The sequence below is a fragment of the Colias croceus genome, chromosome 16 (assembly GCF_905220415.1).
Source record: "Colias croceus chromosome 16, ilColCroc2.1".
Taxonomy (NCBI): domain Eukaryota; kingdom Metazoa; phylum Arthropoda; class Insecta; order Lepidoptera; family Pieridae; genus Colias; species Colias croceus.
The window spans coordinates 1,193,792-1,306,771 of NC_059552.1; the positions used below are offsets into that span (position 1 = coordinate 1,193,792).

At 34.6% G+C, this 112,980-nt stretch overlaps 6 protein-coding genes and 1 long non-coding RNA gene across 14 annotated transcripts; 3 read left to right on the forward strand and 4 right to left on the reverse strand.

The window, feature by feature from the left end:
* Window positions 1-719: 719 nt before the first annotated feature.
* Window positions 720-6,823, reverse strand: LOC123698621. Of its 2 annotated transcripts, XM_045645349.1 has the most exons (8): window positions 6,554-6,823; window positions 5,481-6,440; window positions 4,373-5,378; window positions 3,171-4,297; window positions 2,976-3,084; window positions 2,688-2,821; window positions 1,711-2,604; window positions 1,417-1,489 (listed from the first exon to the last, which is right to left on the reverse strand). In XM_045645349.1, the coding sequence occupies exons 1-8, from the start codon at window positions 6,693-6,695 to the stop codon at window positions 1,476-1,478; spliced, it is 4,386 nt and encodes a 1,461-aa protein (XP_045501305.1). In that variant the 5' UTR covers window positions 6,696-6,823; the 3' UTR covers window positions 1,417-1,475. The 2 variants fall into 2 exon arrangements, with proteins under 2 accessions (XP_045501304.1, XP_045501305.1); XM_045645348.1 differs by having other exon boundaries at window positions 720-2,604.
* A 2,820-nt stretch (window positions 6,824-9,643) lies between these two features.
* LOC123698421 (ral GTPase-activating protein subunit beta) lies at window positions 9,644-42,146 on the reverse strand. 3 transcript variants are annotated; one of them, XM_045645033.1, is made up of 30 exons: window positions 41,875-42,146; window positions 41,364-41,522; window positions 40,769-41,006; window positions 40,088-40,322; window positions 39,599-39,759; window positions 39,278-39,420; window positions 38,224-38,332; window positions 36,995-37,162; window positions 35,759-35,845; window positions 35,214-35,336; window positions 34,910-34,987; window positions 34,658-34,823; window positions 33,904-34,113; window positions 33,197-33,393; window positions 32,421-32,519; window positions 31,721-31,855; window positions 31,557-31,568; window positions 30,543-30,764; window positions 26,359-26,465; window positions 25,922-26,084; window positions 24,872-25,043; window positions 23,621-23,750; window positions 23,244-23,345; window positions 16,659-16,864; window positions 15,793-15,937; window positions 15,041-15,165; window positions 14,288-14,538; window positions 14,028-14,114; window positions 13,697-13,916; window positions 9,644-10,002 (listed from the first exon to the last, which is right to left on the reverse strand). In XM_045645033.1, the coding sequence occupies exons 1-30, from the start codon at window positions 41,908-41,910 to the stop codon at window positions 9,891-9,893; spliced, it is 4,398 nt and encodes a 1,465-aa protein (XP_045500989.1). In that variant the 5' UTR covers window positions 41,911-42,146; the 3' UTR covers window positions 9,644-9,890. The 3 variants fall into 3 exon arrangements, with proteins under 3 accessions (XP_045500989.1, XP_045500990.1, XP_045500991.1); XM_045645034.1 differs by having other exon boundaries at window positions 41,834-42,146; XM_045645035.1 differs by lacking the exon at window positions 36,995-37,162.
* Window positions 42,147-43,015: 869 nt separating this feature from the next.
* LOC123698640 (B-cell receptor-associated protein 31-like) lies at window positions 43,016-44,260 on the reverse strand. Its single transcript, XM_045645376.1, has one exon. The coding sequence runs from the start codon at window positions 44,112-44,114 to the stop codon at window positions 43,500-43,502; it is 615 nt and encodes a 204-aa protein (XP_045501332.1). The 5' UTR covers window positions 44,115-44,260; the 3' UTR covers window positions 43,016-43,499.
* Window positions 44,261-46,429: 2,169 nt separating this feature from the next.
* LOC123698567 (metaxin-1) lies at window positions 46,430-53,629 on the forward strand. 2 transcript variants are annotated; one of them, XM_045645245.1, is made up of 6 exons: window positions 46,430-46,608; window positions 46,680-46,826; window positions 46,962-47,231; window positions 47,993-48,227; window positions 48,548-48,702; window positions 53,043-53,629. In XM_045645245.1, the coding sequence occupies exons 1-6, from the start codon at window positions 46,531-46,533 to the stop codon at window positions 53,166-53,168; spliced, it is 1,011 nt and encodes a 336-aa protein (XP_045501201.1). In that variant the 5' UTR covers window positions 46,430-46,530; the 3' UTR covers window positions 53,169-53,629. The 2 variants fall into 2 exon arrangements, with proteins under 2 accessions (XP_045501201.1, XP_045501202.1); XM_045645246.1 differs by lacking the exon at window positions 53,043-53,629 and adding an exon at window positions 50,391-51,695.
* Window positions 53,630-55,868: 2,239 nt separating this feature from the next.
* LOC123698604 (myotubularin-related protein 10-B) lies at window positions 55,869-71,786 on the reverse strand. Of its 2 annotated transcripts, none has more exons than XM_045645319.1 (12): window positions 71,357-71,786; window positions 70,403-70,457; window positions 66,201-66,337; window positions 65,638-65,796; window positions 64,008-64,463; window positions 63,453-63,620; window positions 61,433-61,562; window positions 60,152-60,287; window positions 59,586-59,823; window positions 58,597-58,717; window positions 56,933-57,111; window positions 55,869-56,241 (listed from the first exon to the last, which is right to left on the reverse strand). In XM_045645319.1, the coding sequence occupies exons 1-12, from the start codon at window positions 71,411-71,413 to the stop codon at window positions 56,017-56,019; spliced, it is 2,061 nt and encodes a 686-aa protein (XP_045501275.1). In that variant the 5' UTR covers window positions 71,414-71,786; the 3' UTR covers window positions 55,869-56,016. The 2 variants fall into 2 exon arrangements, with proteins under 2 accessions (XP_045501275.1, XP_045501274.1); XM_045645318.1 differs by having other exon boundaries at window positions 58,597-58,723.
* A 288-nt stretch (window positions 71,787-72,074) lies between these two features.
* Window positions 72,075-78,836, forward strand: LOC123698584 (E3 ubiquitin-protein ligase RNF126-like). 3 transcript variants are annotated; one of them, XM_045645263.1, is made up of 8 exons: window positions 72,075-72,303; window positions 73,483-73,662; window positions 73,836-73,891; window positions 74,531-74,613; window positions 74,879-75,040; window positions 75,365-75,556; window positions 76,223-76,302; window positions 77,764-77,890. In XM_045645263.1, the coding sequence occupies exons 1-7, from the start codon at window positions 72,220-72,222 to the stop codon at window positions 76,276-76,278; spliced, it is 813 nt and encodes a 270-aa protein (XP_045501219.1). In that variant the 5' UTR covers window positions 72,075-72,219; the 3' UTR covers window positions 76,279-76,302; window positions 77,764-77,890. The 3 variants fall into 3 exon arrangements, with proteins under 3 accessions (XP_045501219.1, XP_045501216.1, XP_045501217.1); XM_045645260.1 differs by lacking the exon at window positions 76,223-76,302 and having other exon boundaries at window positions 77,764-78,836; XM_045645261.1 differs by lacking the exon at window positions 76,223-76,302 and having other exon boundaries at window positions 73,483-73,611; window positions 77,764-78,836.
* A 27,460-nt stretch (window positions 78,837-106,296) lies between these two features.
* On the forward strand, window positions 106,297-107,152 carry LOC123698660. The gene is made up of 2 exons (XR_006752441.1): window positions 106,297-106,752; window positions 106,840-107,152. It is a non-coding gene; the product is annotated as an uncharacterized LOC123698660 (long non-coding RNA).
* The last annotated feature ends 5,828 nt before the right edge of the window (window positions 107,153-112,980 follow it).

Sequence of the window (112,980 nt, forward strand, 5' to 3'; positions counted from 1 at the left end):
CAATCGTATTCTAACTAATAATATAACATTATAAGCAAAATAGCCAAAATACTTACAGTTATTATCAATTTTATCAGAAGAGTCAAGAGATCCGTTTTTTGCAATTTTCAAATGGTCACCATTCGCGACTGTACATGGCTTTGGTAAAAAAACCTGCATGTACGCAAAGGACATAGCTAGTCCCTTCCCAATATACCGATTAGCGAAGCTTAGGTCTGCCATAACAGCGCCAGCATGTGTGTAAATACTATGTCCTTTAAAACGGACGAAATCAATTTAAGGGTTAAGTAATTAATAACTATTATATTTTTATATGTGTATGTTTATCATTTAGTAGGTATATATTATTATGTAATTATTAAGTAATATGTATGTTTATAAAATATTGTTTAGTTTTAAAATAAGATTTTGATGCCTCCCTTTATACAGCAAACACTTGTCCTTTGCCTAAGGGGTCGCCTGGTAGAGATCACTCTGAAGTGATAAGGCCACCCCGTTACACATATTAAAGCTGTAACTTTGTGATTCATTATATACTTTTATATTTTATAAAAACAATGTGTGTAATGAATAATGTCAAAGTGTCAAATAAATAAATAAACAAATATTATAAGCATTTAGTTACAACTAGTTCTAACTTGGGAAAAAGCATTGGAAAGGAAAACGCATAGATGTGCGTTTTCGTGTGTGATTCAAACAATAAAAACAACGTCTTAAATAAATCTCTATTCCTTTATTTTCTTCAGAAACCTAAAACTGAAAACACAACCAACATCGCACTTCAAATTTTTCAAGACCCACACAATAAATAACACAAGTATCATACAAAACAGGACACAATTATTATTTAGTAGCTATATAAAATTTCAGGGAAAGACAATGCAGCAAATACTGTCATTACAAGAATAGAATACACAGTTACTAAAACATCTCTTTTCATTTTTAACATGGGATCAAAATCTAACAGATCATTTTTTACTTCCTTTCTCCGTCTCTTTACATCTGATGAATCGCAGTGAACTACAGAATTGTCACGCATTACAAGTTGATTTGTATTTTCTTTAGTTTTATTAGTTACTTTTGATTCTGACTGTATCAATTCATGCAGTGATGGTTTCGATGGAATATCAGGTAGTTCTATAATTCTTTTAGTTGAAGAATTGCAATAAAGTGTTTGATAATCTGAAAATAAAGAGTGTTCGGAGGGTTCGCTGATAACACCGATGAGAGAGCTCGTCACATTAGTGCTATGGTGGACTGTAATAGGAAAAAATCGAGAAGGTACTTCAGTGAATGTGTGCACATATTCAATGCCAGAAAAGTTTACGTTTACTTCCTTATCCGATCGCACGGGCGTACTATTTATCAATGGTCCATATTTAGCTGAATTTGAACTTGTTAATAAAGCACATAAATTGCAATTTTCTCCAACATCTTTTAAATTGGCGAAAGATAGTGCATCTTGGGGACTATGTTCAACTGAATATTCCTGTAATTTTGCATTTTTCAAAATGAATTCTAATTCTTTATATTCATCATCATTAACACGATGTTCATTTTTAGTTATGTACGTTTGACAAGAAGTGATATTTTTAATTTCATTGAGTAAACCTACTAATATATCGAGAGATGTAGTATCTATGTTACTCGAAATAAGACTTAGACTGGATTCGTTTAAATTTTCCTGATGTACTTTGGAAGGTTCCCTACCATTTAGTGAACTTAGATCTGGTTTTTCGTCACACTTGTCTTGAAGAGAATTTTTTTCAGCAACAACAACAGTTGCTCCGCTTACTTGTGCACGTTTCTCTTCTTCCAAAAGTGCAGGGGACTCGTAAAAACATTGATCATTTTTATTTGATTTAATGTCAGATTTAATACTTCGATTTTCCTCGGAATGTTGACTGTCCGATGTAGCTTCTACGGACTCAGCTGTTTTTTGAGAATTATCTATTTTATACATACTAGGTACAGCATAGCCAACTGTTGCGTACTGTTTCGGGAAGTTTGCAAATGTCCAATCAATAAGTGATTTGGAATGAGTAGGTGTATACAGTTCTGTTTTAGTTTTTGACTTTGATTTAGTAAATTTTTGTGATAATGTAGATTTAACAACAATGGAACCAGCATCACCAGAATGTAATACAAAAACTTGCTGCAAAGAATGTTTAGGCGTTAATGTTAAATTCTTAATCCGCAGACGTTTTTGAAATGTAGCCGCTGATAATCGGCGGTATAATGCATTTTCTAGCCGCTGTAACTCTGTTGTGGAATTGAAAGGTTGAATATCGTATGTCATAAAATCGATATTACTATTACGAATAGATTCATTATGATTATTATCCCTTGGTAGACTTGCTACAGCTGTAGTGATACTTTTATCTCCAAAGATATCAATTGGGAATTCGGTATTAGATATAAGTTCGTCATATTGGTCCATATTTTCTACAAATGCTTCGTTTAAATCATCTTTGCTTCTTTCTTTTTGTTCATTAAGTGAAGTTAATGCAGGAAGAGCTGTGTTTACCATTGTATCAATCATATAATGTAATTTTTTTCCAAGCGTAGTAGATTCCTCTGCGGTCCGAGATGATGTTACAGATCCTGTATAAACATATTATAGTTTAATTGAGGAATCAATAATCTTTAAAGCAAAAATCTTTACGATAGTTTAAAAAATAATCTACCTATATCAAGATCAGTTGGTATCAGCGGTACTCGGGACTTTTGAGCCCCAATGAAATCTTTTAAATCTCGTATCGGCGAACTGCGTCCATAATGGTTAGTTACATACGATTCCACCGCGACCATCTTTTTAATCCTAAAAATTAACATATTTTAAGCTACTTATTTGAACTCTTTAAACTTAAATTATTAACATAAATTCTTGGAAATAATAATTTTTAGTTGTCTAATCGCTACGAACATGTAAGTTGATTCACATTAGTTAAATGCATAATACAAAAATATCTTACAATGTTTTAGGCGCTTCTGGTATGGTATGTTTATGGGACGGTGCAGTCGCTGGCAATGGGGAACGTTTATGATTTCCATCGGGGCTGCTACTTGACGACCGTCTAGAACCTTTTAAACGGAATGAATATTTATAACTTTTTATCAATTTTAAATTTATTTTGTATAAAGCGGTATAAAAATTCACCTTTACACACCTAGGGGTGGTACGGCGGAATGTGGTTTTTGAGACAGTTCTAATCTTCGCTTTTGTCTTAAGTTAAATGCTTCTCTTCTATCAGCCACTGTATTATTTGTAACTCTTTGTTGTTTATTTAAAATATTTCTCACATTTCGGTTCTGATATTGTTCACTATTAGACTGAATATAAGATTTCTTAGGTTGTGCTAAACTATCAAGTCTTGAATGTGTCTTTGGTGGTCCACGTACCGCCTCACCTCTAGCTTCTTTGACTTCGTCTAATATATCCGTAACTTTTTTTCTATTCAATTTCTCATCCATAGATGTCTTGGTGTTTGACAATTTTGAAGTTTGAAGTAATGTATTATTATGTCGTGACTTTCTTTCTTTTGGAGTTGAAACTCGAGAAACATGTTCACTGTCTTTAGGGTGTTGGTCTTGGTGAAGCGGTCGTTTGAAAGTAACTTGTCGACCGCTATTCTTTTGTTCTGAATTAAGCTTTTTGTTCGTCTTGGATTCATTTTTAAGGCGGCTCTTTTGAACATTTTCAAATTCATGTAGCAGTTGAGAAATAGCTTTTAATGGATTTTCAGCAATTTTGTGCATAGGACTACTTATCTTTCTTCGATCTCTTTTTGTTTTGTCGTCGTTTGATCGTGTAACTTGATTTTTGCTATCAATTGTTACTTTTGGGTGTACTGAAATGGGTATTTCACTTTTTTTGATAACATTCTTTTTAATTTGTTGATCTTTATTGGCTCTCTCGAAACTAAAACAGCTTGGAATTGATGAAGCTAAATGATGTTTTACACTAGTTCCACTATCACTAGCTTGAGTGCAATGGTACCCTTCTTCATATTTATCCTCACCATCGCTACTTCCCACATTTAGTTCTAGTTTTTCTGCTGAATCTAATTGAGATGTGTCAGTTTTTGCAGGTTTTTGGATTAGATTATAAATTTTATCGATACTTTTTCGACATTCTACTGTAGGGGCACAAGTCGGCTGGTGTTTTGGCGATTCTTTATTAACGCTTAAGTTAATTTCCTTTGGGGTATTAGTAGGAACTATGTTTGTAATGCTTTGTCTGGATTCAATTGGCGCTGTTTCCGTTTTAAAGGTCGCAATTTCCTCATTTATAAGCCTGGAATATAAATATTATTTACGAATATTATTAATGAAAAATAAATCTTTGATTAAATATTTATGGATATCTTACTTGAAATTCGGCGAGGATTTGTTTTTTTCATCAGGACTATTAATGGTTAATGTTGGACTAATAAGGTCTTTGAGTAAGCTCAAATTAGAGCTAAAATCATCTGAGGCTACTGATGTAGGGGCAGTGCCTCCCGCAGTATTGTCAGTTTCGGACATTTGTTTCATTTGTAAGCGCATCACTTGAGTATCAGCATGATCAAGATAATAACTATGATTGACGTATATTATCTTATCTTTACTTTTATCTAATTTTGGAGATTTTATTTGTGGTTTTTCATTAGAACTATCTAAATCAACAACAATTTTTAAGTCTTCATTATTGAACTTTCGACCTTTTTTGCTTTTAACTTCGTTATTCATTGCTTGGCCGTATATAGAGTTGTAAAAAGATTTATTAGTAATTGATAGTTTCGTAACTGAACTTGATGCTCGAGCCATAACAGCTCCTTTGTTATATTTGTGTTTCGATATTTTACAATGTTCACTCAAAGCTTTTTTCTTATTTTCCCGTCTCTCGCGTATTTCAAGAAGTCTCTTTCTTTTCTTCTCTTCCATTGCATGGGATGCATTTTCATATGGAGATTTGATTCGAATTTTCGAAGCTGACTTTTTCTTCTTAATTGGGATTTCACTTTCTTCTGGTACCGGAGAGTTCATAGATAAACGTTGTAGAGTGCAATATAATTCGTTTGGTGTTGTAATACACAAATTTGCTTCAGTCTGTTCATCGCTATACGTCTTAGTATCAATAATAGTTTTGTGTGAAATAAACGTGTCAGCAAAATCTTGATTCCTACATTGTGGCGAAATGCTACTCATATCAGTGTCGGTACCAATCAGTGAATCTTCAAAGGTTTCTTGCGATTTATTGGTAAACATGTTTGATTCATACATAGTTTCTTTGCTTTCTTCATCATCTTCATTTAATTCCATTATTTTAGGTGAATCCTCTTTCATATGATCAGGAGGATTGTACATTATTGCTAAAGGTTCAGTTGCTATACAATCTGTGCATATATCATTAATTTTATTATTTTATATGATTTCTATTAATATTCAAATAAAACACAAAAAGAAAAGTCATCGTTAAATAATAATAAAAAACGTACCTTCGATAGACGTCTGAGGTAAAGTTTGTAAAATCATGATAGAGTCCAGTTTACTTATAACATGCCCTGAATCAGATTTTTTTATTTTTAATACAATATCAACACGTGACTGCGTGTCGTTATTGACAGATTGAGTTTCCTTTTTGCAATGGATTATCAAATTGTCATTATATTGTTGACTAAATAACTTATAAGTTCCACAAATTAATTTTGGAATTTCAAGTACAATTCTTTTCTCCAATAACTTGGAGAGGGATCTCACATCTACTTCAGAGTGTACTGTATCCTCCCACATTCTATTAAGACCATTCAACTTTGGCGTAACATTTAAAGGGATGCTAATTGAATTTGCTAAAATGTTTTTATCGTCATCTTGTCCCTTACAAACAGGATCTACAACCTCTCTCCATTTCTTCTTTGCTTTATCCGTTAAGTAATCCCCATTGCTGATTCTCCTAAGATGTTCTATTGTATGTTTCACATATGTGATAACGCTATCCATGTAAAAATTGTAATTGTCTTCTAGCCTTTTACAGCAAATGTAGTCGAGCAATGACGTTGGTAGGATATTAGTATTATAATTTTCAGGAATGAAACTATTTAACTGATCTTTAATAAATGGGTCCTTAAAAAGGAGATTTTCATTATAAGACGATGTTAAATTACTCGAATTCATAGCAACATTACCAAATTTTTGACAAAGATTAGTTTCATAAGACGATGTGTTGTTTATCAAATCTATTCTTTCTTTATTTATCATCATAATATTCCGTATATCTTCAGTGCTATAAATTTCACCAATGTCAGAATCATCGGTATCTTGATCATCATTGTATATGACGGTCTCCACATATTGGTTAGATGGTTTTGTTTGGGAATACTTTGCCTCAGTCATAAGTTTTGTGCCGATATCTAGGTTTTTATACAATATTACTAAGTCACTTGCTGTTAGAGTTTCATCTGCAATATGATAAAACTATCAATTTATCGTAAATTGGTAATACGTTCATTTTATTTCTACAAATATATATGTCTATACAATTTGTATATTTTATATGAACAAATAAACTTACTGCTGGCATGGTAGCGATGATTTTCAGCCATTATATCGTATAATTCATTAGCAGTTTCGTATTCATGGCAAGGGTTGTGTCTATCGCCTTCTTCTCCAATCCCTTTTGTCTCTTTGCCCTCAGACACTCGTCCTATCAACATTTCTACTAGCACATAAATTTATCAAAATAATCCAAACGGATATAAATTTTTAATAAGCAATAAATTCTGAAAAAACACTAGTACAAAATCGTCGATAAAATTGTAAATTTTAAAGTCAGCCAAACTGTTAATTTGTGTAGTATTGACAATCTTTTGAAATTCGAAAAGATCTCGGTTGCCAAATAGGATTATTATATAAAATCTAAAAAGTTTTACACTTTGATATCAAATAATGTTTTGAATGTGGTTTTGAAATTATGTTGAAATATATTGAAATTAAGTACAGTCCTACACTACTAATAGTCATCATCAAAAGTCGATTCACATAATATCTTAAATGGAAATGAATTAGATCTTTACTCTAGGACTTTGCGATTGTTAGGGCGGCAGCAGTTGAAATTATATTTCGGCAGTCGAATGATTCTTCTCATGCCGATATAAATGTTGTGCTTTTATTGAACAATTTTCTTCCGTGTAGTTACACCATAAGTAATTCGATTTTTTTTGTTCCGCTTTTGTTTAATCTAAAGGATTAATCTTTTCCTCGAAATAACATTTTGGATAGAATTGTATTACGCCTCAGTGGTAAAGTCCCTTAGAAATCTTAATTATACAAATCGACCCGTTTCACTGTTATCTGTATTTGCAAAAAGTTTTTTAAATCGCCGATACTATATCCTTGCTATATCCACATTTAGCATACCATCTAATGGCCGACTTAATACCTGAACAGCATGGTTTTTGTGGCGATATAAAACCCTAACTAATCGGGTCCCTTACACTGATGATTTTTGTGATAATGTTGATAGAGGTCAAGAAATTGATGCAATATAATATGTAGATTTTAGTAAGGCATTCGATAAGGTGGATCATTTACTGCTGCTTAGAAAGTTGTCACGTGTTGGTATTGTTTCTGAGGTTGGTATTCATGGTCTAATTTTAAAGTTGTTTGCAACTTACTTAGGCAATAGAAAGTTCACACTTGGGGCCTATTTTGTTTTTAATTTTTATTAACGATTTATCACATGAAATCACAAATTAATTACTCAAAATTGATACTATTCGCAGATGGCCTTAAAATTTTCAAAAATATAAATAATCCAGAGGATGCTAAATTTCTTTAAGAATATCTAAATCAAATATCAGTGTACTGTGGACAGTTTCTAACAAATTACCGTTAAAGGTGGACTTCCGACCAGCGCGGCTCTATCGCAACGGCCGCAGCGTCTAAGCCGCTGCGTCACTGTCGCAGCGGCTTAGACGCAGATTGGCTTCCGAGCAGCGCGACTCCGGCGTCAGTCACAGTTATTAGTCCATACCTGACGGTTGTGCGGTACAGTAGGAATGAACCGAAAAATTAAAAAAATATTATTAGAATCATATAGATAGAATAAATAATATAGATATATAGAAATAAATAATATAGAATCCTTTTTAGGCTGGTTTTTGTAGCCCGTTTCACTTAAATCGTACAAAATTGCATGTAATGTGCGTAATGTACGTAAATATGTTACTAACGTCCATTTTTTAGATATTCTTTCGAAAATAACACGATAATAACCTAAAAACAACGTGCTTTTGCAGCCTGCCACGCGACAGTGCTTGCGCGAACATAGCACGGCCGCTACGGCCGCGCGACACTGACGCAGCGTTACTGTCGCTGCGACAGTGACGCTGCGCTCGAACGTTCCATCATACATTTCCGTACTGTATAATACTATCGCACTATCGCCGCGTCACTGTCGCTGCGTTAATGACGCCGGAGCCGCGGTGGTCGGAAGTCCACCTTAAATATAAATAAATAGGTACTTGTAAAGGGCATTGAAACTTTCTGGCATATCAACCCGGCCGCCATTTTTATTTTTTTTCAAAATCGCGGCGCACGATTAAAGTTGTATGCATGGATAGAGGATACATAGACAAACAAAAAATGTCTAATAACATAGTACCCTAAAGCGTCACATTACCGAGATATTTGGAGGTAAATAACAGTTTATTGGAAGAAAGTAGGTAGATTCATTACATAAAAACATACATACATTACATAAAAATGTAAGTAATGTAATGAATACCTAGTTTCTTCCTGAAATAATAATAATCTACCTGGGAGTGATTATTTGGAGATAATATTATGCATATAGACACGTAATACAAAAAGTTTCAAACCCCTTTTCCAAAATAATAAAAATGTAATTGTAAATTTTCCAAAATAATAAATAATGTCATCCTTGATTTACAGTCGATAAAAGTAATTCTTTTTTTTTTTTTTTTTATAGTAACCCTAGCAATAGGGCCTTGATGGTAGGTGATAGACGCCGCCCATGACGACCACAACGTTGGGGACACTGCGATCGTATTGCCGGTTTTAAGGTGGAAGTTGGTGTTTTAGGAAGGTGTAGGCTCTTTGCTTGAAGGTTCCCATGTCGTATTGGTTGGGGAACACGGAAGGTGGTAAGGTGTTCCACAAGAGTGTAGCTCGGGGCAGGAAATGACGTGCGAAATGCACGGTTGTCGAGCGCCATGCATCCAGGTGGTGTGGATGATATTTTTGCTTGTGTCTGGCAGTACGGTGGTGGAATTGTGCAGGTGGTATTAAGGCAAATAATTCCTCAGAACACTCCCCGTTGTATATGCGATAAAATACGCACAGAGACGCAACATCACGCCTCAAAGCCAGAGGATCCAGCCGATCGGTGAGCTCAGGTAGATCGACAATGCGGCAGGCACGACGCTGAAGGCATCATAATATTAATAATATAGTAACGAAATATCTAAAACTTCTTGGAATTATATGGTTTTTGCATCGGCAAACCTTATTTTATACAGTGTCATTCAATAGCCGAAAGAATCTCGCATTCCTTACTTTGAAATTTTGATTACAAAGTGATAAATTCATTCGTTTGATTGTTAAGAGCTCAGGGTTAAAGTATTAAATAAAACACTTCAAATAAGAATCTATATTTTATTAAAACAAATTCATTACATAATATTTTATAATATATTTAAATAACAATAAGTACGTTGACATAAATGTGGAATGTTAGTCATTCTTAAAAAATAACATAATATTAAAAAATCAGTCTTAAAATTAAGTTTATCTTACAATTCGAGTGATAAATAGATAATTATATTATCATAAAATACTGAAAGCTGTTACAAATTTTATTAACTCTTAATATATTAATCTTCAATATATTAGGGTGCTCTAAAAAGCGATTCCAATAGCTGTGGCTCGTCTAAATCTTTCTTGTATTGTTGTGCAATTTCTTGTATCAAGTGACGTCGTCGAACATGGGGAGGTTGATATCTGAAAAAGAAAATATTTTATACAACTACATATTGCTAAAGGGCATTGAAACTTTCTGGCATATCAAACCCGCCGCCATTTTGATTTTTTTTCGAAATCGCGGCGCACGATTAAAGTGGTATGTATGGATAGAGGATACATAGACAAACAAAAAATGTCTAATAACATAGTAATTAGTACCCTAAAGCGTCACATTACCGAGATATTTGGAGGTAAATAACAGTTTATTGGAAGAAAGTAGGTAGATTCATTACATAAAAACATACATACATTACATAAAAATGTAAGTAATGTAATGAATACCTACTTTCTTCCTGAAATAATAATAATCTACCTGGGAGTGATTATTTGGAGATAATATTATGCATATAGACACGTAATAAGTCTAATTTTAGTGTTTGTCGTACTCATAAGTGAATATTTACCTCCAAATATCTCGGTAATGTGACGCTTTAGGGTACTATGTTATGAGAAATTTTTTGTTCGTCTATGTGTCCTCTATCCATACATACCACTTTAATCGTGCGCCGCGGTTTTGAAAAAAAATAAAAATGGCGGCGGGTCGATATGCCAGCGTCCATACAAAAAGTTTCAAAACCCTTAATTTTTTATTTAAAATTTGGACTTAATCGTATAGAAATAAAGAGTTTAAAGCCCGGCATTCACTACACGCACCGCGAGCCGAGCCCCGAGCCGTACCAATCCGTGGACAAATCCGTCATCGCCCACACACTACACGAGCGCCGAGTTGCAGTCCAGTCGACTGTGAACTTTGATGAGCCTTGCACGTATCTATCCTACCACGAAAAAAAGCTCTCTGGCTCTAGTAGTCGGTGCAATGCTTTTAACGCAGAAAAAAAAGCGCGTGTGGGCAAAGGAATAGCTGAAACAACGAAGAAAAAAAGAACGAAGGAACTAGAACTGCACATTTGATTAACTTTTTTCAATTAAAATAATATAATATATAATAATAATGACCGATACGAGTAATTTTTATATTTTACTTTACTAATAAACCATTCTTAACATAATAAACATTTTCTGATTTAAAGAACTGAACCTTTTTTCTTTTTAAATACTTACTAGAGACGTTACTCTAAAAATCGAAATCTGTTATCTAGAATCCACCATAAATAAATAAATGCGTTGTGATTTATGAATTCTTTTAATCCATACTTAATATTATAAATGCGAAAGTAACCTTGTAACGCCTTAACTACTGAAGCAATTTGCATGAAATTTGGTAAAGAGATATTTTGATACCCGAGAAAGGACATAGGCTACTTTTTATCCCGGGAAATAGGATAGGTTTTATCCCGGCAATCCCACGGGAACGGGAACTGTGCGGGTTTTTCTTTGACTGCGCGGGCGAAGCTGCGGGTGGAAAGCTAGTTATTTATAAAATTAATTATTTATATATGGCGAATGACTGACAAGTTCACCGACAAATCCGCGCGCGCACACACACGTACGGATTTGTCCGGCGCGGCTCGGGCGCGGCGCGGCGCTCGCGTCTCCAGACGGCGAGCCCGCGCCGAGCCGCGAGCCGCGCACAACTACACATACACACGCAGATTGGTCCGCGGACTTGTAGCCAGCTACAAATCCAGCGGATGGGTGCGCCTGTGAATGGTACCCATAATTGTCTTGTATACTTAAAATACTTTTAAATCTCTGCACGGTAAATTAGAGTTGCAGTATACATAAAATGATCAGTAAGGTAAATATTCGTATTTTGATAAAAAATAATCTACGTACTACGAACTAATCGGGTTGTCGCTTTTTTGTAATTTATGTTTTTCATTAAATGTTTAATTCTGTAGTAATTAATCAATCAAATTGAAAAATATTTTTATTATGATAAATTATTAACATTAAGTATAAGTATGTTAATCCTGCGGCCACAAACTCAGCAAAAAATTCGAAACCTTTTTTATATATTCGAAATTTTCTACATGTAACACGAAAATGTTCTTCAAACATTCGTAGGTTATCCAATTAAATCGTGTTTTTTAAGATTTATACAGCTCCCACGAGCAGAGGCGGCTTGCCCTAAGGAGCGCTGGTGCAGTGAACTCCCATAAATAATTATAATAAAATCATACTCCTTAATTTCATTATTAATATTAATTATTACTATTTAAAATCAATCGTAATCGTAAAAAACTATTGGCAATACCAATGAATATATCCATCATTCCATCATCCCATACACCTGTAGGTATAATACTGTATTATAAAACGCGCGTAGCGGAGCGCTCACGATTGCGCTCCAATGAAAAAATATTTAGTACATTTTCTAATACGAAATCCAATAGGAGTGAAAGAGATAGTTTTGTCAGAGTCCTGCGCGTGAAACAGAAGATTTTCTATGAAAAAATAGCAAAATTCGGAGCGCCGCTCCCGCAAACGTTGCCGGTTCGTTTTTACCGCGCGCCCTGGCGCCCGTACAAGACAGCGATTTCGCGCGACGTTGCCTATATAAACAAACACTCACACTAGTCAACTTGACTGCACGCGCGCGAATGTATATTCGGGAATTTTCTAATTAAAATCATAAAATACGTGTTGACTGTTGAAATAGCCGGTATTACTTGTGAGTGTTAAAATGGACAATTATAATGTGGCGTTCATTAAAAAGTGTGTTAAAACGTTACAAATTCGGCTTGAAAGCTAAGGGACCGCCACGGCCTGAACTTGACCTTACGCAAAAATGTACGACAAAAACGAAAGCATATACGCGTGTGTTTAAATCCGAACAATATGTGAAAACACCGTGGTTGTGTGGTTGTGATGAACATGAAAGCAACAAACTATTTTGTTTTCCGTTTTTATTTGAGGCGGGCGCGGCCGGCGGAGGTGAGAGTGCTTGGACTGAAACGGGCGTTGACGACTTAGCTCATCTTTCAATCAAGATGAAAAAACATTCACAATCTCGGTAGGTACCATTTGTCGAATGAACTGCAATTGGCGTCTATCGGACGACAAGACATTCGTAAAGCACTAGATTCCGCGTACCGAAAGTCAATACGCGAGTTCAATGACCGTGTCGATGAAAACATACATATTTTAAAACACTGAAAATACATGGTGTAAAGCAGTACAATTTAATTAAAAAAATACTTATAAAGGAAATGCATACGTCTTTCTTTTTGCCGTATAAAGACGTATGCATTTCCTTTATATGACACTCCATATGACACCATGTATTTTCAGTGTTTTATTTCAAGTGAACACCCATAAAATTTTGTCACGAGCCGCCTCTGCCCACGAGAGACTTATCTGATCTTATATTATCTGATTATCTGATCTTTTCATGTTTGTGAGCTATTTCGGACGTTTTGTAGGAAGTTTCGCTACTGTTTGTATCGTTGTACTGTGGCGCAGTACGTACACACACACACACACACACACACACACTCACAGGTCGGTGTTGAGGCGGGTGCGGCGCGCCAGGTGCGTGGCGGCGCGGCGCAGGCAGTGGGGCAGCAGGCGCGGCGCCAGCAGGGCCCCGTCCGCCAGCACGCTACTGCACACACACACACACACACACACACACTCACAGGTCGGTGTTGAGGCGGGTGCGGCGCGCCAGGTGCGTGGCGGCGCGGCGCAGGCAGTGCGGCAGCAGGCGCGGCGCCAGCAGGGCCCCGTCCGCCAGCACGCTACTGCACACACACACACACACACTCACAGGTCGGTGTTGAGGCGGGTGCGGCGCGCCAGGTGCGTGGCGGCGCGGCGCAGGCAGTGCGGCAGCAGGCGCGGCGCCAGCAGGGCCCCGTCCGCCAGCACGCCGGCCGCGGGCGGGGCCAGCACGCGCACCAGCCCGCCCAGCACGCCGCTGATGCAGATGGACCACACCTCGTGCCGCCGCCACGGCACGCCCGTCTCGCAGTACCGCAACAAATCATCTGGAAAACAATTTTCGACATGTGGAAATTGTTTCCGCAAAAAAAAAATATTTTACTAAAATTTGGTCCTTCCAGCCGGATTGCGATTCGCTGTAATGAAGTACAACTTACCGATTGGCAAATTGAGATGATCCTCAAAATCTTCCAACCAGATGATAAGAATTTTTGGTGCAAAATCTCGATTCCTCCTTCCGCTACCTTTAAAGAAAAAAAAGACGATTAAAATATAAAATTATTTTGCAAAAAACTTCGTCACAAGTTTATATAAAGTTTTACGACACAGCCAAAATCGATGTAAAGCTTTATCCTTGAAAAAAAAACGTGATAGAAAGCAAGACCAACAAAAAACCGCACATCCCTTTCACACATACCTGACAGCGCACTAGCAGAAGCTGCAGATCCAGCAGGAGCAGCAGATGCCGCAGCACCAGAACTTCCAGCAGGCGCTGCAGGTGCAGGCCCAGCTGGTGCAGGCGCAACTCTATCCAGCTCTAGTGATAGTGCCCTCGTCTTATCCACGCGGGGTATACGTCGCTCACATTCACTGGTACTGCGCTCGTAGCTCGCATGTGATGTGTTACTGGACACGTCCCAGCACGAGCCGCTCGTTTTGTCACCGCGACTACATATTTGAATATACCAATAATATGTATTGTAAATCGTACAATAAACGACATGACGATCAATCGCACTGATAAATTGCGAAACTCTGCCTACATATTTTATAAGGCTGAGTTTTCTTATGAGCGATACGATATATTTTGAAAGTTACCGCCACGAAATAAGGTAATTATTTCAATGACTATTTTCAACGTCCCTCGGACATTTTTTGACGACAATTTAATGTGTGATTATAAATCCAGTTGTTTATAGTATGCTAATGTAGTTGACAGAAATAAAAAGCTTTGCACGAATATAGTTTTTTATTAAAAAAAAATGCAGAAGACCACATTAAAGACCATTTGTTCTATTTGAAGTTAGATTACTTAGTTCTATTTTGGTTAAAGTTCAATTGCTCATTATATTTGCAAAAGTTGCAACACACTTTTTTATAAAATTCATCAGTATGATCAGTAAAAAAAAACAGAACAAAACTAATAACCACATTCATAATATACACTCACTTGACAGACAAGCAAGAGCCATCCACATCACACTTGCTGTCTCCAAACTCATCAGCCTCGCTCAGCTCCCGACCGGACGGCACTACGAACGCGATTTCATCTGTCGCATCCGACCAGTACAATACCTGTGACAATTAAAACCATACTAAACTGTAGTCTGCTCCTTTTTTCCAATCAGTATAATACATGTTGTAATTTCAATTTTCTTATTAAAGAACAGGATTCTTCTTTTTCCTCAACTCCATATATTTCCACAGTTTTAATATTTAAAAAACAGTATTAGTATACACACAGGATTACAATTCTTTTCCAGCACATACATAATATCTGAACAGAAAATTTTAAAATTTAAATCACAGTTAACATAAGTGCTGATTTACACAGGGTCAGTAACTGACTACAAATTCGAGGCAAATCAGTGCTGACCCGAAAAAAAAACCCTGTGTAAACAGATTTTAAGTCAGTGCAGAGGCTTGAAGTCTATACATAAACAGTTAAAGTCAGTTGACTCAGTGACTTGTCTACTGACCCTGTGTAAATCAGCACTAACAGAATCAAACTCAAACATTTATTCAATTCGATTTCTTCTAGAAGCACTTTTGAATCGTTTTAACATATTTTAAACATTTACCACCGAATCACCTGATTTGTCAAGAATACAATAAAAATACCAACATTTCTTCTTCTTCTAACTCTTTCTCTTCTTCAATTTAGATCTTAATTGTGATAAAACCTTAGTTTCTACAACACACCTGTTCTCTACCATCATAGATCGCGGGTGCAATGTTTTCTGGCGGAGAATGCTCAGATTGCGTGAAGTGCGGCTGTGCGTCGTAGCTCGTGCGCACGTGGCCCGTCCAGCCCGCGTGTCCGGACACTCGGACAGGTGTACCTAGCCTAGACGTTTTTTGAACACATTATTTAATAGAGAAACACATGATCATAAGTTTTAAGCATAAAAATTTGTAATACAGCGAAATGTAAATTGTATACTGCTATAATATATACTATGGTGACGATTAAATTCATCTTCTTTGTGTGAAGTGGTGAAGGAGGAATTAGCATCGGAGCCAGAGGCAGAATCAGAATTAGATTCTGATTACGATCAAGAGTACTGAGTGTTACTAGATTAGAGAAGAACATAAAAACATTTTACACAAATAATTTATATCTACTTGTACAGGGTGTCCCATTATTGGTATACTAAGCGCGAAGGGACTTGTAGTTTTGCATACACTGATCACGTAAAAAATACTTAAACAACAAAATTACGTCAAAAATTTTTTGTTAAATTTTTCCTGAAAATCCATGTTTTCTTCTCTAGCTTCGCGCAGCCGGCATATACCACTTCTCTAATGTGCGCATTTTGTCTACAAGAACATAATCTTGAACGATAGCTCACGTGCTGGTGGCAAGGTTGGGCGGGTTGCTTTATACGGGTGTACACATAGAGTTTTAAGAATTCATCTATTTGAAAAAAAATGCGTCCGGATTTTTTTACGTACTCAGCAAAACTATAACCTCTTTTGAGCTTAGTACACCAACAGTGGTACACCCTGTATAAAAATATGCGAAAATGTGTTGATTTGTAACAAAAGAGAGCACGATGCGCACATACCCGCGCAGCATGCGTACAAAGCCGGCGGGCACGGTGTGTGCGCTGAGCGCGTTGGCCACAATGTCCCGCGCGCACGTCTGGCCGGCGCGCACGCACAGCGCGTGCACGGTGAGCGCGGCGCGGGCGCCGGTCGCGTCTAGCCGACGTAGTGCCGCGTGGAAACCGGGAGCTGAGCTGTCTAGTGCTGTGAGGCGGGCGGGACTGCCCTGCGACACATACACAGTACACACATTAGTGAATGTGAAGGGAAAATACAGCTACTAGATACTAAATAGCTGAAAACACAGTTAACAGAATAGCAACCAGGGCCTCTAGACAAATAGCAGAAACGCTAAGGAATAGAATCCCCTATCGATAATAAGTGACATCCATACTAATATTATACATGCGTAAGTAACTCTGTCTGTCTGTCTGTTTACTTAATCACGCCTTAACTACTGAACCAATTTGCATGAATTTTGGTATAGAGATTGTACGATTACCTAATCGTACAGACAATACATGTTCCCGGAATGCAATGCGTCGATGTTGCATATTTTATTATAATGTATTAATTATTATTTTACCACACAATGTTAGTTCGCATTCGGATTCCGCACCGGGCGGAGCTCCATCCTAGATCATCTCATCTCATCCCATTATAGTGAATTAATAATAAATATCTCTTTATCTCAATCTCATATCTTATAAATTTAACCCCATCCCCCGCCAACATTGGTCCTTCGAGCAAACGGTGAATTGCGGGACCGGGACAAAAAGTGTGCATAAAGTTTGTGCTGTGTTTGTGTGCGTGGTTCTGGTTTCCGTGATCACATCGCGACCTCGGTGCTTTGGAAAGGCACCACACATATCTTCACATCTCTACCCTGGTGTCTTGGGGGGACACCACACCTCAACCTCGGTGCTTTAGGTAGGCACCACACATCTTCATATCTCAACCTTGGTGCCCTGGAAAGGCATCGCATCTCTACACATCGACGGAATAATTCACATCTCGGTGCGGCGTAAGCGTAACTTGAAGCTAACCAAGTAAGGTTTCTTATTTTATCTCTTATTTTCAAACATGTCGATGGAGGATATTTTAGCTACCCAAGAGCAATTAATAGATGCATTGGATAAGCTACACATAAACTTTAAAAAGGATGGAGCGGAGCGAAAGACTCCCGATTATATACGACGAAGACTAGAAACGCTAGAACAATATTTTGTAGACTTCCACAACAACCATATGATACTTCTATCTTTTAACGATCACTCTCATGAGTATTTTGCATTCAATAGATATGATCAAATTAAGAAAAAATATAATCAAATAAAGGCAGCCTTACAGAATTATAAATCTTTAGAAACCCCTGAATTACAACCTCCAACCTTTCAAACCCCGTCAACCTCTCATGAATATCAAGAAAAACCTCCTAACAATATCTCCAATATAAATAAAACGGAAGAGCTTATGAAAAAACAAACAACTAATTTTAAGGCTTTTCTGCGAACTGTTTCAAACATAAATCTTGATCTTATATCGGAAAAGTGGGAATTTGAGGATATCCTAAAGTCCTTGCAAATCCGCTGGTCGGTAATTGATACCTTGCATTGGGAATTAGAAAATGAATTGAGCGGAACGAACGCAGAATATGAAGAACAATTTACTAATTATGAAAAACATTACTATAAGTTAAAAACAGATATTAATAAAAAGATGTATTCTCTATCTCATATAGAAAAATCAACCCCAAAAGTGGAGCTGCCTACATTCGAAGGAAATTACATGCAATGGGTTTCGTTTAAAGATCTATTTACGGAAACTATCCACAATAATCCGTCACTTTCTAATGCACAAAAGTTACAGTTTCTCAAGAGTAAAGTTAAGGGCGAGCCTGAAAAAATGATCCAACATCTCCAAATCAGTTCTGATAATTATCTCATATCTTGGAATATCCTCAGTCATCGTTACGATAACAAGCGATTAATTTTTACATCTCATCTTAATAACCTCTTAAATATCCCTAATATTCAACATCAGTCATATCAACATATTAAACGGATTCACGATGTTACATATGAGAGCATTAATGCAATTGAAAACCTTGGAATTAACGTGACATCGTGGGACCCTTTTCTTGTTTGTATATTATCCCAGAAGTTAGACCCAGAGACATACAATGATTATATGCAATCCTTAAAGTCGCCCAGAGAGATACCTGTATTGCAAGACTTTTTACGGTATTTAGAAACTAAGTTTATGACGCTAGAGACCTCACGAAAAAAGCATGAAAGCTACACTACAAAAGCATTTGATCAACCATCCAATCAGCATACACATTTAAGAAACTATAATAATCAATCATCCTTTTCTAAAAGTTATAATAATAAATTTAAACAGAGTTTTAATAATCCATATTCTACAAATCATGCTATTTCGCAACGAACGTATTCCAGTAATATAACAAATGTAAAACGCAAGCGGTGTCCGATGTGCAATTCTAGCGAACATCGCCTTTATACATGTCCGACGTTATTACAAATGCATCCTTATGAGCGAAGAAAAACGGTTGAAAACATGAAACTTTGCCTCAACTGCCTACATTACCACGAAGGAATGAAATGCTTTTCACGGATATTGTGTAAGCAATGTAATAAAAATCATAATACCCTTTTACACGAATGTTTCACGTCACAAAATATGACACCGGAAGCGTCACGTTCGAGGTTCCACGTGCCTCGTTCGAAACCTTTACGCCCACAACAAGAAAATATGAACACATTAGTATCCACTCCAGGTGACCCCAGGGAAATACCTATTACTAGCTACTGCAATTATCAAGGTTCAAGCAGCAGATGGATCTCACCTTAACACGAGAGCGCTTCTAGATCAGGGCTCACAAATCTCAACTTTAAAAAATACCCCGTAAAAATGAATATATCAATGTAATCTTAATTTAAATAGCAACATCCAGTAGTTATGGGAAATGAAGGAAACCTTACTCTAAATCTTACTTTAAATCTATCTCAGGAAGACCTTTAAAGAAAATTTCGAAGAAAAATTAGGTGCGTCAAAATCTTAAATGTATCGCCTAATTTATGCAATTAGAAAACAAATTTATAAAACAACATCAATTAGCACGCGAATATAAGCTATTCATATCGAAATACAAAGAACTCAGACACATGATACCCTGTGTGTCGGACGCCGACTTAAGGCCCAGTGGCCACCTACCGCGCACCTTACGCGCAGAGTCATCAACTACAGCCTTGCGAGTTGTGTTCAACGCTTCCTCGAAAACTTTAAATGGATTAACCCTTAATGATCTCATGTATAGAGCGCCTAATTTGCAACATGACCTTCAAATCCTAATTTTTAGATGGCGCCAATTTAAGTGCGGGTTCACGGCGGAATTGATCTCCAATCCTACAAAGCGACAATTTTTGTCCGAAATATCGAAAATCTTTGATCCCTTTACAAAAGATTACATAATAAAATAATGTGATGATTATGATTATCTTACTATGAAGCGATCTATTGTTAAGCTATCACTGTTACCTACAAATATAAATACTATTAATGAATCTACAATAAGGAAGAAATTAAAACATCGAAAACAAAGAATATTCATATCTCAAAACAATAATTATGTCCCATGATAAGAGAACAACTAACACAATGCGACGCTATAATATTACAGCTTGAGCACGAGTTCGGCGAATTTGAATTTTATAATAACATTTAATTTATGAGTGATTCATTTGATATGTGGTTTAATAGACAGAGTAGACTACGTTGCTAATAGTTTATTTGGACCAGAGGTTTGATGAAAAGAAATATGTATGAAATATTTAATCTCATTTCTATCCCACGTATATCAAACGGCAGCATGGTGAACGTGATACCAACCTCTAATTTAGCGGCTATCAACATACAAAAGGACTCTTGTATAACGATCTCGGAAAGCGATTTTAAATCATGTTTGAGCCAGAATCCTACTACGATGTTTTGTCACATCAGAAATCCTATTCAACATTTAATAGATGATCATGATTTATGTAAGAGAATTCCTAATACGAGAATTTGTCAAACAACATTATTACCTTGTACGAATCGTTGGCAAGAATTATCGACCTCTAATGTATATTATTATTTTTGTTGTAATGAATGCAACATAAAATTTATCTGTGCTGATAAAATAACCTCTACAAAGGTAACAAAAGCGGGTTTGTTAAGCGTTATGGAGGGTTGTACTATTAAAACTAAAGATTTTCAAGTATTTTCTCATAAAAAGCTGTCGAGCAATATAAATACCACTTCCGAGTTTGTGGCAATAGAAATTGCTCCAATAAATCATCTTATAAATATATCGATCTCCAAATTAACAGATCAGGATCTCAATACAAACAGTTCGGAAGACATTAAGCAATTTGACGAAATAAAAAGAAAAATTGACCTCCTAAAACTGAGTGAACCATTGGGCACGAAGTTGTCGTATCACGACATTCATCATTACTTCATAATATATGTGTTAATTGAAATTCTGGTTGTTGTGGCAATAATAACGTATTGGAGACAGCTGCGTCGTCGACGAGCTTCAGCAGAGCCGGCGGTGGAGGCTGCGACCAGCGTCGCGGTCCCCGCCCGGCCACCTCCAACCCCGATGACAAGTGATTGTGTGATAAGTGTTAGTGAATGTGATGTGCGCGTAAATAAACATGACCAGGCCTCGTCGCCAATCTTTCGAGTGTTCTCGCTTCCCAACTTAAGTGAATCTCTGTAACGCTATTATTAAAAACAATTGTAACTTAATCTTGTAACCCTATCGTAAAGAACAAATGTATCTTAATCTTATACTTATTGTATCTTCATCTTTTAATCAATGTATGTATCATCTTGTACTCATAACTAACACAATCATTTAGTAAATAGACACTAAATTGTAATATCACCTTGTTAGTTTTAAGTTCATCTTTCATCAAGTTACTAACCTTCACCTTTTTCTCCCCCGGGAACATGTACGATTACCTAATCGTACAGACAATACATGTTCCCGGAATGCAATGCGTCGATGTTGCATATTTTATTATAATGTATTAATTATTATTTTACCACACAATGTTAGTTCGCATTCGGATTCCGCACCGGGCGGAGCTCCATCCTATATCATCTCATCTCATCCCATTAAAGTGAATTAATAATAAATATCTCTTTATCTCAATCTCATATCTTATAATTAACCCCAACCCCCGCCTACAGAGATATTTTGATAACCGAGAAAGGACATAGGATACTTTTTACCCCGGGAAATAGGAAAGGTTTTGTCCCGGAAATCCCACGGAAACGGGAACTATACGGGTTTTTCTTTAACTGCGCGGGCGAAGCTGCGAGTGGAAAGCTAGTAAGCTTATAACGTTTTGCTAAGGATTCGGTCAATCTACCAACGACGTCGACCACATCGACCAAAATTTTTATCAAGTCGAAATTTGGTAAAATTGCAAAAAAAAACACAATTAAAAAAAATAAAATATTAATTTTCTGTCGCTCCGGTAATTTGAAAAAAAAAATTCAAAAAACGGCTGAGGAGTTTCATCGGTACGATGTTGGTGTGAATGAGTTCAAACGTTTTGTAAGAACTTTTGCTACTGTTTGGATTATGTATACTGTGAGATTTTGCGCTTTACGTCGACTGCATGAAATTATCTATTTTTTTTCATTGTTTCGAGGGTGTTAAAGCAAGTTTATTTTGATTATTTATTAAATATATACTTAAATAAATAAATAAAAAATAATAATAACAAATTTTGTGCTATCAAAATGCATCAATCAAGATGGCGGCTAAATAAAATTATATTATTTTTTCAGATGTCAGAAGACGTAAAAGCGGATAGTGCTATTAGCTAGTTCAATAAAGAAACGAATCTTCAATGGCGGCGCTTATCATTCCCTCTCGCTCACACACGACCGTACGGTATGCAAAAAAAAAGGGAAAAATTAAATCACTAAAATGTATTTGATTTTCCCTATAATAGTTTTTATCATAAATTTACAATGACAATTATGCATTTGCGAAAGTAAATAATGTTTTATTGGAATTTGACAAAATATGTTCTTTGGGAAAAGTTGTTCAGTTTTATGGGCTTATTACAAGTATTATGGGGATTTTATTACATTCTGTATACGTAGATATGATAATTCATATAAATACACAAATACAATAACAAAAAAGTTTGTCAACAAACAATTTGAAATAATTAATAAAATAATTATCAATTTACGTTATTTTTATTTTCTTTTTTGCTGATCGTACCATCTGTCAAAGTCAGCTTTGGCCGCCATTGAAGATTCGTTTCTTTATTGAACCAACTAATAATAAAATTCATATTCAAGATGGTGGCTCCTGAAATTTGGAACTTTTTGCTGAGTTTTTTTACAGAATACTGTCGGAAGTAGTTCCGCAACACAGTATAACATTACTACATGTTATACTGGTTTTTTTGTATGACAATATAATGACATCTGAACTAAGAAAATTAAAAAAAAAAGAATATTGTGATGCGTTTAATATTCATTCAGATATAAGATTAGAAAAAAAAACTTACTTTTTTATCTGCTGCAATGTTCAAGTACCCAAAGTGCGATAGGAACATTCTTGCCGTTTGGAATTCAGTCACTGGTTCTGGAGGTACATACTCCTCTGGTACCTGGGTAAATATTATAATTATGATAATATCTACACTAATATTATAAAGAGGAAAACTTTGTTTGTTTGATTGTAATGAATAGGCTCATAAACTACTGGACTGATTTTAAAAATTATTTCACCATTCGAAAGCTACATTATCCACGAGTAATATAAGCTATATATTATCACGCTAAGACGAACAGGAGCGGAGCCACGCGGGTGAAACCGCGCAGCACAGCTAGTTTGAAAATAAAAGGTATGCTGAAAAATATTTCTCTTTCAAAATATTCTTACCACATTGTCTTCGCTATCTCTAACTTTCTTCTCAATGGCCGCTTGCTGTTCCAACAGTTTGAATAGTACATTAGCATCGGGGTCGTTTAGTTGCCGTAGTACTGCGTCCAAGCTTGGGAAAGCGGAGTCACTGAACGATAATATATAAAGGATTAATATAAAATACATAGACAATTTTAGGAATAGGATAAATTATCTTAATTAAGAATCTATGAATATGTTGCTTGTGAATCTATGACTGTCTAGTGTCTATGGTAAGTTACTTTGTGTTTTGATTGAAAATATTTTCAGGGCAATTTTTCACACACGTCACGATCTGATCCCATACTAAGCTTTCGCTTGTGTTATGGAAACCAGATGGCTGATAAACATACATATATAAAATTTTTAAATAAATACCTACTTATATAGATATTCAACACCCAGACACAGAGCAAACATCTATGTTCAACACACAAATATTTGCCCCGGGTGGGAATCGAACCCACGACATCTGGCTTGGAAGGCAGGGCTACTACCAACCAAGCCAACCGGTCAGTCGAAAAGTAATAGTATATTGTATTTTTTCATCGGAAAAGGGATAATAAAGTAAATTGGGCTAATTTGGCACGTTTTATTTACAGCATTATGTGTGTACTAGATTTCCGCCCGCGGCTTCGCCCGCGTAGCAAAGGAAAACCCGCATAGTTCCCTTTCCCTTGGGATTTCCGGGATAAAACCTATCCTATGTGTTAATCCAAGTTACCCTCTATATGTGTGCTAAATTTCATTGTAATCGGTTCAGTAGTTTTTACGTGAAAGACTAACAAACATCCATACATCCATACAAACTTTCGCCTTTATAATATATATATTAGACTAGCTGCTCTGCGCGGTTTCACCCCCGTGGCTCCACTCCTGTTGCCCGTAGCGTGATGAAATATAGCCTTATAACCTTCCTCGATAAATGGGCTATCTAACACCGAAAGAATTTTTCAAATCGGACCAGTAGTTCCCGAGATTAGTGCGTTCAAACAAACAAACAAACAAACTCTTCAGCTTTATAATATACTAGAGGTCCGCCCCGGCTTCGCCCGTGGTACATATTTCGCAATAAAAGGTAGCCTATGTCCTTTCTCGGGTATCAAAATATCTTCATACCAAATTTCATGCAAATCGGTTCAGTAGTTTAGGCGTGATTGAGTAACAGACAGACAGACAGAGTTACTTTCGCATTTATAATATTAGTATGGATATTAGATGTACACTCACACCGCGCAGGGCGGGGCGGGCGGCAGCGGCAGGCAGGCGGCGGGGGGGCGGGGCGGCGGCTCCAGCATGGGCACGGGGCGCGCGCACGCCCCGCCGCCGCGCCCCGCGCAGCGCGCCGCCCCGCGCCGCCGCAGCGCCCACGCGGAGCGGCCCCACCCGCTGCGCACCACCACTGGGATATCCAATATACACAATTTACTCAGGCCCCGAAATCACAGACACAATAGAAAATCTATTGTGTCGTGGCCCGATCGGGCCGCTCGGGGCTCAATGGGTTAAAACATAAATGGGTTCATTTACTGTTATACAATTATATATAATAAATTTGTATCAAATTTTATTATTTATTATTGGTCCAATTAATTTAATTTATTATATTTTATCGATTTTAATGTTTTGTAGTTACCTATGTAGAAAGTTTGCAATTTAATTTTTATTTGATTTTTATTTATTACTTTATTTTATTTTGATTTATTGATTTTTATTTGAAGTTGAATGTATGGGAAATACTCCTGAAATAAATCAATTTTATTTTATTTTTTATTTTTATTTATTTACTTAAGATATTGATAGCCGTTCGAAAACTCCATTGAACATACACACTTTATTGGTGAAGTGGGTTATACGATTTTTTTAAGTAATTGCCACTTAAAAAAAATTCGTAAGACATTTCCGTAGAAACATATCTTTTCATCATAATTTAAACAATTACATGAAATTTTATACGGAAAAGTTGACCACCTCGCCCCAATTTTTAACCGAAGTTAATAAGGATTTACGAATAATAAATAAAAACAGTAAATAAAAGATTTCAAGGATTAATTTATTAACTACAAAACAATCGACACAAGAAGATAGAATAAATAGAGATATAGAAAAACAAAATATATATAAGAAAAAATCTCTGTGACGAAAAAGAAAAACGTTTAAAAAATCACGATACCATGTCTCTCATCTAACGAAATGCAATACCATATTTTCGAAAGAACGAAAAAAAGATTAAACCAAAAAAAATTCATTTGTTTTTTGTATTCTGAAACTTTTACTTACCAATAATAGTAGGCTGCGGCTCTTGGCTATTAGCTAGTGGTTCTTCAAGCAGAGACAGTATTGTACTACCATCTGCGACGAAATGCCGCAGCTTGCCGTGACCTAACGCAGCGAGCCAACGCTCGTCTAGCCTACACCAAGTACCCATACCGGATGTGCCGGTCTATGGGAGAAAAAAACAAATTTAAAATGTGTAACTTCACTATACTACACTTAGTTTGTCTTCTTTTTTGTTTAACTGGCTTTTCAAACCTATTAAAAGGTAGAATATTTCTGAATCACATTAGATGCTCTCAAGTTTTGTTTATGTCTTGGGTAATTAAGTACATTGATGAGTTTGATCTATTTCTCAGAAAATATTAATTTATTATATTAATTACAAGGAAAAACATTTTTTTTTCTCATTGATTATAAAAAAAATTTAACGAGATAGGTACCTGTTCGAGAATCAACATTAGTAGAGCTTCGGCAGCGTCTCGCACTCTCATGGACACAGGCTTCAATTCTTTTTCGTCTTTCATTTTTGTGGGCTCTCCTGGTTTGCCTAAACATAACGAAAAATATCAAGAATATAAATTAGTTATGACAGAACACGTGAATTGGATCGTTTGTTTTTTTGAAGTGAAACTTCTTTATCGGGGTTGGAAAAAAAATTAGTTTAACATTTTTTCGTTACGCGTGACATTTTTCCGTTACGCGCCATCTTTTTCTTGTCCCTACCACGCGTGATTCTACGTATTTCTGTAAAGTTGCATATAGTAAATTATTTTTTGAAAAATAAGGTCATAAAGAAGTTTCACTTCTTACATGTGTACACTAGTACACGCACACATTTTTTTTAGTATGCGCTTAAATCTCAAGTTTGCTAATTTATTTATTTATTTATTTATTTATTTATTTAAACAATTAGATTACAGCGATCCATTAATGTTAGTACGTGACTTAAAAAGCTAATGTTAGTAGGTAGATATTAAAGTACTATCATCAGTTCACAGGGCACCCTATGCGTAAACCTGTCGCTTTGAATGGACAAGTCTACGCACAAAGTGTCCCATGAAAGATGACATATATCTCTCCGAGATTACCATCAAGAGACTGTTGCGACTGCGCCGCACTCTATCGAATGTAGACGCTGTTTTTTTGCGTATTATCGCCCAGAAATCGTCAGTATGCGCATTAGCGAACATTCCAGACGCACTGCAGTAGCGAGGCAGTCCCAACAGCATTCTAAACGCATTATTGTACATGACACGTAAGGCATTAAGCGATCTATCAGTATAGTCAAACCATAGACTACCCGTGTAGAAATTCTGGCAGTAGGCTTTAAAAAGCGTGATTTTCACTGGATTACTACAACGGGCAAATCTACGGGCCAACATATTACTTCGGATCGCCAATGCCCTACGCTCACGTTCGATATCTACATTATCTTTGAGGTCATCAGTAAGCATGTGTCCGAGGTACTTAAACTCTTTAACTCTTTCAACTGTAATCGCGTTAAGAGATATCTCAGACGTACATTTCCTATGCTTACCAACGTCCCCAAAAACAATGCATTTACATTTAGCCACATTATAACGCAAACCGTGAGCAGCGACATATGTCTCACAGACTTTGAGCATCTCAGTAATGGCGCTTGCAGTCGGAGCCAGCAATACCATATCATCGGCATAGCTTATGTTGTTACAACTTATACCTCCGATCCGGCAACCAACTCGCATATTGCTGAGTTCGACAACAAGGCCATTTACGTAAAGATTGAACAATTTAGGCGACGACAGCCCCCCTTGTCTTACACCACATTCTAACACATACGATTCGGAAAAAGCGTTAGACCATTTTACAATATTACGTTGGTTGGCATACCAATACTTAAAGATATTAAGAATGCTAACTGGTAAACCCCTACCCTCCAGCTTATTCCATAAAACATCGTACGACACGAGGTCAAACGCCCTGGAAAGGTCTAGAAAACAAGCGTACACTGGTGTTTTACGCTTGGTATAGTATTGTACAGTATGCTTCAAGCTTAAGATTGCACTTTCAGTGGAAAGTCCAGGTCGAAAACCAAACTGTGCATCGTGTAAGTCCAAAAAATTGTTTAATCTCGCATCAAACACACTGTCCAATACCTTAGCCAAAATCGTAGCGAGAGATATGGGGCGATAATTTCCTATGTCGGAGATGTCACCTGTTTTATTTTTTAAAATAGGTACAACGATTGTTTTCATGAGATCTGCTGGCAGATAGGAGTGCCTTATACATAATGTGTAAAACATCGAGAGTAGCTTAGGCAGATGACAACCCGCGTATTTTAAATGCTCGATACTGAGCCCGTCATGACCTGGAGACTTACCTCTGCTCATATTCTTAATAATTGACTTAATTTCATTTGAGGATATAATATAAAACAGAGGTTCATCTCCACGCCCTCCAGACCCCGCATCCACTACTGTATTAGGTGGTCCGAGAGGTGATTTCACTGTAAAATGATCCTTGAACATCATAGCGATTTCTCTTGGATCATTCTTCCCACCCACACTCACAGGTAGACCCGGCTTAGCATCAAGTTTTCGAGTAGATTTCCAAAATTGTATAAAATTTTTAGAAGCTTGGTGTTCGGCTAATATATCCATCCTAATTTGGTCTTGATTATCTTGGCACCACTTCAAACGACTTTTAAATTTTTTTCGAGTAGTGCACATTTGATCATAGATAATCCCCGACTGTGGACGCCGGTGTGATAACCACAACCTATAGCTAAGCCTGGCCTCCCGGTGAGCATTCCTCACATGTTTATTCCACCCACATAATTTTTTTGGCCTATGGGTACGCGTTGGCTGAGGTTCTGGATGAGATAAAATTGCAGATTCAGATAAACTTTGAACAATGTTACTGTATAATCTATCCAGAACTTGCATATGTTCAGACAAAGAACATGACCCGTGACTGCAACTGATTAATTCATGGGGAAAATCAATTTCTTTTAATTTGCTATCACATAACTCCCGGTAAGCATCAATTTCTGAGTTACTTCTTTCACCCCAGTTAACTTTACTACGAGGCATGTCACGCATCACACTCTTACCTCTTACAACACCCAAATCACACGTAATGAATAACGGCAAATGATCCGACACATACACATCTTCTTTAATACTCACGTTAGCAATAGTGTGCCATGCTGTTAATGAAACTATGCAATGGTCCAACCAACGTCTACACCCATGAGCCTCGCTAACAAAGGTATAGTTATTTACAGATTCGCCTAATTTTAAAACATCAGCACAAATCCAAGATTGTTCAGAACAAAAGCTAATTAGTTCTCTATAAAATAGCTCGTGCGGATGAGCGTTAAAATCACCGAGAATAAATATACACTCAACATCAATGCTCACAACAATAGCATTGATTTCACTAAGAATCTCAGTAAATTCAATTAAATTATGACTAGAGTCAGTTGGCATATATACTGAGAAAACTATAATAGAACGGTCCTTAATATTCGCTTTAATTGCAACCAACCGTGAGCTATTACACTTTATTACAAAAACTGAATCAAAAACACCAACCTTCCAGAGAATAGCCACTCCCCCATATGGCCTACCTGTGAGTAAACCCTTGGATGTATCTACTGCTGATTTACCGGTATATTCAAAGTTGCAAGAAATCGACCCAAGCAATGGTATATCATGGGGCAGTAGCCATGTCTCCTGTAATGCAACCAAATCTGACTCGTTACATATACTTCTAATATTATCAATAGAACGCTTAAAAGATTTGCAGTTAAAACTAGTAAATTTACAATGTAATTGGCTTTTACTATCCATACTAAAGATATTTAATTGACTGTAACAATGCTAGACTTCGTTTTGTATAAAAATTGCACAAAACGCCTGAATGTAATGCCGCTTGGCCAGAATGTGTCATTCAAAAATAAATCTAATTTATTTTTCGGTACAAATAACTTATATGCATTATATTGTTTTTTACTTCGCATATTAATCTTTTTTAAAGACACAATTTCACCCGTTTTATCTTTAATGTAATTCATAATATCACTCTCATTCGTATCCATGCTGACATTAGAGATAAACAGCGGCACTTTAAGGTTCGCAGCCCTAAACTTATCATCCTTAAAAGGTGATGCACATCCCTTTTGCCCTAATAATTTATATTTGGTTGATTTTTTCTTACGAACTACCTGCCAATCATCGATCTTATTAGATTTGTCCCGATCCAGACAATCATAAACTGTCGCAGGCGTATTCGTAATCACATTGTTCTCGTTATGCGAAGACACATTGTTCTCGTTAATGATTTGTCAGGAACGGGATGCTATGAAAGATAAATTATGAAAAAAATATCAGAAAACTTAACGGCTAAGTTTTTCTCATGATAGTTCGCGCGAAAACATCATGTTTTTTGTTGTCGGATACTAACAAAAAAATTGTCAATGACACACTAACCCTGACTCTTCGACCCGGAGATGCCCAGTTCTACCACTTCCATTAACGCAGCTAGGCAGTCTGGATCAGCCAGTAAAGGCTCACACAGCCAGGCAGCAAGGCAAGCATATGCAGCTACTACACATGAGTGTAAGACCACGATATATACTTACCCTGACTCTTCGACCCGGAGATACCCAACTCCACGACCTCCATAAGCGCAGCTAGGCAGTCTGGATCAGCCAATAATGGTTCGCATAACCACGCAGCAAGGCAAGCATACGCGGCCACTACACACGAGTGCAGGTCACGCGAGTGCGCTTGCGGCGGGCGCCCGCACTGCACTGAGATGTAGTCGCAGATCCAGCGCACTGCACGCTTGCGTTCTAACGCATCTGCGAGACAATTACTTGTTCTAAAATCTAACGCCTTTAGTACACCTACGCATTCGTATGCGGCAGCGAATATCTGCGAAACTACTGCTTAGCGAAATATCTGCGGAACGTTAGTACACAGCAATGTTTTCGCAACTTTTTCGCAATGCGTCTGTGTAATGGCCATTTCGCAGTTCCTTGCGAAACAATACTGACAAGGACGCAACTATTTCATCTATCTATGTGCTAGAGTGAGACATAACATATGCGAAAACCTGCCATACTACTGACAGATTTTTCGTTGTTTCGCTGCTGCACGCGAATGCGTCGGTGTACTAACGGCGTAAATAAACTGACTATTATAAACCGCCAGGTTTTACTGAGATGTAGTCAGATCCAATGCAGTTTTATCGTGACTAGAGGATTATTAGTTTTGGGTAGGAATTTAGGGATATAGGTAACAGAGATGGTCTGATCTGTTTGTAGATTAACAAAGTTCAAATGTATGGTAAAATTTTTCCTTTTTAACCGACTTCAAAAAAAAGGAGGAGGTTATCAATTCGGCCGGTATATTTTTTTTTTTTGTATGCTGTTATTCGAAACTGTACTGTTAATACTGCGAATACTGTGGAACACCAGATCATATTATCACCAGATATACCAGATCCACAGTTGATTTTCAAGTGAATTCTTGCCTCAATACATTTTATAATAACAATGAAAAATTTATTATTTATTTTCATATCACAAAGTTTATCAAAAGTAAAACTATGACTCAAATTGTCTAAAGCTTAATATTTATTTTAAGCTTACCTATTATTATTTCTGTTCAGCATGCAAGAAAAACAATAGATATTTAAACTTTCTTTGAATATTTTTTAAACAAATAAATCAATAACAATGCAGTTAATAAAGCAAATGTAAATTATAAACAGTTTACATAAACAGTTTTACTGATAACAATAATTAGTACTCACCAGGTTTACAAGAGTGTAATTTCGCAAGGCCAGAGAGAAGTTCCAACGCAGCGAGAGATACTTGCAAATCTCCTTTCCAAGATGATATAAGTCGGTGACAAACCAGGTAAGTTGCACGTACTACTAATGCTGCACCTAAAGTATGCGGTCGATAGAAATATTGAACTTTATTGATCTTACAACATGGGGTTACGCAAGGGTACGTATAAGGCCCTCTGCTATTTCTAACTTGTTGAAATGGAAAACACCGAATTTCATAACATTATCTTAACTAAGCGAATAATTCAATTGTTTGCAGTTAAAATAAATGTATAAATACAGACATGCGTTACGTAAATTATTTACACAACAATGCAACGTTCATACGTACAAGGACATGCTAAATAATTCGTTAAAACTTTAAATATAGACATCATTTAACATAAAAAATACGTGTAACTTGCAAAAGGAATTGATACATGACATGCTTAAATGAAACAAAATAGCAAGCTACAAAAAATATAAACAATAATAAGCGAATCATACGACTGATGTAGTTAACAACATTACATTTGACAAAATAACGTGCTATTTAGACAACGACGTTCAGAGGATCTTGTCATTTTTATGGTAATGCAAGGCAAAGCTTAAGGAGTTATTCGAATTCTACGTTTTATTTTGTCAAATGTCAGTATGGGAAGCAACAGAAAGGTAAAATTACCGAAAACAGGCGATGATGGATCTAGCTCCCTAACATCAGCCGCGAAGTCGTCCTGAACGCTCTCGGCGCTCGCCGGCCCGCTGCTGCTGTCTGACCGGGCTATAACACCCCCCCATTTTAATACCCCTCTTCTTTAGTAATTACCCTCCTTCTTTTTAAATGTCCCCACTTATTTAAAACTGGATATAATTCCAATAACTAGCCAATACTAGTAACTTGGTAGGAGTGATTTCTGGTCCATTATGATCGGTCGGTAGTCGAAATGCTTATTTTTCTTTTGATGAAGTGACTATAAATTATTTTTGTTTCAAAAGCAGAGCAACTCAAAAAATTCGGCGTGTATTGTGTTTTTTGTAAAAAAATGTGTAGAGTTTGATGCAGTGATATGAAGCCATTTTTATATTGCCAATTGAGAAAAAAATATATAATTTTGTACAATGCCAAAATCAAAATACGTTGTATTGTTTATTTCATATACCACAAGGTTTGCAGTGGTATATTTTCACTTACCAAACCTAAAAACCTTAATAGGAGAATTACATAAGAGCATGTGGTATAAAATCGGACATTCTTCATTCAACTTCTTAATCATCCTTAATTCAACTTCTACGAGATATTAGCTGAGCTCGATTAAATAACGACTTCTGCTTGACTTTTTTTCAAGTGGATTCTAAATTTCTAACTATTCTAGCAAAAAATATGTGAATAATTTTTGACCTGATTTTTGAAAAATCCCTTAATAGTTCCATTTATATTGAAACCCTCCCCCCACTCACCCTTATACTCATTACTATGAGCTCTCGAAGCCGGCCCACTGATGGCAGCACTGGACGCATGCGCATTGTGTCTCACACACAGATACAACGCACTCAGTAGAGGTACAGCAAGTGCGTCCACGGTTTCGACTTGTACAGCAGATACGCATATGAGAGATAGCTTGCCGCGTGCGTACTCGCCGAGTGTCATACCCGCACTAGAAATATATTTACGTATTAAGTTTGAGTATAAAATTTGGGAGGTTTTTTAAGCTATTGCATAGTTTCTATCGCGGGCCTTGAGCGCGGGGACCGAATCGAGAAATTCCGTAACGAAAAAACCTCACGCTTCCCACTCCGACGGGCGCAGGTGTGGCTTGAAGGCATAGCATGCAATAGCGCAACCGCCCCAGTCCCCGAGTGACACACGTCGTTTTTTTTTTAAGGAAGGCGCCAAGTATTGCTATTTGCCAATTATGGCACAGTATATATTCTCATAAATATAATTGAATAATAGATACACATCAAGGCGATTGCCGCTGCTATGCTTGTTTTAGCTGGATTACATTAAATTTTGAAATTATTTGGTTTAAATTTTCATTCGTTAATAATAATAATTAATTTTGATTTGTTGCATACTTCAATGAATTGCAAAAGACACTTTAAACCAAATGAATTAAAAGAAACGTGTCATACTTGGCAATTAGAAAAATTCAACAAATACTTACTACTCGTTACATCCAGGAAACTCCGGTACGGGTAAGCCTCTATAATGATAAGGGAAAGCGACCAAAGACAACAGAAGACTAATGGCGGCTTTGCGAAGTTCCCGCTTGTCTATGGACCCGCATTCTAACTTCGGTTCCCGTTCTGATAGGATGCGGTCTAGTGCTGTTATGAAATCAGGCACTAACACTAGCACGCCGTCGAGATCTAATCTGTAAAGAATTAAAACAATATAATTGTTAACATTATTATAAATGTGAAAGTGTGTTTGTTGAAATGTCCTCCGTCTATTTCGATTGTTAATGAAACGGAGAAAATGAGACTATCATCATATCCTTTGAGAGTGAATTCACGGACACAATCTCTACCTTTTGAAATATTCCTACTGGTACCTTATAAAATCATTGATTGGTTCAATATTTATATTATTTAAAACGCATTCATAAAATAATTAAAAAATAGCATATATTATGGTATCACGTTTCACCATTTTCGCCCACGTAGTAAAAGGAAAACTCGCAGTTCCCGCACACGGGGGATTTTCGCTATAAAACTATCCTATGTGTTAATTCAATATGTGTGTGGCAAATTACATGAAAATCAGTTCAGCATTGCGTGAAGGAGTAACAAAAAAACAAACGTAGACTTTCGCGTTTATAATATTAGTAGGATAATATTATCATATTATCTATCGATAGCGCCGCGTACTGGGGCGACAAATAAAGGAGGATTATCTCTAATTTTTCCCATAATCACCTAAATATATCAGCCGCGTCCAGCACAACCGCGGCCGCCGTGGCCGGGTCTCTCAGACCCCGCTGCAGCGCGGCGTACGTGCGCGCCAAGTATGGAGCGAGCACTTCTTCGCGACATTGCTTCGAGCATATCACGCGGCATAATGTACCCAGGGCTACTGCACGACCTGAAAAAAAAGTATTATAAAAACCATAAATTTTCTATTTTTAGTGGAAATTTTAACAAAACAAAAATGTTATTTCAAATTCATACCTGGCTGATAACTTAGCATATTAAGCTTTTGCGTGGCGTCCGAAAGCGATGGAGGAGGCGGTGTTCCTTCCACTCTTTCTGTAAAAGATTCATTTAATAACAAGAATATTTTCATAATTTAAGCAGAAAAAATATTTATTAAACAAACTAGAACTCTTCTTATTAAGACATAACAAAAATTCACACATCTACAAACGAACTAATAAAATGTTAACAGAAAACATATTTTTATTTCAGTATTTTTAATATCCTCTTAAAAAAACTGCTACAATAATTACAAATACCAATAAAACAAATTACTAACGTTGCGTGTTAGTGGGCGTGGTCCCAATCAAGGCGGCTTCGAACAGCCATTCACCGAACAGATGCAGTATCGAGTTCACTTTCGGACGTAGCGGTGTGAGTGGCGGCTTTTCTGTTTCACCGACTGCAATAAAATAGAAATTAAATATACTTATTTAATTATAATTATTCTAGATAAACAATACATTTTTTTAATAAAAGTTGTATCAAAAATTCTACTATACTATCTGCAATAAAAAAAATCGTAGGTAATAAACTCAAACTCAACTCAACTCAAACATTCATTTATTCAATTAGGCTACTATTTAGTAGCACTTTCGAATCGTCATTACATAAGTATTTTTAACATTTACCAACAATCATCATTGACTTTTTAATTATGTAAGTGAAACTTCTATAGGCGCGTTGAGAGTAAAATTTTTTGCCCAAGAAGTTTCACTTCTGACACGTGTGCTTATCACACACGCTCATTTATAAATTTGTAGGAGCATAATGTTGATTGACTTTTTTTAAGTACATGTACTTATATTTTTAATTCCAACTTACCTTGGGAAGAAATAGAATTAGGCGGTGTGGTAGGAACCACACTAGATGGTCGACTGCTCAATCCTATAAGTGACGTGCGAGGAGTACCTGGGCATAAGTTGTGTATGTAGATTCATTTTTATAAGGAAAAGAAAGAAAGAAAGAAACCATTTATTCCAACACACACAACACACATATCAAATAGCATTGTAAATTATAAATAATAGGATAGGAAAACATAAATTTATATGTGGTTGCGCGCGCTAAAAAAGGAAGCCACTCAGTATATCTGAGGCAAAATACCTCAGCACTGATTTTCAGTGACCCTCTTACGACATCCAGATTGTCAGCTGCTTACTTTTTAAATTGGTAATAATATATCAAAGGTCTTTAAGCTCTGTATAGAAATAAAGATATTCTAACATTCACTAATTAATATTAGTTTTGTCTTGAAGTATTTTAACCAAAAATTCGTGGTTTAGTTATGTCATTGTTTTTGTGGTATACTTTATTATCCGTAAAATTGCCTTTATTTAATAGTCAATACTATTTTAGTTATTAATGCATGTACATAGTATCTAAATCAATTTCTACATTTGTAAAATATAATTATATATCATATATATTGGTGATTAAGGTATAGCAAAAGTGCTGGTAGGCATAAAATACTGTGCATGTGCTATTCTACTAAAGCATGTGCGAATCAATCACTCAAAATATAGTTAACTATTCTATATTCCCAGAAACAGTTACTGGATTAATTCTACAAAAACTTTTATCAAAAACTCTTAGAAAAAAACATGAACATAAAATTCATGACTACAAAATAAAACAACATTCCTACTATCTGAATACAACACAAACAAATTAATTACAACAACAATAATTCTAATTTCGCTGAGACGGTTAAAAAATTATTACTATCCCCACCACAAATTTCACTATAACTATGCACCGTTTAATAACAAAAGATTTTACTCTAGGTATGCCTTTATTTTAAAATAAAGTTTATTTTTTTATTATATTGTCTGTACAGATAGTTTGTTTTACTATCCAGACTTATGAATACAGATCTATTACAGAATATTGATAACCTCCTTCTTTTTTGAAGTCGGTTAACAATTATCAAAAGCAATATGTTTTAATATTGCAAATACTATCTGGTAAATTGACAAGACATTATTTATCCAGAATGTATCGAACCGGATCAACCGTCTCAGCGCCCCCCCCCCCCTACCCCCTCCCCATATAGCATACTTTTCTCCGGCATCTTGTCCCGTGGGCGGCTGGTGCTGAAGGACTTGGCGAGTCGTCTGTGCGCGGGGGGCGTGGTCTCGCCCTCGTCCCGCTCGGGCTCCGCCCCCGCGCCCCCCGCCCCCGCGCCCGCAGCCCCCGCGCCCTCCCACCAGCGCTCCGGCCCGCGCCCTGTGCAACCCGTACCCACGTGCTAAGACTTTGAAACATCTCCCCCTCCCTCTTGCGAAAGTTCACATCTGTGTTTGTGCTGAGAGTTTGTTGAACATATGATTTCAAACCGTAAACAACTATTGTAACTACTTCTGTGCAAATTTAATATTTACAATATACAAAGTATGTATTCAAAATAAGTAAATTCATTTACGTACAAAAAACATAGTTTCTTCTAGTAAAAATTTATTATATTAAACCTTCAACCATTACAGGAAAAACCGGAAGAGTCAGGTTAGAATGTGTTATTTTAGCGCTTTACAAAGCCAAAACCCTTTCCACACTAAACTGTCAATAAATATTTGTTATTTCACCAAAATAAGAAAATATTTGCCCCACTCCATACCCAATATTGCCACTTAAATAAAATAAGACCAAGATTAACGAAGAAAGACAAAAAAACGTACAGAATAATTAATTAGATAAAACTTCGATAATCAAAAGAAACTGCAAGTTTGACAAGTTAGGGTACGTTCACACGGTGTTGATTGTTTCTCTACCATATATTACCGCATGTATTGAATGCGCTATGCCAATGTACCGGATCTAACATTTTGCAGTACGACCGGCTCGGTTTGTTTGCAAATTCAGATCGACATCAGCAAGATTAGTTTTTGCATGAATGCATATTGTGTGAATTCATTCATTGAAAAACTGATTCATTCATTGAAAGAATGTATCAGTATTTCAATGAATATAAATTAAATGAAAAAACAGATACGATAGGGAAACACTCGACACCGTGTGAACATACCATTACAATGAAGAAAAAAATTCAGAATGAAAGAAATCATTTTAGTTAACAATTATGTTACTGTCACACACGACATTAGCATGAGCATGTGCATGAGCAGTTGATGCTCACAATACAGGCCACGAGTCTAGTGTGGGCATCTTGGTTCAAATATTGTATAGAGTATACTACATATACCGTTTTAATAGCATTATCGTAATAAGTTCAACGAGATTGTATGCTTGATTTTTGAATAAATATATTTTACTTTAGCATGCATAGTTACCGAGGAAGGCATCAACGTGTGCGGCCAGCCCCAGCATGGCGCGGTGGAAAATCGCCGGTAATGCGTTCAGACATGCTTGCTGGCTGCCGTCTTCCCAGCGCATTGCGTGCTGTGTTAGAAAATAATATTTAATTTTAAAGATAGTTAAGATTTGTTTTTTTAGGAATAAAGCGTTGAATATTTTTAAGCGATATTAGTATTTCTATGCGAAGTTTTATTATGTTAAATTGAATAATTATCTCTTATCGTTGAATGACTTGCTGGAGTAGATTCTAATGACACCTTTGAAAGAAAAAAAAATATGTTAAAGATGATAAAATTGCAAATATTAACTTTTAGTGTAATAAGTTTGTTAGCAATTAATCTTGCGGAATCGTTGTCTCATATCAATTGGAACAATATTAAATATTTTTCTAGTGGCAACGCTCACGTTGCAGCACGCTCACGGTGCAGCACGCTCACGTTGCAGCACGCTCACGGTGCAGCACGCTCACGTTGCAGCACGCTCACGGTGCAGCACGCTCACGTTGCAGCACGCTCACGTTGCAGCACGCTCACGTTGCAGCACGCTCACGGTGCAGCACGCTCACGTTGCAGCACGCTCACGTTGCAGCACGCTCACGTTGCAGCACGCTCACGGTGCAGCACGCTCACGTTGCAGCACGCTCACGGTGCAGCACGCTCACGTTGCAGCACGCTCACGGTGCAGCACGCTCACGTTGCAGCACGCTCACGTTGCAGCACGCTCACGTTGCAGCACGCTCACGGTGCAGCACGCTCACGTTGCAGCACGCTCACGTTGCAGCACGCTCACGTTGCAGCACGCTCACGTTGCAGCACGCTCACGTTGCAGCAAGCTCACGTTGCAGCACGCTCACGTTGCAGCACGCTCACGTTGCAGCACGCTCACGGTGCAGCACGCTCACGTTGCAGCACGCTCACGGTGCAGCACGCTCACGTTGCAGCACGCTCACGTTGCAGCACGCTCACGGTGCAGCACGCTCACGTTGCAGCACGCTCACGGTGCAGCACGCTCACGTTGCAGCACGCTCACCTGCAGGAAGTGCGGCGTGTGGCTGATGAGGTGCGGGCGGCACAGGTCCACGGGGTTGCCGATGGTGTGCAGCACGCGGTACCAGGCTTGCATCACGCTCTCTGCGCTCATGTCCGCTGGTACCAGTGAAGCATCCTCCTCGCCTGATGAAGTAAAAGTAGTTTTAAATTAAAAACAATCCAGGGCTCCGTCCGTGAATAAAAAACTCTGAAATATGAATGAAACCTAAAATATTATACATTACATTGTACCTACTTACCAGCATTATGAATATAAAAATCAAAATCCAACACCAAAATATCAACAAAAAGCTATACTCACTGATAGGCATAACAGGGAACAGCGGGCCGTACATATGCTTCAGCAGTCTTGCAGTTAAACACAACGATACTCGCGTCCATTGCTCTGTGAGCGGCGCACGGTGCCGCCAACTGATGCAGTGCTCGCGCAATGTACGCCATAGCGGCGGGGAGGGGAAACATCTGCGTGTGGGAATATAGTCTTTAAGTGGAGGGCGTAGAACATAATTTTGAATACAGGCACATAGTGTACACTAAAATCTCTATGGATATAGTGTTTATTACTAAATTGTCACAGTCACAATACAATACACAATAGAAACGCAATTTAAAAGGCTGCTTTTTATCTTGCTGATTTTATTGCATAATTTATTATCTTACAACTTCCAAAACATTTAAAAAATTCTGTATCACACACTTAAACATTATGTAAAAACGCGTCACATTCGAGTTATAAACTCGATAAATAAATAAATACTTTCTTATTTATATTTTCAATCCCATCGCTCACCTATGACAAGCCAATATCCAGACTTCGAACAGCACACACAGAACCCTCTCACACAGTTGCTCCGCCGCCCCATGCACTGGAGCTGGTGGCGCTAGCAGCGCGGCCGCAGCGGCCAATAGCAGCAGCAATAGAGCACGCCATTCACGAGGACCCAATGCCGCGCTATCAGCCAGAGAACGGGCCAATCGGAGCACGCGATGGCATAGCACCGCTTGCTTGCTTATTAGATCCGCACCTAAGAGAATAAAATCATTTTTTTGAGCTGTTATGTTAGGATCTAAGCTAACATCTTGTATGGAAGCGCGCAAGCTATACTTTTCGTATGCCAATATGATAGCTTTAGCATTCGATTTAAATAATTTTGTAAAACACTGTACAATACTCACCCAAATCCGTTTGATAGATAAATGCAAGCGCTTGAAACAAATTATCGTTGTATTATAAACTGATAAGTAAAAAGTTACTAAATAGCTCATATTTTGGCAGCTTACAACCTCATGTCCATTAAAGTTATTATTATTATTAACTTTTATTTATATGCTATAAAAAAATTTATAGGAGATCTTCAAAGTGATGAAACAAAACTATCAATGCCTACTAATATAAAATGAAATAAAAAACAATCACTTCTTGACAATAGTAAAATAGTAAATTCACAACACACAAGTCAATAGCACTCACTCTCATTATGCCTCGGCACAAACAGATTATGCAAGTGACTCAGTATCTTCGTAGCGTATCGTTCAGGTGCCGCCGCGAGGGGTGCCGGCACAGCTGGAGGCGGTGGTTGTGCAGGTGCTGCAGGGGGCAGGAGTGCTGATAGCCAGGAGCAACAGACGCGGACGCAGTCGCGCACCGCTTCGTGCTCGGAGAGTGGGAGGGAAAGCCCGTAGCGTATCACTTCGAGCACCCATTCCACCTGAACCACAATGTATTTGATTTGTTTCATTAATTTCAATATCAGTAAATGGTGCACTAATAAACTTTTGCAAATACTAACACCAAAAAATTTAACTTAATCAAGCACTAACCATAATTATTTTATTCATTTTATTTAATACTAGGTTCCTGCACGCGGCTTCGCCCTCGTTTTCAAAGAAAAACCCGTTCCCGTAGGATTAACGGGATAAAACCTATCCTATGTCCTTTCTCGGGTATCAAAATATCTCTAAACCAATTTTCATGCAAATTGGTTCAGTAGTTAAGACGTGATTGAGTAACAGACAGACAGACAGACAGAGTTACTTTCGCATTTATAATATTAGTATGGATTTACCTCAGCGTCAGTATTCAAAGGGCTTGGCTGATGTGAAGCAAGCTGCCTCACAACAGCCAGCACTACGTCCCGGCCGCCAACAGCGCCGAGGACGCCGCAGCCCCCGCCCTCCAGGGGCAATGAACTCCATTCCGAGTACATGCCGTCACTCTCCTTATTCTATGAGTAAAAAATCATTTTTATTTTTTCTACAATAACATGCTGGTTGGTCTCCAATAATATGAAGAACAATTTCCATGCATTATACTTTGAATATCCATAACTTACAAACCAAACTATTGGTTAAAACTAATTTAAAAAATTGATTAAAAGAACTCCAAACAATCAGATGAAAATTAACGGGATAGAACTTTTTTAACAAACAAAAACAAAGTAAAAAATAAGAATAGTATAACTATCTGATATTTTAAAAGGATTTATAGTGGGCGGAGAGATACCATCAAAAGAACTTAAAAATAAGTAAAACTCACCATAACAAATTATAATATAGCAAACCGGTAAGCAATCTCACCTTACTATTAACTCTGTTAAAAATTCCCACATTCATAAATGTAACAGTACTTTACGGTAGATATTAATAATTAGAAACTGATGATTCAATCGATTGAATAGTTTTCACAACTATTACTTCCTTGCAAAATAGCACAAGTAACACAAATAAAGTGTGTATTAATTACTTGATTTTTCATATAAATTATATCCATGTAAGGATTTACAATTTTGTATATTCTTTGATATTTTTTTAGAAAATATCGATATCAAAAACAAAACATATATTCTTGACAGTTGACAAATTGACACGTAAAATTGACAAAAGTCAACAGCTGATGAAGTCTTAATTTTTTTATGTACAGATAAATGGGAATAGATACTTGGGATTGCTCGGGATAAAACTTGGAATATTTTTATTAGATTTTGAGACGCGATGTAATCAAAAATGAAAGGAATCTTGAAAGGAATCTAAGTTATTACTATTTTACGAGGCGAATAGCAATAACGAATGCCAAATTTCTATGTGCACAATTAGATTAGATTCAATGAATCTAATATATAAAAATCAATGCCACTTTTCGTTGTAATTCCATAACTCGAGAACGGCTGAACCGATTTCGATAATTCTTTTTTTATTATATTCCTTGAAGTACGAGGATGGTTCTTATGTAGAGAAAACGTTAATATGTACCACGGGCGAAGCCGGGGCGGACCGCTAGTATGCTATAAAACCGTGCAACTGTGCTGGGTACAATATCCAGTAACACAAAATATATGAAATTAATAATTTTATGTTTTAATTTAAAACACTTTTTATTTATATTATAGACAAAGGGATTTCAATCAATATATAAATGAAAATATTATTTGTCAAAGATTTTGACTCATTCTAGATTACTAACTACCATACTTTCCAATTACTGAAGGTAGGTACACATTGAGATAAATCCTTTACCCAAATATTAAAATGAAAATATTTTATTTTAAATTGTGCATTAATTCAAACACACTTTTGAAGTTACATCTTTTATCATTGGTCCTCAGCATTGTGTTGTTATTCATGTTATAAAATAATAAAACTAGGTAAAAATAAAACTGGGGTACTTTGTCAAAGCATTTATTAAAAAACATTTACAAAATATGTTTATGACTTAGAGCATTTATTATTTACACAGCCAAATAAACATTAAAAATGCATTTTACCATAAAAACAAACAAAATGCAAACAAGTTAAAGTTTTACTTTAATAAAAAGATTCAAAGATAGACAGATACTTCTTTTAATCAGTCCAAAAAGATATCCAACCATTTTTTCCTTACAATATAAGTACAGCACCCTTATAAAAACATCACTCATTGTTATCTCTCACACTTGAAAATAAAATAATAAGCTTTTTATATAATTTAACTGAATTAATATGTAAGAATTTCTATATAAATGGGAATAATAAAATACTACTTCCAAAAAAAGGTTAAGTATTACAAGATGAGTAAGTTACATAAATAGAAATGATGTGTAAATAGGATGCCTAGTTTCCATCCATGAATTATCATTATTAGTACAATATTATACAGTTCAGTATTTATCGAAATTAATAGAATAATATATAGATAATTATAATTAATATAGATCTAATCTCAGTTTTTATGTGTCACCCTGTCCGCTCGCATTGTTCTTCAAATCTTCATACATGAGACGCCACATTGTAGCCTCCGCTTCTAATTCTTTTACTTTAGCTTGTTGCTCTTCCAACATGTTCTCAGTCAATTCTAATTTTTGTTTAATTGCATTATCCTGTGCTTCATGAATAGTGTTAGCTACAACTGTTGATTTGGCCATTTTTACTGTATCCTCCGCTTTCTTTATGATTTCTTGTGCTTTCATTTCCAATTCATACTGTATAATTATCATCGTTACAAGGCGCCTTATGACAAATGCGAGAAATATTGCGAATCCTGTGATGTAGAAATTTCTTTGTGCTCTGAACAGTTTAACATTTCCTTTCATTTCACTTGTTAAATGCGTGTGGTCAGTCGATGAATACTTACGCATTTCCCTGACAGCGTCCATGAGGAATAAAGCCAACACTCCAAGAAGTACGTAGAAATACACAGCAGCTTGCTGTTGGAAAATAGAAAATAGTCGAGATTGAAAGAAAGCGTGCCATTTTCTTGGGCTGAATAGTGGTAGTATCAGTATAATGACAATGGCTATTTCAAAATAAAGATAACCGGCAATGAATGTCCATTGTATCGACATTTTGGCAAACGAATGAACACGATTCAATTGCAATGCAACGAAAACTGCAGGATCACTGAAGTGGCCGATAAAATGAAAGCCGGTCTAACAAGTCTTTTAATTTCTTGTAACACAAACAAATTTCATCACTATGTACTTTTTAAAGTTGTAAAGTCTTTGGTTGTAAAATAATTATAATAATCAACAATTAATGTCACTAGTTGAGTGGTTGATGCCTTGATGGTTCCTGTCAGTTGACAGTTCCTGTCACAGAGCATAGTTATAGGCAAGAAGCTTATATCTAATACACTGGAGATTGCACTATGACCATTGACTTGTCACAAGAAAATATAACCTTGAATGACGTCAGTGTTGTTTTTTGTCTCTTTCTGTGGGTGACCACACTGGTTTGTATATTCAGGATTTTTCGAAATAGAAAAAACTAAAAATCATGGTCTATAAATAATAACGACATATATTTTTAACAGTATTAATTATATTATAATATTACTGGCCATACTTTATAGGTACATACAATTTTAATTGGTATAGAATGATAGTTTTAAATAACTCTTGGCTACAAAGCCTGGATATGAACCGATATATAGCATTAACATCCTTTGTAAATAGAGGAAAGTTGTGTTTTGCATCATATGCTGTTTACCAAATTGTAAGCTACTCAGATCTTCTTTTTAAACGCGTTGCTTCGACGGGTCAATTTCAAGCCAAAATCATCAAAGAAAAACTGTTTATAATAAACGCCTTGCACAAATTTCAGCTAACTTTACAAAGTTTATTTTTCAAAAGGTATTTTTTTCTGGGTCGTAATCCTCAGTAATTTTACCCTTGATGGGCACATATATTTCTTTTTATTTTACTTTTTGGAAAGCTGAAATACCTAAAACAAAAAATATGAGGTAAGTTAAAAAAGTATAAATTTCAATGTAAAAACGAACAATCGTATAACTACATGTGAATGCAATACCGATGTCGAGTGTTGTTTCATGTGTTCTAAATTTCATCATAATATTGTTATTACAATATACGTATATTCTCTTCACTATCCATAAAAACTCGTCATCATGGTTACCTTACTTGTTAAATTTGTTTATTGAAAACTTATTGAAAAATGATAAAGTATTAGGAAAATAACAAATTTTACATGACTGCTTTCTAAAATGATGCAAAATTTTACAATTTTTGCCATTGAAATTATTCTAAACAGGTAAATGCAGGAGTATTGAGGAATATTGTAAATAACGTAAATATACACTTGCCTGTGAAATTCTATGCCAGAATTTGGTGTCCAAACACTTCTGCAATTTTTCACAATACAATACATTATTTATATTCGGAAAATATTTATTAAATACGCAACAATATTAACTTAAATATTCGAAGCGACGCAATTTTTTTGACACTTATGCCATATTGTCAAAGTGAGAGTTGCTACAATTTTATTATGGTAACTACCCATAATCAGGGAGTATCGCTTTTTAATAATTGGTCCAGATACTTATTTTATTTAGCATAAATAATAATTGTCTCATCCAACAATGCTTCTGAATGACGTTGTTGGCAATTTATCAACAAACTCATGTACAAAAACTAACCTTTTGCACAGAATATTACGGCATACATAGTAGCCTTGGGAAAACTTCGTATTAACAGTGGCAATACCAAGTTAGGTGTGAAAGTGATAAAACACAACAATTTTCTTGTTACACGTCAAATGTTCATACCGAAATCTCCAGTGTATAGGATATAAGCTTCTTGGTTATAGGTTCCTGTGGATTGTTTTATTTTCTTTCCGACTTCCGAACTGTCAAACTTACAGATACATAATTGCAAAATGCATCCAGTAAACTCTGTGCAGTAAACACACGCAAAACGGCAAAATAGCTCTTTGCAACTCAAAACAAGAAAAAAAAGTTCTCGGAAAAAAGGCTTAGAGCGTTTTCATATTATCCGATCCGATATCGGATATCGGACGCCGATAGCCGATAACCGATATCGGTTACATATAGTTCATTTAAATGATATAGGTCGGTTACACATTGACCATTGTCCGATAAAATCGTTCCGATATCATCATGAGTGCTGCCAGAAATTTTTAGAGAAAACCATAGGATTTATCCTATTGGTCGTATGATGAACTAGAAGACACAAGTACAAAACATCAATAAATTGTATTTACTTATTGATTATGAATTGTATAGTTAATGACTAAGAGCATAGGTTTATTGCTCTTAGGTTAATGACAATAATTTTTCTGACTTCTTTGATTCATCAGATCTATGGATTATGATAACTGTCATTACATACTGTCAATTATTGTCACCATCACATCGTAATTCAGAAATCAGTAGAAATTGTTAGAAATAATTTTTGTGAAATGGTAAATAAATTATATGTTTTATACTAGTTATCCTAAATAATGAATAACATAGAATTGGATATTTGGAGAGGCGAATGGGGTCTCGCTTCCATTGATTTAGAATGTCTTAGAGTTTTAGTAAGTATTGAAATTTCTAACCTAAGCGTAACATAGCACCGGCCTTTTATTAAAAACAAAATTAATTGCAGACCTATATGAAATTTATTGGCGTCCCAGTTCGTGTTCGTGAAGTGAGCAATCCATTTTTTACACCAAAAGGAACGTTGCCTGTTATGCGAGATGGTAGAAAGGTGCTGACGAACTTTGATGAAGTTGTTGATTATTTGAAATCATTAGTAAGTTCCATTTTCATTATTTGTATGCATTTTATTATTACCAATGTCTAAAAGAAATATTTAAGTATTAATTCGCATTTGAAGCAATAATGAAAAATATGATGTAATTATACCCAGATTTAAAAAAAATTACAGCATTATAGTACAGACGTTCACTTAAACACAAAGCAGGCGGCTGAAGCGAGTGCATTTACACAATTTATCAGGGAGAAACTTTATCCAGCTTATCAGTTTGCCTGGTGGGTTGATGAGAAAAACTATGCAGATCTCACAAGACCAGCGTACGCCAGAGCTTTACAAATTCCATTTAATTTCTACTACCCATCTAAATACCAGAATGCAGCTAAAGAAATGATTGATGCGTTATATGGAGAACATGCAGATTTGAAAGAAGTTGAAAAAACTGTAAGTGTTATAATATTTCCTTGATATATTAATTATTCAAATAGGAAAACAATTGGAGGAAAAGTTAAAAACAGATGTTTTAGTTCATCTTTATGGTGAAATGATGAGAAATAGTTCTATATTATTAATTTACATAGATATACGAATTTTCTTGTTATTTAACTGTGTTTGTAAAATAGTCTAAAGGCTTCGCTCGTGGTACATATTAACGTTTTCTCTACATAAGAACCATCCTCGTACTTCAAGGAATATAATAAAAAAAGAATTATCGAAATGGGTTCAGCCGTTCTCGAGTTATGCGCTTACCAACACATTTTGGGATTCATTTTTATATTATAGATAATGTAAGAGTTGTTGAATTTTTTACAGATGAAATGAAATGAAACTACAATCTTTATTTCTGAACTGAATCTTTATCATTTATTCATGAACACAATACTTGCTAAGCTAAACATTCAAATGCTTTTTAAATATAATTTTTTTTAAGAATTGAAAAAAAAACATGTGGTGGAATTCGCGTAGACGCGGGTTTCGAAACCCGTTATGAGATCAAATTTTTTCTATTCTTTAAAATGTATAAATATATACAAAGTATAATTTCTCAGAAATAAATGTTTTATGTATGTCTCCTGAATAATTTATTGTAGAACAATAACTCAGGCCCCGGAATCACAGACACAATAGAAAATCTATTGTGTCGTGGACCGATCGGGCCGCTCGGGGCTCAATGGGTTAACTTTACGCAACTAAATATTTCACAGATATACAGTGAAGCGGAAAAGTTTCTAAAAGCGCTGTCAGACCGTCTCGGCGAGAGCGAATACTTCTTCGGCAACCGTCCCTCGTCGTTCGACGCGACGGTTTTCGCGTATCTCGCGCCACTGTATAAAGCACCATTTCCGAATGCGACGTTGTCTAACCATGTGAAGGGGATTGCTAATCTCACTAGATTTGTAGCGAGGATCAATCAGAAGAATTTTAGACATGTTACGGATGGTGAGTTTTGCAGTCATATAGAATTGGAAAGTTCATTTTACATGATAGCCTAATTTTAACTTCTAATAATTATAATTCATAAGAAAATTCTATGTTAAAATGTCTGTTAGTTAGTTTCTGTAGTAATCGCCATAACAGTTGAACTTCTTTTGAGCAGACCCTCACTAGATATGTTTTGTTTTCACTTGAAAAATAGGATTTTATCTAATGTCATGTTATTATTGTTTGCAATGTTCATGAAAGATATTATTTAAAATGGCTACACAAGTAATCTAATGATTGTATTTTAACTATAATATGAAATAATGACAAAATTGCAGAATACAACAGACAAAACGCGAAAAAGCAGTCAACAGGCACACAATCAGAGCGAGAAGCAGCTAACTTCCCGAACCAGACTCGTAACAAAGTGTTAGCAGCTATATTTGCAGCTATTGCCATGACTGGATACGCAGTTGCTAATGGAATGTTCCATGTGAGTATGAATAAATGTATATTATGTATTCATATGTATATATAGGTAGGATATAGGTATTTTCTTAGCTTGATATGCATGTCAAAATTATATAGTAGATGCTTGTAGTCAATTGTTGTTAATTATTTATCTATCTAATTATCTATCCATTAACAATATAAAACAATTACAATACTATAACATAAATTAATCACAATTTTAATGTGGCTATTACTGTCAGTCTTGGAGACTAGCCTACTTAAAAGAAAGCATAAAAATTAAGGAGTAGTAAGTAGCCACCAATTAATGCAGATATTTTTTTTATTAATTAACATAACAGTTTTACATGCTCTACAAAAATTAACATTATTAAAAGACAATAACTCAATTATATTTAAATTGAATTAAACCAGAATAAATGAATTAAATTATTGTTTTCTTCATTAATTTTCTTAATATTTTTTTGCAATGTCAGTATTAATAATATTGTGGGTTACCAAGTTACCGTCACCCTTGATCCATATTTATTATGTCAATTCCCTATTTTCTAGGCAACTATAAATCTGACATAATATGTTATTCCCTGTCTTATGGGAATGCTTTGTGTCTACTAGTCTCTGTATGTTAAAAGTTCTATATTGAGAGCTGATTTCACCGCTTGCTGATTGTATCAATATCCTATTTGTTAATTTTTGAAGTAAATTCTCATAATAATCTGTCATGTTAAGTGACAAATAAGCTAAACAAATCATCAGGTTGCTGTGAAACCAGCCCTAAATGTTTTATACAGGGTGTAATTGTTAAGTGTGCACAGGCGATTATTCCGTAACTATTATAGAGCAGGCTCCAAGGAGATGTTCGTTTGCAAAAATAGCGGACCTAAATCTGTCTTCTGATATATATTGTATAGATCCCAGACATCCTATAGACAGATGTTGCCAACCAGTTTTGTGGTCCCCCTCCCCTCACCCCGGTAATTAAATATGGCATACAAAGAAAAAAATAAGAAATAAAAAATAGTCCATTGTTTACGATTCAATAGTTTGTAATAAGTGAGCTATATGTATGTGGTGGATTTGATGACCCCACAAAATGTTTTAAATTGCAAGGCGCAACTTTCACTGAAGGTAAGGACTATTGTTAATTATTTAAAATCATAATTTAAAAAATGTATTCATGAGTTTTCAATCTATAGTGGTTTAAAGTTAACTCAAAAATGGAGCATTTTCGTAAATTTTCTAAAAAATCTTAGAGAAAGTGTAAGAAATGTTATAGTATGCTATATATTCGTGATCTACTCAATAAGTTCTTTCATTTGATACCACGCACGACATGTTTTGGAAATTTTTATTTTATTCTTTGTATGCCATATTTAATTACCGGGGTGGGGAGAGGGGGACCACAAAACTGGTTGGCAACATCTGTCTATAGGATGTCTGGGATCTATACAATATAATATATCAGAAGTCAGATTTAGGTCCGCTATTTTTGCAAACGAAACTCCTCTGAGAGTCCGGTCTATTACAGATATTTCCATTTTACTCATTAGGTTAAGTACTTTCAATATCAGTTTAAAGTTTTTTGATATCTGCAATATTAACGGAATAATAGCTTGTGCCCACTTAACGATTACACCCTGTATAGACGTCGAGTAGTGAGCTAATAATAAAGGAAGTTGTAATCTTATTCATTCTCATTTATCTGTTCAGGATTTCAAAGACTTTGAACACTCGCACGACTACAACGAGATGTTTGAGAATGAAGAGGACGACAACTGATTGCGCGCGTGTGCGCTCGCTGGCTGCACGCACACATGGACGGCATGCTACCACAGACTATACACCAGTGACAGTTACAGTTTTGACATTGACATTGACGTAAAGCGCCAAGTCGTTTTTTTTTCTTTTTTCTTGGCAAGCAGGCCATGTCCTTAATTATAAAAGATTTTATTAAACTCATGTGACAGATATAGGCATCTTTGACAGATATAAATGAATCGGTCAATCCTAAAAAATTAGCGCTACCTAATCATGTTTTAAATTGTTAATTTTATTTTATTTAACTGCATAAATATACCAATTTCTTAGAAAGGCTGTAAAGGCTGTGAGCTTTACTATCAAATTTAGTTCTAGTTTTATCCATAAATATGAAATCTTGTTAAGAGTTTTGAAGTTCTCTGAATCTAGCATTAAAAAACTATATAATTGTCATAAAATATGTGTACAGTGTGATGTTTTATCGTTCCTAATTGCACCAAATTGTTTATTAAAAAAACATACGCATTTTATATTAGGTATCTTTATCTTATCTTGTGTTTTAAAAATTTGCAAAGATTGGCAATTTATTTTTAATTGGGTTCATTGCTACGTACAAAGGAGAAGAAGAATAAAGCATATTACATATATGCAAAAAATAAATGCAGATTCTGATAACTGCCACAATGTATATTTATTGAAAAGCTTAGATATTAGAAATTTTGCATTTACTGTTTGTTAATTAACAAACAATATTAGATAATATTTTGAAAGACATAAAATAATTATGAAGTTATTTATATATCATTATATTTTATTCTTCATTCTTATTAAAATAGTTTTTTTAGCGTCTAATTTTAATTATCTGGACGTCTTGATACTTAAAATTAAAACTTGTGTCTGAAAGCGGCAAAGACAGTTGAAAATGATTATGCCACAAATAAAATGAACCTTAACGTACATGAAATGCAATATTTTCCTATTGTTATATAGATAATGTTATTTGTTTTATTTATAGTATATATATCCGCGTGAAATGTACAAAATAGTGCCTTTTGCCTCATATTAGATATTTTCAAATTGCGTACACTGCCTTCGTGAAATAATGCAATGTGGTGAGGGAAATATATCGACCATCGACTGTTAATTTTATTAGAATGTTAGTGCTTTTAGTTTTAGTGGAATGAGTTTTTTATTTGCGATTGAAAGTCGAGTTTGTTTTAACTTATTGGTGCGTGAATAAATATGTTGTATGTTAAATGTGTGTTTTATTTATGTTTTTTAGTTTGTAATGGATTTCCTTAACCTTTTAAGTTTATTCATAACTGTATTGTTCATAAATCCGTCTGTTAAGCTATTTGATAACACACCTACAAATACTTAAAAGTTGGTTGTTAATGATTAGCTACTTATCAGAAAATATATTTAAATTTTATCCGATCGAAGTTAGATTTCTTTTACTACTGATCAATAAGTATTTATGGTACATATTTATTCTACACTTCCTCACTATTTTGTTATTTTCGAAACAAACTAACTATTGGTAAAGAAAAAAATCTTATTGGCTGAATTTTTAAAGGTGTCATTTTTGGTAGTTCATATTTATTATAAAAATGACAAAAAATCAGCAAAATCCGTTCACTCAGTCGAAAGTTTTGAAATTCAAATCTCCTCTTTTGAACCAAGCATATTTTGCAAAATGCGTGTGTAAGTCGCATGTGCGGTAAATCACTACCTACTCAAAGACAAAGTGAGAAGCGCACTTGAGCGAGCGTTTACAGTAAAGTCCCTTGCGCATGTCAACTAGGTACTGCATATTGCTAGTTAGTCACTCGCTTTAGATTTCTGTTACGATCAACTTTAAAGCTATAAGGTACATGAACTGTCCTCAAATGTGTTTATTACTATTTTATTCTAGTTGAAAGAAACAAAAATTAAAGCAAAATTAAACTTATTCATTGCTTTATGGTGTAATCTTGGGTGTAATCATAAAACGCACCGAAAGCTATCAACATTAATCTACATCACAGATTAAAGTATTAGTATCTACATAAACTATATAGAACCTTATATCTATATATAAACTATACAACCACTATACAACTTAGCTATACAAGGTGAAAGGTAAGACGTTTGACAAATTTAGACAGGAGCTTTTATTATACTCGTGAAACTGAACAACTTTTGTTCTACAACTTTGCTGAATTCGTAAAAATAAAATTGGACTTTGTAAGGAAACTTCGCTAATCAGCTGACAGATTTCCATACAAAGTCCAAATTTTTTTCTACGAATTCAGCAAAGTTGTAGAACAAAAGTTGTTCAGTTTCATGAGTAGAAGCTCCTGTCTAAATTTGTCAAACGTCTGTGGTCAAACGTCTTACCTTTCACCTTGTATAGCACAAAATATATAGAACCTTATTCGGATGTATTAAAGTCGGATTTACAAATTACAAAGCACCAAATAAGACCAAATTTCACCACGAGTGGAGTTTTGGTGAACTTTTTTATCGCTCATTGTTTATGTTAATAGTCAAAAATGTTTCTAACCTCTATAATTTTACTGTTAGTTCTTATGAATTGAAAATAAATCTATAAACACATTTCAGCGCTGGTCATCATGGAGTTGGCAGAAGACGATCTCACTCAACCGCTTCCGAATCGCTAAGAAGCACTTTGATAAGATGAAACGTCTTAGAGCCAAAGCTGAGGATACTTCTACAAGTGCTAAATAGTCAAGGCATACTAAATATAAGATTAATAATAATTAATATATTGAGAACCTAGACAATCTCGAAAATTTTAGTGCAAGAGTTTGTGTAACTCGTGAATTATTATTCTAAATTTGTCATGTGTGAATATGTATTGTTTGTGGTATCGTTTGTACGAATTGGTTTTTGAGTATGTTATCTTAGACTGAATTTTGTGTTGAATTAAAATAGAATCTCGAAAAGACGAAAGATATAAATTTTCTATGGAAATAGTTCTAGTATCTTCGCTAATGTTGATAGCAAATTATATGGAAGAGTTATGAGTATTATATTATAAAAAAATTATACGAAAAAGACAATAGTAAATAGGTTTAATTTTTTTATGTAAGTTAATGTCGCAGATGTTTTTATGTTAAGTTATAGACGATTAAGTCCTATGTTATTTGTACCTGATAAGTTGTTATAAATAAAACCACATTTCAATATTCATTCGTTTTATTTCAATTATTTGAACATTATTTCGCGTCAGGTATACTATAGCTTATTATTGCCAACACCTGTAGAATGGATGTTAAGTGTTGCCAGCCTAGTCGAAATGTCACTAATATTATTTTATAGCTAGCAACATCATTACACATAATCGAATGGCACTTAAATTTAGCATGATTTAAATCAAGCAATACTTAACACAATAAGTATAAGTTATAACAATTCGTAAATATACATTTATCACTTACGACGCTCCTTGTACACAAATTGTATAACAGTTAATATATATTTTTACGATTACATATCTACATTTGTATACATACTCCTTGAAATCTAAAACAAAAAGATTGTTTGTGTTCGGTGAAAGAAAGGGTTTTAACTGTGCAAAAATATACAAACTTAGCTACAAACTAAGATTCCGTAAACAGTAAAATATATTATTCTTATTAACATTAATAACAAACTGAAGTTAGCTGCCATATTTACAACGTAACAATTTACTTTCGACCTTCGAATATAACTAAATGAAATCTAATCGTTATTACTAACTTTTGATATCCGAGTCATTATATAAAGGTCTAAAAAGAACAATAAAACGACATGGTAACAATATTTATTAAATTATTACAGGTAAAGTTAAATTATCAGTACTGTCAGCATTTAAAAATTACTTTTTCATTCACTCTCCATCATCTGGGAATTTAATTGCCTATTTAAAAAATTCAGCGTATAAAAATAATTTTTATTTATCTAAGACACATCTTTTAATAGCCAATGTATTCTTCACAATTTAATACAAATATATTCAGACGTATGCTAAATAATGAATTTCAATCAAGGCAAATTCATCAATAAAATTTGCTGATTACGAATAGAAATTCGAGTTTAACAATTCTTATGAAAATAAATAAATTTTACCAAAAATATACGCGAATGTTATCAAACACCATAAGCATTATTTTGTTCTACAAATAAAGTATTCTATTATCTATTATATCAATATATATACAGATTGTTAAAATACTGCTTCTACAAAACATCTATAAAGTATATACTACTAGCTTTCCACCCGCGGCATCGCCCGCGCAGTCAAAGAAAAACCCGCATAGTTCCCGTTCCCGTGGGATTTCTGGGATAAACCCTATCCTATGTCCTTTCTCGGGTATCAAAATATCTCTATACCAAATTTCATGCAAATTGGTTCAGTTGTTAAGGCGTGATTGAGTAACAGACAGACAGACAGACAGAGTTAATTTCGCATTTATAATATTAGTATGGATTTAATAAATCAAGAATATTTCATTATTCAATTAAATTATATTATTCAATATTACGTTTGCACTAGTCAAGTATGTAAAAAATTTCAGATACTACGTAAATTATCAATTTTCTTTAAAAGGGCACATGTCAAAATTGAAAACATGGCGACATAATATGCGTGAAATGTCATTTTGACAATTAGTCCTTGGGCAATTTTTTTTTTGCAAAAGTGGCATATTTAATAATTTATTATTATTTTGTAGATTCTCCTAATCTTCTAATAAAAACCTTTTCAATATCCTCTTTAGTACGTGAATTATTAATAAGTATTTAAATGTTGTTTTAGCTTTTCTAAAAAAGCTTATGAATCTCCATCACCATAATATGATAAATATTCTAAAACCGTCTATATCCCTAATGAGTTCAACATTCTGCAAGCTTTACGATGAATTATTGTTATAATGATGAAAATGATAATAAATTAATATCGCATTGTAATATACAAATACAATATGTACTTTATTTTACAACTGTAAGTGGATATAATACAATAGTGTCTTATCGTAACTTATGATATGATTAAATATAACAAACACCTTTATTTGTTCTATATTAGTCGCTGTTGATCTAATTCGTAACGATAGTACTAAATTTTACAAAAACGTAAGCAATTTTCTTTTTAAATACAATGTATTTATTACACAGTTTCACACTTAAATAAAAAAATAAACACGTTTATTTTTAAGAAATAATACGTTTTGTCTACGACATCTATTACAGCAAAAATATAGAAACTAGAGAATACAATTTTATAAATTTAAAATGCACCAAAGTAGATACAGTAACATACATTCTTGCACACGAGCGTAATACTGTTTCCAAGCAGTATTCTAATTGGAGTTCAAGAGAGTTAACTTTTACAACTGGATATACACACAACCACACAATTCTAAATTGACTCATTATCTATGCCATACACACACTAACATACGCTTTACAATTCCAATCTCAAGACCCGTTCTTAATTCAAAATTTCCACTACACTTACACACTACAAACACACACAATACACCATAACACAATTCCAATTTCAAAAACGTTCGAAATTTGAAATTTCTTTTTTTTAATCGGGTGCGTTCAACAAGCTTTGCGAGTCCAGTAGCTGTGTCGCGTCTATGAGGCTCACTTGCATTGCATCCAGGCTTGTGGATACATTGTCACTTGGCTTGAGGCTGAAGGGGTAGAAGCGGGTGAGTGTGGGGGGCGGGGAGGGGGGAGGGTCTTCACCCCCGTTGGTTCGGTCGTTGAGGATCGATAGAGATGTCAATTTCGCGTTGAGCTTTTGTATCTGTAAAGTAATATAACATAGTTTATACAGGAAAGGTTTAAAATTTAGTATGTAGAATGTATAAACACATAAGAATCTATTTATGTATCGTGATATACTGTTTCGTATATTTTATTGTTAAAAGTGTATAAACGCAAGCGAACAAACCTAACCGGTCACATTTTTTGTAAGTCATTGGACAGAGTCAAAGTAGAACTATCAGATTGGTCCGTCGAGCCGGATCTGAACCAGTGATAGATGGATTTGACATTGACCGTCATAGTAGTTTCTTACACGTACATATTATAATATTATGTTACATCTGTTGCGAGTTCGTGTCTTAAGTATAAGTAAATACCTCCATTGCTTGCACCATTGCTCGTTCACGCAATGTTGAGTAGTGACTAAACAAAGCGCGTGTGTGCCGAGCATACCAAAAACGTCGCCTTACTCCACCGCGACCTTGAAATTTCATTCTTAACCCGCCTAAAAAATTGGTTGTCTGTAAAGTCGGTTAACTGACGATAGTTGAACGTGACAACGTCTTAAGGCCGATTGTGCTTTTTTGTCGCTCGTTCCGCGCTCTCGCTTGCACTTCAAGCCTTACATGGAACGCCTCAGAGCGAGGTAACGCCGCATGAGTCATGTTTTTTCGTGCCTGCCTGCCTAATTATAAGATGTTGTCACGTCACAAACGCGTGGCCACACTGACCTGTGCCCGCACGCGGCAGTTGTGCCAGTAGTACTGCACGCGGCCGGCGGCGGGCGCGTCGAGCGGCGCCAGCCAGCGCTCGTAGCACTGCGCCCACAGCTCGGCGCCCGCCACCGACGTGCACGGCTCCAGCCGCGCGACCTCGCCCGACGAGCGCCGGCTGCACACTGACGACATCGCTGCGGACCACACGTATATATTTATTTATTATTTTATTTTACTCTTTAATACAACTAAACAGACTTACATACTAGAACATACAAAAATAAAAGCAAGGAGCGCGGCCTTATCACTTAGTAGTGATCTCTTCCAGGCAACCAGGGCAGAAGGTAATCAGCTCAATTTAGTTGTAAAGGTAGGTCGAGAGAAAAAGAAAAAATAATAATAAAACTATATTACGACCGCGCCATACTTACAGATAGGACAATTCATTTTAACAGACCGGATATAACTTTACAAGACAAAAGAAATAAAACAACTTACCTCATCGATATAGCAGTTCCAAATACGCATAATATACAAAAAACAATATCTGAAAAAATTAATAAATATAATGATCTAAAAGAAGAAGTAGTACGAATTTGGAGACAAGATAAAGTATACATTGTACCAATAGTTCTTTCTACTACCGGTGTTATTCCCAAACATTTAAAACAAAGTCTAAAACAAATTCATCTAGAAGAAACCGTATTTATTCAACTACAAAAAGCAGTCATACTTAACACATGCAGAATAGTAAGAAGATTCCTCCAAATAGAAGAAAATGACAATACTTGACAGACACACAGACACATATAAATAAATTACAAATGCTGCATTTACTTGGTTTCCGCCCGTAAATGTGGCTGCTACCAGCATTTGTGCTGAGATATAAATACGCAAATAAAAATAATAATGTTGTATAAACAAAAGAAAAATATATGAAAATTAAAACACATAACAATTTATAAATTATATACTGTACATAAACATATGCAACACTACAGTACATACAAAAATATACTTATATAATATACATAATACATAAGTCTACTTATATTATACAAATATACCATAAATATATATACAATATACATATAATATATAATTATATACAATATTAATATAACAATTTAAAACAATAAAAGTTACTATGCCGAGTTGAAAGCGGATGACAGAAAGTGACGACGAAGGAGGTTTTTAAAAGATGATAAATTCTTAGCTTGTCTGATTGGTAGACAATTGCAATTTGCAGTACAAGCACACACGATTGGATGCAAAACGAACGCGAAACTGTTTGAATTCTTCCCGCGCGAACATTTCGTTTCGTTCGATTGTGAAAAAAAGATCTCGCGATGAGATATCGCTGTGCGGATATACTCTGGAGTAAAGGCTACCAAGTATCATCAAAATCCGATGTGATTTTAGTTTTTGTAACTTGTGACTAAACCGACGATACGAATGTGTCATTCGTCGTGATTGTTACGCCACAGAAATTGAATCCTAAAAGACGAAAAATATTCTTCTATATGAATTCACGTTTTACCAGGATAGCATAACATTCAAAGAGATGCATGTAAATCACGTCACAGAAATTTTCGGCAAAATATCACCTAATTCTCTTCTGTATACAAAATAGCACTATTTTTAACGCACAAAAACAAAAAGCCAATCCCCATACTTACAGAGGCGTTGTTCATTGATTGCATTAGTTCTATGCCCCACATAGAGCGGATTGTAGAACAGCGCCAAGTCCCGTTCGCCGAACTGCTCCGCCCAGTCCCAGATCGGACGCTGCACGAAGTTCTGCAACTAAATAATATATGAAAAAAATCATTGAGATATACATATGGAGACGACACCGCCTACATCACTTATGTTCCGTTCAACATACGCCATATGGCTTAACTGCACGCTCATTTTATATTTGTTTTAGAGTGAAACGCATCAAATATGCTTTCGTGTGTGTTACAATATTGCACAAATAATACAAATAATACGGAAAAGTGCAAAGGACTAACTTTCATCGGTAAGTACCAAACTAGATAATAATTTTTAAAACTTAGTTAGAGCAAAAAAATGGCGCACAGATTTTGTTCGTGGTGTCTCCTCCATACGTAGTATTATTATCTCAATGGAAAAATGAGTAAAGACGCTTTATTGTACCTACACCATTACAAATAGGAATAAAATGTGTGCGTGTACTACTGTACACACGTAAGAAGTGAAACTCCTTTATGACCTTATTTTTCTAAAGAATAATTTACTATATGCAACTTTACAGAAATACGTCGAATCACGCGTTGTAGGGATAAGAAAAAGATGGCGCGTAACGAAAAAATGTTACACAAAATTTTTTTCCAACCCCGATAAAGAAGTTTCACTTCAAAAATTTGGTTATGATTTTAGGTAAAGCGTGTTAAATAATAAAGTTATATGTATCTTGATTGTAGAGTGAATGGTATCAAGTCATCGTTAAAATTGGCAAAATGAAGACGTAAAAGACAGTATTTTTTTATGCGCTCTTGTTGAAAAAGCCATAAATTAGTTAATTAGTTAAGTTAAATTAGCTAAGTTCTATAAATTATTGTCTGTCGTTCCAAAACGTCAAACGTCACACACACACAGAACTAAATTTTAACTTTTAGTAACAAATATACAATCAAAAACTCACCCTGGCCACAGCCAATTCCCGATCCTTCGGACAATTAAACAGGAACGTATCAAACAAATGATTATGCGATCCGTCCCATAACGTAGTCAGGTATGTCTCCGTGAATTGGAACGCGGCCGGGAACTGGGATTGGAGTTGCCATACACAATCCAGGAATAATAGAAACACTGGGGCCACTTGTGAGGGGGGAGCCTTTTCTAGATCCTCTTTTGACATGCCTGGTCGGGGGAGACCGAACCTGCGAATAAATATAAGGTAATAATGACATTTTGAATAAAGGTGAGTGCTGTAAAAAAGAACTTTCATTGCAAAATAGCTTTAAAATTAAATGGAAAAATACGCCCATTTGGAAATAATAAAAATGATTCGTCAAAATAGATTACACATATTAAGCATCAAAATTTCAAAAATATTTGTCTATGGTTTAATCTATAAACAATTAAATGCTATTTTGTATTATATTATTGTCAAAAAATAATGATAAAACAATACAAGATTTTCAAATATGACCAGTTCCACCAAAATAAAAACTATTTTTTTAAAACATAAAACTTAAAAAGTCTTACCGATCACAAAACGGGTGACCCAACGCTAGCCACTCCTTCTGTATGAGTGACTGGAAGCCAGATATGGAACGGTAGTGCGGGTCGAGTAGTAACTGTGTGAGGCTCGATACAACTGCGCAATAGTCTACACCGTCACCTGTAGAGATGAATGAATGAATGAATGAATAAATGAATTAATGAAAAATTCTTTATTGCACACAAAAATACAAGATTACAAAAAATAATGTGAAGAAGAGATGTGATGGAGGTTTGTGTAACATTATAATGGTGTTTGTAGTTAGACTAGCTGTGCCACACGGTTTTCGCGGTTTCCCGTGAGCATATTTCTGTAGCTTAATAATTTATGAAAAACCACTGATCTTCTGCCCAGTGGTTTTTCGGTGAAAAAAGAATAAACGTAAATAGATCCATCCATCTACATAAACTTTCACGTTTTCAATATTAGTAAGATTTGTACAGGATAATTATTTGCCACTAAAATTATAGTAGAGCCATTTTAATAGGCAACATTTGACAGTTCAACAAAATTCAACAACGTAACCTAGTAACGACGACATAGAATAACATGATATTTCGTTTTGTTAGAACTGCACATTTGCTTAACTTTTTTCAATTATGATTACATATTTATAATAATAATGACCGATACAAGTTATTTTAAGATTTCATTTTACTGACAAACCATCCTAAACATAATAAACAATTTCTGAATTGAAGAACTGACGTCGCTACAATTTTGTGTCAATAAACCTTTTTTCTTTTTAAATACTAGAGACGTTACTCTAAAAATCGAAATCTGACATCTAGAATCGAATGCATTGATTACTTGTGAATAAAAATCATCATAAATTAATAAATTCGATTGACAAATGTTTCAAATCCGTATCGATTAATACACTTTAATCACAACTTTAATCGATGTTTTTAAGCAGGTTACCTCTCTTCGAAGATAAAATTGATAGACGTCAAATGTTGCCTATTAAATTGGCTCGACTATAGTACAGAATTCCTATGTATGTGTCAGATAGAAAGGATTACTACTTGCAAATTTCACTGATATAAAAAATTACATTATAAACCTGCTGTCAGTGGCAGCAATCTTCGATATTTTACTAGATCAGCAGAAAAATCTATTAGTATCTGCCTATTTTTTGATATTTCAAGCGTACAGCCAAAGTTCAAGCTTTCAAAAACAACTAAAATAACTAAAATTTTTGACTGAGATAATAATCTTAAGGAAAGAAGATTAAGAGAGAATGAAAGAGACCAGATAACACTTACCCTCCTGCAGCACAACAGTGACATTATCAGATATATGCTTAGCGGCGTCATCAGCGAACGTCAAACACGCGGCCACGTGCCGCAGCCACCGACTTGATTCAAGCATTGAGTAGTACTGTGAGTCTTTTATCTGTAGATAAGAAAAATGCAAATGTACACCACCACAATTATACACCACCTAAAATAACCTGAAACATTGAATAATTCATCCGCCTGCAGCTGTTTATAATTACTATGCATATAACCATGTATAACTCACTTGCCTGCAGCTGTATATAACTTCTCTGCATATATCCGTGTATAACTCACCTACCTGCAGCTGTTTATAACTTCTCTGCATATATCCGTGTATAACTCACCTACCTGCAGCTGTTTATAACTTCTCTGCATATAACTGCGTATAACTCACTTGCCTGCAGCTGTGTATTACTTCTCTGCATATATCCGTGTATAACTCACTTGCCTGCAGCTGTGTATTACTTCTCTGCATATATCCGCGTATAACTCTCTTGCCTGGAGCTGTTTATATCTTCTCTGCATATAACTGCGTGTAACTCACTTGCCTGTAGCTGTTTATTACTTCTCTGCATATATCCGTGTATGACTTGCCTGTAGCTGTTTATAACTTCTCTGCATATATCCGCGTATTACTCTCTTGCCTGGAGCTGTTTATTACTTCTCTGTATATATCCGTGTATAACTCACTTGCCTGCAGCTGTTTATAACTTCTCTGCATATATCCGTGTATAACTCACTTGCCTGCAGCTGTTTATAACTTCTCTGCATATATCCGTGTATAACTCACTTGCCTGCAGCTGTTTATAACTTCTCTGCACATATACGTGTATAACTCACTTGCCTGCAGCTGTTTATAATTACTATGCATATATCCGTGTATAACTCACTTGCCTAGAGCTGTTTATTACTTCTCTGTATATATCCGTGTATAACTCACTTGCCTAGAGCTGTTTATTACTTCTCTGTATATATCCGTGTATAACTCACTTGCCTGCAGCTGTTTATAATTACTATGCATATATCCGCGTATTACTCTCTTGCCTGGAGCTGTTTATTACTTCTCTGTATATATCCGTGTATAACTCACTTGCCTGCAGCTGTTTATAACTTCTCTGCATATATCCGTGTATAACTCACTTGCCTGCAGTTGTTTATAACTTCTCTGCATATATCCGTGTATAACTCACTTGCCTGCAGCTGTTTATAACTTCTCTGCATATATCCGTGTATAACTCACTTGCCTGCAGCTGTTTATAATTACTATGCATATATCCGTGTATAACTCACTTGCCTGCAGCTGTTTATAACTTCTCTGCATATATCCGTGTATAACTCACTTGCCTGCAGCTGTTTATAACTTCTCTGCATATATACGTGTATAACTCACTTGCCTGCAGCTGTTTATAATTACTATGCATATATCCGTGTATAACTCACTTGCCTAGAGCTGTTTATTACTTCTCTGTATATATCCGTGTATAACTCACTTGCCTAGAGCTGTTTATTACTTCTCTGTATATATCCGTGTATAACTCACTTGCCTGCAGCTGTTTATAATTACTATGCATATATCCGCGTATTACTCTCTTGCCTGGAGCTGTTTATTACTTCTCTGTATATATCCGTGTATAACTCACTTGCCTGCAGCTGTTTATAACTTCTCTGCATATATCCGTGTATAACTCACTTGCCTGCAGTTGTTTATAACTTCTCTGCATATATCCGTGTATAACTCACTTGCCTGCAGCTGTTTATAACTTCTCTGCATATATCCGTGTATAACTCACTTGCCTAGAGCTGTTTATTACTTCTCTGCATATATCAGCGCATAACTCTCTTGCATGGAGCTGTTTATAATTACTATGCATATAACCAGGTATTACTCACTTGCCTGCTTCTATATAAATACTTTTCATGTCTCCGTGTATAATTCATCCGCCTGCAGCTGTTTATTAGTACTTAATATATATAACTCACTTGCCTGAAAAAAAAAATAATTTACCCAAAAGTCCGATAAAGTGGTGGGCGTGCACAAATCCGCCAGCTTTTTGTACGACGCGTTGAGTGCGCTGAGCGGCGGCAACGTAACTGCGCTGCTGTTGTTGGTGAAACTGTTGCCGCAGAGATAGATCACGTACGGCGGTGTGAGCTTCGGGTGGGAACGGCGCACCTGGTGGTAGTATAAATAAATTAAGAATATTTTTACCGATATTTTTTTGTTATAATTTTTTTTTTTTTTGGAATAGTGTTATAACAAAAAATATAATTATCTGATATAATTCGAATTATTATTTCGTATGGAAAATTCTGATCCATATTAACTGGACTTAAAAATTGAAAACAATAGAAGAACAATTACTCAATGTATGTACATCTAATAAACCGATGCGATGGCATTAAGGTTGTTTCACAAGTATTAGTTGAATACAATTTGTTCAACACAATGTTTTAAGGACTAACCACAATTTGGAAATCATAAAGATGACAAAGTAAAATATGTCCACAATTTTTAAACTTTCAATTCATGTATGTATTTGCTTGTAAAATACTTAGGTACCTGTTCTAACAGTACACTTTCAGCCGTCGCCGACAATTCCGTTGGCAGCAACTCACCACTCCTCAACAACGCCGCCCCTTCCGGTCTCCCCCACACCCATATTGGAACTCGACCAGACCGAAAGTGTCTGGCGCTTTCCATTAGATTGTAGTCTAGCACAGAACTGGGCACTATAAGCGTCTCCCCCGCGGTCAGCATGAAGGCGTCTGATGTTCCATTTATACAAGTGATTCTCCAGTGTGGACATTCGCATCTTTCTAGCTCCCTCTTCCAATCGGCTGGTCGTTGGAACATGTTCATATCTGAGGGGAGGGTGGGGTAGTATGGCTCTCTGTACTCGAAGGCGAAGAGTAGGTCGTGACGTTTTGGAAACGCGTGGTGTAGGAGCGCCATTACTACCTTGCGACCCGCGCCAAGTGGCGAGTTTGCGAAGTTGAATGACAGCACTTTCATGTTCTGAAATATACAATGTACTTCATGAATTATATTTTGTAAAGGAAACATATACTACCTCTATATTGACTGACATTCCGTATTGTTAAAAATAGTTTTCAACTACGACTGTGATAGTCAATAGAACGTATGACCAGGCCTACATCACTCGCTCAAGGGAATGCTTTATATACCGACCGCTCGGCGTATCGTCCACGATACAACCGACGTAGGATCGCCGCTCGCCCGACTGAGCGTTTACTCGTCAAAATACCGAAACAATAATAATTATTGTGCAGTTGTTGAGTGTGAAAGTCAAAAAACAAATGAAAAGTGTTTTCCATACGATTATTTAATAAATTTATGTGATTAAGAATATTTTAAAGGATAAAATTTAATAAACTACCTGATCATTTTATCAAACTCTAAAAGAATTATGGTTCTTTCGAATCATTTGTTTTCTTAGTTTGGTAATAAATAAATAAAACCATAATTAACAATATGTGATATTCTCTCTTCATTGAATATTTGCGTTGCCTTTCTACTAGTTCAAGAGAAAAGTAACCTATTCCAGACAACTACCTCTATCTTAAAATCTTCTACTTATTAAAAAGATAACATGAAAATTGTTCAATATAATAACATAAATTATATCTGGGTGTTAATTATCTATATAATTATTTATTTAAAATTATATATGTATGTTTATCAGCCATCCGGTTTCCATTACACAAGCGACAGCTTAGTATGGCATCAGATCGTGCCAGAAAATTGTCCTGAAATATTTATTTATTAATTAAAAAAACGACGTGTGGCACTCGGGGACTGCCGCGGTAAAGCTATTGCATGCTATGCCTTCAAGCCACACCTCCGCCCGTCGGAGTGGGGAGCGTGAGGTTGTTTCGTTACGGAATTTCTCGATTCGGTCCCCGCGCTCAAGCCCCGCGATAGAAGCTATGCAATAGCTTAGGCCGGATGCAGAGCTTCACCGACCGTCAGTGCGTACCATCTGACGATACGCATCAACAACTTGTATGACTATGACACTAATACGCATGACAATACGCGTGCGTACGGTCGGTCTAGCTATGAACGGTTTTATGAATTTCCATACATACGACAAGCGCGACTGACGTACGCACTGATGGTCGGTCAAGCTATGCAATAGCTCAACACTTCCGTCCACGAAAGCACTGACCTTGCACACAATCTGCAGGCCCTTCAGCTTGGCGGGTATGTCGGCGCGCGGCAGCAGCCGGCGGCGGCGCGCGGCCCCGCCGTCCGTCAGCCACAGCGCGCCCACGCACGTCAGCGGCACGTCGTGCACGCCCACCGTGTGGTTCCTTTGCCCGTACTCCTGTAGTTTGTTACTGGTGTTATCTATTTAATACATTAAGTACTAGCTTTTCGCTCGCAGCTTCGGCCGCGGATAATCCGCATAGTTCCCATTGCCGTGGGAATCTCGGGATAAAACTGTGTGTTAATTAAATAAAAAATAACACACAGTATGTGAGTAAGTGTGTGTGCCAAATTTCATTAAAATCGGTTCAGCAGTTTTTGTGTGAAAGAGTAACAAACAAACATACAAAATTTCATTATAATTCAAACATCAAAAGGGTTACAATACGTAAGAAAATAAATTTTATTCTATTTGTAACAACCCGACTAAAATAGGTAAGTTTGCACGTTCTTAATAAGCTTTGTCTCTGCACTTTTAACTTACTCCTGTGGCATTACGCTTAAAACTCTTACAAAACTCACGTCATTAGCGGTGGAATCGAGCGGTACAAACGATAGCTTGAAGTTGGTCACAAATAGTGCACCGAATCGCCCTCTCTCGGCTTCACATAGCGGCGTCAGCATTACCACGCTGTGCGCCGCGCCTGTTATCAACTCTCCTGGAAAATACACGTTACATATATGAAAATTATATCTTATGCATTTCACTCAGCCCCCGGAATCACAGACACAATAGAAAATCTATTGTGTCGTGGTCAGATAGGGCCGCTCGGGGCTCAATGGGTTAACAAGAATATACGTTTTAACTTATCTCTGTTAGTTCCTCTTTTTAATTTTCAACTCATTCGACAATTGACAGAGCCCAGAGGATTTGATGAAAATGGTACTTTTAAGAAAATGCTCGTTATAAGTAGAAAATATTATCAGGCCATTATACCCATTTTCGTTGTGTTTAGGTTACATAAATGACGATTCAGATTATAAATGAAGAAAGAGATGAGAGAAGAAGATTTTAACTTGAGCCAAAACTTGAGCGGTGTTGTTATATTTGTTTTACCTACTAATTTTTAAATAGTAAATTTAGAATTATTGGCGTCAAGCGACTTTCGCAACGAGAATAGTCTTATATTTTGAACCCTTCACGTTAATTACTTTATAGAATGTGCATAAAACTAATGACTTCTAAACTTTAATGCTAGTGTCATTGGCATTCAATTTATCCTTATTCGTTCCACACTAATTTCGGAAAACCTTGGCCCGTGACATTGTACCGAATAAGCATTTCTTATTGAACGAAAAAGTGCTATAAGCATTAAGCACTGACCGTGAAGAAATCCAATTATACGTTAGGTTGACACCGGCATTTTGTGTGCGCAAAAACTGTTCATCTTTTGAGACTAATGCCAGTAATTTTTGGAACTGCATAGATTTTATAACGTAGCGTTACAAGCAATTTTACGGGCAGCTTTATCTTAAGAGAGAATATAGTATAGCCTGTTTTTCTTTTTAGTGGAAAATGTTATTTATGTGAGGCTTCGCAACATATTGGTTATTGGGTAAAGTAGGGTAATCACGTAAAACATGCATGTATATTTTTATATAACTCAATTAATAACTCAAAAATAGCTAGACGAAGTCCATCGTACTCACTTATCCATACCTACAATAATGTCTGTAAAACGAAATCACTGAAATATTGTAACATGCACAAATGCAACAAAATAATGAAATCTTGGCTTCATGAACTATCCTACAGCGATACCGAAGACCTGGTTTAAACATAATAACTTAAACTAATACAATAAGGATAAATTTTATTCTGGCTAGTTTTCAGAATATAAAAGGTACTCATTTACTGTAATATAAGATTAAAGTATTGATCACACTCACAAACATAAACACACTCACTACCACTCTCACACACTTCCACACACACACAATACTCACCCTCACACAACCCTATTACTCCTAACTCCACATTTGTTAGATAAATACGTTTTTTTCCTATTCTAATGACGATGTGTTCCTATGTAATTCAACATAAATGTATTCCGTTTCTGAGATCCAAGACACAGGCAACAGCCTAGTTTGGATCTCCAGTAACACTGTATGTTCTACACTTTTGGTTAATAAAGATTTTTATTATTTTATTTTTTATATCTACAACATAATGTATTAAATTATATTCAAGTTTCTTGGACGTAAAAAAAGAAAGAAGAGCACCTATTGTCTAAATGAAAAAAAAAAAAAAACTTAGGATATTTCATATTTGTTTGAAAACGGGCAAGTTATTAATGTTTTATTATTTTAGATGGAAGTCATTAAAAAATCAATTTAAAAGAGGATAGACATAGGCAGGTAGCTAATCTATAAATCTATGCAGATGACCACTTTTCGATAGGCAAGCAATTATAGGCATATTTGTTTATAAAAAATATTTGATAAAAAATACGTCTCATCTGGTTATCAGATCGGTGAAGGACGATCTCCCACGGGCTCTTAGACCATAAACTATTGGCATGTTGACATTTTTGATAAAGAGTTTCGTTGTGATTTCGCACACAAAGTCTATGAATACCAGCTTTGTTTGTTGATATTTGTATTAAGATCTACAGATAGATCAGAATTTGGGTCATTTCCTTAAACATCTAAAGTTAGCACATGTGCGTACGAATGTGTGTGTTCCTTTCGCGATATATTTAACGAGATAACTTTGAGTTGGTCGCAAATATTTTTCGTCTACTAACACCATTCTAAGTTCAATATTATTTTATAGGCTTATAGCATAGAATATTCTAGCGTTTTGTTTTGAAGAATCAAGTTTTTGGACTTTTGGACTAGCTTTTCGCCCGCGTCTTCTTCCGCGTTTTCAAAGGAAAACCCGCATAGTTCCCATTCCCGTGGGATTTCCGGGATAAAACCTATCCTATGTGTTAATCCAAGTTACCCTCTATATGTGTGCTAAATTATAATCGGTTCAGTAGTTTATGCGTGAAAACCATACATACAAACCTTTCCTCTTTATAATATTAGTATAGATGAGCATTTTGATTTTACAGGATTATATTTAGAAGATTGGCACCAGGTACAATATGCACTTATATTTTAACATGTGAAAAAAAAATGAGCAAAAATTGTAATAATGTTGAGACCTACGATTGCAAAAATTTACTTCGATTTATGTGCACGGTTTACGTGGTAGTTAAAGTATCATAACCATTACTTGAGTAGAGCAAATAAGCTACAATTAATTTTAATTAAATTAAATTTATCGATGCGTGAAAAAAAAAACGATAATAACAACAACAAAGCGATTTAAATTTAGGTCCATAACAGATGCGCTATACATGATTCACGCGATGTTTTTGAGCGATAAAATAAAAATGTCAAGACCATGTGATAATGGTTCGTTATATACTATAAAAGGTTTGCCAGCACATTGTTGTGTGATAAAGAACTTGGTAGGCTCGGATAGTTTAACTATTGATAAAAAGTAAAAACGCGTACCTATGAATATACCTAGTCGGGCTGTGTTATTTTTGCGGATAAAATAAAAGTGCGAATTCTTCTGAGATTTCAATTAGAAGGACTATGAATAAATTGATACAACATAGTTACAGACAGGATAAAAATTTACATTTTTTGAATACGTGGGCGCAAAATGAATCTTCGATCTAATAAATTTTGCATAATTTACGATAAGCCCGATAAACATGACAAATTTTAATTGGAGTAGAGTAAATTACATTAATAATTTTAATTTTTATCAGCTGAGTCATAACGCAAAAATTTAACTCATAATATTTACATTGTATCTGCACGGGATGATTTATAATAAAATATAATAATAATAAAAAAAACACTAACCTTTTTTCAACACCAGCATGCCGTCACAAAAACAATTAGCTATCTACTGGTGTATGGGCCACTACTTCCTATAGCATTAATATAATCCAAAGTATAGCTTGAGTGGAATTTTTTATTTATTTATTGACTCTTATGTCTTTGTAATAGGGTTGAATTTGCTTTGTGTCTAGTTTTTAAGCTAGTGTCGCAATAAAGGCGATACAGTTAGGGACGCGTAACGCATACGTAATGCAGTTATTAATGTAATTTACATCATCGCACTATGTGTCAATATGACCGGTTGATACGTATTTTGTTTTTAATTGGATAAGGGTATTGGCATTTTATAAGCCGAATTTGTATGGTATTGCCGAATTTGGTCACAATATTACTTGTTACGTAAGTAACACAAAAGATTAGATTAGAGTAGATTAAAATTATAACATTCTTAGAATTGCAGCACACTATATTATTTATATTATACTAGCTGTGTCCTGTGGTTTCATTGTACAGCTCCTGTTTGTCTTAGCGTGATGATATATAGAATTTTACAAATCGGACCAGTATTTCCTGAGATTGACGCATTCAAACAAACAAAATCTTCAGATTTATAATATTAGTATAGATTATGTTTCGAAATAAAACACAAGGACTGAACTCTCCGGAATTTTCCGGAAAATAAATCTCATTTGTAAGATATTATGTATTTTGAAACGGACATATTAATGAGGATTAAAGGCTCATGACAGAAAACATATTTACATACATGATACATAAAATTCAAAGTTATTTATATTTATATTAATAGCATGGAGGCTTCTTGATCAAGTTATAATAGTGAATTTTGTTCTATGAGAAAATAGTTTTTATTCACTTACCATTTAATAATTTTGGTTTTAAATCATGTACTGAGCCATTTTTCTCTCCATTACTCTGAAAAGAAGTAAATATCATTTATTTCCTTACAAAATATTTTATTTCAAATTGAGAAAGCCTTCTTCAGAAATTATTGAAAATTAAAAAAAACATTACACTTTCCTCTCTGAGTAAACAATTACTACATTTAAATATGTAGGTACATAATTACTATTTATCTCCTATATATATTTTTTTTCACATTAAATAACAAAATTATTTCAGATAAAGCAGGTTTTGTATAAACGCAGCGAAAACTTAATTCAACACCAAAATAATTTTTCAATTTGTACCAGTAGTGCCAGTAGTTCCTGAGATTGGCGCATTGAAACAAACAAATCATAGAAACAATCAAGACACATATTTTTAATTTTTGTAATATAATCTGAAGAATGTGACAGAAAACACCATATTATTATAAGTTCAGCCACTTTATTACTATTTCTTTCATTAATATTATATTATTATATAATTCTAATACATGTTACTATCAAAATATTTAAATTTACGGTTTCCTTATGTTATCTCAAAATTCTTGAGATGCCATCAACAAAGAAAGCTTTATGTTTTGCTTGTAGTGTGTAAATGAATTCATTTTGTATTGCTTTTAATTTCATATTGGGATATTTTACATCTATTTTAAAGATTAATGCAATAGAATAACTGGGTGACGACTAACTAACCCAGTTATGCACTAACTAATCATTTATTTACAAACTGATATTAATATGTATTTTTAATACTCTTGTTTAAAATATAATTTTTGAGTTTCTTAACTGCATAAATGACTAATTAAAGTGTTAAAAGCTGCATTCCATTAGAATAAAGTTATTACAAATTGTAGGTGCTTGTAGCACACTTCACAAATAATAAAAAAATTATTAGTAATTTATCAATATAAGATAAGAATAATTTACCGTGCATGATACGTTGATGTAGCTCTTGAAATTCTGGACCAACTTTTTATCATTCATTGTCAATCTATTGCAACTTGGAAAATTCTCACTCTTGACCCACTTAAACCGTTAAATGTTAACGATTTCACTTATATTTACAGCAACTAACTAAACTAAGTAAATTAAATATTGTAGAACGATTACGTTGAACGAAATCTGCATGATTTGGTTAAATTTTCATAAAATTTGATAACAATCACTCGAATAAACTCCTCGGATACATCTTGAGGATATTACACCATACGTTGCGACATACCATGGTCAATACCAATTAGTTTTTAACTATATAAAGTTTACTTAATCCAGAAATAAACATAGCGCACTATGAATTCTCAAATAAACAATTTAATTTATTTATTAATTTTTTCATTGACGAATCGAGTCAAATTCCCAAATCTCAAGCAAAGATTTGACATTTAAATCAGTGTTGCCCAATGCCCATTCAACCATGTAGTAATTATTGCTAAAATTTTAATTTTGTTAGATAACTTAGTGCATGCATATTATTTAAATTCCTTTTTTCAAATTTTATCTTTCACATATTTTAATTTGAAGTGGAATTATACAATTTAATGAGATTGAAGATTAGATGTCAATTCTTATCTATGTTTATTTATAAAGTCTGTACTAATCCTAGATAACAGAATTTCTTCTATATACTCTGTCCCTTCTTCTAGAAAAAAAATTGTGCACTATGCTGTGTATGTCGCAAAAATGGCGATAGATAAATTTCTGTTCATTGTTTGAAAGTACAATTTTCAGACTAAATATATTTCAAAAGATTAAATAATCATTGGTGGTGTAATCGTGAATAAAACACAAAAATGGCGGATGCTATTGTGGACAGTAGATCGGGAGACCGGTTCTATTGCCATAGGTGTAATATCGAATTTGAAGACGTTGTGCAGGTAAAAATCAATAGAAAAGAGGTACATTTAAATGCCGTATCCTTGACGTAAATTTATAATTTGATAAATCAAGATGGGCTTCCTCGTAGTGTTATCGTTCAAGGTCATACATTGATTAAATATGTTTACAGTAGGTACGAAATAATCGCACGCAGTACCGAGTCAGAGTGATGAAAATTTTTCCTAACCCGGTTCATGCAAGAAAATTTCTTTAATCTTTACATATAAATAGTCAATAGTTAGTCTTATAAATTAAATGTAATGCGTAATAATGGATTACGATATTTATTACAATGTTACATCATTTATATAGACGGCGGCTTTCTGGATTGTAGGAAAACATTACTAATATTATATGTTTGCAATAACCTACCACTCGCAAAATTTAAGCGTTTGCTAATCTTAATTCTATTACAATAAATTGTAATATTGTTCTATAAGCATTGTCAATAAAAATATACATATGGAAGTGGACACAGGACGTATATAAACAGTGTTACACATTAACCTAACCATTAAAAAAACACATTGACCAATATTGCATTTTTATAATTCCAGTTATGTACATACAATGTTTTTCTAATGTTCATTACGCATACACATAATAAATAATCATACTTAGCTCATTGGCATGCCTTAGGAGAGACCTATCACCTTTATCCAACAATGGATGAAAAAAGTCTGATGAGAGAGAGAGACACATATGTCATACAATAATTGTTCAGAATGATTTCAATATTAAATCATTCATTTGTAATTATAATTCAATTCTATTTTTTTATATTTTCTACATATTCATTCATGGTGTTATCATGATGACATAAGCAGATTATAATCATTATAAAACAGTCAAATGTTATTAAACAATAATCTATCATAAAGATTGTAGTGTATCAGTAAAGTAAATTGTCACAAAAAATCTAGCTATCATACAGTTTTTGTATTTATTGAAGTTATAAGGCTTTATGCAAACTAACTACCAAGACTCAAGCAATTTAATAATAGTTATCATACAGTTTTTACATTTATTGAAGAAGTTATTATGCCTACAAAAATGGGAAAAAATGTACATACTCATAGTAGACAAACATGTTGCTCAGCTAACTATAGTATGTAATAGGTTTTGTACTATATTCACTAAGACACATGCTATAATAAAGATTATTCCCTTAATTCCAGGATTACACATGTCCATTCTGTTCGAGTGGCTTTATCGAACAATTGGAGAACCGAGCAGATGGCCAGACGAATGCCGGGCAAGCGTTCCACGATGCGGGAATGAGTTCACTGGACGCACTGACAAATAGGGTAGATACAGCATTCTTCGAATCGTTTTCTGACGCTATGTTTCCAATAAACGTATGTAACTTGCAGGACTAATATTCCATGTTGTTTCAGTAGGTAGTCCGTAGTTGGTTTGTTTTCACTTTTATTTGTAGTTTATGTATGGTATAATGTTTTATTGTGGTGTTATTGAATTTATTCTATTGCAATTGCAATATTCTAATCAGTGTTTATTAATTGATTTTCAGAATATTCCACCAGTTTTAAGAGACATTGCTTTTCTTATGAGCGGGGGTCGATTACGGTAAGCATGACTAGCTTTTAAATAGTTTTCAGTTGTTTTGTATGATTTATTTAATCTTAGGGTTCATGTGCACTATGCGGGTAGCCGTCCGGCTGACCGCGAGCACAATTATGTACGTAATATTCATTTCTATGTGCACTGATGCGGTTACCCGCAGACCGCTTCGGTTGCTCGGAGAGCTGCGGCCCGAGTGACGGCCAGCCGGACGGTTGCTATACGCACTGTGCGGTTCAGTCTGCGGCTGCCCGCAATTCAGTGAGTGTGTGCACGTGGTTGCAAAATGCTTGCTCTCATCTCGTGTTTGCAAATAAGGATGCACCCAGTACTTCTTTCTTTGCTTTTCTTCTTTACGTAACGTGTGTAAATGTAGTAAATAGCTGCAACTTCTTCCACTTCCATCTTTGAAATGGACCGCAAATCGCAACGGTTCTTCAACCGCACTATGCGTGTAGCCGCATTGCGGATAGCCGTCCGGCTGGCCGCATTCGCAACCGCATCCTGCGGTCAGCCAGACGGCTACCTGCATAGTGCGTATGAACCCTTATTGAACATTGTTTTTCAATTATTAAAAAGTGCAAAATTGTAAGGATTTTTTATGTTGATACAAAACTGAATTAAAATGTATACTTATACTTTCAGATCTGGTAATGGTCGACCGGGTGTACCAGCGCCGCCGCTAGTATTGGTGGGCGCTCCGGGAGACTATGTTTTTGGTGGTGAAGGTATGTTTTATATGTGTCAAAAGTAAATGTAATCTGTATGATCGTGTAAAACGGATATAATATCGAAAGCCGTAATTGATATGTGTATAAATGAATGTTAATTTGTTCTAGTTTCCATTTATGATTGTTTAAAACGTGTTTTTTAAATAGTATTTCCTGCTATTTGTAAGTATATCGTAGTTGATAGCTCTTATTTACAAATTCTCAATCTCTCTAAATATAATTATAGCAAACATATGTACTAAATAAATAACATTATTTACAGCACTAGACGCAGTAGTGACACAATTACTCGGTCAGCTGGAACACTCTGGGCCTCCGCCGATGCCGCGCGACATATTGAACTCGATCCCCAGCGAAACGGTCACGGAGCAACAGGCTGAAGCGAATATGTCTTGTTCAGTTTGCTGGGATAACTTTCAATTAGGTACGTAATGATTAATGCTGTGTCGTCACTATACACATGTTTCTTGTTGTATTTCCTGTTATGTCAATAAATGAGCATATCCCAAATTAGTGTTTTAGTATGAAGTTGTGAACTGAAATATGAGTTTCTCAATTTTTAGTATTGTGTTATAAAAATTGTTTTATATTATATTGGCATTCTGAGTTGCTGTCAACAAGTTACGTTTGCCAGTAATTTTGAGTTGCAGAGTTGAAAATGCATGTTTTAGAGCGAAAAAACGTGCCAATATATTTACAATGACTAAGCGGCATATTTAATTATATTGGAACTGATTAATTTTTCCAGGCGAGACGATATCGCGGCTAGAGTGCGAGCACATATTCCACTCGTCGTGCATCACGCCGTGGCTGCAGCTGCACGCCACGTGCCCGATCTGCCGCCGCTCGCTGCTGCCGCAGAACGAGCCGCAGAGCACTGCCTCTAGTACGACCACCACGCCCTCCACCAATGGGGACGCGCGACCGACCGCGACACTGAGTGAGTTACATGTGATATGGGACACTGGTACGACACTGAGTGAGTTGTGTCTGTGTGATGTGTGAGACTCGCTCCAAGTGGCTGCAGCTGTACGCCACGTGCCCGATCTGCTGCCGCTCACTGCTCACTGCTGCCGCTGAGTGAGTGATACAGAAAACTGGTAATACATTAGGCTGCACTCCGCTGCATTTAACACCACTGGTGCGTCTTGTACCAACGGGTACGCCCGCTTACAGGCGTCACTGAGTAAGTTGATATGGTGTGCATGTGAAATTTGTGAAACCATCACTTCCAATGGGTACAACCAGCCAAGGACGACATTGAGTGAGTTTTATCACCTTCTTTTTTTCTACCATCGCTTCCACTAATACGCAAAACGACGTTGCGGTCAACACTTAGTTTAAATCCAGCGCTGCTAGCTTTCAAGTAAGTTTGTAAGATATAACAATGTTACGTGCATGCTCCTGGGACAGCCTTCCTTTACGTTATCAGAACACGGTACGGTGATAAAACCTTCACATGAATATATAAATGCTAGATTCACATTAATTTTGTGCCAACCAAGACAAAAAATGAATCGGTGGTGGCTTGATTTTTAATTTTTTATATGATATTTATTATTATATCAACGTGTGTATCTAGTTTTATATATGAATGCTCAAACAGCACGAGCGCACCACGCGGTCGACCACGACTACGACTTCATCTTCGACTTCGAGTAGCGGCGACTGTACCGGTGGCGTTGCGTGAGTAGAGACGGTTCACTTGGGGATGCATTTACGCTACACTTTGTCGCGACATCTTAATACATATATATAAATCTCGTTTCAATCTCGTCACAATGTTTGTCCTCAATGGACTCCTAAACCACTTAACCGATTATAATAAAATTCGCACACCATGTGCAGTTCGATCCAACTTGAGAGATAGAATAGTTTAAATCTCAAATCGCTTTAGAGAAAGCGGGCGAAGCCGCGGGCGGTAAGCTAGTTATTGTATATACTTTTTGTATGAAGTGATTCATGCCTGACAGTGGCTCGGCCGTGCGTTGTATGGGCTTATGATATGATAATCCCACACTGTTTGATAGTTTGATAGATAGATATAAAAAACTAGCATAGAAGTTTTGATCACTTTATTTATGTTATAACTATAAACTAATGATGATATGGTTTATATTTTTACTATAATGAAATAGGAACGTCTAAAGCACTGACTCAGAATGTACAACTAGCCCATACAGATATTGTTTCATTTGTTTCCCCGGCACGGTGTAGCGTGAATCTTGCTTTGTTCAGGGGCTCGCACGTTGTTATATACTTCTACAATGTACTATGTCACTAACTGTTTGCGGAGTGGGATTTTTGGTATATTGTAGATTTTTATGGCTTTATGGCTAGTTGATAAGCAAGTGGTTTTGCAATTGGTAGTATGATCAGAAATTGTATTGCACTATAAGTTATACTATTTATATTATATATTTATTCATATTATACTTAAGTATATACATGGTAGATATAAAGACACATTTTTTTTTGTTTAGTATAAAAAGTTTACATGAAACATTATAAATTGGTTTGTTATATTTTACTAGCTTACCGCCCGCGGCTACGCCCGCTTTGTGTAAAACCTAATAAATTTTATACTAAAACCTTCCTTTTGAATCACTCTATCTATTAAAAAAAACCGCATCAAAATCCGTTGCTTAGTTTTAAAGATTTAAGCATACAAAGGAACATAGGGACAGAAAAAGTGACTTTGTTTTATATTATGTAGTGATGATATGCATGCCATATTGCTTGGATATAAATGCGAAATCTTGTACACATACCATCTATGTTGATAAATTACATAAAAAGTAGTGATGATTCTTCACTCATTTATATTTCGTGGGCGCTCTACCTATCCATACTAATATTATAAATGCGAAAGTAACTTTGTCGGTCTGTCTGTTACTCAATCACGCCTTAACTACTGAACCAATTTGCATGAAATTTGGTATAGAGACATTTTGATACCGGAGAAAGGACATAGGCTACTTTTTAACCCGGGACATAGGATAGGTTTTATCCCGGAAATCCCACGGGAACGGGAACTATGCGGGTTTTTCTTTGACTGCGCTGGCAAAGCCGCGGGCGGAAAGCTAGTAGTATATAAGTCGAATCAATTACTTATATTTGTTTACTTAACCAAACATTTGTTTACAGCACCACGGGTAGTGATACGTCGTTCCACGCATCCGCTCTTCAGGAGAGGGTTCCAAACTCACACGTGGGACTCGCCACAAAACATGAGCACGAGCTCAGGTTCCTCCACCTCAGTGACCACGGGAGGGATCTGGGCCCCGAGCACCAGGACGGACTCGAGCTCCAACTCAAGCACCTCCGTCAACGATAGAACACAGAACTACCACACAGACTTTGAATGCGATTAAACATGAATGCCGGCTGGGTGCCCAATAAATTGTTGAATTCAAACGCTTTAATTTATTTGTTGTATAGTGTTGTATAATTATTTATCGTGCAGTGCAAGTTGAAAAACGCACATGGAAATTTATGGATTGTATATGGACTTTGACATCCAGCCACAGTGAGTTGAGTGTTATAGTGTTATTTGATAGTGATCGGATGATGGAATGAAGTGTGCCTTCATAACATAAGTTATATGTACGTGATTTATGACCATTTTGTTGGATTAAATTTATAAAGGATTGTTTATTCACACTATTGATTATTTGTTTGCATAGCGTGGGTTATGAAGTCGCAATTGCATTTCACCGGGGATGCCTAGGAAGACTAAATGATTTTACAACAGCTACATTTTTAGATAAACAATAATAATTGTGTATACATTTTCGAACTCACACATGTGAGAATGATTTTATTGAATGCATTTTTTGTAAATTCTGCATGTTTATTTCCATTAAAGTCTAGTATAAACGTTTAATTGATAAATTTTTTCATATAAAAAATCTGTAATTTAAATTGGACATAAAATCTGCTTGTTTGCAGAAAGCCATAAAATAGCTTATATACTTCCAAATAATAGTAAAACTGTCATCATGGCTTCGTCATTAATTTTAGTTTAAATTCATTAGTCTTTGTTATTTCTGCTTCAAATCATTTTTTATGTAAAAAAAAATTATTTTGAAGTTATTCTTCACTTTTTTTTTGTATATAATGTTTCGCATGATATTCCCTTTAACATGTAAATATGTACTACCTATGTAAGCAATGTTGCTAGATCCAGAAACATCAGCATTATTAAATGTTAAATAAACTTTTTGGTTTTTTATTTTATATTTTGTTCATACAAGTTTTAAAGTTTATCCAAAACATTTTTAACGCTCAAAAATATTTTTTTATGAGTGAAATGGATTGTCAGATTGAAAGCGTCTACGCAATCTGTCTCGCTCTAATAAAGGATGTTTCTGGACGTTAGAAGAAGACGGGTATATTGAAATGTAAACCTATTTTAATTTATAAAAAAATGCATAAAATACTTAGCGTTACACGCTTTATTCATTTTGTTAATAAACTTGAGTGATTCACTATAGTTGCTCAAATGTACAAATAATTATATTATTTCGTCACATTAATCGTGTGAATGTATAGTAGAAATTAAATAAAGCAACGGATTCATAATTGAGCATGAGCCGTTAATAGATTTTGAATGTTTTGGTACGATTTTTAAGGTCCATAATAACATTTTACTTTTTAGTGAAAAGGACAAAACATTCAATGAATATTGGCGGATTTTTGTACGAACATTTAGAGGAAAGATCGTAATTATCTAACTTATCTAGGAGATGTAGTCAATATATACAAAGATGTAAATAAATTAATATAAACATGAAGTAATTATTATAGTTAATTCAAGCACATTCGTTAAAATGTTATTAGCCTCTAAATTGCAATAATAATGCACAATTTTAACATTAGTATAAAACTTCTCAAGTTATAATAATATTTGACCATTATAATGAAACGATTCCCACATACAATCCAAGTTTAAATACTTAAATTAATACTTTAATATTTATATTATTCTACCAATATAAACTAAATAATAATAGTTTAAAAAACTAAAAAACACGCTTTTTATAGAAAACCGAACTAAAAAATAGAAAATTTTATCAAATAAGTGTATTGTCATCGGTCCTCAATAAATCTACAAAGTTTGAACGAAATCTGGCCGTTTAAAGTGGGTCAAAATCGCGCCCAAAGAAGTCGGTTACAAACATACAAACATACAGGTGAAGCTAATATAAAGCGTGTAAAAAGACGTGGCACTCGGGGACTGCCGCGGTAAAGCTATTGCATAGCATGCCTTCAAGCCACACCTCCGTGCCCGTCCCCGTGGGGAGCGTGAGGTTTTATTTCGTTACGGAATTTCTAGATTCGGTACCCGCGCTCAAGGCCCGCGATAGAAGCTATGCAATAGCTTAATAAAATTGTAAAGATGATAGGCGGGGATTTTGTAATGCAAAAAATACGGACATTGTACGCGAAAGGCTCAAAATTATAATAAGTACCTAGTCAACGGAAATATGAAATTGCTGGTTTCTATGATAGAATACAATAAGTGTTAAATTAATTACTACTAGTAAATCAACTTTATAGACCTTACCTTATCGTACGTACAAATTATCAAGTCAAAAGTAGTTTAGTGGCATAAAATGTGATTAATAAAACTTATTATAAATTCGCTTGTACGACTTGTGATATTTTTCTAAATAATATACAAAAATTAAATGTTTTTTTTAAATTGATTCTCAATTTATTAAGGGCGAAATCAATCATTACTGTATCCAAAACTCAAAAATGCAATACTACTTGTTCCTATAGTTAAATAATAGGTAATACTAGCCAATCTGTGTCAACTTTACTGCTTTCAAATTGGTGTATATTTAACGGAAATTATTTTAAAGCTAGCGCGCAAGAGCAACTTTTGTCTCCGCAACTATTTTGTCTCTCCCATCAACTCTATGGGGAGTTGCGTCGCTACGTGCGTGCACTTTTTTACTAGCCCAAAGTTGCTCTTGCGCGCTAGTTCTTAGTGTACAGGCGTAGAGCATTCTTCCGTTGTTCTTAGTGCGTTCAAAATAATTCTATGCAATATTCTTGAATATTCTTATACTGAACAACACTGAAGACGAGTTTTCATTTACACTAAAAGATCACGAAATAATGCTCTAGCTCTATGTTGGTTTGATGTAAATGCGCTGTAAGAATAACGAAATTCGTAATTATAAAGTGAAAAGGGCGAGAAATATGTAACGTTTAGAAATGTTATAATTTGTCTCCTCAATAATACATGTATTTTATCTGTGCACCAATTTGAATTCAGTAAACGTAAAATATATTTCAAATTTAGGTTCTAGGTGTAGATTCATGGGTGTAGCTATTTTTCTCTATAGGAGGACCAAAATAGAGTTTATACAGAAAAAATGTGTGCGTGTACTACACACGTAAGAAGTGAAACTTCTTTATGACCTTATTTTTCAAAAAATAATTTACTAAGTATATGGTATATGCAACTTTACAGAAATACGTCGAATCACTCGTGGTAGGGATAAGAAAAAGATGGCGCGTAACGGAAAATGTCACGCGTAACGAAAAAATGTTACTAAATTGTTTTCCAACCCCGATAAAGAAGTTTCACTTCAAAAAAATCAGGCGCAGGTCTGTTGGTATGAATCGCTATAAAACATAATATATATTACATTAATATTTTAATTTGAAGTAGTTTGGTAAGGTCCTTTACACTCGACGTGGCTACTCCCATGCACAGATCTAAGCCAAAGACTGATGTAAGATCCTTTGAAGTTCAATCGTATTAGGCTTAAATATTCGCTGAACTAATCGTGATTCACTTTGCGGTGCGGTGTACCTTTTGAGTTGTTTATAGAGTCCTAATTAGATTTATTAACGGGTAGGAAGTTAATAACGTCTTTAGGATATTATACGACTATCAATGATATTGTAAGTTAAAAGGTGTAGATAACTAGATAGGTAATACCAGCACAACATTCGATCTTCGAAAACGGCACACTAACCCTCACACTATTAGATGTCAACGTATGTTAGCATGATTCAATTACCATGAGCCAAAAAGAGGCAACTGAAGTGTAATGTGGCTAATTGGCCACATTTTGACGTACCGCTCTCGGGACGATAATAACTTATCTACACCTCTTATATCTTACTTATAATATCAATTATCGTTGACCACTTTAGTGTAATTAACATAAAAAATGGCCTAGTTTTACTCGATGAACAGTCGAAGTGCCTCAAATCCAAGTAATATTTCGCTAGTGTTTTAATAAGTAAAATTTCGCTTGTACGGTACTCGCCGTATTATTTTATGATAGTTATCTTATTGAAAATTAAAGTTGTAGATACTTAGTAAATTATAATGGCGTCCGTTGTCGAGAATGATTTGGGAAAGAATAATTGGTGGTTTATACTAATTATATACTTACTAAATTAAATATGTTTTAAACTTTTCGTTGATTAGGAAATTTTTATAGAAAACACCTACTTGGTTTGTATAAAATGTAAATACAAAAAAGTTGAATTGAACTGTACTGAAGTAAAAGATATTATGTTAAAATAAATACAAGTCTTTTTTGTTTTTTTTCATTTTGTAGATTCACTAATATCATGTAATTAACTATGTACTAAAAGTATATTATTGTCATTTGTATAAACTACGCTGTAAGAATGTGTATATTGGGCAAGTAATTGATGGTTTCAAAATAAAAGTGTAACATATAATCGGTTTTTTTATTGAATTTATGAAATATTAAATGGACTCTATGTCTTTGCAATTAATTAAAAAATGTAAAATGATTAGTAACCTGTTTATGAATCTAAAATGAATAATAAAAATAAATATCCCAAATATACCTAATTAGATATCGTAATAAGGTTTAAAATAAAAATTTTAAATAAATAATTCTATCTATTATTAAAACCATTACCTACATTCTTCATAACCACTTACATTTAATATTATTCAAATAACTGTACAGTTTAAAAATAATGTCACGAACACCTGTTTCCAAGTGTGCTTACCGTCTTATCGATAGGACGAGTGACTTATCTGAGCTATCACTACCTTGCAAGCTGCATTATTATTAATAGCATACTGATTATTTAAACTACTCGATAGCAGATGTTGGATTGACTTTTTTTGCTTTTTAATGGCCGGGTTCTCGGCGAAACAACCGGGCGGTTAGGAGTTGAAGCAGGTCGTTGCAATTACGGCAGATGGGCTTGACACGCGTCGGGTGGGTCAGTGCCACGACGTGTTTGTTGGTTTGTACTTCGCAATGCAATGCGTGGACACACCACGTTTTTATAAACATATGCACCGGCGACTGTAACCTTTATACACATCTACCTAAAGTTCAATCAATGGTTAAGTAATTTATTCTTAAAAATGTATTCCAATCGTTTCAATTTTTTTAATCGGTGATAAAAATATTTATTAGGTTCTAGTATAAAATTACGGATTAGCATAATTAAAGCTTAATTAAATTATAACGTTAACGCTGAAGCTGTTCAATGCACATAAATTAATAAAGGAATGCAATCGGTTAAAAAAACATCGCATAAAAGTCGCTAGGTTCATAGAACCCAGAAAGATAACGACGTTGGTCGTAAATATATATGTTCTTGTAATTCATTATATCGCCATAAAATGGATTGTGCGGGTCAAAGTATTTTACTGACGCCAAACAGAATAAAACGGCGCGAGCTCACCTCAATTAATACAAAGGTGCGCGCGCAGCTGACTGCGCACCTGCCGCCATCTTTAACATTTCTTTTCGCCATCGGTGTTATTGGCCTATTTTTTTATCGCGCAGCTGACGCGCGCGCATTTGTTATAAAATCCTTTGTTATCCTTATTTCTTGGTCTGGGTTGCCACTGCTTTGATTTCTTAGGTGCATGAGGGGAGGATTGAATCGGCGAATTTGTGAAGGTTAAAAAAAAATTCACTGATCTGCTGTTAATATTTGCGTTGTTATAGGTAGTATTTGTGTGATAAACGGTAAGTATTTTCAAAAGGACCAAAAAAGTAAGTTATTGAAAATCATCTGGATATATAATGATTTTAAATGCAAAAGTTTCGATATCTGTAACAGAGCATTTAGTTACATCAAACGAATAGAGCTAGAGATTTTAAAAATTCTTTCACCATTCGAAAGCTACATTATCCACGAGTAACATAGGCTAGGTTTTATCCCGGAAATCCCCCGGAAACGGGAACTGTGCGGGTTTTTCTTTGAAAACGCGGGCGAAGCCACAGGCGGAAAGCTAGTACCATATAAATCAATACTTTTGTTAATACTATTCAGTATTACATGATGAATGATACCTCCAGGCTGCAGCAATATGTAACCAGACTATTATATAAAAATAATTTACAATTACTTATTCTAAATCGAATAACTCAAAGATGGCAACCCTTTATCAACCCTTAAGGCTACGTCTAGGAGGCAGCTGTCTTAAGAAAAGGTTCGGCAGCTGTGTGCATCCACGTGGATCCTTTGGACACAATATAACATGCGTGGGAGTCGACAGCTAATCAACTCTATTGTGCTGTGATTGGTGCACAGTAATGCAATTGAAAAGGTTCTTTACATTTTTTCGTCCTTTTCAAATAATATAAATGTCAAATTTTTAATTATTTGTACCTAGCAACAAAATAAAAAAGTTAAAGTAAGAATTAAGCTTTTGTCGTGGAGGATTGCAATAGCAGAGGAATAGCTATTTTATGTAGACTTGATTTATTACATGATATAATCAATTTGATATGTACATGGCATATCACGTACATGCAAAGTTGAACGTATTCGAACTAGAACTCATCATTATTTAATTCATAATAATTATGTATTCATCTTTACTATTAATATTATAAAGGGAAAGGTTTGTAATTATGTATGTATGTATGTATGGTTTTCACGCATAAACTACTGGACCGATTACAATGAAATTTAGCACACATATAGAGGGTACCTTGGATTAACACATAGGATAGGTATCGGTAATCCAACGGGAACGGGAACTATGCGGGTTTTTCTTTGAAAACGCGGGCGAAGCAGCGGGAGGAAAGCTAGTAATAAGAAACTTATAAGCTTGGTAAGTAAAAAGTTCCGATAGTGTAAATGTAAAAATGTATCGAAATGCCATTACATTACGAGTTCATTCCGTAATTTGGCAACAATGTTAGGGTCCCCAGTTCCACCTGCTTGTAATTAGTGCTAATAACACACTTGTTACCTGCCGACAACAAAGGAGAAATTCGAGCGGCCTCTTTCGATTCACATTTAAATAAAAATAATCCTTAATACGTTGAAGCAGGATTTATATTTAGTGTTTAGGTAAGCTCCCGCCGTAATAATTAAAGGTTTGTTGAGATTTGCGATTTTAAAGTGAAGGCTTAACTGTTTGTATGTGCTGTTTTATATACTTTGTTTTGATTTTAGTTTCCTTCATTTTAGTTGGTGCAAATACAATTAGAACTTCAATTTTTCACATCTTTTTCTGAAAGAAAGGAGATTACCTACATAGAAACTTACAAAAATATTTATCTTTTTTGGTTAGATAACAAGCATGAATACAAACCAAATAAATTGAGTTGAACCAAAACTTTTCGAGCAGTGGACATTAGTATCAGTTTATGACGATAATAAACTTACTACTGAAACGTCCTATGTAAGTAATGAAATAGGAATCGATGGTGCGTAAAAAACAAAATATAGAACATCAAACACGGTTTTCCCCTTAAACAAAGCAACCCTCTCAATCATACGACTGGCGTGCAAGCTCTTGGATCGATGGGTGCCTCCAGGATCCCATGGAAAGTAGGTCATCTGCCCCCATGGATCGCACCCTTGCTACTAGGGGACCAGAAACGGGAAAGCGTGATTTCATCGACCTGGATACGCGGGAATGTCGCTTTCCTATTTCTCTATTGTAAATTTGTTTATTGACGATTTCATATTTTGAAACGAATACCAATGTATTTTTGTTTAAAATTCGTTTAGTTACATATTATTACATAATGAATAATGATGGTGTCACATTTGATATAAGAATAACGGGGTCTAATAGTTATAAATTCTAACACGATTGTATATGAGTGTAAACGTTTCATCTGAGTGAGCGGTAAAAAAAATATTTTGGTACATATTAATGTTTACTACCTGTTACATAGTTATCTCTAAAATATTTATAAGGAGGAATTCATCATATTATAAAACTAAGTTGTACAACGGAGTTTAATGCGATTTTTTTTAAACAAAAAGAGTCGTTTTTGAGAAAAATTAAGTTTTAGACAATGCAGGAGAAGCCGCGAGCGGAAAGCTAGTATGATATAAGTACCTACACGTTACGGACTACTTTTAAAACCTTTATTATTATTTAACAATGCATACCACATTACATTATTGTTATTCATCCTTTTTCAAATAAATCTATCTATAGTAATATTATAAAGCTGAAGAGTTTGTTTGTTTGTTTGCACGCGCTAATCTCGAGAACTACTGGTCCGATTTGAAAAATTATTGCGGTGTTAGATAACCCATTTATCGAGGATCACGCTAAGACTAACAGGAGCGGAGCCACGCGGGTGAAACCAAGCGGCACAGCTAGTAGTCTATATGTGTTGTACTATGTGTCGATACGAATAACGCATGGTTCTCTACAATGAAATGACCTTTAATAAAATGTAGAACCCTTCAATAAGACATCACCTATAAAAGATCTATTGAAATGTATTAAGTGGTTATTTTGGTATTATTCAGAATATTCGACAAGTTATGCATTGTTTAATTGCATTAGCCTCATTTCATGGTGTTAGGGCTTAGGGTCGAAATCAGGTCGAGGTCTTCTAACCCTCGTGAACATGTGAAAAGCTACCCCATGTATTTAATTGTTTGAAAGTGTTCCTAAGTAGGTGCCTAGGGGAATGCTACAGTGTCAGTCATATAAGTGTTGGGGACTATTTCAAAACATTGGATCAATTACGGTTCGTGGGTATTATGAGATCAATGTTCCTATTGAATGGATCTGTGAATAGTTTATTATTTATTATAATAGTATCTTGTACTAATTTAATTGGAATTAAATTGTGTACAGATACATATAAGAGAAAATAACACAATAACAATAGGAACTCATGTACATTTTAAATTAAACTGTATGAGTTCGTTTTACATTTCAATACGTGATGGCCGTGACAAATAAGCTTGATCTTTTTGAGAGATATAATTTTTTCTGATCACACAACTTTGCAATTACGAACATATTATTTTGATTTAGTTATTTATTGATTTTGAAAATTGCAAAAATATACAAAAAATACTACAAACAGGAGACCTGGCAAGAAACAGTAAGAAAAAAAAGTAGAAGTGTAAAATGTATAGGTTCTGGACAACCTGAATGTATATTTATGTATGTTAATAGATATAAAACAATTATTAATGGACTATACACGACTCTAATTACTGGGTAAATTTAGTTTTAGTGTGAACTCTAAAAATAGAAAATCAATAAAATTATTTTAAACAAGTTATGTATATTGTAACGTAGAGGGATACATTTTATGTATTTCCGGTCTGTAATTTAAATGACCTCTAAGTTGTTTTTGGAAATAAGTTAGTCTTAATTAAAGTTAATGATCACTTTTTTATTTTAATTTAATGACCTGGAAAATGGAAATGCGGATCAGATATTCAAACTTTGTAAAGTAATAATCTTTTCATTAATTCTTTCTTTCGAGATCAATTTTCTCTTGAAGTACAAGCTTTTTTTTTTCATACAAAATAACTTAAATATTTAACAGGGAGTTTGATATCCCTTGCTTTGTTTAACCCTGTTTAACCCATTGAGCCCCAAGCGGCCCGATCGGTCCACGACACAATAGATTTTCTATTGTGTCTGTGATTCCGGGGCCAGAGTTATTTAATTTACATACCTACCAATTTTTAGGGTAACCAATTCAGTAGATGCATATTGGATGGCAGCAATATTTCTACTTTAAATGCATTTTCCCATACAATGATTAACTTTAATAATTTTCGCAAGGAAGGAGCAACCTACGTTGTTATAAAAAGCCGAGGGCGGAACATTCTCAAGATATAATTGTCACGCGAGTCAATGAACTGAATTAAGGCTGTAGGTTGTAGGGCAAGGGTTGTTCGTCATTTGTGATGACTCATTAGGCAGTCTAGATACGCGGTCAGCGGCCCTAAGAGGAATTAGTACGTAGCTTTACCATAATTATACCGAAATACGTCATGCATTTCGGTTTGAAACATCGATTAATTAAAGCCAAAATGTTTCTGTAACTGTAACTTTTAAAGTTTCTTGATTATCAGGTTTAACGTTAAATGGTTTAACAGAATATTTGTTTTATTTTTTTAAGGTTAAACAGCAGTTGTTGTAAAGTGAATGTTCTTTTGTAGGCTTTAATGACAGTTTTATTGTAGTTTTTCAATTTTAATGTATAATGACATCGGCGACACGCGCTGTTCACCTGCTTTATAAAGTGAAATTTGGTTTGAAAGTTTAATTTCGCCTCAATCGCAAAATGAAGTTGTAAATTTTAATATGGAAGAAATTTTTATAAACTCTGGTTTTAAATGAAGTTATAACTTAAGACTAAAAGTTTTTGTTATATCGACTTCATTTTATATGTACATAATAATAACTCAGGCTCCGGAATCACAGACACAATAGAAAATCTATTGTGTCGTGGACCGATCGGGCCGCTTGGGGTGAGCCCCAAGGGGCCCCCCATGGGATAAAACTAGGTACACACTAGCTTATTTGCTTATTCTGAGAAGTCTAAAGCGATTGCTTCAGTAAAAAGGAAACATTTATTATTTACAAAAAAAAAAATAGACCAACTTTTAAACATTCATATTTTTTATAATCTAAATATAAGTTTCGTTTCATGCTTCCGAAATGTATCTTTTGCGTAAACTTTTTAAAAATATTATTACTCGTTGTACACAAAAAGTACCTATGGTTTATTTAAACTGAGAACAATTTTTATTACCTACTCAAATGTACATTATTTGTCGACAAACATTTAAATCACTGGTTTATTTAACTGTCAATGTAGTCTGCATTTAATTTTCAGTTTTCTTCTCCATTTAGTTTCGTAGTAAGTACCTTAGCTTTTTCAGACTTAAGTACCTACTAATACTCTTCAATTTCTGTATTTCATTTCCACCTCTTTCAAAATGTTACTTTTAAATAAATGATTTATTACGTGAGTATATTTGTTGAACAGAATGAGATACCAGGAAAACATCCATTTAATGCCTTGCGTAACCAAGTAAGATTGATCCAAACTAATAAACAAACCCTGGCATTGCGTGACCGGTGACGTTCCCGTGTAGGCGGAGTGAACGACCTTTACTAAAATCTCTGATTGACGTGTCACTATTATACGATTATAGTTCAGGATACATCGCCCATTTTTGCAAGTGACTACTATCAAGCAAATTTTCCGTTTGTAGCTTTATTTTGATGAGACGCCCAATAATTTCGTGTACGAAAGTCTCGATTGTGGTAGCTAACAGAGATAACAAGGATAAAAATTTTTGACTTGATGGTTCTCAAATATTTATTACTAACTGAATGAATTTTTTTTTGTTCAATCTCAAGATAATTACCTAAATTATTCGAAAAAATATTTGTCCTACAAAATCTATGGTTTGTTCAAAGAGTCCCCCTTTCCAAAGTGTATCGATAACGAGGTCATCATAAATGATTACTAACAAGCTGATTTTTTTGTTTTCACTTAGTTAATGTTTATATAATTCAACAGACATATTGTCCTACAAATTGCGTAATAAATATTTGAGAACCATCAAATCAAAAAATTTTATCCTTGTTATTTCTGTTAGCTACCACAATCGAGAGTTTCGTACACGAAATTATTCGGTGTCTCATCAAAATAAAGCTACAAACGGAAAATCAGCTTGATAGTTGTCACTTGCAAAAATGGGCGATGTATCCTGAACATTGTGATATTATAACCTATAATACATAAGCAATGTATAGGTCCACAAAATACCAAGCTTTACAAGCATATATCCAGCCGTCGATCACAACGTTTTATTAAAGCTATTGGTTGGGTATTTAATGGCATTCGTAATAAATAAAAAAAATATTTATTTAAATTCATACATTAATTTGTCACATTGGAATGAGGTTCAAGCCCCCTAACTAGATATTGATGATTATTACCTACTGTGAGATTCTTTTAGATTGCCTGTAGCCGAGCAATGTATAGAAAGATAATCTATTGGAACTACAAGTAGAAATTGTTCAAAGGATTCCCCTTTAGAACTGAGATAATTAGTTTCTGCTATATGATTTTATAAAAAAAAAACTTTCATGCGTAAAATAGATAGAGTTGTCACATACTATTTAAATATCAATTGCCTTGAATTTCCATTGAAAAATTATATTTTTTACTACATATTATGATTCTTATTTATCCTCTTATTACTTAAATCTTAGACAGACCTAGATCTGTCGTGAAAACATAATTTAAAAGCTCTGAAATAAGTTTTAAAATTTGTAAGTTTTCTTTTTTTCCACCACGAGTGATGTTGCAGATGAAAGCTAGTTCGCTAATACCAGGATAACGTAATTGTGAGTATTACTAGGAGAGCAGGTGTTATGAGAGGTTCTCTGGGGAAAACTCGATACATCTGCTAGTTTGCACAACTTGCCCTTTGAGCATCGATAGATCGCAATGGTGTACGATTGTATTTTGTTATCCAGTGAAAGCGAAAATATGTTTGTAGCAAAAATATCCACAAAATGACAATATTTAAAAGAATGTGCCTAACATTAATACCTTCTTATCTATATATTTTTAAACTAGTCATTCTCTCCTACTTCGGATTAACCGGGATAAAAATTAGGAAATAAGTAGGTATTGGACGCCTAACTATGTCACTGGAACTCAGAAATAAAATTCTATATCGGTTAGGTTGGTCATTCTATTCTAAGTTTTATAACTTGTATGTAAAATGTATTATTAAATATTGCACAAAAAAGTTATCCACTTCTTAATACTTTAAGTAATTTAAACAAGGGTGCACATTAAACTCATTTTAGACAATTTTATATTCGGTAAAAGTTTTAATTAAATATCACGTTACTTTGCATAAAAATATAGTATCTATATTATATCTTGCAATGTGCAACAAGCACAATATCGCGGTACCAACAAATATTGACAATTTGTCTGGCATTAACCTACACCATGAGTCATGCGTTTATGGGAATCGAACCTGTATACATAACAGATAGTGTGCAATATTTGAGCTGCAGGCTTGTGCCATTGACCCTTGAGGCGGTTAACACTTTGTTTATTATAATGATCAAACAAATTTATACGTCTTTTTTAATAGGAACATCGCCTTCATATAGTTGGGAGGTTGAATTTCTGAAGCCGATAATGATCTTCATTCCAATTATAATAACAGTACACAGTAAAATAGTAGTGAGTGCTTCTATTTTTTAAGGTAAATTAGAGAAGGTATATTGTCTAATTTTCATTTGTTAACACATACTATTTTTGACTCGTTAATACCTTAATTTAATAAATTAAAATATTTACAAAGTTTATCATACATTCTCTATGTACCCACGAGTTAGAGAGACACTTTACAAATGATTAATACACAGTTAAAAACCTTTTTTAGAAGATTCAAAAATAGCAAAGCCTCTACAATCGTAATTAACTATTCATCTTGAAGCGTCCCTTTGTCCACAGTCTAGCTAAAACTAGCTAGTAGTCGAAAAGTGACAAATGAAATATTTAATCCAGGAGAGGCCGGAGTATTAACTTAATCCGGGATTCAACCGTTCGCGTGATTGGCTGCAACGCTCTGCGGAGGCTTTTGAGTGCGGTAGAACCGAATTTTAATTTGATATATTTTAAATGGGATATAAAATGCAGCGTTCGTAGTGTTGACTGTAGAGTAACGAGTAAGGGGTGTTCTTTTGAGTCAGATGATGATGTGATGTGATGCTAAAGTTTAGACTCGGTTATTTTATGGAGGGATTTTTTCTTAGTAATTCCGTAATTAAATGTATTTGGCTGATATGGTTTCCAGATAAACTTTGTTACTCTCGAATACTTATACTTTCTACATTAAAGATGTTATTGTAAATTATTATCAATTAGAAGTTCGCTTGCAACGTGGAGGCAGTGCAAGAAAGCCTTGTAGAAGTGTCTTCAATAGTATGTAAAACCAATACATAGGCTTTTCTATATAGATTACATAATATATTTAAAAAAAAATTGTCATTTATTACATTCTGATATAATCGATTAAAAAATAGTACCTACATGACTTATATTCGAATAAATAATAACATAAGCACAGTATAAGGTTCATTATAAAACAAAACATAGGTACATTCATTGCATGTCGTGTTCTGCTTTACCAAAAGTTTGACACATGTATATAATTTATCGCGCAATAGTATAACTTTGACCATTATTTAATTAAATGTTATAAAGGGTTAAAATTGGGCCAGGAGACACAAGGTCAGATTAATAGTAATGATAATAGCCACATGTTGTTTTGAGTTTGATATTCCAGATATGTAAAACCTTGTTAATTAATGACGTTTGACCTTGATGACGTCATTTACACAAGGTGAATATGGAATAAGTAATGTTACTTTAATAATAAAATAGTGAAAGGGCCAAGTTATACACTCGCAAATAAAATCAAGTGCTGCCTATTGCACGCCTCATAAGCGAAGCGTTGAGGTGGGTACTACTGTCACTTCGCGCAAAACATCTGATTTTTCAAACTTAAAATGTCTTTATGTATCATACATTGCACTTGTAAGATAATACATACACACACATATTAAGAAAAAACACTATTTTTAACATTCATGATATTTTTGATGTCATTTTTGTCATTTAAACTAGTTAAAAAACAGTTTAAAAAAGTTCTGTCTTGGACGTCCGTGTGTCTGTATGTGCGGAGGATTTTCTTGTTAACACGATAGCGACCGAAATACTTTACTAATCGAGACTTTTTTTTTCTCTTACGCTTGAGTATGCTCAGGAATAGAACCCTTTCATTTTTCAGGGTCTGATTCGATGTGGTTTAATTGTTATTAAATAAACAAAAAAAATATCGACTGTTCTCCATAATTTTAGTATATCTATATATTATATTCTTTATTTTTTTTATATTTATAGTGTACTCAAAATTTACCATTATAAACTCGATTCTTTATACTTTAAGCCAAGGTTTAAAAAAATAAGTTGGTAGTCAGTCCCTTAAACCTGCGCAGTTTCACATATAGGTGGGGCCCCAAGAAAAATAGCTCAATTATTACGGTACCGCTTTCTTTACTTTTCCAACTGTTTTATTTTATTTCTTTTTTATATTTATAGTGTACTCTTTATAAATAATCAATTTTATTGTAAAGGATGAGATTATGAGGCGTGTACTTTTGGATTTTCCAAACTATTTAAAACTTTGTATGTATATTTTCATTTGTTTTTCGTTTTAAATTTACAAAAATTTACATAGAAACTGATTGATTCTGCAGTTAATCCTGATAAAAATAGAGATCCAGTAATCCATACATAATCCATATACCTATATAATATTATAAATGCGAAAGTAACTCTGTCTGTCTGTTACTCAATCACGCCTAAACTACTGAACCAATTTGCATGAAATTTGGTATGAATATATTTTGATGCACGAGAAAGGCTACCTTTTATTGCGAAATATGTACCACGGGCGAAGCCGGGGCGGACCACTGGTAATTTATAAATCAGAAATCAGACGCAAAAAATTAGGGGAGTAAAGACATAAATATTTTGGAAAAATAGGAATACGTATTTATGTCATTATAGGCACATGATAAATGTTATTCGTCAAATTAAAAGGTAACTTATGAATTCCCGTTATTGCAGAGTGCAGACACGTTGAATTAAAGATAAGACAGTCAGCGTTAATCACTTGACTATTCTTGTTCCTACTTTGTGAGACAATCTAACCTTACTATTTTTTTTTGTTATAAGAAATATCGTGAATGATCTTTGACATTGTCTTTGTACAAAAATTTCACGACGACTCAATCGACGAGATTTACTTTTACACTGTGTTCCGCCGTCGCGGGCATACTAAGCTCAAAGGGGCTGATTTTTGTGTAAACACTGATTTCGCAAAAAAAGAATTAATCATTAAATTTTTTTTTTTTTAATTTAATGTTTTTGTCTAGCTTCGAGTATACCGCTCGGCGTATGCGTAGCGCGCGTGCGGATGGCATAGATGGACGGGCTGCAAGTTAGGGACAGCCAGTTTTACAGATTATTTCATCTTAAAACTGAAAAATACTTAGTCCGGCCTCCTGAACAGCACTGAATAGGCTGGTTACTAAGGCTTTCGTATTTTTTTTGGTTTGTCTGCGGACCCCCTGGGATATGCTCGCGGACCCTCAGGGTACCGCGGATCCCATGTTGGAAAACCCTGATCTAATAGAATAAAATATGTGTGAAATTTTATGAGTATTTTTACGTTAACAGCGTATGCAAAATTATAAGTCCCATTATGCTTAGCGTATCATCGGTGGTACACCGTGTATATTATGAGTACATAATTTTGCCTAGCCATGCAAATAAAGTCGCAGTTCTTAATAGCTAGTGTATGAAAGCGAATTGCAGCATTTCATCATTTAATAATTGTGCACTCAAAAGCAGCTATTGCCACATTTTCGTGAGACACATAATACTAGAAATCCATACTAATATTATAAATGCGAAAGTAACTCTGTGAACTCTGTCTGTCTGTCTGTTACTCAATCACGCCTAAACTACTGAAGCAATTTGCATGAAATTTGGTATGAAGATATTTTGATACCCGAGACAGGACATAGGCTACCTTTTATTGCGAAATATGTACCACGGGCGAAGCCGGGGCGGACCGCTAGTAGTATATATTCCCTTTATGGAGAAATACCTTAAAACAATCTTATTCAAGCATAGTCGAACCATTTTAATATCATGGCCGTAAGAAAAGTACAAAAATACAGATTTTCATTTCATTAACAAAAGATTTCGCCCTGCTACGAAGTTGTTGCTACGCCAGTATAAGTTTATAAATTATATCGCCATTATAATAGAAAGATGTAATAAAATAAATCACTGAAATTGATATATCGTTGTTGTCATAGTACGGGAGCTAGCAACGTTTAAAAAAAAGTCATTTTAGTATAGTTGGGTTTTTGATATACTGTTTCTCTTGCTATTTCGGTTACAGTCCGGGCTGTCTGGCTGGCCGCAGTGGTTGCGTTTATTAGTGCGCATCTTATCTGCACAGGAAAATATCCTTAATTTAAAGTCATTTTTTAACGCGTAATTTTTAATCTTTTGCCTTTAGATAGATCCATCAGACATAATTTTTTTATTGCAAGACGTTTTTTTCGTTGTAAAATAGGTGCCATACGCAATTTTTATTTCAAAATAACTAAAATGTCATCGAAATAAGTGAAATTACATCAACATAAGTCCGCTTAAAAGGTAAGTAATAACTTTATTATTTATATTATATTATCCTTTTTTAATACTTATATTGAATAATTATTAAACTAATATTTTTAATAGATGGTTTCATATTTATTACACTTTTGGGTATAAATATGAATTTGATGATATTTGTATTTTCTAGTGTTTGATTTTACGCGAGTATTATACATTTTGAAATTAAAGACTTGGGAAAATAATACAATGAATAAAAATCGCGTTTAAAATCCGTTAAAAAGTATTTAATTTCTTGATGATATTTGGTTTTTATCAAGTTTACATTAACGTCCTATTTGAGGTTCGTTGGGAAAAAGGAGGCGATATGGTAGATTGTTGCAAAAAAACTGTAAATAGTAAAATGAATATTATATATAGTATAAGTAACACAGTGATTACTTATCCTTCACGACTCATGTTGATGGAATTTCACTTATTTCGATGATATTTTAATTATTTTGAAATAAAAATTGCGTCTGGCACCTATTTAACAACGAAAAAAACGTCTTGCAATAAAAAATGTATGTCTAATGGATCTATCTAAAGGCAAACGATTAAAAATTACGCGTTAAAAAATGACTTTAAATTAAGGATATTTTCCTGTGCAGATAAGATGCGCACTAATAAACGCAACCACTGCGGCCAGCCAGACAGCCCGGACTGTAACCGAAATAGCAAGAGGAACAGCATATCAAAGAACCAACTATACTAAAATGCTCACTTGTCAACGTTGCTACCTCCTAGAATATCATAGTTTATTTCCGGTCGGTGATAAAAAACATCTCGTAATGTGAGCCTGGTTGTATCAGAGATAGAAAAATTGTCCGAGGAAGTCAGTTTATTAGCGGAGCGAACTTGATATAAACTATTATATAATAAACATATTATATTTTATTAAAATACGTGTACATATTGAATAAATACATTGAATATTTCAATTTCTGATCCGCACGTTTAACGGAAAGTAGGTCAATTAAGGTATAATAGAAATCTTTTAGCCGCTATTTATAGACCAACCCCAGAAAATTCCACCCCCTATTTCCTAACTACCTTGTAATGCTTCATTATCATATATTGAATTAAAAGTCACAATAACACGCAAACCTTCAAACGGACATAAATCAGCGCCCGGGCCATTGTACCCTGCGGAAGTAACAGGAGTCGATGCACCCTGCACACATCGGTAGCCGGCGTGCACCTACAGCACACCCCCGCAACTACCCTTGTGCGCGTGACACGAATACAGAACGCGGAAGTTAAACATTAACATATATACCCCACTCACACATAGAAAATCCAGTCAATATGCTACTCTCACAGAGATGTAGCCGAGTCAAGACTCGTCTGTACTCACACAGGGACACAATTTTCTAGGATCGTTTGATTGTGTGCGCGCCGCCGTGTTGTTATTGCCGGGGGTGTGGCGGCTTTGATCTGGGCCATGTAGGTGTGCGTCTGTGAGTGAATGTGTGCGTATGGCTGAGTAATAAGCATATACAGCGTGATGTTTTATTTCAATAATCCAATTATGCATTGCATCCGTTTTGGGGCTTAAAATTATGGGAAAATGGATTCGTTTTTCCATTTGTTACTTAATAGTTCAGGATACATCGCCCATTTTTGCAAGTGACTACTATCAAGCTGATTTTCCGTTTGTAGCTTTATTTTGATGAGACACCGAATAATTTCGTGTACGAAACTCTCGATTGTGGTAGCTAACAGAGATAACAAGGATAAAATTTTTTGATTTGATGGTTCTCTCAAAAATGGGCGATGTATCCTGAACTATAATGTAAAACGAGTACTCCAAATAAACGAATGAACGGCTTTCTTAACATAATAAATAAATCAGGATAATGTAATATAAACCATACAGTAAGAATTTTTTACATACTTACTGTACCCGTGTTTATACTGTATCCAATTTATTTTTCTACCCTTAATACCAGACAAGTAACGTGGTTATTTTAAAGCATATTAAAGGTTTTATTTATTACTAGTGGTCCGCCCCGGCTTCGCCCGTGGTACATATTTCGCAATAAAAGGTAGCCTATGTCCTTTCTCGGGTATCAAAATATCTCCATACCAAATTTCATGCAAATTGGTTCAATAGTTTAGGCGTGATTGAGTAACAGACAGACAGACAGACAGAGTTACTTTCGCATTTATAATATTAGTATGGATAGACGCAATTATTATTTAGTATTGATTTAAATATATAAGATTAATACATACGTGTGTAAAATATTGACTTATATTTAAAGAACGCATACATTTATTTACACGCTTAATGAAAAAAGGTTTGTTTTTTATATAAAGTATAAAACAAATGAATAATACGATGAATGCGATTATTATCAGTCCATTCTTATTTTATTTGTTTGTACCCAATGTATATCGCAAATATGTACTAAGCAGTTCCCTTAGATCATTTTAAAACGAGTAAAAAGAAACAGTCTGTAGATATCGAGTTAGGGGCGCGGTATGTCGTAGTATGCGTTGAATAAGTGTGCTTGTGTGAGTGCGCTCGTCGGGGCTCGGCTGGCGCACCCCCGTTCACGGCCAGGGGTCGGCGACCGCGCCCGGGCTACGGCGTAACCCCGCTACGGAGCTACGGCTACGGCGTAGCTTCCTCTTTTGTTTCACTCGTATAGACGCATTGTTAGCTATTAGGTCAGAGGTTTTTTATATTGCAGAAACGTTTGTATGACGATTGTACTTTTATAATTACAGTCTAACATAGATCTCTATGAAACCACGTTGAAATTATATGCGAGAATATAATAGTCTTTTATAATACAAATACATTAAAATACCAGAAGTCAACGTGGTTATAATATTTTCATCAATTTAGTATAGTATGTATGTATTTATGCTTTTCAAATTCAGTTTATTGACGAATCATCGTGTTTTATTTGATATGTAACAGTTGATTAGAAAATTAACTAGACGGAGGAAAAAGGGGGTTGCAATTTATGAAAATTGTGATGTACTGAAAATTATTATCGATTTAATGTAATATTATTTTCCAGAGACTGTATTAAATCGGATAACATTTTCACTTCCTTTGTAACAGGAATTTAATAATGAGACCCAAGAAAAGTTTCATAATATAGCTTTCATAGCACCTTATATCACGAGGCAATCAAAAAATAATTTATATTAGAGCCACCGTGACTCGGACGACTTTATTAAGTCTGTAATATTTAACATACTTTTTAAAAATGATACCATTAGAGTCGTTAGAGTTATGCATCTTATGTAAGGGATATTAAATATTAGCGGGCTCTTTTTATTCTTTAGATTTAATTTAGTTTGTTTATCTTAACTTTTAGTACTTTAGTGCATTTCTTAGTAAGTTCAAAACAGTTCATCTTCCGTATGTTTTATGCGTGTCACTAATTTTAAAGGATTTTCAAACCATTATACATTGATATCAACTACAGCATAGAAATGTACTCGCTTCTTTATCTATATTTAAACAATAGTCTCACAAACTTGAGAAGATGAAATTGCAACTATTTATTCATAGGTTCCGCCTGCACCGTTTTAATTATTCTTTGGGCGACGAAACCATAGAACTCGAAAGTCAACTGTATTTGTATCACTGTAGAGTTCAAATTGAGGTTTTAAAATTGCATTGCATTCTTTTAGACATGCAGTATCGTGCATACTTGCGTGTCTACCCTTTGACAGTGTGCGGAGATGGGACAATGAGAAACCTGTATAGTAATGACTTTTTATAACCATTTGGTAAGAGGAATACGGTTTTAAAAGGTATAGTTTTAATTTTTTTAATGTCGTCGCACTGTTGGTTCGTGTGGGCAAAGTATGAACATAATTAATATATCTTTTCATTTCATATATTAATTAGATCGTATACTTCATAGTTCATTGTATAGGATAAAAATTAAAACTTTGATAACCTAAACGATTTACTGAAAGTTACTTCATCATCATCATCATCATTATCAGACCATGTTAGTCCACTGCTGGACATAGGCCTCAGTTACTTAATAGTTAATATTTCCGCAAAATTATTTTAAAATACATATAATTATCAGTAGTATCCACATAATTATTTGACAGGCATTCAAACTGTAAGCCTCAACTGAATCAAAAAATGTATGCAAAAACTATTTGAATTTGCTTATTTAACTAAGCGAACTATTCATATTTTATCTCTACTACAGCGTCGTTTTCATCATTTCATTTTAATGAATGTTGGAATTTGCGTTGTAAATACCGCCCATAATGAGGTACTTGAGTTGCAAGTATCTCTTAAATGGTAAGCCATGTAGTTACTGCAGCGTGTTTTTATGATTTCTAACTTTATTATTACAAAATCATCATCATCAGCCCATATACGTTCCCACTGCTGGGACACGGGCCTCCTATGAGGGTACAGGCCATAATCCACCACGCTGGCCAAGTGCGTGTTGGTGGATGACACATGTCGTCGAACTTTTTAATTCTTCGACATGTCGGTTTCCTCACGATGTTTTCCTTCACCATTCGAGCACTACAAAATATCATACCATAAATCAATTGAGTTGTAGATAACGTTTGATATATCTTCTTCGTACAGAGAGATACGTAAAATGATACTAGAAGAATTCAAATCAGGTGAACTAGAAATGCAAGTATCGATGCTGTAATGTGCACCGCATAACATAAAAGCGCGCCAATTATTCTTCATAATGATACTTATGACATATGGGTCACATGTTATACAGAAAAAAATTACGCGTTGCACTTCTGCAATGATTGTATACGGAAGAGCCACGTCACCGGTTACATAAGAGGGTGGGCTTACGCGAAGTGGAGTGTGGGTAGGGTGGGCAGAGGAAGGGATGGGTCGATCGATGCGCGGCCGTTAACCCGCCTGCAATGCGCCGGCCGCAACGCAAGCTCGCTCGTAGTTATGCCGCCCTGGTACTCAGTTACGCCTTGCACCCCGTTTTTCCGGGGAAAACGGATTTCACAAGTTTTTATGGGAGGGAACGGTACTTTTTATTCAGCGGATAAATGTTTGAATATGTTAGATTGCATAATGTATTATTAGTGAATTTGTACTTTTCTGTAACGTAGAACTTGTTAGAGCTTAATAAAAAGGTCTAGTTATTGTTTTTTTATTTAGTTTGGCTACGAATCTAATAAAATCGTATTTCTTGAGCAATTCTTCTTTTATTTTCTCATTACTTTATATCAACAATTAGTGTCTCATCCTTATATATTATTTAATTATAAAAGACTTGACTTATACAACAATTATTATAATTAATGCAGCTCGAACACTCGGTTAATAGACACTCAGAAAATGAAACAGTCTGCAAAGGCAGTGTCTACGTGACGCTACGACGTAGCGTCTACGCGCTACGAATTGCTACGAGCGGTGGTTATGTAGAGAGAAGATTGATTTTGTCGGGCTTTGTATGCGAATGGAGTTTTTGAGTTTCCGATGGGATGTCGGAAGTGATGTTTAATAAAAGGTTCCGTTATTTATTCACAATTTAAATATGCTTTGATAGGGAAGAGAGCTGTTAAATAAGACTATTAATTAGGTACAGAGTATTAGAGCATTGATAAATGCTCTATAATACTCTGTAATGTTTGTGTGTTCGTTTGTCTTTTAAAATCGTTAAAATTTCACAAAAAATATCACAATTATTATGAAGTTCCTCGTAAAAAAAAAGGTTACGATATATTAGTATTCACCATTTATTTGTCTACATATTTATATAATATGTACATATATCAATAAAATTACGACACAATGTATATAAATGCAACTTTGTACTAAAACTGTTCAAACGATTTAATATTAAAAGGCTATTTAACATTTTGGTTCAGTGGCCGGGTAAGTACTAAGTATCGTTGTAAATTGAAAAGTAGTTTAAGGCAATAATCCTTGCTGGAAATTCGCCAAAAGCCTGAATAGTATTGAGGGAGATTCAAATGGTTTTTAATATTTTATGCCAGTTTTTCGATGTCAGTCGCTTTTGAATTAAATAAAGTAGTTTAGTTCAATGGAAGTTTGTATTAAATTTAATTATAAAACATTAACGTTGTTCTCTTATTGTTGTTTCAATGCTCAAACGCTTTTCACTGATTTATTGTTTTTGAAGTGAAACTTCTTTATCCAAGTTGGAAAAAAATTTAGTGTGATATTTTTCCGTTACGCGCCATCTTTTTCTTATCCCTACCACGCGTGATTCGACGTATTTCTGTAAAGTTGCATATAGTAAATTATTTTTTGAAAAATAAGGTCATAAAGAAGTTTCACTTCTTGCGTGTGTACCTACACTAGTCTACGCGCACACATTTTTTTTATAAACATGCCAGTAGGTGAATAGTAATTATATTTACACTGACTATTTTTCTTTAAACGAGTTAAAGCCACAATCTTCCGGATTAAAGATGCAAAACTTAAAAAAAAATAACGCACAGACAGGCAGAGGCTACATTCGGTTAAAAATACACAATGTAATGAACTGAATTTTTTTTTATGTCACTAATTTGATAAAACTCGACATAGCTACTGCCATTAGGACATGACGAAATATTACAAATAATAAAAATTATTAATCGTCGTAATGCAAAGTTTGAAGGGTGGTTACTTTGTGAACATTTCTATATTCGTTGCTTACGCAAAATGTGATGAAATGAAAAGTATTGTGAGCGTGGGTAGCAGCTAATTGTGAAGATTATGTTTCATTAAATTTGCGTAGACGCTTGCGACATACATTTTATATACTTTGTAATCTACAAATAACTTTAGGGCGGAGAATTATATGGAAATGTTTATCGTTTTTTTATTTGTTTATGTATTCTTTATTGTACATTGGGTCTTATTTTATAAATATCTTATTGGTTTAAATGTACAAATGGCGGCCTTATAGCTCTAAGCCATGTCTGCCAAGCAATTTTCAACTAACCAACCAACCTTCAACCTTTTTTCTTTATTGTCCGTTTCTTTATTGTTCGTTAACCTCTTTTTTTATTGTCAGATAGCAAACAAATGTATACAAATATTAAATGAAACAATTTAATTTTACATATTTATTTTAAGACCCAATAATATTAGTATCTTTATTTTATTTTAGTTCTCCATTTATTTATTTTATCATAGATAATACATAACTTATATGTATGTATGTATGTATATTTCATTTTTATCTTTGTAGTTTCTTATACAGTCAATTGAGCCCACTTAAAAATAATTCAATAATTATAAACGATATTTAATTATTACCTATATAAAAAGAGTACTGAAATTATTCATTAGTACCTATAAGTTTGAGAGTCATCAGAAATATAAACATTTTTCACACACACAATTACTTTAAAATTTGATTTATGACCATAATTGCATACAACATCAAGAAGAAATAAGAATAAAAGATTCCGTTACATTTGTCAAATAGCCAAAATGTATAATAGATGAATGCACGAGCGTGAATAAAATAAATATATTTTTCTGTCTAGACAAGTCTTGTACACAAACCTCTTGGATCCCGTGGCTTCATTTAATAAGTTATGGAAATTCTAGCCGGCTGATTCTCGTCTGTTCCTACAGTTGAGTTTAATCACAGTTTTATCTTATAATTTTTTGGATGATAATCATTTTAATGTATCAAAACGTAGGAAAAATACCTACATCGCGTTTAACCAGGATGGTACATGTCCTTTATTTTTATGGTTGCCTGGAAGAGATTGCTTTAAGCAATAAGGCTGCCTATTGTGCACTTACCATATATATGTTCTCCATGTTAAATTATATATGTATTTATTACTGGTGTTGTACAATAAAGTGTCATAAATAGATACATACAAGAAGCTTATATCTAATACAGATATAAGCTTCTTGGATACATACAAATTATAACTACAATCAGGATATCTGTCAAACTCAAAACTCAAACTCAAACTCAAACATTCATTTATTCAATTAGACTACTATTTAGTAGCACTTTCGAATCGTCATTACATAAGTATTTTTAACATTTACCACCTACTTAGTAAAAATTGATAACTGTCTGCTTAGTAAAAATTGAAACAACAAGTAAAAATAATTAAACTTTATTTCAACGATGCAATTTCTTTAAATTAAATAACAATGCTTTACAAATAATAATGACCGCAGGTGAAACCGCGCAGAAATTTTAATGATAGTCGTTGACCAATTAAAAGAAATCATTGAAACCGATAAACAATTTTCCCGCCATAATTTGCGAAAAACAATGGCGACCGCAAAGCAGCAATGCGTTTATCGAGCGCACACTCGCATGTATGCGCAGACATGTACCGTTCCCATTTGTAGATACCAATTACCATAGATTAAATAGAGATAAGTCAGACAAACGACATAGATAAAAAATAAGTACATCATAATGGATTTTTTAAATATGACAGACGTGTAATTGTTATATACTGTTCTTTAAGTAAGTATAGATTTAAAAATATAGGACAAAGCTAATGTTAACATTAACGTTATAGCTTCTACTCGTGACTACACTTGCGCGGGGCGAATCTTTGTATACATTTTACTTACTAGTAGCTGAAGCTTCCAGCTTCGTGATTTCCGGGTAAAAATTTATTTATTTACATTCATATTTCATAAAAACGTTTTTGGAAAAAAAATTTCAAAAAAATTTTTTGATAATTAAAAAATTGTAAAATAATGCAATTCACTGCTTTTCCGTGAAAGAGTCACTATTAGTAGAATAAATTAGATAGGCAAAAATCTCATGTCTCCGTTGCGTTTACTTAATTGTTTTATTGATTTTCGGCTTTTTTCTTGATATCATGTTTTACAAACCATCACCCCGGTCTCTACCAAGTTTTGTCTCATTTCAAATGTATTTTTTTGATTCATAAAATACATAGGATGCTGTTGTTTACTTTATTATAAATATTGTATTAAGCATTGTTTTTAGAAGTCTATTAATAAATCAAGAATAATAATTCTGAAGATAATATAAAAACCTGCCATGATCACGTTGACGTCAGCCATTTTTAACAATGCCTACCGCATAGCAGCATTCCATTTTTAATTCTGCTTCATATTTTTATTTAAAAAAAATAATAAAAAATACGTGCATTTTTCGATTACTTTATATTGATAGGAAAATTAAACGAAACAATTTAAAAAATGATATATCAAGCACTATTGTATAGCAGTTTTATAGTAAAGTTTAATAAATAATCATTTGATGTTTTATATATTTCGACCAACACCTTTGATGAATTTCTAAGAATTTTCAGAAAAGCCTTAAGTTGAGCTCGTTTAATAAATAGTATAGATGCATAAAATATTGTTTGAGAGGTTCGATTAAGAAAGTTCTTTGAAGTATGTTTCTTCAGAGGTGCATGGTTTATATTTTGATAAACATTCCTGGGAACTGATGATGCAATATTCAAAGTTTTCGAAAATACTGTAATTCTATATTAAATCTAGATGTATTGTGTGGTTATTAATTCAAATAATATTTTTGATATATTTCTTGCCCTACTAATGTGAATTGAAATTAGAAGTATCTTATCGTAATACACGTAAATTTTCAAATAGGTAGGTGATTTATAAATGCAAAAACGCAGCATCAATAATGCGAGTTAAAATCAAATATCGCCGAGTCCAAACGCGTCGTTCAAAAAACTAATTACGGCTCCCTCGAGATGGTTCAAGATTGCACAATTATCAAACGAAAATCGCTCTTAATGCGTGTGCAATACAAACGTACGAATATTAACCGATTTATAGGTATTTGATATGTCTGGACTTAAAAATTAAATAACACACGCACTAGGGTTGATGAAGTGAGGGAGAGTTCAGACAGAAAAATGCACTTGGTACCCCACGTCTAGACTGCCGGCTGTCTGGGGGAGCGATGGGGACTCGGGACAACACCAAGGTCATGCGTTGGGGAAATGAGATGTGGATGCTGGTGCCATTGTCGACGTTAGATATTCGATTGCAATCGATATTAGATTTCACTTATGTGAGTATTGAGGCAGAAATGGTGCGAATGTAAAGGTTATTAAATAGATAATTTACTAGACTGTAAACATTTGTTAATGTTTAAACGATTATAACTTCGTTCTTTCTTATAACAAATAGGTACTTAAAAGAAAGAAAACACCAAAGAAGCAAATATATAATTTACCTGTTTCATAATAGTATTATTTGTTATAATTATGACGTTAAATAAATATTTCTTATTGCTGAATTATTATTATTATTTATTATTCTTATAGTTAGATTCAAAGTGAACTATGTATAATAAAACTTAAAAGTATTAAAAAGAGATTTAACTTAAAAAATAAATATTCAAGAACAATCTTTTGAATTACTAAAATTGTTTAGAAAACTGTATCAAAATTAGAATGCAATGTAAACTATTCGATGCCCTATAGTTCCAAATTTATCGTAAAAGTTCGAAAGGTATCGATGCGTCTATATAGCCCGCATAGCTATTATTTAGTGTCTGTCTAGCCATCGTGGGGTATCCAGACATAGCTAGGGATAGGTCAGGTCTGCATGCACTGCCCGCCGCTGCATTGTACATTTTTAGATGTATAGGGTTGGGGTGTTATTATTACTGCGTATTGTTTTAATTGAACGCTGTATACGTGATTTGGTTAAAGCCAACTTCATTTGGCAGTTGCGTGATTTTGTATCGGTATTTTAAATGACAAATTATTTGCGAAGTGAAGTTTTCGTATAAATGCTGCTATGGTTTTATATAATTAAGTTGTCGTTTGCAACTTAAATATAAAACCATACCAACTTAGATAAAAGTGTATTAAACTTAGATGGTTTAAATGTGAAAAGGAATGAATAAATATCTTGAGTATCATTGAAGAAAAATCTTAAATGCAATTAAAAGTATTTGAAATCTTAAAAGAGTTTCTGGAGGAGGTAAACGAAAATAATTTTGATAAAAAGATATTACAAATAAATAACAAACATATCCTAAAATAAATGAAAAGCTTTGTATTTTCGTAAATTAATTAGAAAAATTAAAAGGATGTTTACAGATACAATAGGCATGACGAAAGATTTTGAAATTCTCTTCCATAATGTGTGTATACGTTTACTATACAAGAAAAACCCTATATTTCAGTAATATACTTAACACTTTGACAGCTAAGTATTTTATTTATTTCCAATCTCTGACAGCCGATCACGTCCCCTGTCCGTGACAGTTTTTTTTGTTAGAGACGCTGATCTCGTACTGCGTACGTGTGTGAATTTCAATACTGTTTACTTTAAAACAACGGCCTGTAAGCGTGATCCGCGTCATGTCAAAGCTTAGATGAATGTTTTGGCTACACACACAAACGCACTTCAAATACTTGCGGTGTGTGGGGTGCGGGAAACAAAGGATCGCACGAGCCGGGTCGACACTCGACTCTCGCGCGCCAGTTGCCTAAGCGATCGAGACGTGTGACAATTTTTGGCGCGAAATGACTTCGCGACGACGATTTCGTCTGGATTCGGAAAGAGAAACTAGAGATATTATTGACATTTTGCAAAATGATGAGGATTCGGATATTGAGGAGAACACCACGATAATAGAAACTGAAGGTAAGCTATTGATTTACTTGTATTTTTGTAAGATCGTAATTGCTTTTGGTTTTGAATAAGTAGGTACCTACATGTTTTGTTTTTCAGAGGCAATAGACGAGTTTAGAGCCGGTCAAGAACAATTAGAAGTTAGTGATGAGGACATACCCGAGCAGGAACATACCAGAAGACATACCAAGCACCGATAAGGACAAGGGGGCGGTCAAGGATTAGAAGAACAGGTCTAGTCTTACTGCCCAGATTGCAACGTGCCCTTGTGTTATGACCCGTGCTTCAAAAAATACCACACCAGGAAAGACTACACGTCATAAAATTCGAAAAATGTTGATGTTAGAGTTTTTTTTTTTTTTGAAAACGTGCCTCATTCTAAGTTGATTTTATAATAAAAAAAATACAATTACACATGTTTTTATTATTTTATATAATAATATAAAATATCTTCAATACAATGAAAAAAAAATCACGGCCGCAACTATTATAGTTTTTTTTCTATGAAACTAACAAAATGGTCAAAAAGTGCCGGCGCGCCCAGAATGGTACGCTCATTATGTATGCGGCTAATTAGCATAAAATAAGCGCCACGTACGTCGGACGTGATCCGCTGTCAAAGTGTTAAATTTAACGAAGATAAAAGCCATTTTTCAAAAAATATTTATCAACTGTGCCAAAACAGCTCGGAGGTGTCATGGCGTAAGCGTGACGTCACTCTTTAGTAAATACGTAATTATTTGTATGCATTGCGAAGAAAATTAAAGAAATATTTATTTAATATGTGTTATAGAAACGAATTTCAAAGTTTATAAGTGGTGTGCAGTATTGCAGTGTGAATCCACATTAAAATAATACTCAAAAATGTGTTAGTAATTATTTTAAGCGAGAAAATAATAAGAAATGATTGTATAAAGTTGGCGCGGAGAACCCCGAAACCACGTATTCGTGAATTCGCAATTATATTTCTGTTCTGAGTCGATAAAGCATACGTGAAACAATAGAAAATAAATAAAAATGCGTATTCTCAACATATTCATAACAACAAAATACATCTGACGTGAGTTGTTTACTTAAGCGTGACGTCACGCGTGTTTTAGTCAAAATGGCCAACTGCAGAATTTCAATGTTTTATTTTATTGATAATCTCATTAATCTTAGTGTTTTTAAGATTTTTAAGTCACTATATTGAATTTATTTATTATACATTTTCCCTTAAAAACACTAATACGATCATTTATGGATACTGTCGTCATGCCTATTGTTATAATCCGCTCAAGTAAATATCCTGTTTATAAAGCAATCTACTTTAATATTGATTTATAATATTTTTTTGAAAAAATATAAGTAAGTAAGTAACTTCTTTAAAGTAATGTGTGTATTATATTATACAAAATGATATCACTTTTATTATTTCTCTATGAAAATCATGTTTGATGTATTTTTTTGGCTTTACCTCAGAACTTTCGGCTGGGTGAACCAATTTTGATGTTTATTTATTTGCTTCTGCCGTCTGTGTAGTCCCATTGAAATGTTTCTAGTTCTGGAAATTTGTAAGTGGTTTATTTTTTTAATGATTAATCGTTTATGAGAATCGCTTGACGATGAGATCCGCTTTTCACTTTAAGAAGTGAAAAGCGGATCTCATCTCATCTATATTGACTTAGGTCTTAGGAGGTTAACATAAAACAAAAAAAAAACAAGTCACATAATATCGTTTAAATAATATACGTCATTTGTATTCATCTCCATCAATACGAGTTACGTGACAGGCTTTAAATAAATGAAAACAAATTTTACAAAGGTTTCATATTTCTTTGTTCTCCAAAAAAGTCAAAATACCAGGGGTTGCGAGGGCAACAACCGGAGGCTGCATAGCCGGCCCAGCTACCAGGATAACATAAATTTGGAAAGGCTCTAATTGGATGTATTATAATATTGTACTGAATGCGGAAACGACCGGAGCTGACGGGGGATATCCGGGCGAAGCCCTGACACCCTGCTGGCCAATCGCCTCGTAGTTCATTATCAAAGTTCACTAGTATGTCAATACATGCAAACTATACCCGAACGACCGGTCTAGTTAGACCTCCTCCCCCGTCTATCGTGTTAGTAAGCTAGATCGATATCGGGAGCATTAGCCGATTGACGCAGGTCATACTACGTTGGTTTCGCTGAGGCGATGTTCCACGAACGTATACGAGCCCGGGAGTCTGACAGCTACCCGGAAATCTGCAGCCATTGCCCGGGGTAGTTGGACGGCATTTTTTCGCCTTTTTACGTTTGCATTGAAATGGAGAGAGCATACTGTGTAACCCAATATTTGTTAAAATTATTTTTGCGGATGATTATTTGTAACCCTTCGAGGGTTTAAAACCAACTATTGTTTTAATAGCAGGTACGTGTCTAGAATTGATGGCATAATATATTGCGTTTATGTTTCTTAAAATACAATATAAAAATAAAACAATAAAGTCATTTCCTATTTTGATAGTGCATAAAAAAAACTTACTCCATAAGTTTGAATAGTTATAGTTGTTTAGTATTTAAAATAATATTTTTAGTGCCATTTGCTAAAGATACCTAGATACATTATACAAACGTACTACGAATAAGAGTTCATTCAGGGCGGAAAAAAAGTTTTAAAAATTTTAATCTGGATTATACTGGAAAAACTTTTCAAGTACTTATTGCAGTCTAGACTGAGGGAATTTTACAATTTTTTTCGTATCGATGGACCTGCAGAAAACATCATCAGCATTTCAGATTATTTCCCAATATGCAGCCGTGAAGATGCCTAAAAGTTTTTTTTAACGGGTGCAATAGTTGTTGCATTTTGGTCAAATTTAGCTCTTAATTCTAGTCTAGACCAATGCAAATTAACTGGAAAATCGGATCTGTCTGGACGTAAAAATAGAGGTATATTTTCAGAGCGGCAGCCATGTCGTGTACAGGCGCAGTCGTCTGTTACAGATACCGATGTACCAGGCTCCCAGGATACATGTACAGGTGTAGTTTGTAAATGTATGAGCTTATAACCTATGTATGGAATACGATGTTTTGACTGCTCAGGTGCGCGTGAAATAAGTGGCCTGTTTGGTTTTCATTTAAATTAACGATGTTTTTTGTGCTCTGATTAGGGGTAGGAAGTTTTTTAAAGCGCGGTTTGTAAAGAAGTTTCTTACACCTACTTAAATTAGAGAAGTTAAATTAGAATATTTTTAATTAACATGTGCAGAAGGTATAGGTATATTTTTATTTAGTGCATGCCATTACTGAAACAACTTGCATACGTTTACAAAATTATCTGTGCTGAAAGGAAAACATATAATTATATTAGATTACTTTGGTAATTTGAATAATGCATAATGTAATGTAATCATAATTTTAATTTAATATAAAGAGCATAACTCACTGTACAACCTGATCCGAACAAACTTCCAAATACGTTAAGTTATAGATTTTCACATCCAAGGATAATCGGATTTAAAGTCACCCGAAATTCGTGATAAATTGAACGAGGCTTTTGGTGCAAATTTGTGGTGCTTTAAATGTAATTATATTGTTATTATAATGGAGTTATTAACATAAATGGAACGAAATATACAATGAATTCTATAAATAGTTTATGTACGACATTAATTAATTTGCCAAAAGAAATAATTAAAAACATTTCAAAGTAAATTTGATTATATTTCATCATCTTCTGTTTTGTCTAAACATTATTCAAAGAATGGTCAAAAACTAAATTTAAATTCTATTCAACTACCAGAGTAACAGACGGGACTAAGAGGTATGAAAAGCCACAGACTGGCAAAGTTTAATTGAAAAAGCGAGCCACATTAGTAATTAACAAACAATCGTATGTGCTCTTGAGGCCTTTCCGCTTTCAATCCGAGAAGGCATTAGGGCTGTTTTAGTACGCAATTTGCTAATTACAATTGGCAGTCGACAGATCGAGGGGTCTGTATCGACAGCTAGCGAATGTCAAATATATTTTTTTAATTTATTTTAATATTTTTTTATATAACATTAAAAAAAAAAAAATCCTCTCATCTCATCTTATGCCTTCCTATCCCTATTTGAGGATTAATTTTTTTGAACTTTATTGAACTTTATAAGTGAAATTTTATACTTTGATGTGCATGGTTTTCTCTTAGAAAATATTGAGCACAACGGCACTAGAAAAAAATACCTATGCCTAAAAAAAGTGACGTGTCAAAGTGGCGTTTCTTTTCAACGTGAACTCACAACTGAAAATGGCGCATTTTCGTGATTGTTTCCAGAACATTCTGCTGTTGTTTTTAGAACATTTTGAATTTTGAATTGTCATTTATTGAGGGTAAGTGTTGCTTCTTACCAGCCAATACGTTTTACTTTTCCTACTGTGATGTTAAAATGAAATTATACTCGCATGTGTTTCTAAATATACACGAGATATTATTTCTGAAATTGCCACAGTTAGCTCTATTAATATGAATAGGTATTGAGAGAGAGTAGCGTTATGTATTATAATTTTAGTCTATTTTGTTTTAGGTACAATAGCATTACAGCCGCTTTTTTGTTGATAAGTATCGTTAATTATTGTGGACAGGAACTAAAAGCCTACACATAGAAAAAAAAATAGAAAGAATAACCAAATTAATTAAAATCAAAACATTGAGAAGCGGTGCAACAGACGCTAGATATATTTTTTGATACATTGGAATGTATCGCCATGCTATTAGTACTAGACTAGACTGGCTTAAATCAAATGTTTACCCTTTAGGGGACTTTGTTCGGGGGAACTTTATTTGTTTCGAACGTGATTTTTATTGAGTTTTTGCAATGTCATTTGATAGATTTTGTACAGTGGCGTTTATTTGAGTGCTATGAACAAGCTATGAATTTGATAGTTTTTTTTATATTTATTAAAGCTTTGTGCACTACAGTTTACTATATATTATCTTGTAAAGTTTCTTGTAAAATAACAATATATGTATCACAATGTTAAGTTTAACGTAGTTACAAGTACATATATATATACCTATTCATCGCATTTTGTTAATACCTATGTATTAAAAGTGAAAATATTGTGACTCTTACTCTCTTTGGATTTTCAAATATTTCAGCTTGAATTTTTTTTACATAATCAACAGAAACAATCAATTGCTGCACGAAATATGTATCGTGTAAAAACAACAATAAAATTTTTTTTTTTTTTAATTCATATCATAATATAGATCAAAAAGTTTGCAATTCATATTGGTTAGAACTAGATTATTCACAGAAAATAACGCAGTAAAAACCAAAAACAAAATAATAAAATAAAACCAAGTAGTTTTCAACAAACATTAAAAGATTGAATTTGAAATTGATCTCCACGTAGCGTAAACAAAGACAGGTACAAAAGTACGTAAAGAAATACAAGTGCAAGATCTAAGCTGCAGAGTGTAGGCTACAGTACACCCACTGCCTCCATAGTGTAGGGTTTTTGTAGTGCCACCACACGACAAGTTTTAAGAGACTTAGAATTTTTTAGAGATTATAAAATTAATTGTTTGTGCGATAGGTGGTGTGTTCTACTTAAAGTAAGATTTTTTTATATAAATTGCTGCTAGATGGAACTGCCTTATTGAGATTGACATATGTGTATTTTCACGACATATCCTTATATGTTTGATAAATTGATATCATGTTTCCATCTTAAGATTCGTAGATATAATATACATTCAAAACGCTCAAGCAGTGCAAATGAACTGGAGAGTTTTATAATACAAAATTATTACTTGCATGTATAAGTAATTGACATTTAATTCAAATTATTACCGTTAGTAAATTCAGCGTATTCAAACTACGAGTAACTATTTAAATTGTAAATTAAATTCGTTGAATGTGTAAATTCAAACGAGCCGTTCATATGAGTATATAACAACAACAATAATTAAAACATAATTTATAATTCCCAGGGAATCTCGTATAGCCAGCGCGTGTGGTCACCCCGGTATCCGGGGCTCGCGTTGCAGCCACCGTAGAGCATCCGGCGGTTGCCATGGAAACCCGTACAACTGCACCATCATTGAATTCTCGCCTTTTATTTCCTATTTACTAAATTTCTGGAAAGTTCTCAACAAGATCGTTATAAGGCGGTGTTGTTCTTTAATTGCTTATAAATATAAATGATGAAATTATTATTTCATAGTAATTTTAAGACGTTTTACGCCAGACAGACGTTCTAGATATTATCAAGAATCGTTTTAT

Excerpts from the sequence above, each read along its gene's own strand:
- LOC123698621 (XM_045645348.1), bottom strand. The coding sequence starts at position 6,695 with ATGTTGATAGGACGAGTGTCTGAGGGCAAAGAGACAAAAGGGATTGGA. Across the intron at positions 6,441-6,553 it reads TCATCGCTACCATGCCAGCA|ATGAAACTCTAACAGCAAGT; the intron begins GTAAGTTTATTT and ends ATCATATTGCAG. Across the intron at positions 4,298-4,372 it reads AAATCCTCGCCGAATTTCAA|GCTTATAAATGAGGAAATTG; the intron begins GTAAGATATCCA and ends TTTATATTCCAG.
- LOC123698421 (XM_045645033.1), bottom strand. The coding sequence starts at position 41,910 with ATGAATGTGGGAATTTTTAACAGAGTTAATAGTAAG. Across the intron at positions 34,824-34,909 it reads TATGCTAAGTTATCAGCCAG|GTCGTGCAGTAGCCCTGGGT; the intron begins GTATGAATTTGA and ends CTTTTTTTTCAG. Across the intron at positions 13,917-14,027 it reads TCATCTCAATTTGCCAATCG|ATGATTTGTTGCGGTACTGC; the intron begins GTAAGTTGTACT and ends ATTGTTTTCCAG.
- LOC123698640 (XM_045645376.1), bottom strand. The coding sequence starts at position 44,114 with ATGTCGATACAATGGACATTCATTGCCGGTTATCTTTATTTTGAAATA.
- LOC123698567 (XM_045645245.1), top strand. The coding sequence starts at position 46,531 with ATGAATAACATAGAATTGGATATTTGGAGAGGCGAATGGGGTCTCGCT. Across the intron at positions 46,827-46,961 it reads TTGATTATTTGAAATCATTA|CATTATAGTACAGACGTTCA; the intron begins GTAAGTTCCATT and ends AAAAAATTACAG. Across the intron at positions 48,228-48,547 it reads TTTTAGACATGTTACGGATG|AATACAACAGACAAAACGCG; the intron begins GTGAGTTTTGCA and ends ACAAAATTGCAG.
- LOC123698604 (XM_045645318.1), bottom strand. The coding sequence starts at position 71,413 with ATGAATGATAAAAAGTTGGTCCAGAATTTCAAGAGCTACATCAACGTA. Across the intron at positions 65,797-66,200 it reads TCGATTCCACCGCTAATGAC|GAGTACGGGCAAAGGAACCA; the intron begins GTGAGTTTTGTA and ends AACAAACTACAG. Across the intron at positions 61,563-63,452 it reads CCACTTTATCGGACTTTTGG|ATAAAAGACTCACAGTACTA; the intron begins GTAAATTATTTT and ends TCTTATCTACAG.
- LOC123698584 (XM_045645260.1), top strand. The coding sequence starts at position 72,220 with ATGGCGGATGCTATTGTGGACAGTAGATCGGGAGACCGGTTCTATTGC. Across the intron at positions 72,304-73,482 it reads AATTTGAAGACGTTGTGCAG|GATTACACATGTCCATTCTG; the intron begins GTAAAAATCAAT and ends CCTTAATTCCAG. Across the intron at positions 75,557-77,763 it reads GCGACCGACCGCGACACTGA|CACCACGGGTAGTGATACGT; the intron begins GTGAGTTACATG and ends ATTTGTTTACAG.